The sequence below is a fragment of the Acipenser ruthenus genome, chromosome 31, assembly GCF_902713425.1.
Source record: "Acipenser ruthenus chromosome 31, fAciRut3.2 maternal haplotype, whole genome shotgun sequence".
Classification (NCBI taxonomy): Eukaryota; Metazoa; Chordata; class Actinopteri; order Acipenseriformes; family Acipenseridae; genus Acipenser; species Acipenser ruthenus.
The window spans coordinates 8,830,023-8,958,186 of NC_081219.1; the positions used below are offsets into that span (position 1 = coordinate 8,830,023).

General features: G+C 37.5%; 3 protein-coding genes across 6 annotated transcripts; 1 reads left to right on the forward strand and 2 right to left on the reverse strand.

Moving 5' to 3' along the window:
- Positions 1 to 2,943: 2,943 nt before the first annotated feature.
- On the reverse strand, positions 2,944 to 24,654 carry LOC117397020 (LIM/homeobox protein Lhx6-like). 2 transcript variants are annotated; one of them, XM_059005185.1, is made up of 10 exons: positions 24,451 to 24,654; positions 23,287 to 23,903; positions 22,080 to 22,151; positions 21,022 to 21,210; positions 19,010 to 19,131; positions 12,348 to 12,568; positions 10,935 to 11,035; positions 10,748 to 10,843; positions 9,631 to 9,805; positions 2,944 to 8,186 (listed from the first exon to the last, which is right to left on the reverse strand). In XM_059005185.1, exons 2-10 carry the CDS (start codon positions 23,362 to 23,364, stop codon positions 8,101 to 8,103), a joined length of 1,140 nt encoding a protein of 379 aa, XP_058861168.1. In that variant the 5' UTR covers positions 23,365 to 23,903; positions 24,451 to 24,654; the 3' UTR covers positions 2,944 to 8,100. The 2 variants fall into 2 exon arrangements, with proteins under 2 accessions (XP_058861168.1, XP_033851420.1); XM_033995529.3 differs by having other exon boundaries at positions 23,287 to 24,654.
- A 3,503-nt stretch (positions 24,655 to 28,157) lies between these two features.
- LOC117396752 (probable RNA-binding protein 18) lies at positions 28,158 to 49,547 on the reverse strand. 2 transcript variants are annotated; one of them, XM_059005187.1, is made up of 6 exons: positions 49,528 to 49,547; positions 47,744 to 47,862; positions 39,177 to 39,303; positions 37,114 to 37,200; positions 31,104 to 31,189; positions 28,158 to 29,563 (listed from the first exon to the last, which is right to left on the reverse strand). In XM_059005187.1, the coding sequence occupies exons 2-6, from the start codon at positions 47,854 to 47,856 to the stop codon at positions 29,404 to 29,406; spliced, it is 573 nt and encodes a 190-aa protein (XP_058861170.1). In that variant the 5' UTR covers positions 47,857 to 47,862; positions 49,528 to 49,547; the 3' UTR covers positions 28,158 to 29,403. The 2 variants fall into 2 exon arrangements, with proteins under 2 accessions (XP_058861170.1, XP_034764871.1); XM_034908980.2 differs by lacking the exon at positions 49,528 to 49,547 and adding an exon at positions 49,336 to 49,477.
- LOC117396801 (ribosome-recycling factor, mitochondrial-like) lies at positions 49,518 to 91,315 on the forward strand. 2 transcript variants are annotated; one of them, XM_059005186.1, is made up of 7 exons: positions 49,518 to 49,593; positions 68,368 to 68,571; positions 70,723 to 70,878; positions 77,165 to 77,283; positions 87,376 to 87,467; positions 90,385 to 90,568; positions 90,948 to 91,315. In XM_059005186.1, exons 2-7 carry the CDS (start codon positions 68,388 to 68,390, stop codon positions 91,023 to 91,025), a joined length of 813 nt encoding a protein of 270 aa, XP_058861169.1. In that variant the 5' UTR covers positions 49,518 to 49,593; positions 68,368 to 68,387; the 3' UTR covers positions 91,026 to 91,315. The 2 variants fall into 2 exon arrangements, with proteins under 2 accessions (XP_058861169.1, XP_034764979.1); XM_034909088.2 differs by having other exon boundaries at positions 90,385 to 90,544.
- The last annotated feature ends 36,849 nt before the right edge of the window (positions 91,316 to 128,164 follow it).

Below are 128,164 nucleotides of genomic sequence, written 5' to 3' on the forward strand. Positions count from 1 at the left end.
ACCTAAAATACAGTATGCATTCAGATTTATCCGTAGAGATATGTGGACCTAATTCTCATACTTTTCCTTAATATAATAAGGAGCACAATAATAAAAACGTGCTTACATCTTTGGTTTCTTCAGCTGGGTGTGGTTTAGAGATCGAAAATCATTGCATGCACATGTCATCCCTAAACCAGCCCTGGTTGAAAAAGGATTCTGGAAATTCTTTGCAATATAAGATCAATCCTTTTCTTATGCATGACTTTCCTTTCCTTTCTGACATACTATGCACAAAGCAGCAGTGGAAACTCATTACTAAGAACTATGAACCATGAACACCCTGACAATAGAGTTTTAGACTTATGATTGCTGCCTGACATTCGTCAAAATGAAATACAAATCTTACTAAATTTGAACAGGCACCTCAGGGATCGTGAGACTGATGGGTTTCCTTTAGATTGCTGATTAATAATTAGGAACCCATAAAATGGTCTAAAGGTGTTTTCAATTAGTTTTATGTTTGACAACATGTCTCTTAAAACTCCACTGTCTATATTTTTTTGTCATTGGTAGGTACCAATGATAGATGCTTTTTAAGGCTTGTGTACAGTGGATTGCATCTTATAGCTAAGGAACAGAAACGTTTAAGCTTAAAGCAATCGGCTATCCGATCACCAAACATGGAGATAGCAAAAGTGTAAAAGGATGGAAAAGATATCTGTGCTTTCCAAAGAGCTTTGTTATTTATTTATCTATGTATTTATGTGTTGCAAAGGTCTGCATTTTTTTATTTGTAGTAGCGTCAGTATTTTTTATAACCTTGCTTATAAAACAACCAAATTATAAAGCACTATAATTTTATGAGTCAAATGGCAATAATTTGAAAGATAATAACCGGTGTCGCACACACAAAAAAAAAAAAAATAATAATGGTGGTCTCTAAACCCTTTGTACTGTATGCTTATTCTTTCCTATTTGGACAAAGAACCTTCCCATGGCTACTTCCAGCAAATCTCAGATAATAAAAGGATTGCTTGGTCCGGCCTCTGCTGTTGTAGAAAGTTGCACAAGGTTACGTCACCAATGGGATGTCGTAAGCATAAGGTACAGTTTTTGGTCAATTGTACGGCTTTTTAGTGTGAGAAGGCGATTTACTATAGAAGCCCATCCAGGTCAAAAACGCGTTATTTAGTATGCGTTTCAAATATTTAGTACACGTTCTAATTTGATTTTAGTATGTGTTGCAATTTTAATTATTTTACACATACTAATTGGCCAATCAGATCATTGAAAATTAAATGAGAAACAATGAATTTAAAGAAAATAGTATGTGTAATAAATTATCTCATCCAGTTAAAGCGCTGCCGATGGGAGTGCAGGATGAGTCACAGCTTGGACGGTGCCAGTTCGCGTCCGGGCTATGCAAAGAAGCCGAACTTTGCCGGGGACCCCGAGGGGGGTAGTCGCATTAGCTCTGACGGGGTGGAGGATAGGAAACCAGCAGGGATTGCTTCTCCTCATCGCGCACCCTACAGCAAACCCTACTGGCCAGACACCGAGCACATTCAGAGTGGATAAGAGGCAGGGCTGATCTCTGTTCTCCAGGATTGGTAGCTCGACCACCTCTGCTCTGGATTGCTTGGCATAAAAGCAATTCTGGCTTTAGGCTTGTGAGATCGGAGGACACTCACACACCCTCAGAAAGTCTGTGCTGCGTGGGGACCCGCTGCTGTGAGGAGAAAAAACATAATTGGACATTCCAAATTGGGGGAAAATAAATAATAATAATAATTGGTCACTAAAATTTTTAAAAAAGCTGAACTTGGCATGGGTAAAGTATAATGAAAGATGGATAGACCCGGATCCTCTGAGACGAGCATCAACTGGCGGTTTCAGAGCCTTAGAAATCGCTTTAATTCAGTGGTTAACCCCACTGTAACTAATATGTAATTAAGCAAGTGTTGAAAGATCTGACATTCAATTTAATATTAGCTATGGTAACTCAATATTTAAGTGTAAAACTGAAATATATTAGAAAATAAAACAAAAAACATTGTGTACATTGTTAATACAAACTGAACCGTGTCATGGTCAACACTGTCTGTCTCAAGAAGTCGGCAGCACTCAGCAAATCTATATTTGCACCGTAGAAGAAAATCTCTCTCTGCCATGATTTGCAACTTTCCTTATTCTTGTTTGTTTTTAAAGTTTACTTGATGTATTTCATGGAACCTGTTATCCTCAGGACTGTTCAGTCTTTTACTGCTTTCTGCCATCTTCTCAAAACCCACGTAGTCAACCTTTATTTGCAAATTCCTATTTATATGCCTTTTTGTATTTTCCTTTATTTGTATTTATTTTGTATATATTGTATATACGTGCTTGTTTTGCATTTTTATTGCCTGTAATATTGTATAATATTTGGCAATCTGTAATATTTCTTGTAATATTTTGGGTTTTTTTTGTAAGTCACTTTGGATAAAAGCGTCTGCTAAATAATTAAATAATAATAATAATAATAAAATCAGAAATTAAAAAGATGTTATCCCCAAGATGATTGGCTACTCTTGTAATTACGCTGCATGACTGTAAAATGACCAGCCGCTATGTAGAAAATGCATAGTCCATTTACATTTATTTAGAAGGCAGAGTATTTTATGTAGTTTGATTGGTCCAAATCAATACGTGTACAGAATATTTGAAACGCGTACTAAATAACATGTTTTTGACCTGGATGGCCTTCCATAATTTGCCCACCCTTCATAGTCGTACAGTGTTTTAGACATGCACTTCCTATAGGAATGTGCGTGGTACGTGTGTCCCACGACACATAACTAATAACTGGAGAGGGAGTATCGACTTTTTAAGATGCATGGAAATCAGGCCATAGTTGTGTTTCCATTTTTTTTTTTTATGGTTGCATTGTTTTGAACACTTGTCAAACACCAGTCTTGTATTCAGTCATTTTCAAAACATTTTTATTTACAAGAGTACTTTTCATTCTGCCTTGGTTCCCATCTGTACAAAACACTGTTTGTGATACGTGTAGCATTTATTCCTTATGCTCATTTTTTTATTGCATTTATTACACAAATAATACGTTTTACAATATACAATTAAAGAAAACCAACTTATGTAACAAAACAGACATTTGAAAAAGTGCTTACACGTGTTTTACTGTTTTCAATAAATACTGGAACAGTGATGTCTTGCCTGCCCTTTTCATTAGGGACACATTGTGAACCCTAACCTCAAGACCTACTAACTTACAGCTTTATACAAAGCAGTGATCCCTTTTGCACAAAGACTGCTGTAAACAACTACTGTATATACACCCAGATTTGACAAGACCAGAAAGAAATGTGCTGAAACAGTATTACAAGAAGCTACCCGCTTCAATGACAGAGCATTTTAACTGTACCAGTTCTCCCCCCCCATCCCCAGTCCCACCTTCTTTGTTCTTATTAAAACCAAAATACTACTTAATCTTCTAAATATCTTAATGTACACCAAGGTTCTTTCAGAGTGATTCTCATTGCTTTCGTGATATGTTTTCATTTAAAGTACTGTATTGTTTTAAAACTGGCTTAGTTCTAGTTTTTACTGATATTCAGGGGCGTGGTGACTCGGGGTGCACCCCCTGGCTTGAAGTACAATCATAAATCCTGCTAGTTTGGTGAATCTTATGAGCTGTGTGTGCAAAGCACTGCTTTTTCCATTGTGTTTGAACACAAACAATAACAGACCAATCAGTGCTGACTGTCAGAACAGGGGCGGGTATTTCCTAAATCGCACGGTTGCGATCTCACGAGAGTCGGTTAGTAGTTGGACCGGATTAGAAGCTTGTATACAGCAGAGCGGTTATTGAAAATGGCCCAAAAAAGAATATCGGGTTTTTTGGTAAATTCTGATTGGCACCACACGCTAAAATCAGTTGGTCACAAATGCAGCTAACTGTGGGTGCTGCTTTGTGAAGCAATGTTAAAAACACACGTACAGTTACATTGTCGACGTGCTAGATGTCCATTTCCTGATGAAAAAATCACCAGCATGACACCAGAGCGCAAGTCTATACAGCTGTTCAACCTGTTCTTACCAGCACACATTTCTAAATTGCAGTATTTAAGTGGATCATAGCAGTGCGATACTTTTCGATTTGTTTCTGCTAAATGTTTTATGGTTAGCTTTTTTTTTTTTACTTAAATAGATAAACAGGTGTTGATGCTTCGTTTTCTTGAAGTGTTTAACATAATAGCGACCAAATACATGGCTTCCATTATATACAGCCGGAGTTACGGTTTTGTTCAATGGCTTTCAGCAACCCCACTATAATAATTGCTCCAGCGCCACTGCTGATAGTATGGTAGCATGAATACTTATAAACAGTACACAACACAGAGCGAACACAAAACCTCCAGTATATCTTAATTATGTATAACCATTACTTCATAGGTCTTACATTTCCCTGTGTAAAAGACACACAGATTATGGTAAATGTGTATCTGCCAGTCTTATTTTACTTCAGGTCACATGAAGGAACGCAGAGACCTGGCATATGTTAAAAGCAGCGAGGACGGCCAAAGAATGAGGCAGCTGGGATTGGGAGTTCTTGTAAAACTCATAGAAGCAGGTCCTCACTAACCACCGCTTTTCCTAGTATTATTAAAATCAAATCTACACTTACCATAATGTGTGTGTCTTTTATAAAGGGAAAACTGGAGCTCTATGAAGTGATGGTAATGCACAGGTGTACTTTAAAAGGAACACACTGTCCAGTAGCACACTGTTAAAGGTCTAGAAGACAGTATGGCTAGGAAGATATTTAACATTTATATGGAACACAGGGAATCTTGAGCAGTTTCCATGTGATCATCTCACCCATCATTATCTTTATACAGATGCAAACCTTATCAACAGGATATGTGTCCACTGCACATACAATGCTACACATTTTGACATGGATTTCTGTTGATTCTTCGTAATAATAAAAGGAAACCTTTGGCATCACCTTGGGCCCTATTATAAACCTGAAAGGAATATTTTAAGGAATGTTATGTTTTTTTTTTTTTTTTTGATGAATAAATCTATTCACAAACCTTTTTTTTTTTTTTAACAGTTTTAGCGAGAGTTTATCAGTTTACTGTAATTTTTCAAAGTACTTTTTGACTTTTAGAGTATGTTCATAAACAGTCTTAAAAAAATCCATAATAAACATTCTTTAAAGTTTTGTGAATAATGTCCCTACTGTGCTAAGATTTAAACAGGAATCTGATGGTTTACTTTAGAAATACAGCCCACAAAAAACACATACAGAGGAGGGAAACAGACACACACTCGCGTACATAAATGCACAGACATTCATTCATAAATAAATACATATATACAGGCATACAAACAAATGTGAATTTATAGAAACTAAAACACTGTGATTTCTTGTTTTTTGTCTTAAAGGTGATAACTTCTTACGGTTTTACAGCTAAGGTTTTCCCTTCATGACTCAATATTAAATTGCTACTTGTAAAATTAACGTAAGTAGTGGGCACATTTAATTTTGTAAAGGACCACTCATGATGTCCATCCGGTGATTAAAGTATTATTTGTCTTAATTGTACTTGCATTTATTTGAATATATTCTGAGGTATAATGGGGTTATTTTCATTTGAAAGCAAAAATAAAATAAAAATGATTTATATAATATAGTGCTGGGACAAACATTTGAATAATCCTCTATTCAACACTGTTTGAATTGTATGACACTGATGAATACCTGATGGGGTTATAATTATTTACTATATGATATAGTGCTACATACATGTTTAGCTAATTAAATCTATTTAGAACATTCATCTGAATTGTAAAATAATATTCAAACAGAAAAATAATCCATGTTTTTCTCAACACTAATATAAAGTCCTGGAACAAACATGGATTGTTCATGTTCAACTATAATTTCAAATTGGATTAACTGGAATAATTCATACTGCACTACAAGAAAAAATAAACTCTCTCAGGAGTAAAAAGAAAAGCGGTATCCCGTATCACACAAAGGAGAGAAACATTTAAAAATTCTGTTTAGCAGAATCTGGGGTGTTCATTTCATATGGCATTCATGCTCTGGTCTTCTTTGCATGATATCTTTGTGATGCAGTCATTTGTAAATTCTGTTATATGAACGAATATGGACATGGGCATCCAATATTCAAATATTTGCCCCAGCATTAATTATTAAAGATTAATAAATTTGTTTTTAAAAAAAAAAAACAGGAAAATGAAGGCAAGCATTGGTCTGCTTTGTAAAGCATTTACAAATGTGCAAGAGTTAACCCTTTCTTATCCCTAAGCGGGTGATACATTCAGGATGCATTAGTAGGTCTGTTTCTTTTATAAAAGTGGAATCAATCATACTAACAAACATAATGTATGAACTACTATTTAAAAATACTGCTTGTTAAGAATGTGTAACACCAATTATACCTTCAGCTGTACCCAGGATAAAAAACGGTCAATCCATTTTCTTTAAGAAAAAAATATGTAAATTAGTGTTGTAACATCGACTTCCTTTTCGGTTTGGAATAATATTTCACCAACTGTGCACTAGAGCTAAAAAAGGATCAGTGGAGCAAATACTAGTGGTGTTGGACAGTAAATCAGAAACACCTGTGCCATGTAGCACACACTTTTGTGTAAACAAGCTGCCCCTCACATGAATCATTCCTTTGTTATGCACATAGCATCCCTGGCATACGTTCTGTTTTATAAAACCTGCACCTCGTTCTTGTAAGTCAGTTTCAGTCACAATTTACACTCTAAAAGGAGGCTGATAGTAGGCAGGTTTAAAGCAGAATCTGGTGCATCTGATAAAGAGAGAAGAGGAACTGGATGGAAGTGCAAACACGTTTACAGTGCAACTTAAAGAGTACACATGTGAAATATCACAGCAACTGCATGTTAAAAATCAAGTAGTTTCAAATGTCATTTTAGGCTTATGTCTTTATAGAAGTAAGAGCCAGCACTGCCCAGTGATCTTCCATTTTGGATGAAGTTCCCTTCTGTTTTTCTGGCACTACAGTGCTGTTTACTGAATGGTGCTGGCACACTTTGGATGACCTAGCCAACATGTAATGTCAAGCTACTTACTCTTTGACTAATGCGTTCTTCTTGTTGTTTAGAGATGGTTTGTATAGAATTTTCTGATTCAGTCACCACACGTTTAAAGCACCCCTGTGGCCTCAAGTCAGCTCTCAACCTGCTCTCAAATCTGGCCCTGTATGCCAGCTCTGCTCTGCCGCAGAGGAATGTAAGAAATATAATAAAATGTGGTATTTCTTACATTCACTCGGGGCAGGGTTGCAGGGGGACGGGTTAATGGTTACACTCTGGTGTACCAGCTGTAGTTAGACCACTGTGATGCTTTAAACTGAGCTCTAAAAAGTCACCATAATGATATACAAAGTCAATCTAAACAATAACAACAATACAATAAGAAAACTGTGATATTTCATACCTGTGCTGAGATGCTTTTTAAGGGAAAACATGAACACAAAGAAGTTCAAAACCTTTCCTAATTTAAAAAAGGCTTCAAACCTTACCTGTCTGAGTTAGGTGACGTATGTAACAGAGTGATGCTGGCTGAGTAAATCTTAGTTTTGTCTTAGTTGCAACTCAAAACCTTGACATTAACAAACAGTAAAATATGCAGCAAACATTTCTCCAAGACCAACAACTTGTTTTGGGAACAAGCAAGGAAAAACTAAAAGAACACAACAAAGCACAGTGGCTTTGGTACACCCTCTTACTGGAAAGGGTGTTCAAAAATAAAAGAAAAATACTCCAAAATTCACAAAGGCTTTGCTCTCCAAGAAAACTTGATTTTTCTGTGACTGCATCATTTCTTAAAAGTAAGTCCCCAATGCAGGCGTCAGCGGGATTATTTATTTTCCATGTTGTTCTTCTGAAGCAAATACAGCTCAGTATGTGGGATGTGAGGCTTGCATCATGAGAAATGTAAATCACTGCAGCAGGTCCGATACACAGATCAAGCGTGGCCTGGCTTAGGAGACACAGCTCAAAGTGTTGCCTCCTCTTTGAAGATGTAGTGGAACAGTCTGTGTGAATACGCTAGCGGCTCAATGGTAATTGTGCTAGTGCCATGGCTTGATGAGGGTGAGGAATAGTCTGTGTTGTCAACACTGAGAATGGATGGCCTGGAAAATAAAAAGAGGCAAGTGTCAGAACTGAGGCTTTCTATCTGCTGCATTTCAAATCATTACGAGACAATGAAATAATTGGGGTGGGACAATACTAAGAGCATGATACTAAATATGTTAGCCTTATTTTTATGTAAATCGCTAGAGTTTAGCAGTGCATCTAAATCACATTTTGCATAATTATGGACTATGATTTGTATGGGTTCTTTGTTTTGTGTATTTTCTTATATTTCTTCATATTATGTGCCGGAACAAATTAGTAATTATAATAACTAACGTGAGCATATATTCAAAACACTTTTAAATACTTTTCAAAAAATCTAACAATGGGAAATTAATTTTTTAATGAATTTGATTGTGTGTGTGTTTTTTTAAAGGTCTTGTGAGTACAGTGATTCCTCTTTATTATGCTATGTATGTCCTTAAAATATTAAAAAAAAGTGACTCAGTGAACGGCCATTACACAGGAAAACACAGCTGTCAACAAACAGTGAATTAACCAAACAAATGCATTACTGAAGCACTGTACACCAAAAACAAGGTTTGGGTTGAATAGTTTGAATGCTGTACAACCTCAATTAATGCACAATCATGCTCTACACTATAGGGACACGTATAATTAGCATGGTTCTCTGGAGTAATTGTGCAAACACTTTTTTTTTTTTTTTAAATTTTTTTAACAATTTAGTTGTTGCCAATTATTTTTATTATTTTCTCCCAATTTGGAATGGCCAATTATTTATTACGGTCGGCTCACCGCTACCACCCCTGCGCTGACTCGGGAGGGCGAAGATGAACACACGCTGTCCTCCGAAGCGTGTGCCGTCAAGCCGACCGCTTTTTTTCACACTGCAGACTCACCATGCAGCCACCCAAGAGCTACAGTGTCGGAGGACAACGCAGCTCTCGGGCAGCTACAGGCAAGCCCGCAGGCGCCCGGCCAGACTACAGGGGTCGCTAGTGCGCGGTGAGCCGAGGACACCCTGACCGACCTAACCCTCCCTCCCCCGGGCGACGCTCGGCCAATTGTGCGCCGCCCTTTGGGAGCTCCCGTCCTCGATCGGCAAAGGAATAGCCTGGATTCGAACTCGCGACTTGCAGGCTTTCTGTAGGTATTACACTAAACAATAAAACCCATTAATCATATTTTCATTTTTTTATGTACTGTATATTTTTATACATCTGTACAATTTTTGTCCACTCTAATGTCTATTTCAAGGCCATAACTTCCATCATTCTGTATGTATTTTTGACTGAAACAATTATTTTTAAAGAAAGACGTATATCTCTGGAATAATTGCACCCCCAGCAGCCGTCACTGCTGCCTGGTGAAAGTGTCACCACCTCCCAGAGAGAAGTGAACGCCAAGCTCTTCTTACAGGAATGAAAGAGTCAGCACTTCCTAAGCTGATACTCGAGTCAATGCCTGGAAGCTACTTACTCTCGATGTATCCGTGCAGAGCTACCATGCGGGCCCTATCAGGACTGCCGAAAGGGGAGTAATGAATCTCCTCTGGGAGGGAAGGGGGCATCCTGGACTGGGGGGTCCCTTGTGGAGGCCCGCTGTGCTGGGGGGTATGCTTTTTATGTCTTGCTCTGCAGTTTTGAAACCAAACCTGAAAAGAAACCAACAATGATTGCCCTACTGGTGTTGACATATTTTATCACTAGCAGTGTTGATTATGGTCTATAAAAAACTCACTGAGAAAGTGACTTTACCTTTACAGAGAACCTTTTGTATACAATCTGTAGAAATACTTTTCATCTACTTTTCAGCTTCAAAAAGTCTGAATTCTAAGGTATAACTATAAGAAACTAAGTCAGACAGACAGATATTTTGGCTCGTGCCTTCTTTAGTGTACTGGAAAAGACACTCACCAAAACATCTGTCTACTTGACTTATAGTTTAACCTTAAAATAAACATTTTTACATTAGGAAATACTTCTAGTTGAAACATTAGTCAAAGATCTAAAAGTAGATTTTAAAACATTAATTTGCATTTACAAGTTTAAATGAAATTGTTTTTTTTATTATTATTATTATTAAATTGGGAAAAGTCTCTCAACATTAATTAGTAATTTACTGATTTTAATCCAAACAATAGGAATCTGGAGTACAGTTTGAGCTGTCTGTAAGGCCTTGCGGTTACTGCATTTCTTTTTAGTATAAACATGCCCACAGACTTCCCAAACAAAACAAAAAGACGCATAACATATGCAAAAATAATCATTTGTGCATGTTAGTAAAATATGTTAACTTTGAAAATGTTATTTTTTATATATAATAGTACAGTAAATCAAGTGTAACTATTTATTCCATCCATAACTATAAAACACTCAATAGTGATACACTTAAGACACATTTGTCATTGTATTTGTATAGTAGTTATTTATTGTAAATGTATTTGCTAGTTGAAACAGTTAACAACCTTTTACACAGCAGGTTTAGAGTCTATTAAATGTAGTTGAACAGCCTTCATTAAAATAGTGTCAACCAGGCTTTAATTAAGAATGCTAGTTTCTTCATTTCTCCAGCGTAGGAACACATCATTTCTTACCTGTATTACTCTCCTGCTTAGTCCTGTCATGTCTGCAAGTTTCTGAAGTGTTTGTGCATCTGGGTTGTTGTCTTGTGAAAACTGGGCTTGCATTACCTGTGGCAACAACTGAGCATTAGCAACACAGGCCAATACCTCTGTTAATGTGCGATTATAAAACGCTGCTGTTGTTCTTGGCGTACATCACCTGTAGCTGTTCTGCTGTGAATGAAGTGCGTGCTCTCTTTGCTGGTTTCGGTTGACTGTCCTGCTCTGACGGAACAGCTCCTTCTAAAGTTATTCCACTTCCTAAAGAGAGAAATATATAAGAAAAAAGATCACCATGCCATACATAAGCTGATTGTTGAAATGCCACACAAACAGATCAAAAATATAAAAACTGGAGAAGATATATTTTGTAAATTCATATATAGTTAAATTAGTATGTTGAAGGTATTACAGATTGTAAAAGTGGGAATGTTTTAACAGTGTTCTATTGCTTGTTGTTTTGGTTGTATTTTGTAACATTACTAGACCGGAAAAAAACCCGGGTAAACACTAAAAATATGCACATGAATATTTCATCATTATAAAAAAAATTACAGTAGGGAACAAAACTTGCATCCTTGCATTAATAACTAGTTTAGTGTAACAGTAATTACAAATAGCAATCATTCTCAATCGACTGTGATTTCCCTTATTAAAGCTATTAAAACATTTTTTTCAGTAGTAATTATTAAGAGGGATCTGCAAGAAATGTAAAAAGCTATGTGATCATTGTTAGTGCTGGCTATGGTTGGGATTAATAAAGGAAGCCATTTATTCTGGGGTCTTGAGTTATACAGAAAGGCATTAAAAAGTAGTCAAGCAAGTTGGAAGCTTGTGAATAATTCTAGAAAATGTGACAGTTGTTTTGGAAAATTAATTATTTTCAAGAATTTGGCAGGGCTTTTGCAGTACAGTGTATAATATCACTAGGATGAAATGATTTATGGATTGCCTTCCAATTTGGGTAGAAATTATTTTTAGTGCACCATAATACAGATGCTTCATACATACTTTCTTAAAGACTCACTTGAAATGAAAATCAGGTCTAACCTGTGTCTAAATATTTTTAAATCAAAACTAGTTCAGATTTCGAATGGAAAAGTTTAGAAATATTTTAGATCACCTGAACTAAATGCAGTAGTTCTACTGTTCAGAATAGAGTTATAAGGGAATGTTAGCATTTTGTAAAACTGAGATTTTAAGGAATTCTGCGTAATTTGAAATATTCTGCATTGACTGTACAGCATTTGTTTCAGCTTTCTGTCACAGTTTATGGTCAACCCAAATGAGGCAGACACAAGCAAGCTTTGGCTGCAAACTTTAAACTACTTTTAATTATTTAATTATTTAATATAAAGTTATGTACAATAAACAAGGCTTGCTAACACTACCAGTGCCCTGCAGAAGAAGCTCGGTATCCAGTGCTTTTTTAATATATTTTGTTTTACCTACAAAACTGAATTTTTAAAACTGCACTTCCCAAAATCTGTGTGTCACTGGCCGATTTGCAGAATTGCATGTGTGGTTATGAGCATGTTAAAAGAGAGGGCTGGGGGGGCTCAAAACAACATACCACTCTCCGCTGCCCGTTTCAGGTTTTCGACCATGGTGTCGTAGTGGATTCTGCACAGCACCTTCTCTTCCACCAGTCCAAACTCCTCTCCCGTGGACAGCTGCCGCTTGCAGGAGAAGCAGGCAAAGCACGCCAGGTGGTAGGCATTGCCCCTGGCTCTCCGCACCCAGTCACTGGCATAGATCTGCCGGCCACACCGGGCACATTTTGTACCAAATCGACTGCAAGGGAGAAACAAACAAAATAGAATGATGTTTTGTTTTTCTTACCCTTAAATGAGCTTTTGAATTGGATTGTCCATGAATCTAGTGTTGCAGTGCTTTTTGTTTAATGCAGAAGATTAACATAAAAAACCATAATAACAACCAGGTTTAAAGCTATAGCTATTAAAATGGTGCCGTTTAAAAAAAAAGAAAAAAAAAATACATCCATGTAGATGGCCACTGAATGGTTACAACTGGAGTTTAATTTTACAGGCAATAAAAAAAATGTACACTCGCTGTCCACCATCTTTTTGAATTACAACCCATTTTGCTTTATAATTAAGCTTGTTATAATAGCAACTAACAATATCAAACAATAAACTAGCCTGCTCTTTGCAATTATATTATGGATGCATTTTAATTTACCAACCATGTTTACATGATGAAGGACATAGTGTTCGCTGAATTACACACAGAATTAAAAAGGGAGTTTCCATCTGTGTTGGATTTGTTATGTTATTTCATTTGAATTACGATTTACTAATCAAAGCACTTTTTAAAAACATCATCATTTAAATAATAGATAGTTAAATCCCAACTTGAAGGGAGCAACGTTCCTGTTGTTCAGTTTAGGAAAAAGGCATCTAATTTGCCACAGATGGACTTCCCTCCAAGCTGGCTTACACATATGTCTGAGACAGTTGAAAATTAAAAGTTGTAAATTATATGTTTATACAGATTTTTATTTTTTTTTCACAGGGAAAATTAGGTTTTTTTTTTGTGTTTTTTTTAATGTTTCGAGTAAACAACATGATATAAACAGAGGTTTAGGATTTTGAGAGCACATAATACTAAATTTGTCTCAGCTTTCATTCACTGTAGTTTGGATAGAATCATTTTCTGAAATGCTTGAAAGATAATTATTATAATGCTGTATGGAATCCTTATAAACTTCCTCTCTGAAACGGTTTAAGGAAACCACTTTAATTTTATTATATAATGTTTTATAGGTTTTTTTAGTACTCTTGTATGTGTGTTATCATTTTCGTTCTGTCCTAAAATATGCATATACTTAATATTACATTATTATTATTATTATTATTATTATTATTATTATTATTATTATTTATTTCTTAGCAGTCGCCCTTATCCAGGGCGACTTACAGTCGTAAACAAAAATACATTTCAAGAATCACAGTACATTACATGTATGAAACCTCATTTAATAAATAATATAAGTTATGGAATAACAGATGCTGTGAATTCCAATAATATATTTAAAATAATGGCTGCCAATTCTTATGAATTCCTATGCATTACTTACTATCCCTTCCACTTCAATTCATTATGAATTCCTATGCATTACTTACTATCCCTTCCACTTCAATTCATTATGAATTCCTATGCATTACTTACTATCCCTTCCACTTCAATTCATTATGAATTTGTGACCATTTAAAAAAGAAATTTCAGGACTAAAAAAATTACAAAATAACAACAAAACATTTGTTGTTCAGATGTTACTCCTATGCAAACTCTATTGAAATGACAGATTCATAATATAACATGGATGGATTTTAATAAACTGATGAACTTTGTATCTTGGTAACTGTAAATATTTCATGGACAATGCGTGCTGTATTTAGAGAGGGTTGATTGACAGAAATAATAGAATTATCATCTTGTGATGTCAGAACTGTGAATTACTGCTATTACTTTGCATGGATCAGTCTTAAATCATGTATATCCATGTCTTACTGAAAAGTGTAGATAATAAGCTGATAAGCAAATGCAATATATCAACATGTGTCAGTGTTAATGAAATAAGCTACTGCTGATGCTCTCTAATGCAAGCCATTGGGAGCGATCCCTGTTCAGATTAGTGATTTGTCTAGAGCACTGATTGTATCATACTATAAAAACTTGTCTAGTCTTGGTTTTATGTTTTTGCTCTCCTAACAAATTTAATCAACAACCAGTAACAAAACCTTGAGGCATGGGTTTCAACAGCTGCTATCAGTGTGTAATTCATTATGATTGATTGGTGTGGATTATAGGTCAGGGCGGACTACCGGGGTCTGGATTAGTCTACTGTATTTCACTGGACTGTGTCCTATAGACATTATTACATACCATACCTTTTCCATCTAATAAAGCATTTTTCCAAAAGTAAAATGGTCCTGTTAAATAATCACTTTAGGCAATTAGCAATGCCGATAGGAATATTTCTTATTAAGCGAATGTAAAAACAGATTGATAAATCATTTTTAAAATAATGTTTTGTACCTCCCTGATCTCATTAGTGTATTTAAAGCTGCCGTCTGTGTCCGCCAATATGTTCAATTTAGTTCCTTCCTTTTTACTACGTTCTTTCAGCAATCCAACCCAGTTGACTCTCCAGTTTGTTTGAATTCCCAACAGTACGAGTGCAGCGGTACTCATAGTTTTTTGGCCGCGGCCACATGTGTGTATTTCTCAAACGGCATGTGACATTCTAAAATGTTCAATTAAATGACATTAAAATAAAGATGTATGACACTGCATAACAGCAGCGACCGAGAGCACATTGTAAGTAGACTGTAATGATATTGTGCCTACTGCCACCGCTTTGAGGATCCCTACAAATTCTGTGATCCAAATAGACATGCTCCTGTTACTTCTGTCATCAGTAAGGGGTTATGAATGACATCATCCAACTATATCTCAGGGAATTGAGGTTGCGCCAGTTTAAAGGTGCAAGTATTATAACAACAGCTCATATTTACAACATGAGCTTAAAACAAGCTCAAATTTACAACATGAGCTTCTTAAACAAGGAAGAGCTTCATTTTAAGCTGTGTGGGGCCGTTCTCCTTCCAGTGAAAGACACAGATGGCATGCCATCTTAAGATCAAGTATCGACAACAGAAAACCCAAGTTAATGTGAGAAAATCAATGAAACATGTCTAACCACAGCCCTGCCAAATATCATTTCAACATGTTAAATAATTACTATGCCTACAAAGACCCCATTGATTAACAAACCGTCTAATAAAGAAAAAGGTTTTGTGCAGTGCCTGTTGCATGTAGCCTGCACGGTCTCTCCTCTCATGTTCTGTTTTTACTTTGCATTTATCAGACAGAGTCTCAACAGCGTCATGTTCCTATCCAGGTTGTCTGGAAAGGGTTTGATTATAGGTATCTTTGCACCACATGTGTGGCCATCACAGTGTAGCGCTGCTTCTACGGTGTGTAGGTATAGCTGTGCATTCACGTTATTACAGTTTGAGTTCCTGCAATTACATTCCGTTACCAGTTAATAGAAATGGCACAAATTAAAATCATCTACACACCGGCTTTCAGAATTCTCACAATTACAGTACAAGTCTACCTATATTCAGACATTTAACAATGTGAGTCTTTACCAGCCTTTCCATATCATACCCTAGTGCTCCGATCACAGCGTTCTCCAGTTTATTATAAGTGCTTTTATTGGTTAAATCATATTTTTATTTTTTTTCAAGTTTAAGTTGACAAACAGTAAAATAATAATCCCTTATTATTTTGCTGTTGATTTTATTATTATTATTAGTGTTTTTTTTAAAGCCAAAATGCAGTTTGCTCCATTTTTTCTTAAAGTAAACAAACCCCCCCCAAAAACCAGTAATGTTACTAAGCAAGAAACAAAGAACTCCAGGTTATCTAAACGACTCAAGAGTACTGCGTGTCTAAATGGTTCTTTGTTACTCGTAACACAAGCAGTTTTATTGTATTCCTGGGGTCTTTTAAAATTGTTCTAAATGGTGGTGGTTTAAATCCAGTATTAGTGTTGTTTCATTCATTCAAATAGGACTCGATGGTGTTTTATATTGATATTAACGTGATCTCCTAATTTTCCTAATCATTGTACCCTCCTGTGTTTTTATAATCAGTGTCTGTAATTTGATATGTCACTGTTTAGATATACTAGACTGTATGCTGTCTTTGTGTTACGGTTTGCATTCTGTGCTGCACGTAGCCAGGTGGAACCCTATTACCTGTAACACAGGAAGTGAAAGGGGAGTGGAAATAACATTATATAGTAAAAGCTCACTACTGTGTTTCAGTCCAATGAACCACGTGTCCAGTATAATTATTTGAAGTGTTACAGAATTGCAAACAACAACAGCAATGTCCAAAATGTTACACAGCTGCAACAGCTGGGATGGGGCCTCAGTATCAATTTAGCGTGTAGGAAAACAGTTCTGCTAATAATAGCCTATATTTACCAAAATATGTTTAATACAGGGTTTAATAATTTGCAAATTGTCAGAAAGAAATGAGAAACAACGTTGCTATGCTTATGGTTTACTAGTTCTGTAGCAGTTACAGTTTTATTTCAGTGGTGCAAATTCCATAAAAAGCTGGAAAAGCCTGTTTGCCTCTTTGTAACTGAAATTCGAATATATATATATATATATATATATATATATATATATATATATATATATATATATATATATATATATATATTAGCAGACACACATCCTTTAACATGTTAAACACGACTGTGGGTTTTGAGTCAATATTCATTTGTTTATATGAGTCAAATTACTGTAAAGAGAATTAACCCTTTGCTGCCCGGCTTTCTTCCGGTACAACTGCTACACACCCAGGGAATCAAAAAGTTAAATATACTGAAACAGAAAACTAAATCTCATAGGAGGAATCTACCTGTATATAATAAAGTACATATGATTACTTTATTATGTGTACAAAGAGGGTGCGTTTGGGATAACCTAAGTAAAATATTTCATGTGAATAGCACATGAATAATCCTATTCAACTGTTTTCAAAAGAGCTAACTCTGTTCTGCTTTATTTTATTCTGATTATTTATATCAAGTTTATTTATATGAAAAAATAACAAATAAGTGCATTTCCATAATGTGAACTGGTCTATATGCAGATAACTATATATGTTTTATTGTTGCAATGTGTTATTCAAAAGACATCCGACAGACAGTTTAAATAGATTTGTTAATTTAATATTGAACCTTTTATATAGAATCGTGTGTCATCCCATTTGAAAATACTCTGTATCAGCACAGGCACTGCTTATATTACACTTGCATGTCATTTGAATGCCATATTTCAGTAAAGTCTTACAGCTATGCCATGCAACCATTTATCATTTTAAAGGAAAAGTAAATAAGAATACTGTATGTTTTTTCCACCCAAAACCTAGGATAAGAATAATTCCAACTACTGATCAAAAGTACCATTAGCACGAGAGTGCAAATATAACTGTATACCTTCACATTCACTACGTTTTATTCAATGGTGTTTAGGACTTAACTGATCCAGACTAGACCAGAACATATTTAACGCTGGAATTAATGCCCCAAAAAATCTGCAAAAAACAAGTAAAAAGGATCAAGTTGATCGGTCAGACGTTTCTCCCATTAGAAACCGCATAACCCATGCATTAATAACGGGTTAAATCCGATGACACCAACACAGCATTAAGACAGTTATCATAGGTTTCAGCATCTATAGATTGATTAATCCCCCTAATTCTTAAAACTAATATATGTGGCCAGTGTTGAAGAAGACCAAATATAATATTTAATGAAATACAATTCACCCAAGGGTTGGAAATTCTAAAACAATAATTGCAAATAAAAGTATTCTGACAAATTTAAATGGTATACCTAAACGATGTTACAGGACACGTCTATCTTATTAAACGAATTCGTGTCGATTGAATTGACAGACTTGTTATTTGCATTTCAGGTGTGTCAGTATTAGCAATGGCCGGAGAAAAAATGAGAATAATACAGAAAATGAAAGAAAAGGAAAAGTGAAGACTAGCTTGAGATACTATAACTGAAATATAACGATAATGTTGATGAATAAAATCTAAAATAACGTTTGATTTACAACAACAACAACAACAACAACAACAACAACAACAACAACAACAATAATAATAATAATAATAATAATAATAATAATAATAATAATAATAATAATAATAATCATCATCATTTAGACAAGTATTAACCATTCATGTTTATGGATCACATTAAATGTCTCCTCTTGCATTCGTTTCACTAACAAATAATATCCATCGAGCAAAGCACTTACTGCAGAGCTAAAACGCCCATTTCAACATTCAGACTTTACAGACTCGTGCGCTGAAATGCACCGTATAATGCCAGCCACTACTTTCAGCAATACTTCTTTGAAAAGACAGATCATTGGTTCACGCTCTATCGCGCATTTAGGCAACAATATCTTCAATAAACCACGAAATCTTACAACTTAATACAAGTGTTCCATAATTGAATTTCAGTAAGTATATATAAAATGTATAGTATTAACAATATGCAAAAATAGCATTCAACCCGTATTTATGATATCATTTTTAAAAAAAAAAAATTTGGCAACCAACCAGCTTATTTGCTATTTTGGAAATGAACTCTAAAACGTTCCCTACCTGAAATAATCCATTTTACAGAAGATTTCTTTATTTTTGATGTAACAGCTGCTGTGCTGACGCAGTGAAGCTCTACAAACTGAACACTCCAGACACCGCACGTGCCAGATTAAATTATTCACCTGCAAGGTAACAGATACAAAAAAAAAAAACGTTAACCACTTCGAGGTTAAAGTCTGGGTGATTTCAATTTAAGAGTGCCAAATGTAAAACGTCAATATGGGTTTCAAGTAAAATATGAATAACAAGGAACGCATATGTCATGAACCGAAGTGGTAATCAAATAAAAACATATTACAAAGTATATCATTTTTTTATCATCATCATCATCATCATAATAATAATAATAATAATAATAATAATAATAATAATAATAATAATAATAATAATAACATTTAAAAATATACACACAGTAGGCTACATAATCTGCTACAATTTGCTGCATATGGTTTAGCAGACCAAACTTTTCTTTTATTCAGAACAGATAATATAAACCGTACAGTACAATAACTGAATTACTAACCAAGGTTTGTAAAAGTAGAGGTCCACTATTTTAGAACGGTTGTATATCAACTTGTTTATTTTTCTTGAAATCAATCTGAATATAGCAACTCCACAGAGGTCCTGAGTATAGTGTAACAATTCTATAATCTTAAAATATCTAACCCAATTCTGTTGTACCAACGGCCCATCTCTAATTATAGACAAAACATTAAGAAAATAGGCTATGTTTAAAATGATTTCTAAAAGTGTTTATTGGTTGATTGATTCACTCAAGTTAATAATGTTCTAAAATAAGTCTAATAGTGTTATATTTTTTAAAATTATTATAACATGCCTGAAAAACACTTTTTTTTTTTTTTTTTTTTAGTATAGGCCTTCAAAGTCCAGTTGTGTGGGCATATGTTATAAATCACAACATATCCTCTGTAATTGAAAACTAACTGTTGATCTTGCAAGTTAATTAAATCAATATAACGTCTGTAAAATCACTCAAAACGCAGGTGTGGCCCTACAGAGCTACTCGTGTTCATACGACCACACCTGAAACAGAGAATAGATCGATATGCTTTATCAAACACATAGTGGTACATATTAGGCCTGTCCATTGAAACGATTATTGTATTTCAGTTTGATCAGAAATAGACTACAATAACACGTATAAGACGCTAAAACCTGTTGGTAAGTTTGTTTCTTTGTATATTAATAAGGCTCCGGTCTAGCCCCGTTTTCGATGTGTCGCGCTGTTCTGCTGTTACAACTGGTCTGCACACACTGAGCTGTGCCTGCACTGCAGTTTCGCATTCTATATGTGTGGTGTTTATTATTATTATTATTATTATTATTATTAGTAGTAGTCGTAGTAGTAGTAGTAGTAGTAGTAGTAGTAGTAGTAGTAGTAGTAGTAGTAGTAGTCGTAGTCGTCGTAGTAGTAGTGTACATATAGGCCTAATAGTTTATACGTTATTTGAATGTATTTTACTGGAATACATTAACATACAGGCCTAAACAATTCGTCAAATTTTAAAAATGGCCTTCTGAATTATGTATTCATATACGCTGTGAAAAGACCCAAATAGACAACAGTTACAGTAAAAATCTTAAGCGGGAAAAAAATGCACTCAGGTCTATAAATCAAAATAATTCCTTGACATGCTGTTTCAATGACAGGACAGTCCCTATAAATCTGTCACAGCGCTTTTTAAATCTTCCCGGCACGCCCACTTCTTTTGTTCTTTTTTTAAATTACTTTACGCTTTGCTACAGTGAATGTTTCACATAGTGAGTCTAAAAAAATACAACTAAACAAATATTTGATTTGTATAAAACAGCGATGCACAATCGCAGAATCAACACATGTCAAATCATACACTTGTACCTGTTGTTGTATGGCATAAGCCTATCCCCAGAAGTCTGGAATAAAACATGTTGTATACGGAGGGAGACAGAGACTTCACTAGAGGACCCGTAACCATTCCAGCTGACTGGCTCAAGTGCCCAACTGTACCCACCTTCAGTAGATATCTGTCCACGATCTCCAGCCCGCAGCTGGCACAAACGTTCTTCCCCGTAGAAGGTATGGAGGAAGAGGAGGAAGGCGGAGAACAAACTGATGGAGTCGATGATCGAGGCGATGGAGTCGAAGATCGAGCGTCCTCCTTATCCATATTGGATCTGTGAGATTCACCATCCGAGTGAGACTATAGGGGGTGAGAGACATATATTAAACACACACACGCGCGCACACACGCACACACACACACACACACACACACACACACAGTAGGAATGTATTCATAAACGCAACAGGCATATGTTACTGTTAAGCGTTCTATTTTGGGTTTGTTTTTGTGTTATTCTTTCTAAGGTAATTATGTTGTCTCTAATCACCAAAGAAAAATGAAAACAACTTTGTGTTCTTGCTGTATTCAACTTTGTAGCCATATATGCACTAATATATATATATATATATATATATATATATATATATATATATATATATATATATATATATATATATATATATATATATATATAACAGCTGACAGCGGTCTTTAAGTGTGTATTTATTTTATTTTTGTATTAAAAGTATCAGTTAGGCTACGACTGTGTCTACAAGTTAGATGAAGTACGATATAATTGCCCATAACGTGTATACGTTTTCTATAATTGAATCGTGAGAGCTCAGAACGTCAGTGAAAAGTATAATTATTTATAAACAAATAAATAAACAAATCAATCAATAAACAACGCATTCTGAAATATACACCAGTGGAACGTATTGTCGGTGAAATTGGAACTGACCCTATTTGTATTGTCTTTTAGTTTTAACCCATGTATCCCATGGTCTGAACATCATTAAAATTAAATTACCAATCTGCGCCTGACCTAAACACATCGCAAAAATGCAGAACAATCACTCAATCGCAGTGTTCTCTGCTTACCGGTACTAGGCGCATTTCAGATAATACACAGAATGCACATCAAAAGAAAAGGCTGTTCGATTTATCCCATAATATAATAAATCAATAATACACAAAGTGTTTGCATTAAATAAATATCTACTTACCATTATCTGTGAATGCCTGCTTTCCAAACAGCGCGGTGTTGCTTGCTTGTTGTGATTGTCTTCAGAAATCACCTTGAAGACAAATTTGGGAGGAAAGCCTAAATGGAAAGTAACCTTGGATTTTTTTTCTCTCGCTTTAAACCCTCCTGTTATAGTGCAGCCTTTATAAAGCACCAAAACAATAAATAAGAACGATTTTACTGTGCATTTAAGCCCTTTTCAACAAAAGCCCTGTCTTTTTAATGAAGCGATTTGAATTTGGATTGATTTTTTTTATGCTGCACTTAACCCGTGCCTCTTAAAGTAATCGTTTAGTTCCCATGCAATCCAAGGCACTGAAAAAAATAAACTACCTGCAATTAGAAATTGCTTGAAATGCCTAAGAGCCACCCAGAGTGTCAATTTCAACTGTCAGTCAGAAAAAGCATCAGGCCACCCAAAGAATTGCACATTTGATTTTTAATGGTAGTAATTAAAAATCGAATTTTTCTTATCTGAAATGCGATGTGAAGTGGCTGTATTGGAAATCACACTATTCATACCAAGAACACTTTTCCACAAGTCGCAGCTGATCCTTAGTGATGAAAGGACTCGTGATTTCTAGATCTATAGCGTCGCATTAATATTTAAAAAAACGCAACACATTTTCAGCTATTAAGACAGTATTCAAGAAGACAATAAAAAGCGACTCGTTCTTATTTACTTCAGCTCTGTGATGATTGCTTCTCATCTACATATCTGCATACTGTTGAAATTCAACGCTGCGGTTAGTCCCCCAAGCTTCATTTAATAGGGGGTTTTCTTGAACCCGCATTCATACGATGTACACTCTATGTTTTTTTAAGCATGTATTTATTTGATGATTTGTATGCATCAGTTTGGTTTAAAATGTATACAAATGAAATGTACTACTTGTTTTACTTTAGACCTTAAACATTTATTTATTAAAATAAATGGTCGTATTAACCAAATAGACTTGTTGACGCTCAAACTATTAACATTTCATATCTTAACAGCCTTGTAAATTCTTTGTAATATATTTCTTTGACCACTGACATTCACAATAATGTTAAACATAATGGTTGCTTCTTGGCAGGCTTTTGCTATCAGTTTTTAGAGGCAAGATACAGTATACAAAAATGATCCATTTTAATAAAATGGCACGGTCTGATTCTGCTCGTGTGCAGTACAACTTCTCCAATATTACCTGTTTAACTGGAATTCCTTCTGATACAAATGTATTTCCCGCTGGTAGAGGGGCCAAAGCTTCATTTTTCCAATACATGAAAAAATTATCCTAAAAACGCCTGTCTGGGACTGAGGCAACGTTTATCCCAACGTTTCTCCGAGTGCAATGGATAAATCCGCTACGAAGGTGAACGTTTTGTTTAAGTGAAGAAAGCAGCGCTGAAAAAGGTAGGTAGGTAGTCCTCTGGGTTCTGTTTCTGCAGCACCAGCAGATATGATGTTTTTGTTTTGTTGTTATTTTTTTTTAATTTTTGGAACTGTTAGTTTTCCAGACACTTTCGATGTTTAACAAGGAAAGCTCAAGAGTAAACTGCTTGGATGTGATAGCAGACTGAGAAAGAGGGGGGCTGTTTCGAGTGACTGTTTAGAGGAGTTTGTAAAATTCTTCCTTCCACTTTTCCTGTTGGGATGAAGTTTGCAACGAGGCAGGAAGTAAATGAAATGAAATTGAGAGGCTGGAAGGGCAGCTCTGGTCTGCTCAATCTCCAAGAAAGTGCAAGAACACCAGAGACTGCCGCAGGATCACCACCTCCTCATGCTCCGGGGGAAAGACTTGCTGTACACTTATGAAGTAGGCTTGGGGATGAGTCACAGAATATATAGGCGCCAATGAAAAAAACAAAAACAAAAACAGCACTTAGAATTAAATTAGGCTAAAAACACAAACACTTATTACTTAGGTTTATGCCGTTAATTAATGCCAGTTCGACATTTAACACAATTATAGACCATTTTCGTATATAGGCGTGTAGTTTAATTTGTTTGTGTAAACTGTCCACTTTCCTCAGTGTAGGCCTGTGTATTCATATGCACACACGTATGCCTGTGTATGTATGTAGGCCTTCTTGTTTACATATTTATGTAGGTAAACAGTAGAAAATAACTTTTTTGTTTGTTTGTTTGTTTTTGCATAGATATTTTTGTGACACATTTTTCTGTTTTTTGTTAACATTTATTTTCAGGTCTGAAAGCCTTTAAATTCACAAAGTATATCTCACAACTGGTTACATTAAGATCCCCAGATGATTGCGTACATACGATATAATCAGCATTGACTTCTTTCAGTAAAATCCTTCAGGCTATATAAAATACCCATTCGTTTATTAAAATAGTTGAAACTCACCCTTATTATTCTTCCCCTTGAAATACCAAAAATGTTTCTTCATTGTTTCTTCATTTCAAGAATGATCAGATTAAGCTGATGCTCTATTTAACGAATATGATTTTATAACTAGACAGTTAATTATGTATATAGCATGCTTGTGGTATAACGCGCCTACTCGATTTGATCAGGCTATGGACCACTGCATGTTTAATGAAGTGAAGTTGTGTCATGTTTCACGACTACGGGGTATCATTAAACCTGGATAGGAAGAGTTAATATGGAAATACGGATTAACCATTTCGGTACCAACCTGGATGCTATTCTTAATACATTTGTTGTACTATTGTACACGTGCTTATAATATTAATATACACATTTTTTTGTTACAAAATAAATGCATAATAATCATTTATTATGAAGTCGTTTGGATTTCGTTTTTGTTGAAATATTTTAGGCACAGACCTTACATTTCTATTTTTAAACTATACTATTTTAGAAAACGAAATAATTAGCTTGTTAACTACAGGCATCACACATTATCATAATGTTTGGGCTGTAGCCCTTTATTCTTAGTGGTTAAACACCATTCTACAAAATAATGTTTATCTGAATTATGAAATGCCTTACCGTATAGCTCAGGTACATTTCTGAATAGTTTGTGATTAGTCTGTAATTATCTTGTATTCGATGTATTTAAAATAAAAGCGTTATTTTATTAGACTCTTCCTTAGAGTGTGTTTTGTGTAAAGCTACTTTGGCCAGAGACACTATATTTAAACCATTTAGAATTAAAACATTGAAAATTAGTTAAAAACACTAGTGAATTTTAGAAATTGACGCATTCTATAACAAATGTCCGTTAGGTTAATTATAAGGACGAAAAATCATATAGTTAAAATATACTCAATATTAGAAGAGGAAAGATAAAAATCAAAAGAGCAGGATATAGTTTATATAGATAATTTACCTTGGAGTGCTTAAAAAACTGTGATATAGGCTACAGGTATATTAATTATAACATGCAATTTGAAAAACAAGTGAAGTGTAACATATTTTAATATTGTGCCCCCTGTGTGAATTTACTGCAGGGGCGTCCACACAAGACTAACAACACATGAATTGACAAGAACTGGCTATAGACCACTATATTGTCATTTACTTAGCCCCGTTTCTTCAAATACTGCGTGTCTTGAAATTGTGTCCCGTTTTTCATGGGCGTCCGACATTTTTTTAAAGAAGTTTATATATATATATATATATATATATATATATATATATATATATATATATATATATATATATATATTTCTGAGTGAGTTGTTTACAAATGTCCCGTCTACACTAAACCAGTCGTTATTGCTTTTAGATCATTTCGCACCGGGAAAGCTGAATTTAAAAGCAAACAGGTGAAAAGTCTATTGCAGCAGGATAATATGGGTTTATGTATACCTTTTTGTTTCCTAAGCACCATTTGATGAGAAAAAAAGCACCTAAGGCACGATACTTTGTTATTATTATTAAAAGTAATAGTCTACCGATCACAGTCAGTTTCCTTTGTAATCGTTATTTTGAGGCGTGCGCACACGGCTGGATATTTATCGCCATTTACCTCTACAATGGTTCATTTATTCTTCTGCTTTACTGTCGCAACCAATAAATAACTGTTGTGCAATTTAACACAGTCTTTCTCTACACTGTATTTGGTGCCGATGACACTGAGCTAAACGCTAATGAACAGCGGAGTCACAGATACCTTTTTTCTTTTCTTCAGGGCCATAGCATAAATCCAATCAATACCTTTGTTAAGTGTATAATATTTTAGACCCGACTGTAGCAAAAGCCGAATTAAAATGTATGAGAACCAGCTAACATAACAGGAATTATTATACAAATAATGCTGTTGTGTGATCCAATGGAATTCATAATTTATGGACCAAATAAAGCAGGTTTTATAAAACGAGATATTCTGAATGTATGATAAGCGTAGCCTATATGAGTATTAAAATGTTGCAGGCAGCGACACTGTAATCCCGAAAATTGTATTTAGTGTATGCTTTAAAGCAGGATAATTAGTATTATATATTGTACTGTATCTTAAATGGCTACACAGGATAGAGACGCAACGTTTTGGCTACAGCAAAAGTTATAACAATACAAGCAAACATGTCAATCACACAGTTAATGAAAGAGAATAGGGTAAAAACAAGTGCTCTGGAAGAACAAAACCCTCTTGCTATACAGTACCGAAGGGAGTTGCATTGGGGTGAAATTACAAAGCTTTTTTCTCCAAGTGCAATGTTGGTACCAGTTTTCTAGGTAGGTTTATATTTCGATTTTATGAAGAATGTGGTACAAATTTTCCACTGTAGCAAAAACTGGTACATCTGACCCATCTATTTGGACAATGGCCTGTCCTGTAGGATATGCACTTTACTCAGAGTCTTGCTTAAATGTGAATATCCTAAATACTGACCTTTTTCCATGCTTCTATTGGGTTCAAATACATTTTTTAAGTCAATTAACCGTCTGGGTTCGAATCCCTGCACATTTGGAGTCTGACCTTATCCAAAGCCCTGAGGCAAGTCAATTGACCTCGAGCATCAGTCCAGCGATCTGTAAACCCGTCTAGACACACAATACCGCAAAAGAGATCCTGCATCTAAGTAGACTTCATTTGTAAACAGTAATGAATGAATTAACACATACACTGCTAAATCCCGCCATTGCTAATACTCCAGCACTGCAACACAATGCCAAATATAGTATGAGTCATTGTACTACTCGTTATTGGGGTTGTCTATCGAGGATATAATGGAAAGTGAAATGTTTAGTATTTCACTATTTTCTATGAATGCCCTGGTTCATAATGTTAAACATTTACTAAAGCAAACTACGAGCCGATTAGAGAAACAATCGTTTGTAAATTCATAATCCAGGATTGGCAGCTGTCCCTCACATACTTTAGAAAGATCAACTATCGTCTGTAGTTTTGCTTTTTCTTTATATAAAAAAAAGACAAATTTCACTCATACTATGATAGTTGAATATCTTTTTCTGTAACTAGATATAAACTTGTTACATATCAAATCAGAACTATTAAAATAAAATGCTGCAGAACAATTTTTTGTAATAATTGCCTTTTTAGTGAGTGTTTTTTGTATTCTTGGATGGTAACTACAATGCAGTGAATACAAATTCCTACTTCAAATCCAATACAAGAAACCAGTTGGGCCTGCAGGTGAAAAGATACAAAAAGAGTTTAATGCATCTCTGTAGTCAAAACTTTATCTGTCGTCAAACAGCTTGACCAAACTGAAGGCAATCGATCGCTTTTGACCCAAGTGTGTATACAGCTGTCTTACTACAGGGATCATTTCTTTTATTTATAACACATAAAAAGATACTGCATATACAGTACTATTTATATGCATTTTAACAAAGACACTTTCATTTAGAGATTAGTTTACTATAAAGTTCAGTAATGTTTTCAGCGGTTTCATCCTTCTGAGAACCTTAGTGCACCTTTATATATATATATATATATATATATATATATATATATATATATATATATATATATATACACACCAACACATACTTAAATAAAAATAAAAAAACACAGTCCAAAGGTATGGGCTCATTTTGTAACTAGATAATACTGCGGAAGATCCACCAGTAGTCTCATCATGGAATAATCCCAGGAAAGTAACATGAGAAGATCAGGATTTAGTGGACTTCATGCACTCATTTTTATTCATTCTGACAGCTAAATGGGTCAGCATTAGGAGAATGAAATGAAAGTCACTTCACAATAGTGGTAAAAAATTTTTTTTTTTAAATCACATAAAAAGGCATAGACTTTAAACATGAGGATTAGTTGGGTTTCCTGAAACTTCAAAGTCGTTAGTTAATTGTAACGACCCTTGCTGCAATTAAAACATGAGACAATATAATAATACTATTCCTAGTACTTTCCACATGATATATGTATTCTTTCTCCTTTAAAGTTAAGCAATACAACGTGCAATACTGTAAATCATTATGACAACATAATTTCACCCCGTATTTGGGTAGACTGAAGGACTTTCTATTGTTTAGGCAATCTCTTCTGCTTCAGAGGACAACAGAAAGCTGTAATAAACTACACCATATATGATTCAAAGAAATGGTTTGAAACCTTGAAAATAACATTTGTGTTGTTGAATACTGAAGAACTCGGCAGAACAGAAAATTAACACTTCTATCTAAGAGTGGCTTTAGTGGAGTAATCAGTGTACAGTCAAGCTTGATTCACAAGCAGTCTAGTTAGTTCATTTGGTCTCATTTACAATAGCTTCACATCAAAAAGGGTTATACTTTCATCTTTTGTACACCAACTGAAACAGGTATATGTCATACTAAATTAGAGGTCTATGCATTTTTGTAGCTTGCACGCACACACACACACACACACAAATATGATTATGCAAGCAAAGTTTTAAAATAAACACGCTCAAATAATACTAAAAAATACAAAAGCCAAGCTTAATAATGAAAATCATCATACAAGTTTATACAAATTTCAAGAAGGAAAACAGTATCAACAACAATAGATGATAATGAAAAATATAGCAATACATACCCATTCAAAACATTCTGCCTAAATGGTACAAAATTTCAATAGAAAAAACCCTCATATTTATCAAACTTTCTAGGAGATGAAGCACATTTAAAAAACAACACAAAACAGTGATAAAATTGAACTTTACTGTACCAGCAGACACCTCCGGTATGTAACCTACCCAGCAGCTCAACATACCCTACACAGAAACTTGACCTCACTACAGAATGTTGGAGTTTACAACCAAATTTAATAAGTTATCTATTACGTTTCTGAAAAAAAAAAAAAAAAGTACTTCCATGATACAAAAGATCATAGGATTGTAAAGAGTGCAGAAACAGTTCCTAATGTAAAGCTCCTCTTTGAAAGTGTCATCGTTTGGTTCTGCGGGGCTGTTTGCTATAAGGAGCAGTTCGTTTTTTCTCTGTGGGTTTATTGTATGAGTAAGCTGAGGGTCCACTATAGTCTGCATCTGGGTTGTCTGCCATCATTTTCAGTTTGGCTTCAATAGCTTTTATTTTTGCATTAACGCTGTAAAGAAACAAGGAAAAACCATTAGAAAAAAACACCTGAGCTCTTAGGGATATCATACTGCTTTGATATGGTTATACTGCCATAATGCAGTTTTTTCATTTGTTACTTGGGATGTTCAGTCATGATTTAAAATAGCTTTGGGGCAAACACAGATTTATCTAGGATTATTTTATTTTATGTTTTATTGGAGAACAATCTTGCACTTTTTAACAGTGGAGAGAATATATAAGGAGTACAATTAAACCTTGCACCCAATTCAACTATACATAACTTCGAAACACTCAATACAAAATTCTAAGAAACTAAGGGGCCGATTTCATCAACAATTATCTCCTGAGATAAGCCACAGCTGGACTTTAAGTTTTTACAGTACCAGGGCACAGTCCTGAATTGCATCAACCACCTATTTTATAACCACCTACCCCATGGTCATTCCCCAGTGCTGTAAAATGTTCTAATAAAATCCAGCTGTGGACTATCAGGGTATAGGTTGATCAAATTGACCACGAAGTAAAGTAGACAGAAGTTTTGACTTGTGCCATCTTTTGATTAAGTTAGAAGACAAAACATTTGACTACTTAGTTTTACCACGTTACTATATTTCAGACATCAGTTAATACGTTGCATATACAAATGTAGGGCAGGGAGGCTGACTGCTGAAGGGTTTATGATTTCTTTTGGGAATATTAATCCATGTATATGTCATTCTTCCTCTAAGGAATACATTTTAATCAATGTTTGTTTCAATATCTGCATACTTGTTCTGCAAATTAGCAACAACTTCAAACACAGTTAAAGGCAGTACAGCTGAAAGCCAATGTAGGATTTAAAGTAAAATAATAATATTCTACGTGCACGGTTTAAAAAAAAAAAAAAATGTAATATAACTGTTTAGCTTCATTGAGAACATTCCATGGGATACACCTTTTTCCATTTGTAATGAACTGATTTTCCCAGAACAAATGACTCTCTCAAATATGAGCTCACAAAGAGGATGGGAGTGACTTGTCATGGTCTTTATAGGAGTGTCTGAATGAAAGACAGCACATCAAATCCCTTTTTATGCAACATCAACAGCGTTTGCAGTATAAGTTAGTACGGTTTTGTATGTTATATACCCTTCGGTCATAGTTTTTTAATTAAATGTTTAGATGATAAAACTGTTAATGTGACCCCTATGGGATATGAGAAGTTGTCCTGCCAAAAAAAAAAAAAACTTTAACAAACATGGTACAATTATACACACTGTGACCGAAGGGGGTAATATATTTTTATAATTAATCAAATAAGAGTAAGACAATAGCCTAATGTTCCATACTGTAGTATACTGTAGTAAGTACAAAAAGAAAAACAAAGCCTTCTGCATTGTGTTGAAATTTGCCTGATAATAATGTTGTTTATTTAACCAGTTTAGTTATATGTAAAATCTAAAAACTGTTTATAGTCCTTTCAAGTTCATTAACTATAAACCTTTGGGACATTTCAAAATATTACAAGAACATACACAAAACACACGCACACACACCCATGCACTTACGTTAGTGTGGTTGGAGTTTGGTCTGTGCTAGACGAAGGTTCAAGACTGATAGGAAGAACTTTATCATTTCTGAACTGATCGAATCTCTGAAAAAAAACACACACACACACACAAAGATTTAGTCAAAAATAAAATTCAAACTTCAAAACAGAATTCTGAATGTTATAAATCCACAAACTCCCAAATTAAAAACATACCACTAATGAACAGTGCCCATATGTCAGCATATGTATTCCAAGCTGCCAATGAATCTTAGTTTCAGATGCCACGCTATGCAATTGTGTGTACTGCATTTAGACAGCTACTTATTTTCAAGACATGGAAAAGCTCATGCTTTTAAACTTCACCACTGGGGTTTTTTTCTATCTGAAAATTTTAATGTGGGGATCTCATTTCTTTCAACAGTTTTTAAAGTACTTTGTATACACATTTCTTTCCAAGAACTAGTAGTGCTTAGTAACCGTCCCAAATGAAGGAAAACTGGGTTCAAAAGTTTTTTTTTTATTTGTATTTTAGAAAATGAAAAATTTAAGTGATGTTATTATATAAACATTGCTACATGATTTACGCAGTTAGCCTGTCTTATTCACTCCATCATTAAATGTATAGTAACTAAATGCTAAGGACAAAAATAAACGAAGCCTGGCCAGGTCCCATTTAGCTCGAAGTTTCCACTTTAAGAAAAAGGCTCAACTATTCTTTCAGCTGAATTATTCTCTGATAGGAAAAGGCATCCCAGAAAATATAAAGCATTTAAGGCATGTATGCTGTAACAGCAGCCTTTGGAAAGCAGATCAAATTATCACTTCTTGGCAACACAAAGTTCCACTATGCTGCAGTACTGGTTAGCTCAGAAAAGTGATAGTGAAATCTACGTAAAGACAGACATCAGCTAGACAGTCCGTAACATACATCCCCTGACACAGCTGTAAATTAGAGAAGCGACTTTCCAGATAATTGAAAAAGTGTGACAGACGGATGGATGGATGTATGGACAGACACACCTCTATCTTTCCCTAGAATTTGATAATCTCAATTATTTATGTTAAATACTGTTAATAACAAGTTTCAGGACAGTTGGATAATGTGAAGAGTGAGATATGAATGTACGCATGTACGACCCCTTCCACTGTATCTTATTGCTGGGGGATAATTAAAGACTTCTCTACGCCATACTTAGGGGTTGATTCAATCAAGATGGACTTTATAGAGCACTGTGGAATCATCCTGGATTGCATCAAGCACATATCCTTTGTTATCCCAGGGTTACCCCTAAAAATAACTGGTTGATAATAGCCATTGTAAAGTATAGCTATGGTGGCACCATACATTTTGTTTTAATTTAGGCCTAAATGGTACATGGTACAATTAAAAGCTCTAAAACATCCAGCTGTGGCTTGTCCTGGTAGGGTAAAGTATGATTAAATCAAATACTTTGACCATTAAAACAGGATAAAATGTACATCGTCAGTATCCCAATATCATGTTCAATTACTATTATCTTTTTAAATAAAATTTACTGTGCCTAATACCTTTACCCGATTTTCTCCCCAATTTGGAATGTCCAATAACGTTTTCCCCTAACCGCAGCGATTCCCCACACAGCTCAAGTGGGCTTCCTCCAAGCTCACACCCGAGCCAGCATCCTCTTTTGCACCCAGGAACTCGAGAGTAGATGTCAGCGACCTATGGAGGACAAAGGCCAGCCCTGCAGGTGTAAGCTTTTGACCTCACTGGACACCTGGCCAGCAGGGTTCGCTGTAGCGCGATGAAGAGAAACAGTCCCTGCTGGTTTTGCCTCCCTAACCCACAGGAGCGCCAGAGCCAATGTGACGCTCCCTTCGGAATAGTCTAGCCTCCTGTGCACTCTACTTCATCAGAAAGCAGACCTTGTTGACTAGTTTGTTTACAATTTGTTTTTTTACATTGGTTCTCCGATGATAGCTTAGGAACTAGAGATGTGAAAAGTTTGCAAAGTTTTTACTCTCTTTAAAATCAGAATAACTGCAACTGATGAATAAGCCATTTTTTATTAAAAGGCAATTATGTCATGATCATTTCCACTGTTTTTCCAACTGTAGCAGTGTATGATTCTTCTACTTCTTAGCGAATGTTTGCATTTTAGGTCTGATCTAAACCTCTCCAAAGCTGTTTCAAGTTTATCACCACAGTATGATATAACCAACGGCTTGTGATCATTTCATTTATTTAAATACACTTTTAACATTACAAGCCATGTAGACACATCAGCACTTTTTTTTTTATCCTTTTCCTATACCCAACGAAAAATGACCAGTCCTGTTCCAAGATTGTGGGCCTCCCAAAATACCATCAGTGTGTTCTGCTTCCTCCGAAATGTTTTCTCTGGCATGCATTCAAACTTGTTTTTCAGCAGTACTTTTGAAATGGCCCACGGCTGTTAACTTTTTCAATCCTGCACCATATCTCACAGGTTCTATTTCAGACAGTGTATTCCTTGTGGTCAGACTACAAAGGCTTTGTGTCAACATTATAAATACACTCTTAACAATGACCCTCTTAAACATACTAAATCCTTCCTTCTGCCAAGCTCCAAAATTAATTGGGAAAGTATGTTACTGGGTTAAATAAACTGAACTATTGATACAGTAACAAATTCATATAATATTTCTTATTTTTCCCTATATTCATAAGGATTATGGTTTAAAAGCCTTCACCGTCAATTCAGAGCTTAACCTAAGACAAATGCAGTGTCTCTCACAAAACCAATGTGTACCAACACAGCTCCTGTGATCATCTGCAGATGCTTTGCATTGAATATCCAACACAGGTGACATTTTCTCAAACTGCCAAATGCTGTAACTCTTGGGACTGCTCATAGTAATATTACTGCCAATACAACTGATTATTCGAATTTAGTAAGTAGCAGGATTCTAAAGTAATCATTGTTAAGCACATCAAATACAAATATATTTATAATAATACACCAATATATGTATCATTTTATTTTTTTAAATGTGCTGTCTCATGCATTATTTGTATGTAAAACTAAAATGTGTGTAAAAATAACAAAACAAGTATAAATCTGATTATTGATTAGGTTTTATAATAACTGAAAAACATATACAGCTTGTCTTTTGGTTTAGTTTATTTTAGATAAGCTAGTGCATTTGCTAACTGAAGTCGCCAACAGTATCAAGATCATTTTTAACTCAAAGTTTGCTGTTTCCATTTCTCCTTTGGGATTTATGCCACCATTAAGGTAAGGAATACAGTGTGGTATTTTTAGAATTGTATTTCTGTATTGTAGACGTGACAATTTTATAAGTGTAATTGCTACTGATAGGTACTAACAGGGGCCTGACTATATAAAAGAAATATGTAATCAAAGATAAATCTATATAGAATCAACAACATGACTAAAATCAGCTCAAAAGCTTTTAAAAAAAAATCATAAATCTCTGTTGCTGGCTTCTTTTGCTCTGTAAAAGACACTACATAAATTGTAGTTGTTTTGCAAACACATTTAGTCTTAAATACTGCCTTGGGCATGACCACAAGAGATGGATAATCCAATCCCTGTCTACAGTAGGATATCCTTATTTAGCACCTGTTTTTGGAGGCTGGGGGAATTACCGCTACACCCAACCTGACCTCAATATTCAGCAGCAAGCAGCAGAGAAATATGAAGAGTCTGTGGGAAGCCCTCCTTGGTGCCTCCCTCCTCCAACTTTCACCTCATTATACACTGTAGTCGTACGCAACTGTAACTGGAGGGATGCGTCTATCTGTCTGTATTGCATATACTGTATCTGGAGAACGGCTAATCCAATTTTCTGAAGCTTGCTAACATTATTTAGGATAGAAGAATGTTAGTATCATAATCTGGGGGTACATGGAGGCATCTACCATTTGTCATTTTTACCAGTCTATAGGTGGCTGTAGATCACAGGGATCTACTTTCTCATGTTATTAAAGGCTCTAACTTTGTATTTACAGTTGTGGCAAGGGATGCATGTCACTTGTTAGCCATGGCAATGTTATCAGTAAACCATCTTTTGTTGTTGGTTCTTCTTTGCTCATTTTTCGACACTGATTTTCAAATACATTTTCAAATACATCACTACTTTAAATAAATGGCAGCACAGACCTGTTGTTAAAAATAAGAATCTATAGGGCTGATGTAAGGAAGGCGCAGTGCAAACAATTGCAGCTGCAAAATCCAAATTGACTAGCGGGCAGGTAATTATTTTGCACTGCGGCCTATGTAAGCTTAATGCAAATTACTAAACACACAAATAATGAGCCGCAATCATGATAATGAGGGTCTCAATGAGCGCCGCCTGTGCAGCGGGCTATTTAGCGGCCGCACTTACAGCCCAGAGGTGAGGTGAGTTAGGAGTACAGAGAGCAGCAGTCACTGTATGAGATTTGTAGAGCACAAAAATCAAACCAAACAAAAGAAATATGTCACAAGAAGGGCAGCAAAGTCCTCTTGGTGCACAGAAAAGAAATGTTTTCTGAGGAGCTGAGAGTCCTTACAGCTGAGGTCACTCAGCATGAAATTGAGTTATTTGGAAAATCAGTTATGCTACCAATGAGGCTATATGGTCCACTATGGTGGAGAACATCATTGGTGTCGGTGTTACCAGGACGGCAGCCAACCAGGTGATGAAAAGCTATTAAGTCTAGGAAGATGATAACGCCTTACCACCGCATCCTCCGGCATCCCAAACAAAGTGACCCTGGGGAATGCAGGGGAAATGCCATTTGTTATTGTAGTAACAGAAAATGGCCATTGTTTTGGGCAGTGGGATATTTATTCCCAGCACTTTGATATGCACTTTGATAGCATCGTTTCACTTGAATCTTGAAATCATTTGTTTGGGCTTTCCAGAGTATTGTAAAGCCTCGATTCCAAAGAAGATTAATTGGGATCTATTTTAATGATCTAAATAGCAGGAGAGCCAAATAATTGCTGCACTTTAGCACTTTATTATTTCTACTGGCATTTCCTCTAGGGATGATTTATTGACCTCCTTAACATCCTAAGTACAATACAGATACAACCAGGAGAGGTCAAGTTTGGAGGAAGTTTAAAGGGTTTTAGGGAAGTGGTATTAGGATCAGACACTGTTTACATCAGTGGGTCTTTCATTGTGTGAAAAGGTGGTATAGTAATCAAAATCTAATGTTAAACAATTACAAGACCTGGTTGAAACAATGTATTAGACTCTTCAATAAAATGTGTGTATCTAGAGTTAACAAAATAATTCCACTATAACGTACTTTTATTAAATCGTATTAACTGCTGACTCACATTTTTATGTAGAAAAGATGCGTATGTTATGGTAAAGCTATTCAGAAATGTTGAAACAAAGGTGTCATAGAAAAAGCAGCGATTGGTTATGGTATTGTGAAGGAGAGCCAGAGTGTGAGGCTTCTGGGAGTTTGAAAACATGTAACTGATTACTGATGACTTGTTTATGGGAGATTTAAATGAACTCAAACTCCCAAAAGCCTCATGTCCATGCAATCGTCATGTGACATCCTGTAGTGGAATGCAGCGCCACACCAGAAGTGCATCAGTAAATATTGTTCATTAATAGCTTAACAATAAAAAAAACAAATAGCATAATGCAAGTGTTTTTATACAATGTACAGTGGAGAGCAGAAAATACCCAGCATCACAAGGCTAATTCAGTGCACACCTACTTAAAAGGCAATGCTACTATGAAGCTGAAACCTATCAGATGGGTGGGGAGCATGTTGAGAAACTGCACCTGCTGCTAAAGCACAGACCGCTGAACAAAGACCTCCGGCTCGTGTTTGCTGATTTATCATTACAAAAACAAAAGGACACTCATGTCCTCTACTGTCAACAGCATAGATGTGTTCTTAGAATTCATTAAAATGGAAGAATGCTAGTTTTTTCTAAACATTTCAACGTGTCTCCTCGACCTCTATAAACTGCACAGATTCTAAATACGTAAGTAGTTTGTTTTTATAAAGTTTCTCGAGAAATATTTACTTTGACTTGTGCGTGTGCCCAGCGTACCACCAGCTTCTTAGACAGGGCCAGTTTGCCGTTTAAACGCTGAATAGCTCGTTCTGCTTCCTGGAAAAGAAAATAAAGAGTATCAAAAAAGCATTAATTACATCTGCTGCTGAATTTTACAGTCATTTTCCTAAAACTGGAAGCTGTCAGCACTTGCATTAATTAATAGCAGGGATAGGAAGATACTGTATCTCACTAAACCCACAGACAGCACACTTCTGTATAAGCTTTATTTGTCAAACCAGGTTAAAACATACATTTTCTAAATGTTTTAAAATGTACTGTTCCATACTTATAGAACAATAACAAAGCAACAATTGAGCAAGTAGCTTTAAATAACATTTGTTTCTGATATTTACAATAAAGTTGTTTTTTATTAGAATGTAGGTTAGATTAGCCAAAGTATCTTTATATTAGTAAGCGCCAGCAACCTCCAGTGCACAGCAGTGGATTGCCAGCAAAGCAAAAGGCAACCTGATCCAAAGATTAATAGATGGTGCCAACTCCTACTCCTATTAAGACACTCTAGGAACTGTTACATATATCTATGTCAAGCAACTAGAACCAGAGAGCAGACTCTGAACTTCAGAAAAGGCACTAGATCAAAGACTTATCAGAAAGTAAAGCAATGAGTAATTGCAATAAGAGCCACTCACAATTTGACTGAACAAACCAAATACAATGAAGTTTGAAGCTACTTACTCTAACCCTTTTATACTGGATACCCCAGTATATGACTTTTAAACGATCCATATTATATATATTTTCCAATATAGTATGTATTTCTCAATTTAACATGTGCTTCTGTTTTAGACATCATGGTTCTGCAATAAGTCCCTGCTAAACCCTAAGCCTTGGTTTCCTCCAAACATTACCAAGAAAACAGTTCTCTTAGATTTTACTGAGATATGATTTTAATACATACAATAAGATCTTAGTTTTTATCAATGTTATACTTATTTTGTTATAAATTGTGCTTGTCTGAATACGTACAGTCCCCAGCTTGCCCACTCAATCACATCTATTGAGAGGGTTTTTTATTCAGACAAATATTATGATGTTCAGAAGACAGACCATTCTTATCAAAGGGCTGGTGCAGAGTAAATGTCCTAGATAATGCAGAGGTAGTACCAGTATATAGTGAGGATGGTATAAAAGTCACAGGCACGCCTGCAACTCTTCACATCGAGGAAACACAGTGATGGTTGTTTACGGCTATCCTCAAGAGAGTGAAATAACCCAGACACTCCACGAATGTTCATGGATTATTCCATTCACATAACAAGTACAATTTATGGAAAATAAATTATGTTTAACCCCAAATTAACTTTGAGGTCCTGCCTTATCTTAGCACCGTATGCCAACATAACAATAATAATAATAATAATAATAATAATAATAATAATATCTTCATTTTTATATAGCACCTTTTATAGTGGACCACCAGCACAAAGCGCTTTGCAGAGGTGAACTGAGCATTATATACAGAGTGACTTACAGTAGGACATTGATTTAACATGTCATCCACAGGATGGAGCACAAGGATTTGAACTGGTGATTATCAGTGGCAGAGGTGGGATTTGAACCAGTGACCTTCTGGTTACAAGTCCTGGACTTTAACCACTGGACCACACTGTCTCCTATATGTCGTCGGAAATCAAGTTGGTACCTCACGGGATTCCTCGGTCCCAGTCTGAGGTCGTGTATATACATATGTATTTTTCCTGTTCTCATAGAAAAGTTACTTTTTGAATTACGTAACTTAATTTTGACAAATATAATTCAGGCCTGAAAGGGTTAACTTGCTGAATTTGGAAAATTGCTTTCCTTTGATCAAGCTTTGCATCTGCTTAGCGTGGCGTGATTTGGAAGCGAGCAATTCAGTCACTCATTCCGTCACCATATTTAAAAGAATGCAAGATAGATTGCAAAACAAGATCTGCTGAAAAATAGAACTCTCTCAACACTTGTGTAATATTCTCTCTGTTCTGGAAAATAATCAGATTTATATGGAAAGATGTGAAGAATATGTTTACCTCTTTTGTCTCAAAGTTTACAAAGCAGTACCCTCGTGGCTGCCCCTCCAACGGACCAGATTTATGGAACAGAAAATCGAACTGCTTGACTTTGCCAAATCGTTCCAGAAGTTTTACAAGGTTGTATCTGTGGAGGGGAGGCAAGAAAAAGAAAAAAACAAAGATCAATTACAGCTGATTACCTTATTACTAGGCAGATTGTGATACATTGTACTGTATGGTACAGTGGATGAACTGAACAGCAGTAGATAGCTTAACAATTATAGCAACTTGCTATTTACTGTAAATAGCTTGCCAACAGTGTAGCCTACAAATATACTAAATAAGGTACTGTATTAAAATTGAAAATAAATAATTGCAAGATTCTAAAATGTTTATGAATAAGGACCTTCGTCAACTCTAACAGATTGTAATCACCAGCTCTGTAAACAATATTCAATTACATTGTACAGTGAGATTATCATTAGAATAATATTGTTATAGCCGAGAAATCTGAGAAGCAACTCATAACACAGGACATAGATTTGCTCAGATCTGGAGTAATTAATGGGAAATAGAAAAAGAAACACATATTTGCTGATACTGCTGGTAAGACTCAAAATCACAACACGAGAATGAAACTGTGGGCCTTTAACACTAGAAAAACCAAGGGGTAATTCTGACCCAATTTTTACTCATGAAATCCACAAAACGTGATTAAATCCTCCTTCTCTGGTACATTTTTTCTTTAGCTATAGTCTTATATGAGATTACAAAGCACTTGTCTTTGTATGGTATTTGAAAATGGCATTTGCCTTTGAATGCAGCGATTGCTTTTTCTCACAGTGACGATGGCAGCTAGAAGAAGGGGTCTTACTGCAACACAAGTTTTGGAAAAGCTGAAAAACATCCAAGACAGCGATTCAGATGATGCTGACATTTCCTCCAGCGATTCTGGCTCAGAATTTCTTACAGTGGGAATAAGACAACTAACACATGCATTCAGTGCAAGAACGCTGTGTGTGGTTCATGTGCATCAGAGTTGAAACGGTACATGTGCAAAAAGTGTGTCTCTTGAATTAACAGCTATACTACGCCTATCTGTTCACTGATAAATCATTCTTGAGTGTCTTCGTCTATTGTTTTGACTTCATATTTTTGTTATATTCCCAATGATAGTTAGTTAAATGCAAAAGATGTACGTTTTGAATTAACCTGTTTTATTTTTCTACAGTCCATTGTCCTAAAGTAATTCATTTTCTGAAGAGGCGATGTCAATAATAGAAATGATACTATCAGAAATGATAATGGTGTTTTAATCACACCATTGGCAGCTATAACATAGAAAAACACAGTAGTGGTCAAAATAACGTTTCGGTCATTGTAGGTACATTAAGCAGATGTTCTGGATGTTTAGTGTTAAAACAAAGACCCAAAACGGGAGTTACAGTATTTAAAGAGAGTTTGGTTAAAGCCTCTTTTGATGTTTTGCATGCTTGGAATCTTTCTAAACTATTAAAGAAACCAGTCACCACATCCTGGTGACTCTATTAAACACCCATGTGGCCTGAGTAGTGCTTCCTAACATGTCTTCTCTCCAAGTACAGATGGTACACCAAGCGTTAAGAAATACAGTAAGAAATACCAAATAGAACAACTGTGGTATTTCTTTTATCTACTGGGGACAGACTGTTGTGGGGACACAGGTTAAAAGTTACACTCTGGTGTGCCAGTTGTAGACAGAAAACATGTTTGAAAGCTCGATTTAGGCCATAGGGGTGTTTTGAACTTCAAGCTTTAAAAAGTCACTAGAATGTGCTGTCCGAAACAGAAAATGATATACAAACTGAATCTAAACAAGAAGAATAGAACAGTAGTTCAGATAACTGTAACATGTCATAGTTATCCACACCAAGCTGCTCTTTAAGCTTTGTTTTGTACAGTGAGCCACTCCTGTGATGCAACTTCTCAGTCCCTTTTGGAGAATGTAGATTTTCTTTGCCAAACATTTCTCTCTGGATGATAGAGTTGTACTTACCGTATTACCTCATGCTCTTACAATGTTGTGGTTACGCAATGCGAGGCATCGTTCTTATTTTAGTCAAATCTTTTCTGATTATAAGGCTGGCTGGACTAAGACTATTTTTAAATCTCATCTACTGTATCACGGTCTGTTACTGTACATAAGAGTCGAAATGAAATGCTTTGTGCATGAACACACATAGTGTATTTAAGCATTATTAATTTATGAACTGTATTTATACTATGTATCAAAACCGTAATTTATGTTTCATAAACACACGTATATGGTATTTTAGAATCCATTACAGATACAGGGTCCTACAGAAAAAAATTATTGACATCATTTTTGATTTGTTAATAAAGGAGTGTGGCACAGCAAATTGGGAACGGCCACAAGATATAACAGAGAGCTAAAAGCACCATTAAGGGGCAGCAGCTGGGGAGAGAGACACGTGTCTGTGTAGGGCTCCAGCACACTGTAACTTGGGTTTGACTTGGGTGAGGATTTTCTTTTGATTTTGTGGCGTATGATTGTTTTGTTTAAACCTTTATTTTGCTCTGTGACCTTTCTTTTTTGTATTTTTGAATAAATATGCGCTCTGGCGCTTAAAACTGCAATCTACCGTTTCTGACCTTTTTGTTTGTATTCCACCACCATCGCCATCTTGTCACAAGAATACTCATGGACTTCAAAGCCACCATACTATGCTTTATTATTATTATTATTATTATTATTATTATTATTATTATTATTATTATTATTATTAATAATAATAATAATAATAATAATAATAATAATAATATGCCATGTATGTATCTTTACCAAAATTATTTTTTCAGGTGGTGTGATCTACAGTATTTGTACAATATACTGAATATGTTACTTAAAACAAATGTTAAGCAAATTCATATAAACTGATTCAGAGACATACCCATCACTGGTCCAACTAATCACAAGCTAGACCTCATTGATAGGGCACTATGATCTGGATTCTGATATAGTTCTAATGCATTTCAATTAAACAGTGTAAAAGTATCAGGATGATTATAAATGAACCATTTCTACCAGCAACTTAGTTGTTTCTTGCTAGTTTCAAGGGCCTATCATCTGTTACAGCAAGTTACTATAACATACATGGCCGTACAATAAATTACTATCATGCGCATTTCAACCTTTTTAATGAATCCTGTCTGTTCCTGGAATACTGGTCACAACATTAAAATAGTTCTTATTTTGGGGGCATATTTGGTGCTTCTCCAAAATATATGGTTTTAGGTTTAATCACAAGAGCAAGAGATGCCCTCAGAGACCACAAATTGAGGACACACTCTAAGCCCGTGGACATCCCTATTGTAATTACATGTTTGTCACTTCTTCAAGTATGAAACCACAGCAATCTGCCAGGGGCTCTGCAGCCATAACAGCTCACTACTTGTGTTGTTTTTTTTACAGAAGCTGGGCACCCCTGTACTTCTTTTATCTAGTCGGAGGGTCTACAGCAACTACAGTGCTCTGTAAGCGGTGGTCCAGTAAAGGAACTACCCCACTGGAGTGTAGGGCGGGTCATACGACCATCAGACTGCTGTTTCGTATCTCTGTAGAGTTAAGTTGCCAATCTTGGGACAAGAGGAACACAATGGTTTGGGGGTTTCTATGCGTTGGGGAGGAAACAACGTCTGTGCGTAGTTCACCGCATCTTGCCTACTTGCCTCAGGGGTTCAGTAGCTTAATCTTCAGTCCCCTTGCTCAGTAAGTGGATGCAGATGTGACAGCTGACTGGGGGTAAAATTCAGATATAACAAAATGGTCAATACTGTAAGTCAGTGGTACTCAGCTCTGGCCCTTGAGATCAATTCCAGTCCTGGTTTTCACTCCAAGCAGGTTCTAATGTAGTTCATTGAAGCTGCTAAGAGGCAATTAACAAATTTAGGACCTGCTTGGAATAAAGACCAGGACTGGAATGGATCTCGAGGGCCAGAGTTGAGTACCACCGCTGTAAGTTATACAGTCATGATCAATTTTTAATAATACATTTCTCAAAATATGTTTTGCAGTGCAATTTCAAGCAAAATATTAAAACATAAAATGCGTATACTCGCAGTCAGATTTGCATCAGTGAACATGTTCTATTGTCTCGGTTATTGACATTCTGGAAATGTATACACAGGAACAGTAGCAGTGCCTTTACTTCATATGAATGTTTTCCCGTATAATTCCCAAGGGTGTTTGCTGAAGAATTTCTCACTTTTCCCAGCCTCCACCCCTCAAGATTGGAATGAAAGCATTTCCTTCTATACTAAAGATTCCTGAAGAGATAGAACATGATATAAAAGAAACTACTTTTCACTTCTACAAGACTGGAATGTCATTATGCAAGGAAGCAATTCATCTGGAAACTAAAAACAAATAGGATTCTTTACTCATGCACAATTTAATAAAACTCAAAATAATGTCATACACTCTACTGTGCCTTTCTTAATTTGAAAGACATATGTCACAACGTGTGGTCTTTATCATCTATTATTGAGTCACACGGCTGCCAGATGGTAGCCATTGATCAGAAGTTGAATAAATATGATGCCTGTCAAACGATTACTGAGATATGGCTAAAGGTTAAACAAATGTGTCTGATAAAATAATATTTATTATACCATACCCTCAATGAAATTTGAATGAGAGAAGCATAGAATACAGCTGTGTACCAATTGTGCAGAATATACCTAAAGTGTGGGGCCTCTATCACAGCTATGGCAAAAGGTTAAAACAAATGAAGACACAAAATAGTATATTTTTATTAGAAATATTTACTGAATAACAGTTAAATACATCGGTCTCTATAAACCAGAAAACAAAAAAAGTCACATGATCCTCCAACAGTAGTGTGGCAGGGCAAAAGCCCTGCTTATTTAAATAAGTTTAAGGTTGGCAGGGATGGGGTTAAATCTGTCCCCCCCCCCCCCCCCCCCCCCCCCCCCCCGCCCGCCAACAATCACAGGTGTGGCCATTCCCCAATTAGGTAATTGCATGCTAAATGGGGAGTGGCCACCTGTATATAAGGAAGACAAAACCCTATAAGTGTGTTGTTCTTTTGTTTGAACCTTTTATTTTAGCCCTCAGGCCCTGTTTATTTGTTCCTGTGTTTTGTGTTTGTTAAAAATGCGCGCAACAGTGCTTCACTGCAGCTTCTGTCTCGTCTAATTCCTGCCGGTAACATCTTGGGCTGCAGCGGTAGCCAATGTCAAGGTCACCTGTAGCCTGCAATGTTTCTCTAACCAAGCAAATATGAAGCGTGCATCTCAAGTGGTCTTTGAGATACAGTAAGAGGTGTCGATAAGGTGCAGTAGCAGCAGCTTTGTAAAATCGTTAATTTTTATTGAAGGACACCTATAATTGAATTTGTCCCACAGAATATAGTCTGAAGCCAATATCTTAAATAAATCCAATATATGTCACTAGAAGCCATACGAGGTTAGGGATCAGATTTAAAGTCACTAGCACATTTCTCCCATGGAGTTGCTATAAAACCCTATATCTCAGAAAAAATAGTAGTAATAAAACATTCAGGGAAAAAATGAATGCAGAAAAAATACAATAATGAAAAATACCAAAAAAAAGTGCAATATTGTATAAATCAACTTCTAATGAAATATAACTACAACCTATGATAATTTATAAATGGACCAAACACTCACATTCACACGTGCCAGGTGGTCTTCACAACAATAACTATGGTTAGTGTACCACGCTTTCAGTCAACAATAGCTTGGCAGGAAGATGCATCTTTTGAAAACATAGCAGTAGTGAATCATGTTTACGAACAGTTCATTCTTAAAGTCGTGGCCGTGGCGATTGCCTCTTGGCCAGGTTTTGAATTCCCCGTCCTGTCACCTGATGTGAACGTGTCTTGACAGCAGCCTTCCCAACTCTCCCCTCTTTCCTTTTCCTCTGAACTTCCGCCTGGCACCTCAAGAGCTATTCAAAACCAGACTCGGGGCTTGTGTCAAACAATACGCTACCGAGAACCACTGGCAATAAAAACATACTAGGACACATGCTAAATCTATCACCAGCGAAAATGTTACCCTAAGGAGCATCAATAGGTCAACATGTCACAACCTTATTACTGCTGTCTTTTGTATTGGGTGAACAATGACAGTTGCAACTGTACTACTCAAAAGGAAAAATATAATTCCATTCCATTTTGTTTCAAATTCCTTTCTATCTTTAGAAAGTTGGCTTTTTTTGGCACAAACTCATAACTAAAATAATGAACACTTCACAGTAAGTGGGCGTGTGGCAGGGCTGAGGCCTGCCCCTTTAAATGTGTACTTTTGGTTGGGTTTCTAAACAGTTTTGTTTGCTTGTAAATAAAATGTGTTAAATGTTGTTAAAAAACAAAGTGTGTGCTGGATGGCAAGGCTGGGAGGGTAGACCTCCCTGTCTGCCTAATTGAAACCCAATGTGCAGGAGGTGGCCAGGTGTCAATTGAAGAATTGATAATCAATTAACACAGGTCAGCTTCCTTTAAAAAGAGGCTGAAGCACATAATAGTAATGTTAAAATGACTGCTTTACAGTATGTGGAATCTATAGCCCCACAATCTGATGCTCCCAGTAAATTGTTGTATAATGTTAAAACCAAGTTTCATCAAAATTAAAGGGCATATAAAGACCTTTTTATTTTATTGTGTTACATGTTCACATGTGTTGCTACAACTGTTTACATAAGGTATGTGTATTGTTTTAATTTTTTTTTTACATTTTGACCACTTTTTTAAACTTAACTTTAAACAATACACACACCTTACGTAAACAGTTGTTGCAACACATAGGAACATGTAACACAATAAAATAAAAAGGTCCTTATGTGCCCTTTAAATACAGTAAGAGGTTTTCCAAATATATGGAAAAATGTACAGTGTGACATTAGGATGGACAACTACCCTATATACCCTACACAGACACTACCCTATATCCCCAAAATGTAACACTCTCAGAAACGTACGCTAATAACCCTATAGCCCCATCTCCGGAGATTTAGTCCCCTGAGGATGATTTTGAATCCTTGGTTATCACTCCTTTAAGACTGTTAACAAGGGGAGTAATGCCTCTTTTATTTGGCCAACAAGTTTGAAAACCACAAGCAATTCAGATCACAGAAATCTCATTACTGTAGGTGGTAACAGAGCAAATAAGAAACAGGGAGGTAATTAATCATCTGAACATTTAATGCTGAAACTGTTTCCTGTTTCTCTCCAGCCTTTCCTCCCCTCTTCAGCAAAGTAAAAGAAGGAAATGAATCTCACTGGTAGTATATACGTAGTAATTTTAAAAGTGCCACAAATTAGGTCTCTTGAAAAAAGCCAGGGCTCTGGTAACATGAACTTGAAAAAGTTAAAGCTGTTCAATGACAAACTTCCTATTTGTAACCAAAACAAAACAATAATACAAAACAATGCTATATGTGGACACTTTTGAAAAACACTTTAAGAAACATATTCGGTGTAAAATGAGTCTTTCCAGAATACCCTTTTTCATTATAAACTTACAGTATAATACGGAGGACCACACATCTTGACAGTTGTCTATTAATTCTAAACTGTGGTCTCCATTCATTCATATAAATAATAGAAACTAAGCTGTGAATTCAATCACAGTGCTGCTTTATGAACGTCTTTAAGGAAAAAACCCACTGAGACGAGGTCTCTTTTACAAGAGTGTCCCGGCAACATGACCAGAAACAGACAGGAGTAATTTCACATCCCTAAAAACACCATCACTCTAAAAGACAATCTCATCATACATTCAATCTGGGATCAGAAACATTTACACTTCGATAATTCTTGGAACCTACTCATTAAAATAAATGTAATCTTATCATTGTTCTTCGTTTAGCTGATATATTTGGGTTATTTACCTAAAACATACTTCACTTGGGAAAATTTGATTGAATGTCACTATAGAACAGGGAAATAATGCAGACACTGTATTTTCTTTTTATTGAATCCACCCCTTAGTAAGGCAGACAAAACTTTAGTGATTTCCACTAAAAAACATATTTACCCACTTTAAGGGGGCTTAACTTTGTAAATCTGTGCTGATTCTATTTTGGATATGATCAGATTTGTATTTGATAATGTAGTCACCTGATTGAAGTAAGATATCAATAAAATTAAATAAGATTAACATTTTACACTCTACTGCTGGGAGGAGTCGCAGCTGGATTCTATTATGGCATTTCATAGAACTGGGGAAATCATCCTGTTCGATGCAGTCCATGGTGATAGTATCTGTGGTCCTTCCCTCTTAAGTACCATTCCATTCTCATTTTGCAGGAGCATTTTAGAAAGATATCAACTAACTAACTTATGTTTGGCTACAAGAAACCCAACTTCAGTAACCTACTGTACAGTTTGTGATGCAGTCTTGCTACTGTAGCTGCTGGAACAGCAATAATAATTCTAGCTAGATCAGCTAGGCTGTATTTGGCATATCATTATGTAGCCTAATTTGCAGTATATGCATCACTCGGTTCTATCATTTGCCTACAGATTCCAAGTACTTACTCTGTAATCTTAGGATCAATGTTGCCAATCCAAAGTCGATGACCCTCTTGTGACGTGCTTTCTGAGAGGATCGAGGCATTCTCAAAGGGAAGGGTTTCAATTTGTGACTCCATAGGTCACTGCAATGGATAGAAATAGATAGTTGTGTACAAAATCATGAACTCATCTGCAGCTGTCCAATAAGTAGCCAGTGGCCATTAAAATGGTTTTAAGCAGGGCAGCGGCAAAAATACAGAATAGGAAAGCAACAAGCAATACAAGAAAGGTTTCTGGGGTGAAGCAATCAATCTGATCGATGCATGTTTGGTTTATGCTGTGTCTGGGACTATTTGTGGTGTAGACTTGAAACTTGGTAGGTATACAGTAACAGCCACCAGTAGTGGCCTTGACTTTGACCTCCTATAACATGGCTGTCTGGGTACCATCAAGGATGTTTATCTCCATACTACATCGCTCTGAAACAGCAGCACGGATTTCTTTTAAATTTCATAGAGCGTGAAACCTTTGTTGGTGTGCTGATTCAGTTTTGGAGAGGATCTGATCAAAAGGTGACTGGATGGAGGCCTTCTTGGCAAGTGGATTCATAATTTATTTTTGTTAAAAAATGACCACCTTCCGAGACAAACTTGAAAGTTTTAAAGTATGGACGTGTCATGTTCTTACTGCAGCAGGGATACCAAAGTTTATAATTCTAACAAAACAGTAAAAACAATGCAATCAAATTTTGATTATGCATTACATGTTTATACAGTATTATAAAGAATAGGTGGTGTTGGCAAATATCTATGTTGGCCATCCCACAAACACAGAATAATAGATGGTCTGCATTGAATGACAAGCTCACCCCCTTGACTAGCGCAGCTGGCCCTTTCCCATTTGGAGTCAATCATTACACACATTGACGCTTAACTCGTCTACAACAAAGTATTCTTTTTTTGTGTGTGTGTACTGAATATCGTTTTATGTGGCTTACATTTAAAAAAAATTGTATTAAAAAGGAAATGACTAACTGTCTGGTTTATGACTTTTTTACTATAAAGCCATATTGCATCATAATAATACTGTATATCATTATTTGTTCTGCCAGACATTTTCATTTGCAAGCTGAACAGCTCAGATGAAACAGTTAGGTTTCAGTGGGTGGGATGGCTCCTGCTGGTTCCACAACTGAAAGAATTATGACGTGCTTATCCCATACCGTTACAGACTTTACAAAAGGGACATTTATTTAATTGGACACATTTGTTTCCGATTCATTCCGTGTGAATGCCAAACAAAGACAAGTGTTCTGTATACCCCAACGTGCTAATTATAATATATAGAGTGAATGACGCACTATATAACCTATTTGAGAATTGATTATTGTATATGTATTTATTTGTTTTTAACGTCACACCAGTACATTACATGTTGGTAGAGACATAATATATAACATTTACTATATTATTTCGATTTGAAATCAACAGACACGGCACACTTTCAAACAGGTTTCAATCATCACTGAACAGTATAACACGCAGTAATAAAATACTCAATATTAACTGACAGTGGCGCTGTGAATAATAATATATATTTTTTAAAAAGAAACCTACCGTCTTCCACTACCAGTTTATTTCCTTGTTCCACCACCAAGTACTGTAAAATATTAAAATACCTCTGAAACACAAAACAGCATTCCCTAACCTAAACTACAAAATAGCAACACAGGCGCCGCACTATGACGTCCTGCACAGAAAGTTTATTTCAGACCGATTTTCCTCAACTCGATGATGTTCTTCACTGACCTCGCATCGTAGTAATGACGTTTCACACGCTTCAGTGCATCTTCGGACATGCTGTGTAGCTCCTCAGTAAGTAGAACAAAGTCACACCGTTTATGTTTTATTTATTTTTTATTTATACATGGTTCAGTGTGCAGTCATTATATTTTACGCTTGTTAATAGTTGCATATCTGATTTATTAAGGCTATTATAATTAGAAAACGCGTTTGAGGCTCTCCCGGTCCGTGTATATTTATCAAGGTGTTGAAAAAACACCGTCAAATTAGTCTTTATAAGTATTTGTTTAAAATGACGCCAGTTGCAAATCGTTAAATGAAGCTGCAGTTTTACAAATACATTTTGAAATGTTGCAGTTTTGTACTTTTCTCAAGTGTACAAATGTAGCTTATACTGTAGAGTCACAACCCAGGGCATGTCTAAAATGCTTAATTAACAAACAAACCTTAAGGAGTGACTAGTAGAACCTGTAGACAATCTACTGCTGACTGCCGCCTTTAGGGGTTTCTTATTACATGTTACGCTCACAAACAGTCCGGAGTTGTGTTTTGAACATAAGTTAATAACACTGTAATGAGTGTACGTTCAATACTCTGCTGTGATCTGAATTTACGCCGAGAACACTCTGTCACGTCCAAAAACTACTTTACGCTTAAAACACCCTGTTACCAACATATTCCTCAAATTAATTAATATATAGTTGTAGTTCCGTGCTAAAACATATGCCGTGTACGGTGTTTTTCTAATAACTTCTTAAATCCGTTGTATTTAAAGCGTTACCGTTAGGTTGTTGTTAGTACTGGATACGTTCTCTAAACATGCGCGAAACTTGTGTGTAGAAAGCAGAAATAGTAGGACAAGTTTTCCCCGGTTATGTCTTGTTTAACGTAGCCATCTGTACATTATTTACATATTCACACATCTTTACATAACGTGTCTGTTTTTGCAGATTACATCTTTACAGAGCTTGACATTTCAGGAATGAAAATCAGGGGTGTTGATGGAAGTTAACAAATTTCGATCATTGTATCTAATTCTGTATGACTTGCAATTGAGTGTTTAGAGTTGTAGAATTGTTGCACTTTCTTTTTGAATGAAAATAAAATTACCAAAAAAAATAGTTTTGGTATTGATAATATATAGTAAATAAAATTATATATATATATATATATATATATATATATATATATATATATATATATATATATATATATATATATATATATATAACAAACAAGGGAACACAATACAAGTATAAAAAACAGTGTAATTGCTTTGAACTTGTATAGTAGTGTTGTGAGCATGACTGTGTTTTGAAGGTCCTACACCAGCCCTGGCTGTAGAAATTTTACTCCTAATAAGAAAGCCCCAAAAAGACTGCTGCCAGTAGTTCTTGACAGAAGAAAGAGAAACCATTAATATTTTATTGGCGTTAAGTTCAGAGAAAGAGAAATGGGTTGGGTAGTTAGTAAGAATTTGTGCAGCTACTGGCAGCCGCAAAATCATCTGCCTTAGTGCCAGTAAAAACACCGCTGGTTGTAACTTCTGCCTTAAAATATAGTTTCTACATATTTTAGACATATTTTTGCTTTGCTACCCATATTAGAGCTAGATGATGGCAAACTATAGCAGCAAATGCCTGAGTTTGTGATATTGTGCCACATGAATCAATGTTTTCACAACTAAATGCAATTAGCACCATTTTTTTTAAAGTGAAATAAAATTGTTAAATAGTAAGCATCTTCAAATTCCTGAATTTGTTTTATTTACTGCACCCTTGTCAGGATGTTTGCAGTTAAGTGGCAGTTGCGGTAACTCAAACATTATTTCAACGTTTTTTTTATAATCTGTTTTAAGGTATTTTCTGAGTAATTGTCGTCCTTAATGAATGTCTTAAAAGCCGATTGGATGCAAATGTTTCCCAAATCCAGGGCCTAGTTTCTGATTAAATGGATGTAGGAATGTAGGCTAATAGTAAACAGCCAGACCTATAAAACTGAACACGACTGGCAGACATGGTAGCTTTAAATGTGGCCTATTGTGTTTCATAGTTATTATAATAATAATAATAATAATAATAATAATAATAATAATAATTAACATGCAATAAAGATCTGACAGCCATGAGCACAGGCTGAATTAGGAAACATGGGTGTGGAAAAAGCAAGGGTTCTCATTGAATGTAATAAATAAGTCTTGTAGAAAAAATGGAAATAGCATTGCTACTGAAAATGTTAGGTACAGCTGTGAAAGATCAAACAAGAAGTCTGTAGGTTAAGTTACTGCTGTCTGTTGTACTTACAACCAAGGCAAGCAGATGAAAATTACTTGCAGACCAGTAGGGCTTGGAGTACTTTATGTGCAGAGTTGTGGTTGGAGAGTTAGCACAGTAATTTACTTCTGTTTGGAAAATGAATAAATGAAGAGTGTGTGTGCAGTATATTATGAAGTTCAAAGAAAGACCCAGACTAGCTGGCCCATTATCTAAAGCGCAGTCTGGAGTGGATAGGAATGGTTTGTTTTGGTTTAGTAAAATGCTGGTTTAAACTGACTGTACCGCTGGAGTTTCAGTGTTTCTCACGGACATTTGATATGCCTGTAAATTTCCATTAACCACCAGTTGAGAAACATTTCTCTGTGTTATAAATTAAAGATAGTTTAATACAGAATACACTAAAAATAGCCGAGACTAACTAATGTTTTGTTAAAGAGCGACAAGCTTTTTTTGTTTTGTTTTTAAATAAACCTGTTAAGATGCTGTTCGGTTTTTGTTGCCTGCCATAGATATGTGTAACATAGGCTAGATCAGGCAGTGTCTTTATAGAAGTAAGAGCAGGTGCCACATAGTGATCTGTGACTTTGAATGAAGTTTCCTTTTGTTTTGCTGGCAATATACTGCTGTGCACAAGAAGGTCCTGGCATTTGCAGTATTTGTGTGAAGCACAATAAATATGATCAATGTAGTCAGTGACATCTGCCATGTATTGCAAACTGCAATACAAACTTGAATATCTCTTATTTCTGGAAATCCCCGGAGAAAAATGGGCGAGCACCTTCATGGGTGATGAAAGTATACAAGTAAACCAAAATCAAAGTAGTAGTATTTTGTCAGTGAAGATCACATATAAATTGCAAGACCTGGGACTTTCTGTTGTATTTGTGAGTGACATGTTCTTCCACCTTGATGAGAAAGAGCCTTAAGCTGAACCCCTCAATTAGAAGAAAGTTATTGATTAATCTACAATACAAATTGTACAAAGTTGCATTTTTCAGTTTCAGTTTTCATAACTCAGTTTCCAAATATTCTCAACGTGTATACTGACCCACGTGTAATTCTGTTTACAGGTAAAGTTTTGTGTTGCTTTCACATGAAATTACCCAAAGTTTGCTTGAGAAAGGGGTGCCTGTGGGTCTGCAGTGGTCACACAAAATCACCCCTGGTGGCTGCATTTGAGAAAGTGTTAGATGAAGAATATGATAAAGGCTGACAAAAAATGTAGAGGTGCAATCGCCACCCTAATTTCGTATTCGATTATTGTATAGACATTTATCAACGATAATCGATGCATTGATGTTTTACTTTTCAAAATAAACAAACGTTAGTTTTTTAACAGAAGATCAAATAACTAAAAACACTGTTGTGCATAATAGTTAAACAAAAAGGCACGACTTGCATTCAAATTTCCGATTATAAAAAAAGAAATACAAAGGATTTACATTTAACAACTGAAAAGAATATGTGTGCGTCCGCATCAGATTAACATTGTAACAATGATAAAAAATACTATATTTTAACAGAAGTAATTTCTGAACTATGGTTGTTCAATACTGTTTACATTTTATGTCCAAAAGCAACGCATTTGAATTAATCTCACAAACCCTGACTAATATAACTGTCATACTAAATTCAGCTTCTTTTTCTCTAATATTGTCATATAATCCAAACACAACATGCTTTGAAATAAAAAAGGTAATTGTTAGATTTAATAGATAGTGTTGCCTTAATTTAAAAAAAAAAAAAAAAACGTGAGCACTTTGCCTACTTCTGATTTGTCTTATCCAACGCGTAATGTAGGCTTGAAGTGTGTATCCTAGCAACGCGCAAATCTACAGCTGCGTCCCTAAATTCAACGCTGAGAATCGTTCCTAAATTCACCGTTGAGAGCTGGTGAGCTGATCAACAGAAAGATGGTGACAGCCACAAAAATTATGAATGGGATTTAAATGTAGATACTGATACTGCAATCCGCCGTCAAAACGGTAATTGTTAATACACACACACATATAATTATTTTATTTATGTATTATTGTATAACAAATAACACAGCAAATATGACAACGTAACTACAACATTATATATATATATATATATATATATATATATATATATATATATATATATGCAGCATATTTAATTCAAACTTGTATTTAAGATTTTGTAAGATTATTTTTAGAAGCTGCAGGCCGATATGCCGAATCGTTCATTTTAAATTTTGCCGTTTAGTTTAGGAATGCAACGAAGCGTTCCTAAATACCTGGAAGTGTTGTGACAATAGTGACGTTTTTGTTGAGTCAACGCTCAACAGTACGCGCACTACCATACTTGCACTAGAAGCTGCGCACTCACACTCAATGTTTTAATGTAAACCGGCAACAGGAGACACAAAACTGGGTACTAATTCGATGCATCGATTCACCAAAATGTAATCGAAGCTAGGTAAAATTTAAGGACAGATGATCAATAGTCAATGCATCGATTAATTGTTGCACCCCTAAAAAAAAAAAAAAAGTCTCTCCCTTGACTGGGTAGGCCTAATCAGGGTCTATTTTAATGATCTAAACATCTAAATGCTGTCTAATTATGTCAATCCAGCTGAGGTTTACCCCCCAAGGACATTTATAGACCCACTTATTAACATTACTACGTATTGTAGAATAAAACTACAGTGAAATTAGGTTTGTGATGATATCACATTATTATTATTATTATTTATTTCTTAGCAGACGTCCTTATCCAGGGCGACTTACAATTGTTACAAGATATCACATTATACATTATTTCACATTATACAGATGTCGCATTATTTTACATACAATTACCCATTAATACAGTTTTTACTGGAGCAATCTAGGTAAAGTACCTTGCTCAAGGGTACAACAGCAGTGTCCCCCACTGGGGATTGAACCCACAACCCTCCACAACCACTACTCCACACTGCTGCCCACATTTTAGAGGGCAGTATTAAGATATGCCAATATTCAGATCATTAAAATGATATTAAGTAATATTGTATTGGAGTTAATTCCTAATAATGTATATTGTAAGCATACATTCTAAACACGAATAAGTATGTCTTGCATTTCACTGCTTTAAAGTTTGCAATTATTCTTCGAGGCTCTGGCTTCTGTTGCTCCAGTATTTAAAATGTCCTATAAATCTACTTTTACTGTACCTGGTTTTAAACTTGCTTTGAGCTTGTCTGGAGAATCATAACTGCCAGGACTAAACAGCCTTACTCTGCCAGCCCACCTGCTGTACATGTTTGTAGAGTAGGTGGTGTGGGCATAGTTGAAAGGTCACATGGTTTGAATGGATTGAGGAAGGCTGTTGAGTTTCTGCATTTCCTGTAGGATTCTCTAGTCAAGGCAGGTTTAGTACCAATGTAAAATAGATGGAAATCGCCAAAGAAATGTGGACTGGGGTAGTTATGCCAGAAGCATGCTGATAGAAAGATGAAAAGAAAAGTGGATGATAAAAGCAGAAAGAAAGGATGAAGGACAGAGGGAGTGCGGAAATGGAAAGATAAGTGACAAAAAGGAAACCAAGTGAGAGGTTTTTTAAAAGTGAAGTGGAAGAATGGATAGAAAGAAGAGGATTCGCTTTCAGATAAGAGGCTTTCAAGAAACACCAGTGCTCCTATAATCTCGGTTGCACAAGCATGCAGGCTTTTAAAATGACACTTTGAAGAGTGCTGCTGACTGTCCAGTAAAAGCCTGGGGGTACCAATTTGTACACCTTTTAACAAGTGTGTTATTTGGATGAAATATCTCCATAGGTATAGGCTACCATCTGGAATAATAGCTTAGTGTTGCAGGTTATTTCAAATTGAGTGATTGATGTCAGGTGTTGCTCAAGAGATCTCGGGTAAGGTGCAAGAATAATGGATCATTTATTTTGCGAGGCTCAATTAAGCATGGATTGTTTCTCACCCTCCCGCCTCACGTAGCTAGATACCCAGCAACATATACTTTCCTTGTGTGTTGCTGGAGTAAAGCTCTGTCTTTTTGTAGGTTATTTGTTTTGTGGTAAGAAATGTCACAATCTAATGAAAAAAAAAATCTGTTTTAATTATGTATAATTTTCTCAATGCATATACCTTATTATATTACTATAATAATACATACATTGTATTTTAAGGCTTTGTTTCTTGCTTTTGAATAATAATTTGTTCTCAGTGCATCAATTAATGTAGATTATTAACTGACTCATATTCAATTGGGAAATTGGTTGCGGATTGTTTAAGTTACTTCAGGGCTCCAAATGAATGGCAGCCATGCAGCAATTGGCGTGGGTGCCCTTATCAATTGGCGTGGGTGCCCTTATCAATTGGTGTGGGTGCCCTTATCAATTGCCGCAGTGCCCCTCAGAATGGAAGTCTATTCACAGCCGTTATGGCCGCAGTGCCCTTTCAACTACTTTAGAGCAACTAGAGAGACGTCTGCATTGGGAATTGTTTGGGTCCAAAATCAATAACCTGATTACGGGATTTGCGTGGTTGTCACATCAATTCAATACACAGCACGTGGCAATATTTATGAATGCTCTATGACGTCGGTCTGTAAAAGGAAGAAAAAAAAAACCCAGCATATCACCTGTTTTAAACTGAAGCGTGAGAGGGATGATAACAATCTGATCGAACATAAATGCCTGTAAGTCTGTATTAACACCAGTAGAATACAGTAACCCCAGTTTCAGGCAGCAGTTGTGATGGTACCCAAACATGAGCGAATACTGTTGTATAAACTTAACCAAAACTTAAAATAAAGAAAATAATTATAACGAACAGCTGAAACACAGCAAAAGGTCAATCTTTCTTTTTTTTTTTTTTTTTTTGTGAAATAGTTACTGTGTCAACCTGAAAAGTTTTCTTTGTGAACTCCAATGAACCAATGTTTTTTTTCACCTCTCAAAATATAGGGTGCCTAAATAAAGTTTGGAGTTGCATCTTTAGCAGCCGTATCTATCCCAGATATATTCAGTTACATGGTTTATCTTCAGGAGTCTGAGGATGATTTAATTGTGCAGCAATTTACCTAGTTGCATGACGAGCAGATAATATCTCTTGACTTCAGCCAAAGAAGCAGGCACGGCAATTGAGACGTTACCATAATGATAAACAGTAAATGTAGCGTGGGTTCTGTATTAAAGCAGGGTCAGCTGCTGCAGGGAAAACCTGAGTTTATTTCTCAAACTGACCATTTTAAGAACGGTGACAGCAGAACGCATATAGATACTTGGGACTGTAATTAGTAAGTGTAGTCCTGAGAGAAAAAAACCAAAACATTTAAGGGAATTAAAAATGAAATATACTGCAGTGTTCTTTATTGCAGTAGAAAAACTTCTATTCACCAAACGTAGCATTCAGATTGTGGTAATGATAAAGAATGGTTTGGAAATATGTATGATATTCTGTTTACTGTGGTGTTTTTAATATTGCATATAATAGAAACTTGGTTTTTACTGGAACAATAAATGGTTGCAAGTACAGTAAAATAAAAAACTTAAGAGCAGGCTGTGTTACATGCTCTCAGACCAGGACTCCACTAACTAATACTGAGCATGTGAGCTACAGCAGGCTACTTCCCATATTACAGCTGTACACAATCAGAGGTGCGGTCACCAATTCCATACACAACACTTGCAAAATATCTCAAATATAAAATGCTGAGTTCATTGCAGTCATCAGCTGCATAGATTATCTATTCAACAGAATGAGGCAACAAACAAGTGAGTACAGGCATCAAGTTACTGTTTTAGTATCACTTTAGTGTCTTAACAAGTTGTTGTATTTTAAGCGGTTGAATATGATAGCAACCACCTTGCTCCTGAAGTGACACCCAACAGTTGGGTTTGGCAGCCAATTTTTTTTGGCTCCTATGGCAAAAATGTCGTCTGGAGCTCTGTATAGGCTGCTAGTTGACCAAAAAAAAATCATTAGATACATAGTTATTAAGTTTCTTTCTGTGGCTAATAATTAGCTTTATATATGAATCCTAAGCAAAATTACACAACTTCCTACACTTTGGCCTTTGGAAGTTTAGTGGCCTTGGTTCCCTCTACCTGTTGAACTGAAGGCCATTTTGGCCTTGCCCTTTTTGTTGCCAATTTAGAGCCCTCTTACTGTACAGGTACGAAAACTTCTCTGAACTAATCTTCTCTGTTGAACAATAAGCTGTGTTGCTGAAGAGCTCGATCATGGTAGATAAACGGTTAGGGCGGATGTGTGACTGGCAGATACACGACGGATTACTGTAATTTACCCGATCAAGCAAAGAATGGGCTGTGTGAATGGTGTTTCTTTTTTTTTTTTTTAAAGAACATCATAATTTAAAGAAATTACAAGAATCTAAAATAGGGTAAAATTTAAACCTGAAAACGCACAGCACAGCCCTACACATGAGCCTAAATCTCGTTTTTAAAATGCGTTACCTTTTCTTTAGAGCATACATCTATAAATAATGTTACCTGGGCATAAGCAATATTAATGGTTTCTTCCACAAGTCAATCCGTCCTTGATGTCTCGTTGTCAATACATTTCTTCTGTTTTCCACCTGCTGTGGCAAACAAGACATTTCCCTTTGACTCATCGTGGAGTCAATAAAAGTCTACTATTATAGAAATAATAGAATGCAATGTAATTCTGTGCTGTCGATATATTCACTGGACAACGATGAACTATCAATCAAAAATGATGGCATGCCGCCGACGCCTTGAGACTCTGAGCGCGAGCAATTACATCACCTAGCAACCGTCGCCGACCTCATTCCGTTTCCGGGTAAGATTAGAAAAGAATGATGTTTGAAATGTTATTTGTTTGTGAAGAAAACTTTGACCATCTGATATATGATTATATTATGTCTGGTGGGGGGGGGGGGGGCACTTTGGATCAAGTTTGTCTTTGTTCTGCTAGCAATACACTGCTGTGCATTAGATGCTGCTGGTGCTTACTGATATATTAAACACACAGCTGGTGAAGCCTACGCTACACAGGTTTATGGCAGGCATCTGGGACTGAAGATCCCCTCTTGGTCAAAACACCTCAACACTAACTATTTGAGTAATTGCAGTGAGAACCACTCGGAATCACTGCAAACATCACAAAAATGCAACTGGAAAAAATAAGAAAAGCTACATAATCATTTACAACAGCAATTCAAAACAAAGACGCTGGTAGGTAATAACTAAAGGTTCCTCTCTCTTAATAGCATCCTTGTTTAGTGTGATTAAAACATGAACATTACCTTTCAGTTCTGATGCTATCGGAGTATAACACACGCAAGGGGACCAGCTGCCCCAGTTGTTTAAACCTTGAATCAAAAAGAAAGGGGTGCTTCATGCTCAGCACCTGGACACAGTTTTTCTGCATGACTTCCACTCTAAAAGCAGCCACTGTTTATTGCCTAGTTTCAAAGTATTTGCTGATAGTAACAGTTCTTCCCGGGAGTTATAGAAGCAATCCATTCAGCATGGGCTTTGTTGTTGGAACAGGCCTGTCTGTCAGTGAACCTGTGCCCCACACATCACTAAGCATGATCAATATCAGAGCATGGCTCTGTTCTGAAAGCCGGGGAGGTGCCTTGTTCTTGCAAGTGCACTACAATAACACAGTTTGATTGTTGTTGATACAGTAGAGAGCGGCAGACTGTAAACAGAAGCTGTCTGAATTCTCTCCGCATGTGGAGATGGCAGAGAGACAAAGTCAGGTTATATTTTGACTACACTACGGTTTGAAACCAGCATGTAACACTTTCAGGGGTACCTGAATGTGCAGGTTTATACACCTGCCTATGTCAACATTTCAAAACTTGCATTAAGGTTTTGGTTGAAAAGTATTCATGAAGTGAATTATATACAGTAGTGTGAAACAAGCTTTTAATAACAAAAAAATCCTCCAAATACACAAGTGAAGGGATTTTTTAATTATTTTTATTTATTGAATATGATAGTTCTGTAAAATATTTAACCAGTACAAATGTATAACTCAATTTATAGGTGCACGTAAGTTATGTTCCTAGCTTTCAGTGTTCAAAAGCAACATCCTGGTGACTGTTTGTTTTTAAGTTGAAAGCTCACTTGTGGCCTCTCTAATTAATGTTGGTACACCAGAGTGTATTTACCTGTCCCCCTGGAACACTGTGTTATTTCCTACTAATGTAGTTCTTACAGCACTAGAGAGAGTGCACGTTTTTCCCAATAAAGATTTTTAATATCAGTGTTAAGGTCCGTTTTAAATACGTTAATATGTTTTGAATGGTGATCCTTCAGTATTAGATGGTGAATGTTATGCCGAAGCAAAAATCAAGTTGGCAATTTTCTCTTTTTATCTGATGTTCCTAATCAATGATTTTGCTTAAAAACGTACTAAAACTGTACCAGAAACCACCATGGAAATTAGTCTTATTCTATTCAGTGGTGTGTATTATTATTATTATTATTATTATTATTATTATTATTATTATTATTATTATTATTACCATTGGTGATAGTACCTTGTCATTAGAGAATGTAAGGGTTAAACCCCAGAAAACCTAGATTTCTACCCCCTGAATGAAATTAAGATCAAGGTTAAACCTGATTTCACCTGACAATTGTGTAAAATAAAAGAAAGTGTCCCGTCTTTTAATGTTGTTTAGCTATTATACACCCTATTAATGGAAATATTACTTTATACTGTAAAGGTAGAATAGACAGGGTGTTCAAAATTAAATAATTATTGGTTTTTGTTTTGTTTCTGTTTTTCATTATGTCCTTGAATTTGTAATGGCAATATTACAAAACCATTACAATATGCTTCTAGTTAGGTAGTTGGGGCTTTTTGCATCATCCATAGAGAGTGAGACTAATTTCTCCCCTTCTACACCTGTGTGAGCTTCCCTGGTGTTGTGATACACTGATTGAGTTCATTGCTGTTGCTAACGAGATGAAACAAGTCTGATTGTTTTTTTCATTACAGGAAAGCTTGCACAGATACTGTAGATGAGACAATACAGTAATCACATCGAAAATGCAAAAAGCCCCTGCTGAGGGGAAACTTTCTGTATACCTTATTGTGGCAAAGTGCCCCCCCCTGTGTATGTTATGTTACGTGTTGTGTGTAAATGTTGGTGTATAGGCATTGGTACACGGGATATAAGCGGTCTGTGTTTCACGTGTGTGTAAATTGTATATTTGTATTTAGGCACGGGGATGGCACATCACATCACGTGCAAGTAAAAAGTAATATGTGAGCACGGGGAATTGCACTTTAATTAATTCACGTGCAGTTGTACCGAGATTCCAATTGAATGATTGACTAGCAATCGAATCTCGGTACAACTGCATAAAAGCTGCATGTTTTCACTCACTGGGGGTTGGTGTTCGGTGAGTGGAGAACGGGAGAGAGAGGAGAAAAGAAAGCAAAGCAAAGCAAAGCAAAGCAAAGCAATTAGTGTTTTCACTCACCGTGTTTGTCCGTTTGTCTGTTCACTGTTTAGTCTGTTTTGTTTGTCTCTTTATTTTGGCATATAGTGCCGTGTCCCGTGTTTTTGTGTTTAAAACCTTTTATTTTCTGTTTATTAAATGCTGAGCGCAATCACGCGCTCGGCTTAACCAAACTCCACATCTCTGTCGTTTGTGTTCCTGTCTTCTGGTCTGACGTCACCCACTCAGCCATTCTTGTCACACGTGGTGTCAGAAGTGGGATAACAGCGCCTCCAGGGCTCAGGCCAGAGCGGGAACCGCAGTTTTTTTTGGGGGGAAAAAAAAAAAAAAAAAAAAAAAAACCAAAGGAGAAGAAATGGGGAGAAGAGGCTGGAGAAGAGCACAGGAGGGCAAAGGGAGAAAGGTGGAAGCAGGGCTGTGGTGTTTTGACTGTGGCCAAACTAGCCACACCACCATACCCTGCTCCGTCCACAGGACCCTACAGGCAATGGCCCAAAGACTGGGATGGGGGGAGTGGTGCCCTGGCTGTGGGGCATATGGGCACACGTTGGCCCTATGCCCCATGCAGGATGAAGAAGAGGAGCCCTTGCTGCCACGTCCACAGCCCGAGTGGGAGGAGCCCGAACGTCCACAGCCCGAGTGGGAGGAGCCCGAACGTCCACAGCCCGAGAGGGAGGAGTCGGTGCGTCCACGGCCCGAGAGGGAGGAGTCGGTGCGTCCACGGCCCGAGAGGGAGGAGTCGGTGCGTCCACGGCCCGAGAGGGAGGAGTCGGTGCGTCCACGGCCCGAGAGGGAGGAGTCGGTGCGCCCACGGCCCGGAGGGGAGGAGCCGGTGCGTCCTGTGTCCGGAGGGGAGGAGCTGAAGGCCCAAACCCCTATTTTTTTTTGGGAGGGACGAGGGCGTGAAGCTCGGGCTCCACAGCAGCCGCTGTTTTTGCTGCTGAAGGGAGCCCAGCGGAGACGCCCGCCACCAGCTCTACCCCCGCTGTCGGAGGAGCCGGCAGCGCCACCAGCCCTACCCCCGCTGTCGGAGGAGCCGGCAGCGCCATCACCACCACCCGAGGGAGAGGAGCAGGAGCTGCCTCTGCCTCCACCACCACCCGAGGGAGAGGAGCAGGAGCTGCCTCTGCCTCCACCACCACCCGAGGGAGAGGAGCAGGAGCTGCCTCTGCCTCCACCACCACCCGAGGGAGAGGAGCAGGAGCTGCCTCTGCCTCCACCACCACCCGAGGGAGAGGAGCAGGAGCTGCCTCTGCCTCCACCACCCGAGGGAGAGGAGCAGGAGCTGCCTCTGCCTCCACCACCCGAGGGAGAGGAGCAGGAGCTGCCTCTGCCTCCACCACCCGAGGGAGAGGAGCAGCAGCTGCCTCTGCCTCCACCACCACCACCCGAGGGAGAGGAGCGGGAGCTGCCTCTGCCTCCACCACCACCACCCGAGGGAGAGGAGCAGGAGCTGCCTCTGCCTCCACCACCACCACCCGAGGGAGAGGAGCAGGAGCTGCCTCTGCCTCCACCACCACCCGAGGGAGAGGAGCAGGAGCTGCCTCTGCCTCCACCACCACCACCCGAGGGAGAGGAGCAGGAGCTGCCTCTGCCTCCACCACCCGAGGGAGAGGAGCAGGAGCTGCCTCTGCCTCCACCACCACCACCACCCGAGGGAGAGGAGCAGGAGCTGCCTCTGCCTCCACCTCCCGAGGGTCCGCTGCTGCTGCCGTCGCCTGAGGTCATCGAGGGTCCTGCTTCGCCTGGGGTCGCCGGGGCCTCTGCTTTGCCTCGGGTCGCTACACTGTGGCCGGAGCTCCATGAAGGGGAGCTGCCGGCCATAAAGAAAGAGGGGGAGGTCAGGAGACCAGCTCCCCCAGCTGCACTTTCGCGGCAGCAGATAGTGTGGCTGAAGCCCCGGAAGAGGGAGCTGCCAGCCACGAACAATTGGGGGGTGCCAGACATTCCACCATGGCCACCCCCAGAAACAACTTGCTTCCCCCTCTTCCGGGACTTTGGGACTGAGGGGGGAGGTGGCCATTGAGGCCATGTGTGCGTTGCACAAGGGGGGGTATATGTGGCAAAGTGCCCCCCCCTGTGTATGTTATGTTACGTGTTGTGTGTAAATGTTGGTGTATAGGCATTGGTACACGGGATATAAGCGGTCTGTGTTTCACGTGTGTGTAAATTGTATATTTGTATTTAGGCACGGGGATGGCACATCACATCACGTGCAAGTAAAAAGTAATATGTGAGCACGGGGAATTGCACTTTAATTAATTCACGTGCAGTTGTACCGAGATTCCAATTGAATGATTGACTAGCAATCGAATCTCGGTACAACTGCATAAAAGCTGCATGTTTTCACTCACTGGGGGTTGGTGTTCGGTGAGTGGAGAACGGGAGAGAGAGGAGAAAAGAAAGCAAAGCAAAGCAAAGCAAAGCAAAGCAATTAGTGTTTTCACTCACCGTGTTTGTCCGTTTGTCTGTTCACTGTTTAGTCTGTTTTGTTTGTCTCTTTATTTTGGCATATAGTGCCGTGTCCCGTGTTTTTGTGTTTAAAACCTTTTATTTTCTGTTTATTAAATGCTGAGCGCAATCACGCGCTCGGCTTAACCAAACTCCACATCTCTGTCGTTTGTGTTCCTGTCTTCTGGTCTGACGTCACCCACTCAGCCATTCTTGTCACACTTATGTATTCTATAGTACCTTTTAAAATGTATAGATTCTGATGTTTTATTGAAGAGTATGATCAAATATAGTAGGACTTGGTTTCACCAACCACAACTCTGTGTATTGAAGCCTAATTAAACTTTTTTTAAAATGTAAAATTTAACCAGATGTTTAAACCTGAGTACAGTAAAGAAATCCACCCTGCATACAGTGTGGACTGTGAAGAGAAGGTTCTTGATGCAGTCCATAATGACAAGTGTTAAGAGAGATGGATTGCTGTTAAACAAGGCAGTGCCCTCTCCTGGCTATCTGCTACTCTAGCAGTGTTTGTGATGAAGTATACTAGTATGCTTGTTTCTCTTGTGTGTTTATTCATTGCATTTCAGATTTGCTCACAGGGACATTGTCTGTCACCCCCCCCCCCCCCCCCCCCCAAGCACCTTTATTTTATTTATTTTTAAAGAGAAACAAACAACTTGGTAGCACAAAACACCTTTGGTTATAGTGAGCCACTTTGTTTTGGGTCTAGTTTTATAAAAATTAACAGGTGATTAAAAATAAATAAATAAATAAAACTTAGAGTCTTTACAGTTATTTAGGGTGTCAGAATGCGGTTCTATTCCTGTCTGAACGTACATGCGTATATTGAATGATTTTTAAATATATACTGGTACATGGTTATCCATTGTCTTTTGTAAAATTGCAAAGTCTAAGAATTCATCTTCATGTAACTGAGCCAATTTCTAAGGGGAAAGTGTTTGAAGGCTCTTAGGTTAGCTCAGGTTACTTACCCCTGTCTTAAATTAGATTATAGAGGCCTATAGGGCTTCTGTATTTCACTTTTTATTAATTTCATTTTTCTGTGCTTATTTTTTAGCTATTTTCAAGTTATATGTAAATCCTTTTTTGGGGGGGGCTTTTGCTTTTTATATACTGTATGAAATTACTGTTTTCGGTTACTTTAGTTTTTTCCTGTCGCAATATGTGTAGTAACTCGACAGTACTTGCACACTTTTTCAGTTGTACCTTATTTACTTTGCTGTCTTCCACAACAAAATCCTTCTGTTTTAAATTCCCAGAGCATGTAAATACTCCCTATTGAACTGGAATATAGCTTTAAATCTCAAGAGCAAGAACAATACTCGGTTTCTTGTAGTCTTGTTTTAAGTCTTGCAGAGCGTGTTACAGTCCTCCAATAGAAACGTAGGAATTTGCTGCCACTCAGTAGTTTCGGTGGGTTTAAGTATTCCTAACAAATTAATGTGAGATCCAAGTTAGGAAGGGAGGACATTGCCCAACTGTACTGCAGAAAGTTAGGTTACTTTTTTATTAATTTTTTTCACTGGGAAAGGGTTCAAGTCAACCTGAATTGAGTAACCCTTTCCAGTATTTTTGCAGTGATTATTGGATATAACTGATTTCATTTTTTTCTTGTTTTTTTGTATCGGGCAGTTTTATCGGTTAAAACCGAAAATCAAAAGCCCTAATTATATAATATGAACAATAATCATGATATTATTGATAATTTGTTTAGCCATGATTATTTATTGTACTGGAATCCATTGTTAAAAGTTTACCATAGTAAAAGCTTAGGATATTGTAGTAAACATAGTGAATGCATAGAGAGGTATGGTTTTTAAAACAAATGTCCAATTATGGTAAATGCACAGTATGACCATGGGAAACCGCAGAATGACTCCCTAACGCTAAAAAAGGTCAGTGCTACTGTTCTCTTCTTCCTCTCTCGTCTTGTAAACAACCAGTTTGTCCAACAGGGAGCGGTAGAGGGAGGAAAGGGTTAAAATAGGATTTAAACTGTAATTATCATCCAACCCAAATACCTATGCAGAATTGTAACCAGTAACGTTCTGGACATTTAGCATACTATTACCCAAGCTACCTGCACTCAGGTTTTATTTTCTCATGATCAGCTGCTATAATGGGAAGATTTACATCACTACCCATTGTATGCCTTACTGTAAACTTCATATTGCTTCCCTCCCCCAGCACTTTCCCAACAAGCCGCCTACCAAGTCTGGGGCGTTAGTGCCTGGAGATTTTTTTTTTTTTTTATCTTTTTAAGAAACATATTTTGTTTTGTGTTGTGTAACCCACACATACAGCATGGTTAGCAGAGCAATTCCCTTTAGGGAAACCTGTTTCCCTTTTTGAGGCTAAACTGTTGCACCACCATTTGTTTAAATATAAGAAAGGAAAACATACTCCTAATATGTTCTATTCCCACAAGGAATCCTGGAAATCTACCAGAATTTATTTTTTTAATGTACATGTGGCTTTGAAGAATCATGTTAGCTTATAATGTGAACAATGAAATTGAAAATAATTTAGTATAACCGTTGTTTCCAATGGACCAAATAATGTAGTGTCCGGCACTCCTGACAGTGAAAGAGGATCTAGATTGATGTGCTATGCACTTCCACACAAACCTGTAATATTTGATACACTGTATAACTGCTTCCAGCAGTTATCCAAATTCAGTGTCGCAGGTACATGTTTACATAGGGCTAATTAATATGTGCCCAGAGACATCTGTGCTATATACTAGACTACAAAGAGCTTTTTTTTGTGTACTGTATATGGAAACGACTTAGCATACCACGTTTTACCTTGCTTTGGTACATTTTGCCATGCTTTTACTATGAGAAACTTTTACAAGAGTCCTGTGATCCAATGTTTACGATTACAGCCACTAGAAAATCATGCAGACAAATCACATGGAAAGTATAAAACAGTTCCTCATCTGAAGCTGTTGATTTTAACTGGTGCTATGACAAATATCTCAATATTTGAACACATAGTGATCTCTATGGAAAGCCATCTGGGAGAAAAATGTGTTGTGCTGCTTACAGCGAGCCAGAGTCTCATGGGACAGAAAAGGCAAGCACGTCAATTTGAAATGCCTCGCTTTTTACCCAGCTTCCTGAAAATGTTGTGTAGTTATTTTTATACAGACGACTGTATATCAAGGCTCAATGTTAATGTATATTTGGTAGTATTTTGCTACCCAAATCTCTTAATTTGCTACTAGTTGTTGTGTGTTATTTATTTTTTATGCAGTATCATTTTTCTGATACCTTACGCTGCAGTAAGAAATAAATAATAATAATATTAATAACATTTTGGAAGTTCTTGCTGTAAAATAAAGGCACACACACAAGGACCACGGCCACGCCCCCTGCCTCTGCTGCTATGCTGTCTCTGATGTGTTTTCATATTAAGAATGTATATTAAAATCGAGCAAACAGCACCACATTGAAGGCAAGATTTACTAAAATAATTTATTAGCTTCAGTCTTCAAAAATAAGCTACAGTCATTACAGAAGCCTGTTTGTCATGCTTTAGAAATGCCTCCCTGCGGTAGATTTAAGTGGGATTGTTACCGTGATGTTTGTCTTCAGTCTTTGTTCCTGCCAAGGGCTCCCTGTCTGCCTGAGATAAAGCTACAGTATTACAGTGTTGTTGCAGCTTATTCAAAGCTGCAGTGTGAACACTTTTCGGCACTCGTGTTTTACGAAGATGTTTTCAACAGTATAACACTGAGTTACTCCCGATCGCTGGGCTCTCCCTTATGAAAGCAGCAGTGCAATGACAGGATGACTGATGATCTACTTTGTGTGTTTGCAGAAAGAAAATGTTTAGTTTAGCAAGCTGCAAAACACCACCTAACAATTGCAGTCTTATCTTGTTAGCATTTCTTCAATGAACTGGGGAGAGTGATGGTAACCCTTTCATTGCTTTGTAGAGCATTCTACAGTAGAGCCCCACCTACATTGTAACTGAAACCTACAACAAAAAAGAAAGAATACATGGAAGAAAAACAACTTGAGTCATTAGGATGGCAATGACTGCATTTACTTAAACTGCAATAAATACCCAGAACAGCACGTTAACTGCTAGATCAACAGAATGTCAGTAACAGATCCCCCGCCACAGCTGTAAATTTAAATTCTGTATTAGGACAAAGTTAATGACCATGACACATATATCAACACTATGTACAGTGCAGTTTATTCACAATTTGATCAGTTGTACTCCAGATATAACAATGCAAGTGGATGGAGCAGCCTCTTTCTGCATGCCACCTTTGCAGGGGATTTCATCCATAGAGAGGGAACTGGACCTCCAGAGGAGCTTGAGAGGAGCGAATTATGGCAACAAACCCTTTTCCTATACAAAAGGGAACATCAATGATCTGAATATCCGTGGGTAACCCTGTTTTGAAAACGAGGATATAATTCAGGATTATACACCATTTAAGAACCCCCAATTCTATAACATAACATTTTATACATTTAATTATTTTCTCCTTGCAAAAAAACAAATGCAAATCCGAAAAACTGAATAAAATTGGAATTTGGTAAAGTAAGCAAATGTTTAGGTTAATAGCATCCATCAGAATTAGTGATACTGTGTTTGAGGTTATGGTTGTGATTTAGTTTTTCTTATATTTAGATTTCTTTTTTTTCAGTATCCGTTGTGAGGCGCCTCATGGCAATGGCACTGAGTCGACTGGGCCATCTGCGGCCTGCCTTGAGCAGATCCCTGCCAGCTCTCCTGAGGTCCCCCCTGGAGATCAGTATGAGCCAACCAGGCCTCTGGCAGAAAGGCTGTGGGCAGTGTGGGGCCCTGCTACTAAGCCAGAGCCGGCATTTAGCAACCAAGAAAAACAAAGGTAGGGATATTGTCTGTGACTCGTGCCTAAAACCTACTTTGCTTCAGTTATGTCAGATTTGTCAAGGTCTTGCCATTCCCGGTGACGCACGAGCATTGTGTATTATTATTGCTGCAGTTCATCCAAGCCAGCAGCTGCTGTTAAATCAAACACACAGAAGAGAGATGTGGTGTGTATTTTGGTTCAGTATCAGTCAGTACCCTGGGAAAGCAGAGAAACTACTGTAGTGTAGCCCATTTTCTGTGACTGGAAAATCAAATTACAGTTTATATTTTAACAAAAAATGTCAGCACAATTTTGAGTTCCTAAAGGGAAAGATTTATTCAGATTTTATGTACTGTATGTTACCGGAAATTCCTCTCCCCTGGTTAACTTTAATATATTTGTATTCACTTGCTACATAACAAAAACATTAAAAAATCCGATTCACATTGACTTCATTCATGAGAAGGGAGCTAAGTGAAGGTAACAGGAGAAAATGAGCTATGCTGGCATTTATGTGCAACATCATTGTGTGTGTAGTGCACTAACCAAGAGGCCACATATATGCAGTCAGAACATACACCTAGTAAAAAAAATACAGACTTCAGCTATTTTATTTGTGATTGCAACCAGATATGTTGTGCATATACAATTTATCAAAAAAACAAATAAGACTTCTCCTTTTTAAAGTAGCAGCAAAAGATAAATAAAAAATTGGAGGAAAGGTGTAAAAAAATAACTGCTTAATATTTTTATTAAAAAAAACAAAAAAACATTCATCATCTAATATGAAAGCAGTACCATATTTAATATTTGTCGCATCCCATAATGCTAAACAAAACAAGTTGATTAATGCTCACATTAAAAATTGGATGTAAAGTTTAAAAAAGGACATTAGCTTGTCGCTTTTGTTTAAAAAATAAAATAAAATAAAAGCTTTTTTAACCATTTCAAAGATGTGTGTTGTATTCTGACTCCCACACAGATGTTTCTGAATGAAAAGTCGTAGAACAAGTCAAAACTGTGTTTCTGCAGACCAGCCCTGAGCCCAATTATTCCCGACTCCCAGAGGGTGCTTGTGTTTATTTATATTGTTTTGGTGTTTTAATTGCCAGTTTAACTCCAAACAAGGAGTAGTCTGGTTTATTATGATATTAACCACCTGGAAAAGTTTAGCGCTTATAGTAATTAACAAGTCAAGTTTTTCACTAACTTTTTTTATTATGTTTATATCTGAAACGGAGAAAGATTCATGTCAGATTGTCTGAAAGAAACTCGGTTTTCTGAAAGTCAAGCACCTTCACATTGTCATGAAAAATACCTACAGTAACTTAAATCTGTGTAATAATAAACATTAAAAACTTCTGTGTAAGCGGTCCTTTACCGTTTAAACTATTATGCAAGTTTTCAATAAAAAGAGTAGACCAGTCATCTTCATAATTGATATAGTGTTTCAGATGTTGCACAGCCAGTTTTCACATCCAGTATTCAATTACAGTGGTTTACAATGCATCAAAATGCTGAAACTTTGACAACTGTAAAAATCAATGCAAGATCCTCATAAAGCAGTACATTTTCGGTTAAACATTTAGTAAAATATTTATTAGGTTTATTTCAGTTTAAACCTTTACAGCCTTATCTCAAACTTTTACTTAATCCATAAAGACATTCTTTTTAAAAAAAAAAAAAAACACACAACTCATGAGTTAAAGCCTTCAGGTCAATCAGATGGAAGTCATTATCCAAAACATTGGTCTACTTAAACTTATGTCATCCATAACTGTACACTCAATAGTGGTACATTTAGAAATACTTAAAAAAAAATAAAAAAAATAAAAAAAAAAAGTAAAAAACTCAGTAAATTCAATGACAATGAAGACATTGAGGAGAAGGACTTGTAGTCGTTTTGTCATGTCCTTTCATTTGGGATAATAGCAGCAGCTGAGGTCAGAATGCCAGCAGGGAACCCCTGCTGTGGTGAACAGTCCAGCGCATCCTCTAATAATTCAAACAATCTCTCTGAATCCAGTCTCTCTGAATCCTATCTCTCGTCTGTGATTGATGCTTGTATTTATTTGTAATAATTATTATCAGCTGCATTGTTCCACTGCACAGCCATGGTGCTTAGCTGCCAGGTCTGCTGGTAACCCAGTATTTTCTCATTTGCAGCTAAAGGAAAAGGACAGCCACAGGCTAGAGTGAGTATCAATTCTGCACTAGTGGAAGATATCATTAACCTGGAGGAGGTGAAAGAAGAGATGAACGCGGTGATTGAAAACCTCAAGGAAGATTATAGCAGGAATTTAAGCATCCGAACCTCACCTGGTGGGTGGCTTTTTCTTTCTTTCTTTCTTTCTTTCTTTCTTTCTTTCTTTATTTTTTAACGTAGGAATTACTTAGGAATTCCCCAATGAGACTCTAAAATAGTATTACAACAAAGGGAGTTTATAGTGCTGACAGAGGCCTATCATAATAGTGAGCTGGTCTAATACACTGTTAGAAATAGTGAAACACTGTAAAGTAAGTAGAAGGAATTAAAATGTACAAGTTATCAACTGAAGTCTACAGGATGACTTTGAAAAGAGAGTTTAGTATCAATGGTCCTAGTGAAAAGTTTTATAAAAAACAAAATAAAGTGGAGTTTTTTTTCCCCCATTCAGTCCTAAAAAAGGGTCCAGGTTGTGCAGTGGACTCATGACCTAGCATGGAGGCCGCTTCACAAAACCACCACACAATGTGACACACTTGGTCTCTGCTTGAGAGGCTCTGAACTGACAACACTGATGAAGTCTATAACTGAAACAGTTGTCTATACACAATTGTATACCTTGGACGTCTGACACAGAGATTTCACTTACTTCTCTGCATTCAATAACCATTGCTGTAAGAACAAACATACTCTTTATTAATACATAGGCATACTTACCTGCTACCGTTCAGCAGACAAAAGACAGCGAAACAATATGTGATCAATAAGAAAATCACATGGTTTTACCAATGCGTTTTCAAGTGCCACTTTTGGAATCTCATTAACTTGTACAGGGTGTGTTCACAATGGTTGTTGCATGCTCAATAAATTACAAAGTAATAGCACCGTTTGGCACTGATTATTTTCCTCCATCGTTAGGGAGGTTACGTGTGGCGCAGATCATACTTATCTCAATTTCCTGAAGCACTTCCATGTCAGTGCACCTCAGCTGCAGCCGCTACAGTGTGTTTGGGGTCTCCTGGGGCTCCCCTCCTGGAGCAGACACTGCTGGCTCCAACGGGATGTTTACTCTTGAACATCATCAAGTGGACAAGGAAAGACTCCACGTGGCAATTGCAGTAACACATTGAAACAACAGCATGTTGCTATCATTTAACAGCAGTGAGCACTGACGTAATAGGAATGACCCATAATAGAATGAAGTCACTGCAGAATCCCATGTGCCTCCTAGCCTCTTTCCCAAGTCTGCCTGCTTTTAATTTCCATTTATTTTTTCTTCAATTATTTATTGTCCCCATACTCTTGTTTTAAAATGGATGGACTCGTTTGATTACAGAATGGGGAGCTACACCTATGTAGCTTATTTTGGTAGAAATAAAAACGGGCACTTGAGTAAAATCTTAATGAATCCACCACGTTGTATTGCTGTATATAATCTAGAATGTAGTAAAACTTTTAAACTAATTCCTGTTTGGGACTGTGCGTACTAGTTATGTACTTGACTGACTGTTTAAGTTGTGGAAACAATATAAATAAATACTCCTTGACTGCACAGAGTTCTTAACACTTACATTTAGAGTTTTCTCATTATGAAGTACTATACACAAAACACCAGTATGAATTAACATAGCAGCAAATAGCCATTCTGGGACTGTGAGAAGTTGCATGTCTTTAGTGCATTGTCATTCTGCAGTGTTGCTGAACGTGTTTCTGAATGTAGGGCTGGCTTTCCTTTCGGTGATGCATCACTGTCACCTTTGTTCTTCCCCAAAAGTGTGTGTTTCTTTTGGGGACGAACAAAGGTTTTAGAGCTTACAATAATGACATTTAGTTTCTTTCAATAATTCAGTAATAATGTTCTCGTATGGCTTAGAATTATTATTATTATTATTATTATTATTATTATTATTTATTTTTTTTTTTTTTATTTTTTTAGCAGACGCCCTAGGGCGACTTACAATCACAGTACAAGTATTAATACAATTAAGAGCAAGATAAAATACAATGACTTCGGTTCTAGCAAGTACAAGTATATGACAAAATACGATTCAATAACGGAGCAGATAAGTGTCAGTGATAGTTGCATCAGGATATAATTAAATACAAAATACTACAGATTAAATAACACTTGTGACAGATTACAGTACTCTACAGGATTAAATGCAGGATCAAATTTAGTTATTTATATGTATCCTGGTAGTTAATTGAAGGGTAGCTACAGTTAAGGAATATAATTAAGCATTGGGTCATCATGTTAAATCCGTTCTAAGTAAACAGTAACAGTTCTAAATCTGGATGTAATGCAGTTTATTTATCAGTTTACACATACATGCATTCCAATGCCTCAGCAAAAAAGCTTTTAAATGGTTATGCTCCATACTGTAAAAGCTAAACTAAAGCAAGTGGCAATATAGTATAGGAAATTGTGCTAGACAGAAGAAAGGGCTTTATTATTTTTGAATGGACATTTCAGAAGCATTTTTCTGCTGAGTGCACTAAAAGGTTAGAGAACCCACAGTTTAATGTATATATAGAATGATAAAGCCATCCCCCGCCTATCATTCAAAATCGGGTCATTTGTATTCAAATAATGAAATGTTAAATCCCCACCCCATCTCTCAAAGAAAACAAAAGTAAAGAAACTCGAGATTTACCCTGAACCGAACACTGGACAGGCACACTGCTTTGTGCTTCACATGCACGCCCCTCAAAAAACAGCAATCTGCGATGTTGGCCCCATATAGGGTGGTAGATGTATTGACGTCTGTTCTAATCTTTTAAAAGAAACCACGAAAACCATTTCGTGAATAAAATAGAATTTTACCCAAACGCGATCCAAAGTTCAACAGGAAGCTTGGAGTCTGTGATACATTTTTAGAGATCCAGGAAATTCAAGGCAATTATCATGGTCACGATAACAGACAGATGGACACAGTCAGTGCATAAGGGTCCACAGTTTCAATGAGGACTAGCAAGAAATCATACTAAACAATAATTGAACTGCTTCTAGTCGCAAATAAGTTGTTTTTAACATATTGATGTTTTTGGCAGGAAAACTTTGAACTTGCTTAAAAATCACAATTTTGTATGTAATATTTGAATATGGAAAGAGCAGTCCGCTTTTCGTGTGCTTGTAGATGAAAGCCTATGCAATGATCAGATCTACCCAGCTGTTTTATGGAGCATTTATTACACTATGTAACACAATTTTTGTTCCTGGGTAGTAAGTGTTATTTCCTAATTGCTTATGCCTCAAAAGTATAGAAAATGGCTATTATTCCCCACAAACTTTGCTTTTGTGACCAGGACAGTGATATTTTGAAATTTACCTATTTCCAATGAGAAAACGGGCGAATTTGTCTCTTTTCGTTCACATAAAGTCAGAAAAAAACAACATATGAATCCAAATTAACATGTATTTATACTAAAGTAATACAAAAATGACTACAAAAGATTTAGAAGTGAGTAGTTTTTCGAGATTTACGATTATACTGTAAATCACTTTCACGAATCAGCCCCCAAATGTAGTCTCCCATCATGTTCTCGTTATACTGTCCTTGGTAGCGGCGTTCAAAGTCCAGTATATCCTGGTGGAAGCGCTCGCCTTGCTCCTCCGAGTACGCTCCCATGTTCTCCTTGAATTTATCAAGATGAGCATCAAGGATATGGACTTTGAGGGACGTCCTACAGCCCATTGTGCCGTAGTTCTTCACCAGAGTCTCAACCAGCTCCACATAGTTTTCGGCCTTGTGATTGCCTAGGAAGCCCCGAACCAGTGCGACAAAGCTGTTCCAAGCCGCTTTCTCCTTACTAGTGAGCTTCTTGGGGAATTCATTGCACTCCAGGATCTTCTTTATCTGTGGTCCGACGAAGACACCGGCTTTGACCTTTGCCTCAGACAGCTTAGGGAAGAAGTCTTGAAGGTACTTGAAGGCTGCCAACTCCTTATCTAGAGCTCTGACAAATTGTTTCATAAGGCCCAATTTGATGTGCAGTGGTGGCATCAGCACCTTCCGGGGGTCCACCAGTGGCTCCCATTTGACGTTGTTCCTCCCCACAGAGAACTCGGTCCGCTGTGGCCAGTCCCGCCTGTGGCAGTGCGCCTTGGTGTCCCTGCTGTCCCAAAGGCAAAGATAGCAGGGAAACTTGGTAAAACCTCCTTGGAGACCCATCAGGAATGCCACCATTTTGAAGTCTCCTATGACCTTGATGCCATCTCAGAAAAATGCAGATATGTATCCACTTAGGCAGCTGGAACTAAACTGAACTGGTGGGCTTAAGGCCCCTGTATTTATACTACTATTTATATTACTGGAAAGTTCTAGAAAGTTCTAGAAGTTACTCCAAGTTTACTCAGCACTGAATCTATCTGGAATGTTCTGGAAAATAGGTACATTTCAAAATATCACTGTCCTGGTCACAAAAGCAAAGTTTGTGGGGAATAATAGCCATTTTCTATACTTTTGAGGCATAAGCAATTAGGAAATAACACTTACTACCCAGGAACCAAAAAAAAAAAAAATTGTTACACGGTGTTATCAGCCAATGATGGCATACTTTTATTATTATCATTATACTTCATAACATTTTCACAGACTGTTCTGGTCTTGTCTACAGTTTAAATGTGCTCCCCCCCACAGTTTGTAGCTTCTGAAGTCTTTGATATCCACCATATAGTAACCCTTTCAGAACTAGCTCCTCTGCAGCTTGGGCTTGACCAGGAAGAGTGCGTTTTCGTTAGTCACTTCCTGAAAATGTTTTTTTGTACAAGGGAAATGTCAAAATGTCTCCTGGAAGTGTTTGCAGATGTGATGGAGAAGTAAGACTTCAGGTAATGGCTTGGTAAGGCAGGAAAAGTCCAATTGGTTTGAAATTAGCATTCTGAAGGATTCCATGAGGCATGTGTCAGACTCCCACAGGACTGCTCTCGGAGTATTTAGGCCTTGCAGTCTAAACAAAACAACACAGACAGTCAATTTCAAATTATTGTGTCAGGTGCAATCTGATACCGCCAGAACAATGCTAGCGATATGTTGGACTGTTTTTAGAAAAACAAGCAAAACTCAATCCCCATCTCAAAAAAAACAATCTTATTTATTGTACTCTATTTATTAAGCTTGTTTTTTTCTAGTATACTCCTCTTTTAAAAAAAAAAAAAAAAAAAAAAAAGAATTCTAATAGGAGTTATTTTTTTAAAATTATTTTTTCACTGTTTTTGGGTTCAGTTTTGGAGTAAATTTAATTGGGCATGTACACAGAATATGGCGACAGCTGTTTTTATTTTATCATACTCTTACACAACACATAGCTTTTTAATATACTTTATGCTAATTTAAAACATTTTTTGTACAAACAGCAACTAGTTTTTCAGAGAATGGACCAAACAGCTTGTGTTACCAAGTTGAATGATACTGGATTGGAGTCTTGCTTTGGCGAAGGGATCAGTCACAACAAAATAAAAAATGTTTACAGCATTTTACAGGGAAAATCTGGTTTATCCCTAATTTTTAAAACCTCGGTTCAGGGATACTGGGTAATGCGGGGGTAATCCTGCTTTGTTGAATGAAACCCTGGAACCAGAATTTACAATGACAAAAGATTGAGAGAGTGGGATTGTCTTTGGTCCGAATGACAGCATTAGCACATCGTGGCATGGATTCCACAAGATGCCACAGTATTGGGAACCATTCATCCATGCGGCTGTGGACAGCCACAGGCCGCTTTGCCTCGTTGCCTGAATGTGTTTGGGGCGGGGTTGTGCTGGCTGGGGAAGCGTAAACCAGTCTTGTACACTGTGGGCCCGATGGATGGTAGAGTTCTGGAACATCCTCTCCCCATCTGGATACAGAAACAGCATTGCAGAGTAATCTTGGTCTACCACAATAGCTAGGGATTCACTGGCTGTCTCTTGGCCCTGTAATGGAATGAGCATCTCAGTCTAGGGCCTCTCAAACTGAGACTGCAAATTGTGCTGAATTGTGCCAAACAGTTGCTTTTGTAATATGGGCTAATGTTCGCCAAGGGGCTTGGCTGAGACTTTGAGACTCATTACACAAGGGATCTGAGCTGAGTCCCCTCCATATCATAATAACATTGAAAGGGCTAACACATGGAAAGACTTGTGACACTAATATATGCAGTACATACGAAAATCGATTTAGGAAACAAGTCTTTTATCAATTATATAATTATAATATTTCAGGACACTAATACATGTATTACCCATTTTCTATTTAATACTAATCTATGACATCTGATGTCAAATCTAATTGTAATAGAATGTTGATTGCTGTATAAACCAGCTGTGTTCCAGAGCAGTTCAGTCATGAGTTCTGACTTGCCAATCACAAGCATTATGTCAGCATGAGTCTCCTATTAAATGTATTTTCTTTTACTCACTAGGTGCTTTAGACCACATTACTGTGACAACAAAGGATGGAAAGTTCCCACTAAACCAGCTCGGTCAGATTTCCATGAAGTCTCCACAGCTCATCCTAGTTAATATGACTAGCTTCCCTGAGGTAAGTTAATGAAAGGAACAATAGAGTGTTATAAAAAATACTTTTGTTGTAATGACCGGTGATTGTCAGAAGTTATAATGTAAAGACCATGTCATTATATAACAGCCACTGCAAGCCTTCACTACCCCACACACACATGCTCACGCTCATGGCTGCTTGCATGATTGGTCAAGGATATTTCACAGGACCTCCTGAAACGTTTTTCCTAATTTGGGACTGAATTAAAGTAATTTCCGATGCTTGTCTTAATTACTTGACACCTAACACCCGCCCACCCCCTCCAATGTCTCTTTATGGACAAGTCGGTTGTCTACAGGAAGAGAGAACAGAAAAGCTTCGTAACAGTGGCACTGATCCTTTTTTAGCTTTTAGATGACCATCAAAAACATGCCATTTATCGATTTTTATATTCTGTTTTCAGCACAATAAAAAAATCAAGACAAATATATTGATGATGCCACAGTAATTGATTATTGTTCCAACCCAATTCCAAGCTGTCGGATTGGACATTTCAAAATGGGTAGAAAAACAGAGGTCAATAAAAAATAATCCGAACAGTGTACACATAATAATCACAGCGATAGAATGAGAAGGGCACATTACATACTGCCTAAATGTTGAAAACATGTCTCAAAGATACATGTGTTTTGTATACAGCTTAACCAAACTATAATGTATGTGTTGTTTAAAACTATGGATACTAAAGCTTAGAGGGGATGTTGAAATAAGTGTTAAAGTTATAAGTGTAAAAAGTTGTCAGGATGTTAACATTGAAAAGAAAAATGACCGGTATGTTATTTTAAACCGTTGTAGCAACACATGGGGACATGTAACGCTATATTTTTCCTAACCCCGCTACTTACTTTTTAAGGCTATTATCTATAGGCACTTGATGAAAGCAACCAATGCAGTCTCTTACAAATGCAGCACCGATGTTAGGGTCCCTGAACAAATCCTTGTTTTTAACATTCTTCTACTGTAGTTTCCATCTTTGGGTATTAGAAAATGTGCTTCAAGAACTTCTAATTTGAAATTGGAATCTGCTCTGCCGTTTCAGCCAAATTGATTGATTGATTATTTGAACAGGTCTTTGTTCTCAAAATGCTTTGGAAACAAAGGCCAAGAAAATATATAAATATGGCTCTCGCTCAAGAGAAGGAAATGACCCAAACTTCCACCTGGTATTGTCAAATTCACAAATGTGTTTTCTCTGCAAACACTCACTTCAGAGAGATTGTCAGCCGTTCTTGCCTTTTATAATAATGTCTTCTGTTTTAACATACGGGGGCCATTACTGATTTAGATTAAATGGTTTAAAAAGGTTTTATATTTAAAAAAAAGTTTGTTTGTTTGGTAAATACACTCACTTCTATCAATGTATAAGTGAGTGTATTAGCACTGTGTTGAAATGTACGCTTTCTGTATTTAGTCAAATAAATAGCTAGAGTATGTGACCTTGTAGAACACATTTATGACAGCACACATTGGTTTGTTAGATCCTGATCGACAAAACTTCTATACATCATACGGTGTGAACATTGCATTTTATTTAAGACATTGTTTATTTTTTTATGCAGAATTTTCACAGTAAAATTGATTAACTTTTTTGGAAATTCTGAATCCTACTTAGAAAATAGATACCCTGGGAAAAGTGTGACTTCTTAACTTTTTTGACTTGACAAGGTTATAACTAATGGCAAGAAAATGCTTATGATGCAGCCCTTAAGAAGTGAATGAAGTTAGAAGGAGTTCATGACTATGGGAAGAGATCCAAGCGTCCAAGAGTCAACACAAGCTCTGCCATGCCTTGCTGACACCTATCTTGACAAGCAGAGCACAGAGACAAAGATATGAGAACATGCAGAGTCTGAAGCTTTGGGAGCTCTGCTACTTACCATATAACAATCTATCATCCATTGTGCAATACTAGAAAAAACCTTTGTTTGTCCTCCATGCAGAATTGCTTGTCTCGAGTCCAGACTACAATTTTTACTGGACTTTGACTCCATTATTATTTTTCAATAAAACAACAGTTACAAATACAGTAGATTACCAGTGCAGCTGAAAGTTTGGTGCACTGTCATTCTAGATACCCAAGCCAGTGAGATTGAAAGCACTCTCCCAGGGATTACATTTGAATTATGGTGCTGCTGTCCTTTTATAGAGCTTTTAAAAAAGTGCCAAATATCACAAAATGGTTTCTGTGTGCAATTATGAAATGCCAATACTGCATTAAATGCCAAACACCAGTAGTACTTTTTGAAAGATGCTGTAAGCACAGCCTAGGGTAAAAGTGCTTGTGCAAACCTGTCTGTGCAGTAGTTAAGACACCTGCTTGGGGAGTGCATGGTTGCCCAAAGTCCACCCTCTGACACTGATACATTAAAGTACCTGTACAATGTAAACCGCATTAAAGTAAAACACATTTGTTAATGAGTTCTGAGGACTTGGACTTGAAAGTACAGTAAGGGATGCATGCATCTCTGCCACAGTGTTTCCTAACTGATGAAGCCATAAATCGAAGCGCTTGAGTATCCCATGTGTTTTTGATAGTTTCTTAGGGAAAGTTTTACCCACACTGTAGACCCCAGATATTCACTGTATGTAGCGAGCACATTGTCAGCAGCTTCAGTAATGGGAATGTGAAAAACACAATCGGACACTATTTTTTGTGTTCTTAGTCATGCTGGGTTTTCACTGAGGCATTATGTTTGGTATGCAGTATCTCTCAGTAGGGATCCTTTAGAATGATTCAGATTGAGACACAGCCTTGCAACATTCGCCCTCGTGCTCCCGGCCTGCCTCTGGAAGGGCAGCTCATTTACCCAGCCGAGGTCACAGTGCTCTGCAGAGTTCCTGTAAACCTGGGGGGTTGAAAAAGTATATCAAAAAGCCCACCGGCAGTCTCGCATCAGCATCTTCTTTACTAATGTGTGCAAGATCAAAATTGAGAGAAAATATCAAGATCTTCCAAATCGAATTAAAAGATACACCCTTCCAATTTACACAAACGTGAAGAATAAGAATAGTTTCTATTCATTTTTATTTGATTGTGGGGTTTCAGTAAATACTGTCATGCAGGGCTATGCACAAGTAGCAATAACTTTCAGTAGAAGCATAATCTGAGCCCAATAAAAAAATGTATATACGGGTACGTTATGCAGTATCTAGAAACTCGTAAAAAGGCGGTGCCAAAACACTGGGAAGTAGCTTCCTGTGAGCAGAAGAGTATTAAGTTAAGATTTTTCTGGCAATGCTAGATATCTAAAGATTCCACTTTTCACCTTTCCTGAAATAATCCAGTTATTAAAGATCATAGCTAGTGGTTGTATATCATAGTTAATCAAATAAACGGTATCAAACATTCAAATCCATTACACATCAGGAGGACTAATGAAGGATTTCAGTTCCCGCTGAAATCGCCTCTTTTCAACTGACCAACCTATGTAACAGTTGATATCAAAAGTTTTAAAAACATTGGGTCATCTGATGTATTTCATTCAAATAAAGCCTTTAAAACCAAACATCTAACCAGAGATGCAACAATTAATCAATTATTGATCACCATGGATTTTATTTTGCTGGCCTCAATTGATCGATTTAATCGCCGTGGTACCCTTTATTTGGAGGCTAACCTAGACATCAGCCGTCCGCTTCTTTTCACTGTGCAGGCCCGCCATGCAGCCACCTCAGAGCGTCAGAGGACCACGCAGCTCTGGGCAGTTTACAGGCAGGCCCGCAGGCGCTGGGCCAATCTACAGGGGTCGCTGGTGCACAGTGAGCTGAGGACACCCTGGCTGACCTAAGCCCTCCCCACCCAGGCAGCGCTCGGCCAATTGTGTGCCGCCCCCTCGGAACTCCCGTCCACAGTTGGCAGTGGAATAGCCTGGACTCGAACCGGCGATCTCCACGCTGTCGGGAGCATCCTACACTCCTCGCGGTGTGCCTTTGCCGGATGCGTCACTCTGGAGCCCCCACCATCTTGTATTTCTGATGAGAAATGTTAGAATCTAATGAAAAAAGCAGTTGTCTTGCTTTTTAATAATATAATTAAGTCATAAGTTTTCTCAATGCAAATATGTTATACTGTGTATAGCAATATGCACATGCTTTTTTTCAGTAGTGTTTGAAGAGTCTACGCATTTTATTTGTATCTTGCTTTTGAATAATAGTGTTCTCACTGCTTCGATTTATAGTTGATTATTACTTGATTAGGAAATGGTTTGCTGCTCTGCATCTAACCATGCATGTGAGTCTGTTTAGTTTATGTCTGGATGTAACAATATATAAACTGCCAGGCAGGATCCGCCACTGCCCGTAGACCCCATCATGTTTTTGTGGCCCACGCAGCAAATATCAAATTACAGCATGGCCCCTGGTTAAATTGAATTTGGCATATGACTTGAAAATGTAGTTAATTGCCTGATGCATATTAAACTTGATCCGTCAACCCAAAGTAATACAGACACCACGTAGTGTAGGTGGTCAGAATCGGAGCTGCCATCTTTTTAAAAAGGGATTTTACCTGTCCAACAGCACTGTCTCCCATGTTAAATCGTTATAATTGAGGTGGGGCAATATGCCGGAAATAAAAATGTAATTCCAGTATCTGCCAGTAGACGGCGCTGTTTCAGTGGCAGTTTGAAATCATTTTGAAATCATGTGCAGTCTGCCTCCAGAGCCTCAGTCTGCACTTATAAAGTAATGGTCTAATTTGTCTGGAATATGATCGTGTTTGGAGTGTTAAGTATCTGGTGTTAGCACTTCTAGGAGAAAATATTTGCATTAGATTGAAGCTGCCCAGCTTGGTTTGTGGTTTTTAAAACGTTGTATGGCGAGTCACATTGTTCAAAATGTTTTTCAAAGTGGATTTTAGGGAAAACGCCTTTTTTTTTTTTTTTCCCAACATTTTGAAACTGTATTAAGCACTCGCCTCGTCTCCCTGGTGGCCGTCCGATGTAAGCCTTCCAGCACATTGCCTGGCTCATTATTTCTAAACAGAAAGAGCTAGTGCTTTCTGTGGTTTGGCGTTCCTGTAGCAGAAGCAAAAACAGCCTCAAGCAGTGAAAGAAACAGATTTAGCAGACTTTCCTGAGCTGGGCATCAAAGATGTTGTGTCAGTGGTCCCCAGTGGCTCACCCTGAGTGAATGCACTGCACTGCCATGTGCAGCGTGAGTCATGCAGGCGTTGTTAGAATCCTGGCTAGGGGCCCACATTGGCCTTTGCTCAATCTTGGGCTTGGTATCAGGTCAGCTGGGGATAGCTCACCTCATTGAGCTTCAGGGACAATAGAAAAATATTTATTTTATTTGCATGTTACACCTTCAACAAAGAGTGTCCGCACTCAGGATTTGTGTACCAAAATATTTGTACATTTTAGTTAGGAAACATCCAGGTTAAGAAGCAAACAAGTCAAATCAGAGTTCATCAGGATTTACAAAACGGAAGTCAGTATTTGCATATTATAGTATCACATTTGCATATTACACCAAAACAAAATCAGTTTTTTAATTGAACAGCAAGTCATTCATCCATATCTAACTTTGTTCCCCTTTTAATGTTATACTTTAAATGTTAGCTATTAAGGTGATTGATAATATAACCATTGGGTGAAAATACAAAGGAAATTGCTTGTTTTTATTTATGGAGGGGTAAGCAGAGGACTTTCATAACCTCCTGCAGCTGCACTTGGTTTTAGGGACATGGCTTTTTAGTGACAGAGTGCAAGAAAGCTTCAAGGAGGTTAAGCACGGTTTCTGATGAAGTGATGTGCTCAAAAGGGCGAGTCGTGGAAACATGTAGTCATAGGTTACCCAGGAATCCTATGAACATCCTATGAAATAAAATTGAACAGAATTGTGTGCTTCGAAAAAGCGCGCGAGATCATCAGTCGATGTGACTACATGATTTTAGTGCACTCGGCAGAAAAGGATCTGCATTGCATTTGCAGTTTAATTTCTAACTCAAAGCAATGTACAGTAACTACTCTCTGGAAGTAGATGTTGTCTAGATATAACTGATTTGAAATTTGTTTTTTGTTTTGTTTGTTTTTTTATTTAGTGCCCAATTAATTTTACCCCCTGTTTTTTTTTGTTTTTTTTTCTCCTCAATTTTTAGAATGTCAACTTAGTTTTGCCTCACAGCAGCAATTCCTCACACAGCTCAAGAGATATACTATACTGTTTAGTGTATGTATTTTATATCGCTGGTATATTTCAGTATGTTAAAGACCTGTACGTACTGTAAAGGGTCCCCTCCTAGTGGCTGACATCAGCATAGGACACGTACTTGCCTCTCCACTGCAGAGCTTGCTCTTTAGTTGAATAGGCTGTGTGGTCCAGTGGTTAAAGAAAAGGGCTTGTAACCAGGAAGTCCCCGGTTCAAATCCCACCTGAGCAAGTCACTTAACCTCTTTGTGCTCCGTCTTTCGGGTGAGACGTAGTTGATGCATAGTTCACACACCCTAGTCTCTGTAAGTTGCCTTGGATAAAGGCGTCTGCTAAATAAACAAATAATAATAAAATAATAGTAAGACCTTCATTTTTGAACAGTGGTTCGAATCCAGCTCTTCCTTCTCCATTCAATTCAATGGGCTGAGATGCCAAGCTATTATAGTGTGTGTGCGTGTCTGTCTATATATATATATATATACTGTGCCTTGCAAAAGTATTCAGACCCCTGACCAATTCTCTCATATTACTGAATTACAAATGGTACATTGAAATTTCGTTCTGTTTGATATTTTATTTTAAAACACTGAAACTCAAAATCAATTATTTGTAAGGTGACATTGGTTTTATGTTGGGAAATATTTAAGAAAAATAAAAAACTGAAATATCTTGCTTGCATAAGTATTCAACCCCCACACATTAATATTTGGTAGAGCCACCTTTCGCTGCAATAACAGCTTTAAGTCTTTTGGGGTAAGTATGTACCAGCTTTGCACACAGTGTCGGAGTGATTTTGGCCCATTCTTCTAGGCAGATTTGCTCCAGGTTGTTCAGGTTGGTTGGACGACGCTTGTGGACCACAATTTTCAAATAGTGCCACAGATTCTCAATGGGATTAAGATCAGGACTTTGACTGGGCCACTGTAGGACATTCACCTTTTTGTTCTTGAGCCACTCCAATGTTGCTTTGGCCTTGTGCTTGGGATCATTGTCCTGCTGAAAGGTGAATTTCCTCCCAAGTTTCAGTTTTTTAGTGGATTGAAGCAGGTTCTCTTGCAATATTTCCCTGTATTTTGCTCCATCCATTCTTCCTTCAATTTTAACAAGATGCCCAGTCCCTGCTGATGAGAAGCATCCCCACAGCATGATGCTGCCACCACCATACTTCACTGTAGGGATGGTGTGTCTTGAGGCATGGGCAGTGTTAGGTTTGCGCCACACATAGCGCTTTGAGTTTTGGCCAAAAAGCTCTATCTTGGTCTCATCTGACCACAAAACCTTTTCCCACATTGCAGCTGGGTCACTCTCATGCTTTCTGGCAAACTCCAGACGTGCTTTCAGATTGTACTTTTTGAGTAACGGCTTCTTTCTTGCCACCCTCCCATACAGGCTAGTGTTATGCAGAGCTCTTGATATGATTGACTGGTGCACCATTACTCCACTCCCAGCCACTGAACTCTAGCTCCTTCAAAGTGATTGTTGGCCTCTCTGTGGCTTCTCTCACAAGTCTCCTTCTTGTTTGAGCGCTGAGTTTTGAGGGACGGCCTTTTCTTGGCAGTGCCTGGGTGGTGTGATGCAGCCTCCACTTTCTGATTATTGATCCAACTGTGCTCACTGGGATATCCAAACACTTGGATATTATTTTGTACCCTTTCCCTAATCTATGCATTTGTATTACTTTATCTCTAACTTCTGTAGAATGCTCTTTGGTCTTCATTTACCTTCAGATTCACAGCCTGACCAATGATCCTTCAACAGTGGGGTTTTTATCCAGAAAATGTGACAGCAACTTTAATGGTTCACAGGTGGAGGCCAATGGTAAGGTAATTGTGTCCTCGTTAGGGCAGTTTCTTTCATCGGTGTAAACTGGGAGCTTCCACAGCACAGGGGTTGAATACTTATGCAAGCAAGATATTTCAGTTTTTTATTTTTTTTATTTTTCTTAAAAATATTTCCCAACATAAAACCAATGTCACCTTACAATAATTGATTTTGAGTTTCAGTGTTTTAAAATAAAACATCAAACAGAATGAAATTTCAATGTACCATTTGTAATTCAGTAATAAGAGAGAATTGGTCAGGGACTCTGTGTGTGTGTGTATGTATGTGTGTATATATATATATATATATATATATATATATATATATATATATATATATATATATAAAATATCATTTTACAGCTTTAAATAGTTTAAAATATACAGGTATCTAGAGAACTGTCATGGGGTCTGTTTTTTATGATAATGATAGATCATATCATGAAGAATGTGTATTACTGTATGTATAGTAATATGTACTTCCAGCAATTTACCATTTACTGTATCCATTTAAGTGGAATTTAAAATGTCTTGTGTTATTCACTGTTTGCCGACAGAATAGGCTTGTGTCCACATTGTGAACAAAAATCTCTCCTCCATTTAAGATGGGAATTAAATGTTTTCCTGAACAATTAGTCTGTTGTTATTCATGATAACAGCATTCCACATCACTTTAACCTACTAGGTGGGTGGAAGAGAGATACAGCACACACACAAACACACACACAAACATGTCACAGATTTGGTCCGTTTACTGTTTTTTTTGGGGGGGGGGTTTTAAGTTCTGTTTTTCCATGACAGATTAATTTGTCATTTCGAAGAATCTTTGTATCTATTGCCTCAATCCTATAGGGCAGCAGTGTGGAGTAGTGGTTAGGGCTCAGGGCTCTGGACTCTTGACCGGAGGGTCGTGGGTTCATTCCCAGGTGGGGGACACTGCTGCTGTACTCTTGAGCAAGGTACTTTACCTAGATTGCTCCAGTAAAAACCCAACTGTAATAAATGGGTAATTGTATGTAAAAATAATGTGCTATTTTGTAAGAAATAATAATAATAATAATAGGTGATGCAAAACTTTTGGCCCTAGCTGTACAGCAGCCATATTGTCAGGGTTGCTACAGTGAGTAAAAGTAAATACCCTGCAGGCGGTTGCTAATGAATGGTGGGAAAGGGGAAAAGGGCACAGCACTCTCTCTGCATGGACACAGGGGCACTATTGAGCAGGACATGCTCTTTTACCATTGGTTCCAGGTAGCAAGCAATACATCAGGACAATCCCTCAAGCACTCTGAATGGAATTAAGAGAACTCTTGATTCATAGATTTGTTTGTGTCCACCTGTTTTTGTGATTTCTTTTGTTTGCCCACTTGTAAGTTACTATAATTGCCCTGAAAACTGAGCTACAGTACACAGTTTCCAACAATTCAAAACTGAACATTGAAAGTCAATTTATCCTAACTGAAGTAACATCTGTCCATTTGGACATGTCTGTTTCTTTGTTTTTAGTAATTGTATTCTCATCTGATAAGGTTTTACATCGTATTTCTGTATTCAAATACCAAATACCATTGGTACCAAAATCCAAAGGCGTTTGCTGTTTGTTTGTCCATTTCTTTCAAATATGTTTACTACAATGTGCCTTTTTAATTGTTATGTAAAAACATTCTCTACTACACCTTACTTTTATATGACAAAGGTTTTATATAATTTGTTGACTGACTATTTTTGTCTTTTCCCCAAACACTTTATTTTATATAGAAATCCCTTCTCTTACCAATCTTTAGTATAACTTTAGCAACTGCTGTATAAGAACAACATTGCCCCTCCAACTATTCTGACAAAAAAAAAAAAAACTCTGAACTGGTTCTTTCCTTTCCGTTCCGCTGCAGCACCACAACATCATGAGTGGGGAGGACACAATTCACTAATTCACAGCGGGATCAAAGGCAGTCTAGCCCAATATAGCTTCCTGATATTCTTGAAAACAGAAGTAAATGTTTCCATGTTCTGGCAACCTCGGTTAGGCAGCCAAGGACCCCTCTTGTAGCAGATGGTAGTAATTATTTTACTAATGCCCTGTACCTTTTGATCTGGCTTGTAGGCTACAGCAGCCGCCTCTAAGGCCATCAGGGAGAGTGGAATGAACCTGAACCCCGAGGTGGATGGAACTCTGGTCAGGGTGCCAATTCCTAAGTGAGTAATTACATGTCGCCACTTTGAAGCCAAGCAACAGTTTGTCTTGAAAGTTAGGTAGGAGACATGTTTTTTTTCACCTCTTTATTTAATTAATTGTATGTGTGTTTTTGTTTTTGTTTTTAGTGCAAGGAGTATAATAGGACTTGGATATTTCAGTCATGCAAACTCTGTATTCCGAATAAATGTAGTATTGCTAATACCTTTATTCCCAAATAGCATGTGTAGAATTCCATGATTCTAGCCGGAATTCTTTGTGTTGAGAATATTTTTATGCTGCAGCATCTTTGCACAAATTCCAGCAATAAACATATGGTTTGCACGTAAACATGGAATTATTTTTTTTTAATTTTTTTTCAGTAGAATCTGGATAAACATGTATATTGTTAGCCACACAATTTACAGTAGATGGTTCCCCAAAACTAATTGTAATTATTATTGCCAGTATATATTGGATCTGCATTTTTTCATTGAAAGGGAACACACCTTTCTTGCACTATATCCCTTTTCAAAACTGTATCCATTCAACCCCATTGTGGATCCACCTGAAACTTTGAAGTCCCTCTGCTGCTCATGCAGCCTGGGTAATCTTCCAACAATCTTCTGAAAAATGAAGAGTGACTAGCAAGAAACGTTTAAAGCCTTATTTTAAGCTATGAGGTTTACTTGCATTGATAACTGTTTGTTTATAATCAAGCAGACCTATATTTTATTGTCATTTTAATTCTAAATGGTTTAGTGCTTATAAAGATGTATAGCTATTTAATTACACTCTTAACCTGGTGCATAATTAGACTTTTTTAGCATTGTGTTCCATTATTATACAGATACATCTGTTGGTATAGAATTAGACCCCTTAAAAAGATATCAAAAAAGGAAAACAGTGAGACATTTCAAACATGTGTCCATGTTTTTTTATTTGAAAATTATTCATCAATAAAAGGCCTTTGTGAAAACTAAACTGCACAGTGTGTTGCTGTCAAGCTCAATTATAAGACTGAAGTTGCAAAAACACAATTTTCATGGTCTGCATCTACGTGTATAATGTTAAACTTTAACCCAAATAAACTGGAATTAAACGTTTATACAGCACAAGCAGCAGACAGCTGGACATCCATTTGTCATCGCAAACTGTAGGCCTGTATTAGCTTGTAATGGTGTGAATGCTTTATCGGTGAAATCCAGTTTTGACATACAATACAACATAACTGAAATACTTCAGCTTGCTATATTCTCATCTCTGACTCCTCGTGTCTGATAATATAGCTGATGTATTTTTAGAATATTTGCTAAAACTTTATTTTTCTGTTTTCAAACAAGAACACTGCAGCTGTTTTGTATCAAACGAAGATAAACTCCCATCTCCAGCAATCATTGTTCACGAGAACAATTAATATTTCCAATGAGTGTGACTTGTTTGATTAGCCTTGAATGAATAATTTCAGTTAATGCTGTCCGTAAACAGATGGTGTGTACTGCATGTGTCTGGAAATCCTAATTGTTGATTTTTTTGTTTTACATTCAGGCGCTAGTATCTGTCTTGCTGCGAAGGGGTATAGCAGTGCTATTTACAGCAAGGACTGAAATGACATCGAGCTAAATAGTAATAATCATAATAGAAAAAAAATACACTTACTGTATAAAGGACATTTCATTAGAAAGGATTCCAAGGCACCTCACAATAAAACCATACCAAATAATAAATAATGGAACCTATCAAAACACTGTGCAATAAAATCAATCAAATAAATAAATAAAACTCCAGAAAACAAACCCATCCTGCCCAGACTTCATCAAGGCCATCAGGCTTGCACACCATTAGTCAGAGTAAACATGTGTGTTTTTATAAGTCAGAGTTTAGTTTGAGCACATAATTCGAACAGTTATCTGTTATCTCTAAGCAGTGAGATCTAGCCACATAGCCAAAAGATGAGCCTTGGTTGATCTGAGCTGGAGCCAGGGAGATGACTCCAATTTAACCAATGTGAGTTACCATCAATTTGTTGGTCTCTCATTTTGTTATATGAAGAGACGCACACAATAAAGTACTGTATGCATCTATTGTTTTTATGCAAAAAATAAAATCCAGGCTTTATACACTTAAAAAGGGGCAACTTTTTGTTCCTGAATTGCTACAAAAAATGAAACCCTATAAAGTGATGGTAGTTCACATTAGGTAAGATTTGTTTTGTTAGTTCCTTTAATGGTCTTGCAGGCTGCACACCAATTTTACCTTCGTTGACCAATGTTTAAGGGGACTGTTTATATAATCTATATTCTCATCATTTGTAATACTTGTTTGATCTCCTATTATGGGTGTGCCGTGGGAGATGCTGGGAGAATTCACAAAGCCGTTTACCAAAGTGTCATTAGCACCAGTTTTTTAAAGAAGTAAAACACCCAGAAAATCTACAAAAATCAACCCAGGAATTAGGACTATTTGGTATTTTTCTTCTAGTTTTGTAACATGAGGGTTTTTCCCCCCGCTTCTCTTAACATTTTTTCCTAATTACTAATGATTTTGTGAATGTCATCCTTTATGTCCCAGAATGGACATTAGTTTGACATTTTAGCTGAAGGACAGCATCTCGTACGGCCCTCATATTGAGAAACCAACACCACATCGTACAGCCCCTGCTATTCAGTAGAAGTCTGAGTTCCAGTGAGGTCTAGCCCTGCTTGGCTTCTGAGATCAGAAAGATCACAATACAAGGGAATATGGCTTCAGGCTATGACCTTGGTGTCCTTTTTATACGAGCAAGGCCAGAGGATCTACAATGCATATTATTACATTAAAAAAGCAACTACAGGGCACATTTCTGGGAAGTAATAAGAGTCAAATATTACATCGCAAATGCTTGGAGCTGTTTTCTGGTGCCAAGGTCTTTAATGAGCTGTGCCTGTATGTGTTTAACAGAGTTACAAGAGAACACAGGGAAAACCTTGCCAAGCTTGCCAAACAGTTCACAAACAAGGCTAAGGAATCCCTGAGAAAAGTGCGAACAAACGCTGTGAACCAGGCCAAGAGATCGAAGGACACAGTTTCTGAAGACACCATTAAGCTAATAGAGAAGCAGGTAAAGGACGGTGCATGGTTCATGGTGAGCTGTAGCTTTCTGCATTGGTTGTAGCTAGCAAAGTAATTCCAGAGTGCACACTGTATATACGTACATACAAAAAGGACAGGGAGCCACCATGTATCCTGATATGATAATACTTACAATAACATGTGCTAAAGAATGTGCAAAGCAAGCTTCATCACAAAATGGTTTTCTAGCTACATGAAAATACAAAAATACAAGGAACAAACATATGAACAAATGTACAGCCCCTCCACTGGGGATAGAAATAGAGAGAGAATGAAAAATCAGGGCAAAACTAAGATGTGAGATGATTATTAGAAATGTATAATCAGAGTTGATGACAGGAAATTTGACGTTTTTAGGTTATAATTCATATCCTTCAAACTGCATTTTACAGATCCAGCAAATGGTGGATGATGTTGCTGCCGACATGGACAAGCAGCTGACCACAAAAACCAAGGAGCTGCTAGGATGAGAGGAGCAGGAGCAGGAGCGGGGGTGGGAGTGTCATTCTCTCTGCTTCTTTACATTTCCTGTCCATGGACAAATATAGCCGCGTGAGCTGGACTCAAATAAAAATTAAAAAAAGAAGTCTGTGCAAGTCAATGATTGTGTGTCTCCTGAAACATGCTGTTTGAGCAAGGGCCATGAAGTGATTATGGTGTATTTATGTAATTCACTCATGCATAAACAAAGCTTGGCATTTAACTGTAGAGCCTGTTGGCTAATTCCACTACATGTTTTCTACCAAACTTCTTTTAAAAATATATATTTTTAATGAGGTTGTACCTCATTTTAATCAAAACCAGTGCCATACATTTTGCTTGCATGTGCCACATCACATGTGAACTGCTATTGCCGGTAAGGGGGCACATGGTTTACTGGTGCTTGTGATGTGGCTAAATGTTTATCCTATCTTAATAATACAGTATGCAGTTACCCTATCACCATAGTCGTTGTATCATCTAGGTTACATTGTTCCCTCTCTCAATGCCTAATGCCTCTTGCCTAGATTTCTTTTTTTGTGCATTTCTAAAATGTAGTGCTTGGAAATGTGCTTCATGCTGTAATAATCCATGCATTTGTTGTTTCTGACCATCTGAAACATAGTCTGACTTGAGTGTAGCTGGATATCTTAAAAGACGGCAAGCAGACATGGTAGGTGTTGATCATGTCCTCCACCAGTCAGATTTACAGCGAATCAAAAAGACACTTCTGAAAACCCTCTATCATTATTGGAAAACTGTACCAAGAAGGAGGGACAGTACTGTGTTTGCAGGGTAGGTGGGGCTAGCTGAGTTGAAAGGTTGCATTGTCACATGATTTGAATGGAATGAGGAAGGCTGTTCAGCCCTTAGGATTCTCCAGACAAACTCCAAGCAAGTTTAAAGCAGGTCCAATCAGATGCTGTGAAAGATAACCACTCGATATTAGAGCAACAGAAGCACTCAGAGTAGATCAAATACTGTAACAAGTGATCAGATTATATCTGAACTATTTACCGATTCCTTCAGCCACGTGTTTTAGTTCATTTTGAAGTCCCATTTTATTGCAAACAGTTTTTACTGTTTGCCCTTCATTTCTAAAATTCATGACATATAATTGAGGTTTTTGAAAATCCACGTCACACAGGTACACTTGTTTAAGATTACAATACTGCATGAATTCATATTCTAAATGTTTCCAGAAATCCTCTTCAATATACTTAAGGATATCACACATTATGTAGGAACTACTCTCAAAAGCATTGTTCTTAAAGCCATAAATACTCTGGTCTTTAACTAAACAAAAGTTTATTTCATGTGCAGACAAGGAGAAATGGCAGGGTTTTTTTTTGTTTTTTTTTTGGTACTTATGTCTCCATATGTCAGCAATTTCAGAGCATTGTGTATCTTGGCTAACAACAGCATTTCATGATAGATGAATGAAGGAAAATCATAAGCCTCTGGCAGGACCAAAGACATGCAAATTGCTTTCAGCTGATTACTTTATTTTAGTTGACATTTATCAAATAGATTACAGTATGTATGCCTGTTTACTACTGTGAAAACACTACAAGGGAAACCGTACCAAGTGTTAATGGTTTTGCTGGTGAAAATAAACAACAGCAAATAGATTCTGTAAACATTTTAATTAATTGTATGATAGCCATGCGAGCTACAAGAAGAGAGCTTGGGAGAAGCTTTGACTTATGCAGGTGCTTCACTTGTTTGCCAGTTAACTGTGACCTTTTTCTCTGAACAGTTTTGCTCAATGACATCTTGAGGCTCCATGCTCAGTCACAGTATCAGGAAGGCGCAGTGTCTTGTGTAGCATGTGCTGGGTTTACATTCTGCTGTTACAATAAAATGGCATGGCTAAACAGACATTTCAAACCCAGTGTGGCTATATACTCATATTCTTCCTTAAAAGGTGTTCCTGTAATTGCTGCTTTCGTATTAGTTGTTTAAGGCCACAACAATGCTGTCTGTTTTCAAGGCACATTTGCCGTAGCTACAGGAGAGTTTTATAGGGTCTGCAATTACCAGTTGTATCTCCATTGTCTGTGTATTATTAATAATAATAATAATAATAATAATAATTATTATTTCTTTATGATTTTTTTTTTTTTAAATAATGTAGACAAACTGCTCATTAAAACTGAATTCATTATTAAAAATACTACAGTGGTCCCCAAGTGGCTGAATTGGGGAGGAGAACTGGGGTAAAATAATTTGGTACTCTAAATTAAGAAAAATTAAGATATCTGAAGGCCTTTGAAGTATCTAATGAGCTGTGATACTAATAACAGTTGGCATGCCCTTGCTTTGACTAGTAATCACGGATATAGACTGTAGTTTTATGTGCTTCACACAAATAACGTCAGTTCTTTGCCTACCATTTAAGCCAAAACCTTTGATGTACTTCAATAGATAGTGAGCAAACTCTGTGAAACAAGATATCAAGACTTCTGATGAAGGCACTTTCTGAAACGTTTGTTGACTTGAGTGTTTGGATGATATATTGATGACCAAGCAAGTGTCCACGTGGTCATCTTTGAGGTCTTCTGATCACCAGGTTGTGTGATCAATCCATGTTCTGGGATTGCCTCAATCTGGATTCAAGTCTAAAGCAGGGCTGTATTAAGATTGGAGATGGGTGCCATTGGTCCTTCTGGAAAGGGGATTGATGCACCATTGTCCCCTAGTATCTTTACTGTGACAGTGTGTTATCTTGGAATACATAAGGTCCATTAGGTAGTCCTATTAGTTCAAATCTGGGTCTGAAACCAGATGTCTTCAAAGAACAAAATATTATAAACCATAAGCCACACTCAAGCAATCAAAACACCACATTTCAGAACATTCCAATACATTGGATTTTGCCAGTGTCTTTCCGAGCTCAGCTTTGTTTCACTGTCCTCTAGCCAGCTGCACATATTAGCTTATCATACAAGTTCTGTATTGAAATTATAACCGGTGCTGTGTGTCACCCATATCACTTCTCGTTCCTGCTGTAGCTCGTCAGTATGCAGCCACTACAACAGGCAGGGGTATCCAGCTGAACTTTATTCTCAAACCTCCGAGGAGATATTGTAATACAGTATTATGTGATGTGATCCATCATCTTCCCATAGCGTTGTATTTAGAGTCTGGAGGTGTGCGAGTGGTGAGTTGGCTGTCCGAGGCCTGGACCCACAACAGATATCAGAAATACTCGAGGGTCAGGAAGATCCAGTTACTGGAAGAATCCCTTTAGACAGACTAGCTAACACACTAGGAATGTTTAAAATATAATCACAGGGTTTCAGATAGCCAAAGTGGATAGGAAACTAAGTTTTAAAGTAAGACCAGTAGAATGTAAAGTCCCTGTACAGTATGCAATTATAGTTATGCAGCTAAATCTGCAAAAACAAATGGTCATCTTACCTTTTGAAGACATTTAATGAATGTGGCAGGATTACATTCGCCATGTTTCATTTTTTAAATGCCCATGGGTAATGTGAAGGACCGTGGGAAGATTTGTTCACATTTCGAACAGTTCATGTGAATGACCTTTTAAAGAGACAGAAGCCCTGCCAGTGTAATATGTTGGGTGGGGTTGGTTTGGGGTTGGGGTTGGGGTTGGGGTTGGGGGGGGGGTTACATTCCTCCCTGCAAAAACACATCAAAGGTGTTAGTTTAGATTAGTGGTAGTAAAGGTGCAGTCTTGTGCTGTTTGTTTTGTATAAATGAAGTGCTTGAGCGCGTAAACTGCAGCTGTCTGGTCTCTGAGTCTCATTACCGACGCTACCCGGTCACATATGATAACAGAAGCGGGATAGGTTTATTTGAAAAGAAAAAATGGATAAAGAAACGTGGCGCGGAGCTTGTTGGAAGTTTAGACACCTCCAGGACATGTGCCCCTACAAAGATCCCCTCTGATGGGAGGCCAAGCAGGATGAGTCCTCCCCAAACCTTGATGGTCAGGAATGGTGCCTTGCCTGTGGAGAGCTCGGGCATTACACGGTGTGCTGCCCCCTTGAGGATGAAGAGGAGGGGACAGCATTGCCGCTGCTCGAGTGCCCTGCACCGCTGCCAGCATTGCCCCTACTGGAGGGCCCCCCACCACTGGTAGCACTGCCCCTACCGGAGGGCCCCCCCACCACTGATAGCACTGCCAGCATCACCATTGCCAGAATGCCTCACAGCGCTATCAGCATTGGGATCACCCCAGTAGAAGGAGGAGAGGAGACCACCTCCACCACGGCTTCGATCACATGTGGGAATGTTGCTGGAGCCATAAATTGAATAAATGATTAATTAGACTCCAGCCGCTGTTGTATAAAACGGGTGATCACAGGTGTTAGTGTAGATTAATGATGGTAAAGTTACGGTGCGGTGCGGTGTTTTCTATATGCATAAATAAAGTGCACATGAGCGTGTAAACTGCAGCTTTCTGGTCCCTTGAGTCTCATTGGCGACGTTACCCGGTCACAGGGACACATTTACATCCTCCCACGAGTCACTAAAAAAGAGTATGTATGTTCAGATTACATTTCTTTTGTATTTTTTATTTTACCCTTCCCTATTTACCGTTTTTACCTGGTTCTTATTGCAATAGTGAAACATAGTGATTTTTATATGACTTCTCTTCTATACCAGTAAAACTTAGACTTACTTTAATAAAGACTCTTTGGCTGATCTAGCCTATGTTGCATAAATCTGTGGCAGGCAACTAGAACTGAAGAGCAGCTCCTCACACTTCAGTGACATTTTAAGCTACTTACCCTTTAAATCTGCAGCAACCTGTACATTTGTGTTTGTTGCATTTATTATTTTAGCAATGGTGCCCATGTGGTAGTTAACCGTGACTGGAGATATGCATCCCAAGCTGAAGGCGTGGGCGCTGACGAAAGTCAAGGTCAACTACCACACTGTGGAGCCTTCATCCAGAGGGCACTAGCGTTATCAGAAAACATTTTTTCTCATTATTTTCTTTTTAAAAATACTTTAAAACCTACATTTACTTTGAACATTTAATGATTTGTCGGGTGCCCTTCCCCTGGGAAAAGCTTTAGGATAAATGTTCATAAAGGATCACATACATAATTGGGGGGAAAAAATAACTTTAGTAAACAAATAATTGTTTTACTTGTCAGAGATCCTTATAGTTTATCTGAACAGTGCCAGATATCTGAATGGAGCAATATTACTGAACAGTGCCAGATATCTGAATGGAGTAATATTACTGAACAGTGCCAGATATCTGAATGGAGCAATATTACTGAACAGTGCCAGATATCTGAATGGAGTAATATTACTGAACAGTGCCAGATATCTGAATGGAGCAATATTAATGAACTGTCCATGTCTTGGTTTGTTGTTGTTATAAGATGCTGTCTGAGCTCCAGTTGAGCTAACAGGCTGTCATTGGCTGAGTTTGCAGTTGCAGTTACAGGACTGGTTGCTTTCAAAGTATTGGATGGTTTTGGTGGATAATAATGTAAATTTGGACCAACTGTGTCTTTGTTTAGTATGAACTAAGCTTAAAAATACAACGTCAAAAGGAACAAGCCGGTACTTGCGCAGATTGATTTTAAATTTGATTCACAGGTGACTTATAAAAATAAACTAAATAACTAAGGGAAGCCAGAACTGAATGGTTAGAAAGTATTCCTCAAAACTTTTCAAATCCTAAGAAGTTTTGGTAAATAGTATAGTAAAGGCTGGTCCTGGTGTCTTCTTGTATATCAGAAGGGCAAGTCTCAGCAGACACTCCGGCTGACATAAACAATCTTATCAATACCTTTTTTGCTTCTTGTTTCAATCCATCTGATAATCCATTTGATTCTGGTACACCCTTGCCAAAATCTTTATTAGAGGATATACACTGCTCCCCAGTCCAGGTTGTGGACATGTTACTTAAACTTCAGTCACTCAGCTACTGGCCCAGGTGGCATCTCTGCTACAATGTGTAGGTGCACTGCTCAAACCATTTCTCCACATCTTTCTTTGCTGTTCAATCTGTCCCCAAGTCAGGGAGTGGTTTCTCCACAATGGAAACACTCAGGGGTCCTGTCCACAAAGGATTCAGAATTGGTTTCTAATTATAGGCACATTTTCCCTTTTGTCTCTAAGGTTCTGGAGGGGATTGTGTATAGTTTTCGCAGAAATCGCAGTTTGGCTTTCGTACTAATAAAAGGGGTTGCACTTTTAACATTTCTTGGTCAATGCTACAAAAACTTGGATTCCATTTATGGTACAGCTGCTGTATTTTATTTTTTTTACCTCTCCAGAGCCTTTGACTCTGTTCCAGATGTCCTTTTATCAAAACTTTCTAAATATGCATTTGGTGAAGGCATTTTGGGCTGATTTTCTTCTTACGTCGTGGGGCGTTGGCAAAGTGTTGCTGTCCAAGAACAACTTTCTTCTAAGTTACCAGTGATATCTGGTGTTCCTCAAGGGTCTGTTTTGGGCCCTTTGTTGTTTAATTTGTATGTTAATGATTTGTCAACTATACATTTTTCACAGTGTATCAGTATTATTATGTTTGCAGATGACACTGTTTATGATTGGTTTGGGGTGGGGGGGTCCCCAATTGAGAAAGTCACTCATAAGCCCCTGGGGGTTTGGGTATGTGATAACTTGCCCTGGTCACACCATGCCGATTATGTTTACGGCAAAGTGAGAAGAATTTGGGGGTTTATTTTTCATTCCTTTAGAGAGGCCCCTCCAAATGTTGTTTTACATCTTGACAAGAGATTGGTAAGACCTACTTTAGAGTACAACTGTTTTGTCTGGGACCCATTTCAAAAATACAATACTGAGAAGCTTGAGTCTGTGCAACAATTTGCTTGTAGGAATGTATTGAATGACTGGAATTGGTGTTCTATTTATGACAACCTTGTTAGTCGCTCTTCTCTTAAACCATTAAGTGGCAGAATGTCCTATTTTATTCTCGTTCACTTCTATAAGGTTCTGCATTCACTGTGCTCTCTCTGTGTCAGGCTGTGCTTTTGAAAGACCTGGGCTGAGAGGTCTCCACAGAGCTACTCTGACTATCAGTGCTTATCTCTTCAGTTGTGTTGTTATTCTTTCTTTGGAACAGCCTTGGGTTCTGGAATGCCCTTCCAGATTCCACTGTGTCATTGTCAAGCCTGTTCAGCGTCATCTGAGGTGAACTTGTTGTAATAAAACTGTTATTAAAATTAAATATCTTATCTCCTTTTAATATATTTGTGTATATATGTATGTTTTTGTATTGATGTTACTTTGGATGTATAGTAATTGTTTATTACTGAGTATGTTCTACTTAGGTCTCTCTTTGTATTGGTGCTGCACTACTGAGATGTACTGTGCTGGCCCTGTGGGCACAAAGTGAATAAACTAAACTACCAAGATCTAGTGTCTACAGACAGCTTGTCTACAGCATTCGGATTCAAAAGTGACTGAACAGGTGAGGTTCTGACCTACTAAACCCAGGTAGACTGTACAGGTACAGGTAGAATTAACCTTAGACTAATGCACTCCTATAATAAGCAGTACACATGGTTGTGAATTCTGCTCTTTAGTCCTAATATAATTTTAAAAGTTCCCTTTTCAGGGAATAGACTTTAAAGTCTTGTCTTTAAATGCTGTCAGTGGACAGGTGGAATGTAAAGCAGACTGATTCACGGTTACATAGGCAAGAATGCTACCCATGGTTTCCAAAGTCAAGAACATTTGTTACTTTTTGTAGACCTTTAGGGAAACCAGAACATAATGGATTAATGACATAGTGATTGTTTATAGATGGTGCTGGCAGAACGTTTTGCTTTACTCTGATGAAAGTCATTGAATAAAATCCTTTTTAAGGGATACTTGCACTACATTTTCGTATTTCTCACCTGTTTAATTAATATCCTGTTTTGTGTAATTTTCTGCTACTGTTTCTACTTGGATCATTATTTACCAGGCTTACTAACTAGCTTTGACTCCTAAATTCTGAATGTGGAGTGAGGTGGTTTTTAGACATGAATTACAGCTTTTGCTTCAAGAAGCTGCTTGATGAGATTCTGGGATCAATAAGCTACTAACAACCAAACGAGCAAGATGGGCTGAATGGCCTCCTCTCGTTTGTAAACTTTCTTATGTTCTTACCTCTCTACGTTTTATTTTCAGGAGTGGACCCATTTGTTGAAAAAGGCTTTGTTGGAGTAGTTGGGAAAAAATGGTAAATGATGAAAGAGAACACACATAAGAGGAGTGGTGAGCAAATGTTATATTGATTGTAGTGCATGTGTTTTGATAAATGAATAATAGCCTAAGTAAACACACAGACAAAATAAAAATAAACGCTGACCCGTGCGCAGATCTCAAAATAAGGAAGGATGCAGAATTCGGCACGACCTAGTCAACACTTTCCGGATGGTCAATTGTGCCAAACTTGATGCAGCATGCAAATAGCGTTTGGTACCTAAAAGCCAATCAATGGAATCAAATAGTTAAACAATACTTTAGTGTGTGTGTGTGTGTGTGTGTGTGTGAACAGGAGGGCTTGTGGGTGATGTCAGACCAAGAAGACACAGACACTACTGCAGGTCAAAGCGCTGATACGCATTGATTTTATAAATGAACAAAACATAAGACTTTCACAAAAACAAAACAATACGGTGGCCAAAACAGACAATAAACAAAGATCGTGAACAAACAAGTATTGTGCTGGTCCTAATCCAGCACGAGTAGCAATTGCTTATATTTCTATTTGACTTACGTTTCTCCTTTGAGCAACCCAACCCTGAGTGAGAGTGTTCTGCCTCATTATGCAGTTGTGCCTGAGCTCGATTGCTTGTTAATCAGTCAGTGTGGCTCAGGCACATTCAACACGTGAACCTATTCGGCAGGGAAGGCAATTAACCCTTCCCTGCCGACCTAAAATACCTGTGCACAAATACATACATTTAAAATAATTATAACTCAAAACACAAACTACGCACAGGGGCAGGGTGTACCCTGCCACAGCATGGTTTGTCTTTGCTTATGAGACTGACAATGATTGGTTTGTATAGTGTATTGTATCTTAATATAAAATCAACTTGATTACACTGCGCAATAAAAAGTATGTATCTGCGAGCTTTCCGTACGAGAATTTTCTTTTAAATCTGAAGAAATTATCTACAGTATATCAAATGATATCGATATCATATTAAAATTGGTGCTCATCACAACTTAAGAGAAGCGTTATGAAAATGTGAGGCCACAGGGGCGCTTTTAAACTACTGTGTTTGAAAAAGTCTCCAGGCTGTGATGACTGACATAGAAAATCATACAAAGTGAATTTTAACAAGAAGAATCCATTGGTAAGATAACTCTGATATTTCATACCAGTAGCAGGTTGCTTTATGGTGTACAGAACCTGCGTACACTGCGCTGCCTAAACTAGAGTGGGTACAATTACAGAAGATGCAAATGTGCGTAACGTCTTTCCATTACCCATAAATGAAGAGTAACAAGATAGCAATTAGCTAAAGAGAACAAAGTCTGGTTTGCTCAACGTGCAGGAGTTTAGAGTATATGACACTAAATTCACTTCTGCAGACCCCTTCCCTTAATTATTTTATTCTTTGTTTTCTAGATTTAACTCCCTCAGTTTTTTTGTACCCCTATAAGGTTTTACAAATATTCAACAGTAACATATTTGAACAAGTAACTGTAAAAAAGCAGCTGTATCTAAATGTGGTTTAGCGGGGGCCCCTTTGTGTTCTCCATTCATTAAAGATGTGCATTAGTCCAAGTCAGACACATAACTAATGTGAGGATCTTGGCACGTTAATCATTCAAACGTGTTTACTTTTATTATTAAATTAGGGTTTGAAAAATAATGTAGGGGGTTTTGTTTTACAATCATGGATTAGGTTTTGTCAGCTTCTGGTTTCATCCTTTTTTTTCCAATAGATTTTGGTCAATAGTTTCTAAAGTGTAATTAACATAGAGAAAGATATTTCCCCTTCTGGTTTGGCACTAGTTCAAATAGCGTCTCTAGATCAGGTTACATACACACAAAAGAACATCACGTGTGTGTCCAGAAAAATCGTTTCTGTCATTGAAACTGTCAGTGTCCCACAACCACGTTTACTTTAATACTTAATACCGTTGTTTTTGTTAACAAAAACTAAGCATCCCTGGGAGTACCGTTTAAAAGGGAATGGCACCTCTGACAGAATGGTGTGTCAGTGCGATGCAAAATGAAGCGCGGAGAAATCAGCAGCGGTTCAAAAGGAGAAGTATGATGTATAAAGTTAAAGCAAATTATTATTATTATTATTATTATTATTATTATTATTATTATTATTATTATTATTATTATTCAATAAAATACAATACAACTTACTTTTATATAGCACTCTTCATGCGAAGCATCCCAAGAAGCTTTACAATAAAAACAATAACATAAAAAGGAAGCCAACGGCCGAGCAATCCAGCTCAACAATAAGCCAACTCAAACAGATATGTTTTTAAATTTGATTTGATTTAAAAGTTTCAACTGTGCCAGCATGCATGCTATAATTTGGAATATATATATATATATATATATATATATATATATATATATATATATATATATATATATATATATATATATATATGTATTTTTAAATGACTGTGTACTGTCACAAACTAGTTCAATTAAGTTTAAGAGGTTCTGGCACCAAAACCACGAATCTGGCTCAGGTACAGTAGAAACTAGCATGAGATTTGGGTATATCAAGTTCAGGCTTTAAACTTGACAGACCGAATATGCAATTGAATCCTGTATGTGCGCTATAGCTGATGGTATGGATTTATTTATTTATTTATTTATTTATTTATTTATTTATTTTTATGTTTGTGGTTTCTCCGGAACAGAATGGGCAGGTAGTGGGTATGAAGTCAGTATGCAACTTTGTAAATGATGCCGTGTAAAATACATTCACCGCTGAGAAATGCAACTTGGCAAAATAGACAGAAAGATTGTACTAATGGTATGTAGCCTATGTCATTTTTTATTTTTTGTATTATTATTTTAATTGTTTTAGAATGCACAAAAATATTACAGTAAATACTAAATGTGTTTAAATCGTGTTGCATAAATGTATGTGTAATTCTTTAACATTTGGTTTACAGTTTAGGTATGTCTATATATCGATATAAAATATATCGCATGTAAAGAACATATCGTATACTGCATAATTCATAAACCACAGTGCATTTCCACACGACACTTTAAAGCAACCGTACATAATAATAGTCTGAAACTCCATAGGTCAAATACAACATAAAATAGCCTTTATTTACGAAATCCTTAACATTTCTTAAAAAAAAAATGCAATATTAATATTCCTGTTTGTTAAATGATTGACACTGGCAAGAAACACGAGTCTATTACTCTGCCCATACAGCAAGCGCTGATGAAAATCAATTCACTCAAATGTTCAAGAGAACAAGCGTTCTATTAATCACTTCACTGTCACATAATTGGCTGCCAACGACGCTTAAGTCCTTAGTTTCAAGTATACTGCAGGCTCGGGATACAGTAATATTAGTCGATTGCTGCGCATTTTGGTGGAAGATTTGCATAAAATACACTTATATTGAAAATTTATATTCAACCCCCCCCCCCCCGGACATCTCCGTGTCAAGAATATGTTTAATAATGCATATGTAAATGAGAGTGACGGTCGGTGGATTATTTTTAAGGATTTGATATTCGCAAAATGTATTTGCTTTTTATAAGGGACGGTGATTTGAAGGCTTCCCTGTCTGCTGTAATAACACGATTAAAATGACAGGAACATTTTCTAAAACAAATTTAATACATTCGCCAGATCCATAGTCAATTTATTGATAGAAAAATATAAAAGTGTTGATTTGCTGTATTTGACAATAGAAGCAAGTTAATTTTTTTAAAGAAGCGCTCTTTTTATTTTGTTTTATATTGTTCATTGATGGATATTCCCATTATTATTATTATTATTATTATTATTATTATTATTATTATTATTAATAAATGTAACACTAATAAATAATGACACATTATAGGTTTATGTAGGCTATACAAGGCTATTACCCCACATATAAACAAATAAATAACTATATAAATTTAAATGCTGGCAGGTGTTCTTTAAAAAAATGTAATACATACAAAAATCATCAATCAATCAATAAAATAAATCCAAACACTGAGATACAAAAAAATACATTTCACTAAAAACATATTTAGGCCTATTCTATTGTATATGTAAAATACTTCATATCGACAAACACATGTCCTTAACAAAAGATAGAACAGCGGGAATTGGATTTGTAATGTTTTGGAAACCAAGACTGGTTCTCTGACATAGCTCTAGCAGTGTGGCTGTCCAAATCCATTCGGTTTGAATCTTCTGCAATATATTGCACTGTCGTTGTGTTTGCCATTTGTTCATGTTTTGATCGGAACAGAGAGACTGTGTTTTTATGAAATTCTGAAACCATTTCTGATCAAGTAAACTCGGTAATCAGGGACCTAATTCCACAGGGCAAATCGTTTCCTTCCAGTCGCGTCCACAAGCTGTACAATTTCAGTGTAGTGAAACGTGTGCCTAATTATCCTTAGACCCGGCAATGGAAATGGGGAACGGGACAAGACGGCCTATGGCACATGCCGATTCTCTTAAACAGAGCTTCTTTGAAATAAAGTGGTTAAACTCTCAATTCAAATAGGGTTGAAATCGTGATTGTCAGTTCTTGAGAAATTGTATATTTAGCTTTGTGTCTCTTGCAATTTCCTGACCTTCAGCCTTGATCTGAAGTGACTTACATGTTCAATATTTCCAATCACTAAAGAGATAAGATTTTTTTTTTTTACTATGTTCTGTGTATTCAGCAGTATGTGATAATAAAAGAATGATCACTCTTCTTGAGAGAAATATTGAGAGGTGGCACGAATTCCAAACCAGCAAACGCGTGAGGGAAGTTGAAATGTTCAAATAAAATGTGGTCCGTTTCAAAATGGAATGTATTTCTCATGTGTGTAATTGGAGCATGTTTGTGTCAGTTGCGTTTTTCTTTGATTACAGTGCTGGAAGTATATTCGGTAACACTTCTATCACATATGTTGTGAAGAAACCTCTGTTAACTGATACGACTCTCATAACCAATTAAGTAGCACGTAGCCAGTTAACGTGCGGATGTCAGGCATAAATAACGACACACGCAGCAGCAATTATAGATAATGAGTAAAATCCTCGGGATCAAGGTCAAGGAAATTCGTGTAAACACAATGTGGATCCCTGGCTAGAGGTTTTAGGAATATTTCTTACATGGCGACCTTATAGGACTGACATTGATACTTTTTTTTTTGTGTGTCACCACACTTGATTGTTTTAAAGGTCATGTTTCCTGATTTGAGTAAACCAGTATAGCTACAGCGAATCCTCCACAATGACGTTCAATATTACATTATTTCATGAATATTGTATTATCATTCTCCAAACGTAGCCGGTACATAAGCTCTATCTTAAAACCTGTTTAAAGACGACTTTGAGGCAATGTGCCTACCCACAGCAAGCAGGAGTTTTTTTTCCCCATTTTCCCCCAAACAGTTAACATAATATTGTTGCGATCTCATGTTTTCGCAGGTAGACGCAGCACACAGGGCGAGGCAATCCACACACAGGCGGCGGGCGGGCGCGAACCCGGGACCTCTCGCACTAAAGCACAACGCCAATACCGCTGTACAAAAGAGTCGGCTCCCTTGCAAGGAGCGTCTATCGGGCATTGGTGGCTTCTTGGGGTAGGCAAGGGAGACGCTGCCGCCTCGAAAATTTAAGCAAAAAATGAATTTAAAAAATCACATGCTGAGTGATCAAATACATTTACTTTTATTTGCATTAATATCACTTATTTTGCACGCAAGATGCTCCACAAGATTGAGAGAAATATCAATTGATGGAAAACCTCGCTTCTGTGTTGTTTCAGGAGCGGAGGACAAGGGATATTCTGCCTACTTCTGCAGTGTGATTAGTCAATCATAGCCTCCTACTTTCATCTCGCAACGTCACACACGTTTAAAAAACACAGCAGAGGAGGCAGGAGGCGGGTTTCCTTCCGCTGTGTCTGCAAATCATTGGTCTTAACGTTTGCCTAAACTCTTAACGTGCGTTGATTTGGCAGTACAGAGAACGAGAAGTGAGCGGTGATGCTGGCAACTCATATTTTCATTTTTTTGTATTATTATTATTATTATTATTATTATTATTATTATTATTATTATTATTATTATTATTATTATTATTATTGTTGTTGTTGTCTTGGTATTATTGTCTGGTTTCACGGTTCCATATTCAGTTATTAGCACTTTGGTTTGTTGGTGTATCGTATAGTAAACAAACACAAGTGTTTAGGTAAATTGCAGCATTTGTATTGAATAGCATCTTTTCAAATGTAATGGCAAAAAGTCGGACCCGCTGCCAATATTTTATGCCTCCACAATTTTTGGGGCCACCAACCAGCTGTTACTGATGAGCTTATGTCGTCGTGTGTGATTACGTCACCTGCCAGCCCTGCTGCTACCTTCCCCCGTGCACGCTACAATATGAATACAGGCTTGTAACGTAAAAGTTACCATACATAAACATATATTTTGTATGTACATTAAGGCTGCAACGACTTTGTCATGAAAAATAACATTTGTGCTTGTTAACAATGTGTAGCCCTAAGCTCTTTTCTCCTGTGGTGAGATGTCAAAATGGCAATCAATGCGTAATGTGGTCAAATCCATTTTCCAAGATATAGCTTTCTTCATAATTTCATTAGCTGAAATGTAAGTGTGATCTACAAATTCAGGCAGCTGGATCCTAACACATCACCTTTGAAACCCCTGCTAATCACACACCAGCAGGGCGCTATGACATAGATTCTGCTCCTCTCAGTAACATGTTACTGAATGCCCATGTCAGTGTCTATTCCAATTCTGTTGGTGTACAGTATCCAAAACTGTAATTAAAGCAGTTCCATTTCGTTGGTTTGGCTGATTATCGGTCTTGATAATCAAAACTGAAAACGGAATTATCATCCAACGCTAATGTAAAGCATGGCTATCAGAATCTTCAGAAACATTTTATAACACACCTCGTTATAGTGTGGAATGGGTTATAACACAGTAGGGTCGTGGCTCCCGTTTGCTCTGTAATGCCATTACAGTAGCCCTGTTATACTTGTTATAAGGCAGAACACAAATAGCACAGTCTTGTAACTATGGCTCCCCACTATAGCGTTATAAAGGGTGAGCACTGTAATTGTAGCCATTAGTATCTTGAAAACAGCAGATCACTGTGACCAACAGTACAGCCACACTACACACTGCTCTGGTACATACTGTATGAAATATGTAAGCTTAGACCTAGAGTCGTATCACAAAGCATATGCTTATATGCCAGTAAATGTCTTACCCAAGTTTCATGACAATTGGATAGATGTATATAAAATGTGTGAGTGACTTATGTACACACTTACATCTCCACTATAACCCCTGTACGCAATTGTGTCCAACAGCCACTAAAGGGTTAAGCCACTTAACCTTGGTCCTGTGAATGTAAAGCAGGGGTCTGGCTGTGTTTCTCTTCACTGAACTGTGCCTGCTGTTTGACACATGATAAATGAGCAGGCCCAGGTTTCCACTCCACTGCAGCCTTCCCCCAAGGTACAGCGGGCTACGGACTGTGGGAGGTACACCGTTTGGGGGAAGAAAGAAAGGCACTGTTAGCACTTGCAAGTGGTATTCACCACCTTGATGGCATGCAGGTTGCACACTGCTAAAGCAGACAGGTCTTGCTGGGTTCCCATTTCCTTCTCAATCTGGTTATTGCTCATTAGTCAACGTCATTATATCCATTATAGTACCTTTGCTACATTACATTTGTGAAACAAATAACGGTACAGTGCTTAATTCTAGTGCTCGCTCGTTATTGTGCTTTAGGGCTTTTACTGATAGTTTAAGGTCCATACACAATGCAGTACATGTACAGATTACTGCCTACATGACCCACTGTGAATTAACAGAATTTGTGAATTAGCCTTATTTTATTAGCATAGTCTTTTTTGTTTTGTCTTATTTTAGGAAACCTGTTTTGTTTAATGTTATTTCTAAATAACCTTGTTTTTGAATGATAATCAGTCATTTAGGCCAAACCCCTAGCCTTTAGTTAATGAAACATTAATGCAGTGGGTATCAAGTACAATATTACATTTTAAATTAAATTATTATGATGATTTTATTAGTAATAATAATAATTGAGATTACTGAATTAATTATCTAATTAGTACGATCAAAAACAATAGCAATAAATAAACTGTTTTTTCTAGCCCTCTAAAGGTTTAGGTATAAAGAAATGCAACATTCAGGTCTAATGGATTTAATCAAATATTTTAAACATAGATATCAAACAAAATCACAGAAAATGTGAACAAAAATACAGATCAAAGAATCATGATAAGTTTTCAGTATGAAACGTGACACATTGTCAAAATGAAAACATTGCGAAGTTAGTATTGGGTATGACCTCCCTGAGCATTAACACAATCCTGGCAGCGTTGACCTGATCAGCCTCTGGATAGACTGCTGTGGGATGTTCCACCACTCTTCCTGTGCAGCTGCAGCCAGCTTGCGAAGGTTGGCTGGTCGCGGTTGTCTCCTGTGGATGGCACTGGCGATTTGGTTCCACAGATGTTCTATTGGACTCGGGTCAGGAGAAAAAGCTGGCAAGACCTCGACATTGTTTTCCTGAAGTCGTGCAATTGTAATCCTAACACTGTGTGGTCTTGCATTGTCCTGCTGGAAAATCGACACTTCCGGATTGGCTTACAGGAACGGAAAAACTTGCCTCAAGGACTTTGTCAATGTATCGCTGAGCAGTAAGGTTGCCCTCAATCTGCAGCAAAGGCGTTCTTGTGTTAAAGGAGATTCCTCCCCACATCATCACACTTCCACCGCCCCACCGTTTGGCTTGAACAATGCAACAGTCTCCACACACGTTGTCTTCCGTCAGGTCTGTCAAGGGCAAAACGGCATTCATCAGTGAATAAAACACTCCACCACTCTCTCTGCCGCCACCTCAGATGTTCTCTGGCCCACAGAAGATGGAGATCTTGTCTCTCAGCTGTCAACATGTTACCCCTGAATGGCCTCCGAGCATGCAAATCATTACTGGTCATAATTCTACAAATACTCGCCTTGTTCATGGAGTCCCACAAGGTTCTGTCCTTGGTCCTCCTCTTTTTACATTTATATGCTTCCACTGGATGGTATTATTCAAAAGCAGGGGGTTCAGTTCCATTCTTCTGCAGATATTCAAAGTTGGGTGTCAAATCATTTTTTGAAATTGAATGCTAGTAAAACTGAGCTATTGGTTACTGGATCTAATACCTTGCTTTGCTCTTTTACTGGGTTTTCATGCTCTTTTGGTTATTGCCTTGTGGATGCCTCTTTGTTAGTCTGCAGCTTAGGTGTTCAACTTGACTCAAAGCTTTTATTTGAAAAGCATATCAGTGGTAAAGACAGGGTTTTATTACTTCAAGAAAATTACCAGAGTGTGTCATTTTCTGCCCTCGAGGGAAGCTGAGCTTCTCATTCATGCATTTGTTATATCTCCTTTGGATTATTGTAATGCTCTTTTTGTTGCTCTTCCTGCTCGTTCTTTAAATCGATTGCAGATGGTGCAAAATGTAGCAGGCGGACAGAACACATTACTCCGGTCCTTAAGTGTTTGCATTGGCTTCCTATCCAGTCCCGTGTTTCTTAAAATACTATTGTTGACCTACAAGGCTTTGCACGGTCAGGTTCCTAGTTATATAATTGACTTTCTTAGCCCTTACATCCCTGGGAGGCAGCTTAAATCCTCAAATTCTGGATTGTTAAAGTGCATGGTTTGAAAACGTGTTCTGCTCGGAGGGCGTGGTTTTAGCTGTGTTGCTCCTTTTCTTTGGATCTCGCTACCAACTTTCATTAGAGAATCCACAATAGTAGCCAAATTAAACAAATACCCTTAAAATGCACTTTTTTTTAACTCTTTGACTCTGCTGCAGTCTGCACTGTTTATTGCAATATACTGTACTTTTATGACAATCAATTTTATTTCTATATTTACCTATTGTATTTTATATTATGTATCTATAGAATGTTTTGTATCTATAGATTTTTTTAACTGATAACTTGTTATTCATTGTGCTTTGTAATGTTGATTTGTGTTTGATTGTTTTGTTTTGTACAGCGCCTTGAGACACCTAGGTGTGAAAGGCACGGTAATAAATGAAAGTTGTTGTTGTTGTTGTCATGCAGATAGCGAGCTACAGTCATTCTGCTGATGCGCGGGTTATTTCTTCCTGGAATTTCTCGTGCTGTAGCCACTGCAGTCTGAAAACGATTACGCAGATGGATCAGTCGGATGTGACGGTCCTGGGCTGGTGTGGTGACCCTCTGCTTTCCAGGACGTGGCCTGTCCCGCACACAGAGCACCTGCCGTTTTTATGAAATCACATGACTTGAGGTCACTATTTTTGTTATCCCAAGGAACAATACTACTCAAACAATCATCAAACCTACCTACTATTTAAAATGTAAATACATTATATATGTGCCCAATGAGCTATTGATGTAAAACTTAGACAGTTGCGTTTTCATTGTGCATCAGTATAGTTTCAAGGGTGAAGATCTTGTTCAGTACTCTTACAGTGCATGTGATAAGCAGTTTAACCAGCAGAGGGCACTGGCTGCATAAACTTTATTTATTTATTTATTTTTGCATTTTATTAATTATTTTATGAATTGGTCAATTAGAAGATGCTTTTATCCGAAGTGACTTATTTTCACCTACAATGAAGTACAGTAGTTTGTTTCTTCTGTGTTGTGCTGAGTGGGAGATCTTTCCACAATCCGTTCCTAAATAAAACAGGAATAATGGACAATAAATCAAAGTAGGACTTTAGCTGTCACTAAAAATGTGGCGAATGTAAAGAATAATTTTCACCTGGCATTCTGTACTCATTATCAGATTATCACTTTGCCATCATTAATCCAGTTACATTATATTGAAATGTATTCAAAAGCATTGTGGTGTAGTGGTTAGGGCTCTGGACTCTTGACCAAAGGGTCGTTGGTTCAATCCCAGGTGGGGGACACTGCTGCTGTACCCTTGAGCCTAGGTACTTTACCTAGATTGCTCCAGTAAAAACCTAACTGTATAAATGGGTAATTGTATATCAAAATAATGTGATATCTTGTAACAATTGTAAGTCGCCCTGGATAAGGACTTCTGCTAAGAAATAATAATAATGAAGAAAAGAGCATGGTATTGGGCGGGGATCTGGAATACTAAGCGGGCGCAAACATTAAAATGAGATGTAAAGATTTCGCCTTGCATTTGGACAATTGCTCACTCTCCAAAAACTTTGCATCTCCTCTGACAAGGTGCATTGTAGAAGTGAGTAATTAAGAGCTGTATAAAAGCACACACCTTCAGAGACCTGGCATTGGCCTCGGGATGGCTGCTGTGGTACACTTCCTGATGTGGCGACACTTGGCTCTTGTTGAGGACAGGCTGGAAAACCTTCAGAGGAGAAGGGCAAGGTGGAGAAGACCCCCCATATTCAAACCCAGGGTCACTTTGTTTGGGATGGATTGTCCTCTCCAGTGGTATCAGCTGTGATGTGGAAGGCAGCCCTCCTCCTGTTCCTGTGCTGCGTTGTGAGTTTTGATTTTGTTCGCCGCCGCAGTTCCTACCACCTTTTCATCACCTGGTTGACTGTCCTCCTGGTAACACCGACAGCATTGACTTTCTACTATAGAGGACCGTATGGCCGCTTTGGCAGCATAACTGACATTGGCTGAGGCTTTTCTAAATAACTACATTTCATGCAGAGTGACCTCAGCAGTAAGGACTCTCAGCTCCTTCTCAGAAAACTCTTCTTTTCTGTGCATCAAGAGGACTTTGCTGCCTTTTCTCTGACACATTTTTTTGGTTTGGTTTGATTTTTGTGCTCCACAAATCTCATACAGTGCTACTGCTCTCTGTACTCCTAACTCACCTCTCCTCTGGGCTGTAATTGCGGCCGCTAAATAGCCTGATGCACAGGCGGCGCTCATTGAGACCCTCATTATCATGATTGCGGCTCATTATTTGTGCTTGTTGAGTAATTTGCATTGCTCTTAAACTTACATAGGCAGCAGTGCAAAATAATTACCTGCCCGCTAGGCATTTTGGATTTTGCAGACACAATTGTTTACACTGCACCTATCCTTACATCATAATGTATGACAAGATTTACCACAGCAAATTATATTTTTAATGGATTGTTGAAGGTGCTGTATTTGTTAGACATGATAGCTGGGTTTCCCCTGTTGGTCTGGGATCATGCCAAGCCATTTCTAGAGAGACCCTCTATTTGGGGGTTAGGTGCAGTTCAGTCTAACCATCAGGCTTCTTCGCACAAAAGTTCCCACTTCTAACTCTATGGCAACTCATTGTGTAGTCATTTTTATGTTGTATTTGAATACAGATCTCCTGAGGTGAAAAGATTGCATCCACTATGACACCACAGCCCAGATGTTATTTGCAGGGAGAGACACAGAAAGCTGCAAGTTCACAAATAAACAAAAATAACATGGACAAAACACTTCACGTAAAATAAATGGCACGACGGCCAAAACCAAAAGGCTTTACAAAAACTCACGATAGTAAATAAGACGGGACAGCACAGCATGGAACACAAACATGCACCTCTATCACCAACATTAATCCTGCTAATCCTACACTAACACCTGTGAACACCTATTTTATACACCTGCCATTTCTTTAATTGTCGGCTCCAGCCACATTCCGACGTGTTTTGACAGGGAGAAATTTAACCACCACCCTGCCCACTGCCACGGCCCCTACAGGCAGTGTATTATTATTATTATTATTATTATTATTATTATTATTATTATTATTATTATTATTAGTGTATTTTTTGTGTTTCCAAGTTTCAAGTTATGCACATGACAAGTTAAAAAAAAATCAAGAAACAACGAGCCCTATTCACAAAACTTTAAGGACTGTTTTTTTGAAGAGTCTCTTTGGTAAAATGGTGCTTTGATCAATTATAATAAACTGAATAGACCCTCAAACACTTGAAAATGGTTTCATGAACTGTGAGCTTGGATGAATACATCAAAATGGGCTTGGTCAGAAGCTTTGTCAAATACAACCTGTGATTTTTCTTTTTTTTGAGAAATAATTAAAAAAAAAAAAAACCTTTTAAGTACAAAAGGGTGTTTATTTTTCATTTCAAAACTATGTAAATATTTAACCGCAGGAGGTTTATGTTTGCATTCTAACTCTTTCCTATACTAGAAACATTATGACTGAGCCCTTGAGATTATTTATTTCTTAGCAGACACTCTTATCCGGGGCAACATACAATTGTTAAAAAAGATCACATTATTTTTTACATACAATTACATTATTTTTTTTTTTACACACAATTACCCATTTAAAGAGTTGGGTTTTTACCCGAGCAATCTTGGTAAAGTACCTTGCTCAAGGGTACAGCAGCAGTGTCCCCCACCTGGGATTGAACCCATGACCCTCCGATCAAGAGTCAAGAGCCCCAACCACTACTCCACACTGCTGCCCTTAACTTAACAAGTCCTTAACTTGTTTTTTTAAACTTTAATTTGCAGGTAATTCCAGTTGATAAAGCATGTATCTAATCACTGCATGTGCACATCTGTATACAGTTAAAAAGAACTGTACATTTTTTTTATTTCAATGAAAAGGGGAATAGTGATAAGGTTTATCAGGCAAATAAGTTAGGAAATAGATTTTAATGCCTCGGTTCTTTTAAAGTTGAACTATAAAGTGTCTTTCGGTGTTATGAGCCTGCCGCCTTGTGGTGCAAACCAGGATAGCGAGTAGGTGTTTAAGAAAACCTGGCACTGTTACAGCATAGATGTGAACAGCACAAGTCAGCACGTTTGGACATCAGCTCCATTGTCTCCTTCTCAAATGCTTAAATCTTTACAATGTATTATGGGAGGCTGTGTGGTCCAGTGGTTAATGAAAAGGGCTTGTACCAAGGAGGTCCCCAGTTTAAATCCTGGCTCACTCACTGATTCGTTGCGTGACCCTGAACAAGTCACTAGTGCTCCGTCTTTCGGGTGAGACGTAGTTGTGACTCTGCAGCTGATGCATAGTTCACACACCAAAGTCTCTGTAAGTCGCCTTGGATAAAGATGTCTGCTAAATAAACAAATAATAATAATAATAATTATATACCTGTTAGAAAGGATGTAGTAATGTGACCGCTTTTGTTTTTTGCCTCTAGATAATTCCGTCCTAAGACTGAGGTTAAGATACGCACTACAAAAAGCTCTGTTTTTGGAAGTATAGTAAAGAAAACAAATAGTGTCATTTGTGAACATCTGGAAAACTGGGAAAGAAGTTGTTTAAAGCTGATTAATACTGTATACGTAAGGGTACGGGGGTTCTGTCCTGAGGCCACTGGGCTTGAAAGCACATTATTAATTCAATGAATCATAAATTCTGCCTTAGCCTAGGGGAGCAGTGAGAAACTAAAGAGTTGAGGCTTGTGTGAAAACTGAACCAATGAAAATCCAGTGAGTCTTTTCTCACTTTCAGTTTTACTGACCCAACTCTGATGCCATCAGAATTTCCATGACTTTCTTTCTTTCTTTTATCTCCCTTCTCAGGGAGGGTCAAAGACCGCCCCCAAAATCTTCATTCCCAACACCCTACAGTTTGAATTCAAAACCAAGTTGACACTGAAAAAGACTTGTTGTCAAAACGTGTTACTGTTCTGAAGTACCAAAGTTAGCTTAACTAATGCATTCTTTTAGTTGTTTAGAATCACTTTGAATATCATTTTCTGTTGGTGACTTCCTAAAACTCAGAAGTTAAGCCGTGTAACCACGAAACCTGCCGTTTGTTCTATGTGATATTTCTTACATCCACTAGAGGCAGTGTTGCTGGGCGGGGGTGGGACAGGTTAATTGGTTGCACACTGGTGTACCAGAGAGTCCTGTGGCTTCAAAAGTCCCCAGGATGTGTCGACTGGAACAGAAAATGACATAACAAGTGAATCTAAACAAGGATTACATTATTCCAGATAACTGTGGCATTTAATACCCACGCGATGCTGCTTTTTCATTCAGTTTCTTTGTGTAGTTCTGAGAATATGGATGTTCAGATTCAAGATGTATTAAGTGGAAGAGAACACATCACAAGGAGTTTGTTCTGCTTTGGTAGGTTAGACTGCACAAACTATGTCTAAAGGAATGATCGATTTGTGAGTACAAATGATCAGTTATTCAAGTTTTTTGCACGGCAGTAAACTATTAAGAATGCCGCAAAGTTACCAAAATGGAACCAATTAACCAGATGCATTCGCCTGCTTTCAAACTGTACTGTGAAAAAATAACATGACGCTACCTTCCATCCATTATAAATGGAGCTGCAAGGGGTACCTCCATGTCTAAAACTCCATCTGAAATAATACATGATGACCGAAAAAAAACTATCAGTGAAATAAGTAAATACATAGGCTGGACAGGAAGTCTGTTAATCTGTAACCCAAAACCAAGGAAGGAAGAACACAGGAAGAAGCTTTCAGAGCTTTCACCAATCATATTCATCATACTCCTCAGTTCAGACTCATTAAGCCCACATTGCCTGGCTTAACTAAACATCTTTTTCATAATATAAATGCTTCCAGGTTACTCCGAACACAGGTCACACAGGCATCTGATGCCAATTATGCTGCTCATATTTTACTCTTCCCGTTCCAGCAGTCTGGTTACTAAGCACAGCGTAGCAACAAACAGGAAGTACATTGAAACTCAGAAGTGGATTACTTCAAGTTTGGCTCAAATAATTACTTCCCGATGCTTCTCCCCAATTATTAATGAAACGTGACTATATACAAAAACCCTTTTATTTATTACCATGAACCAAATTATCTTTAACAGCAGTGGTTATGTACAGTGGGGTAATGGCAGCTACAATGGTGTCAAGAAAATAGTAAAATGGTACCATAATATGTAATTGGCATCATAATGGTATGAACCAACAAACTGGTGTTTCATTCCAATACCATCTAGACACCTGGTCAGTATTTGTGCTTTTCCCCCATTGCTGGTAATGCTGCCTGCATATGTCTAGGGTTTCACTTGCAACAACCGATTGGTCCTAAAAATAAGTGGTTAAGGCAATTATTATTATTATTATTATTTATGTATTTATTTATTTGGCAGACACCTTTTATCCAAGACGACTTACAGGTTTTACAGGGTAGTACAGGGTTACAATGCAAGATTAATTTAAATACGGCAGAAGACAGTGAGAGACAGAGCAGTCCTGTAGGTCTCTGGTAGCTGGTTCCACTATAGAGGATATTCTACAGTTTTTGTAGCTAGTGGGCTTTAACTGGAAAAGTCACTGCTGATATAGGAAATTAAACAGTAACAAACTACCTGAAATGTGGTGAAATTACTACCTGGAGGAAGTTTAAGCCTACCTGAAGGTCATTTATGAAAACAGCTCTAGTTTATGGTACCAGATATTTTTAAAAAATTAAAATGTTCGCTAAGTTGTGTTTCTTTCGAAGTTGCACAGCAGAAAAGACTCGTGGGTTTATTGTGTGTTAGCTACAACCACAAGCCCAACTTTTAAGTTTATTCTACAAAAAACACATTATTTTGTACCCCACTGTTTACAATTGGATGTTTATCAAATCCAAACACATTTCGTGTTTACAGTATTGTGGTGTAGAGGCATGAAATAAACAAACGTTCAAGTAGTTTTGCATGTAAACAAGGACTGTCGGACAGGGCAGATGAATCTGAGTGGGAGCTGCCAGGTCCGAATGATGTTCTCAACGCTGGAAATGAAATGGAACCTGGAATCCCCTTGACAACACTGGAGTTGTTTATCCAGAGCAGAGACTGTACCAGCAATGTCAACAGCACCATCCCCACATTACTCTCCAGATTGCACCATGGTCAGTATTATCACATCACAGTGTTTCTGTGCTTTACATATTAATAACACATGATCCCTTTCAGACCTGTCCAGTGCGTGTGCAGCTAACACATTCCATCAGGCTCTGTCCCTTTAGATTGTTCAAGTCTGGCTTTAGATTGAGTTTGTCAGGCACAGAGAGAACGAAAACTCAGATAAGCTTTGGCTGTGATACTGACCCTGGTAAGGTTGGAGGAGATGAGTAAAATGACTACTGTACGTTAAACAGTATTGTTAAGGTTTATGCACATTCTATGAAACTGGAAAATATGCCGGACTTTGCATAGGTCCCATATGGCAGCAATTGTGATGTTTCTGAAAACTTTGATTCAGCAGCACTTTGTTAGGGCAGCAGTGTGGAGTAGTGGTTAGGGGCTCTGGACTGGAGGGTTGTGGGTTCAGTCCCCAGTTGGGGACACTGCTGTTGTACCCTTGAGCAAGGTACTTTACCTAGATTGCTCCAGTAAAATTCCAACTGTATAAATGGGTAATTGTATGTAAAAAATAATGTAATATCTTGTAACAATTGTAAGTAGTTGCCCTGGCTATGAAATCAATAATAATAATTTCTGCCACCAGGTGGCAGAAGAAACTGAAAAAAAATTAATGAAAATAACAGCAAGTCCACTGTGGCCTTTAAGTAAATGCTTTCGCAAGACAAAACCTTAAACAATGAGGCTGCTATTAAACGTAGACAGGTAGATATTTTTTTTTTTTTTCAACACAACTAAAGTTTAATTGAATGTTATTTCTTTTTGGCTTCTTTCCAGGTCAGGTCACAACACAACATTATTAATTTTGCCTATGTTCCTAATGCCCAGGATGTACCAGAGCATAGCTACAGCTTAACATAGAAAATAAAACAAAGTGCTGAATGGTGATGACCTAAAGTTGCCCAAACTCACTTTTTAAAACCACAGCAACATGTCCTACAAAAAGTAGATACACAAAAACAACGCATAACAACACCAACGTCTGGCATCAAACCAATACATAACAATCGATGGTCCAAATTTGTACTAATCAGTCTGTGGTACAAACAAAATGAACTAAGAAATAAAAACAAAACTGACTAAGAAGGAACTGTTTAAGCAGGATAGATCCACTGGGAGACAACATCTCGTTTACAGGGATGTCCTACCCCTGTTCAGGGGATAAGGAATATAATGTATCGACTTGTATTGTACTGTATCTATGAATACCCCTGCTGTTCTTCAGAAGATGCCCACACTATCATTGTAATGGGCTTGTATGTGTTATGACGAGGCTGTGATACGAAGAGCAACCAGACTAATCCCAGAGATAAGAGGAATAATGAAGATAGGTCAAGGGAGCTGACTCAGTTTAGCCTAGAACACAAGGATTAGACTTGACTGAGGGTTAAAAATCCAACATGAAGTTGACAAAGTTAACCCCCCGCGCATAGACCAGGACCAGAGGAGACCATTGGTGTGGAGACAGGCTTGAAAGCACTTTGGGATGGGTTATGTTGACTATTCAAAGTCAAAGATTCGGGGTCATTCAGCTACTAGGAACCAGGTGAGCATTGATAGTCTGAATGGCCTCCTCTAATTCATAAATGTCCCCATTAATGCTGAAAGTACTTTTTCAAACCTTGTTATATTTCCAAATTAATGGGCCAGACAACCTACACAGTTTATAAAAACAGTACCACAAAACTGCTGAACACATGACCATGCTTTCTGTATATACTGGCAGTGTGGCCCACACAGACTCACGGAAGCCATGGTTTTACATTCCTGTCCAATCCATCTGAGTGGATCAGTTCCAGACGAGTCTGGTTACTGCAGTGACCACATCATATTTGTCATTGCAATTGTTCCTTGCTTCCTTTTCCATCAGACAGTGCGATCTGCGGGGTATGCAATGTCATCTTGCCAGAGGGGAACACACTGCCCAGATGGTAAGGCTGTCTAAACAGTGTGTGTGTGTGTGTTGGGGCTGTAGGGAGTTTGCATGCCATTGTCCCCAAAGAATTTTATAGTTGTAGTGCATCATCATTTGTTGATCCTTCACAATGGAACTGTGTGGTATGTTTTTGAAAAGATATGAAAAGTAAAAAACAAACAATGGTATAATTAAGACAGTAGTGTTTTGTTTGTATTTACTATTCAATGTGGTTTTTATTATTATTATTATTATTATTATTATTTATTTCTTAGCAGACGCCCTTATCCAGGGCGACTTACAATCGTAAGCAAAAACATTTCAAGCGTTACAATACAAGTAATACAATAAGAGCAAGAAATACAATAACTTTTGTTCAAGTAAAGTACAAGTTTGACAAACCACAATTCAATAATACAGCAGGTAATAGTGATAGTTACATCAGGATATGATTAAATAGTGATAGTTACATCAGGATGTGATTATATACAAAGTACTACAGGTTAAAAACTTGGCAGATTACAGTATTCTGAAGTACAGGATTAAATGCAGTAAAATAGGGGCTGATAAGAGCAAAATAAAGCACATTTACATGAAGGGTGATAGTGTCCCAGGATACAAACAGAGGAGTTCTACAGGTGCTCTTTGAAGAGGTGAGTCTTAAGGAGGCGCTGGAATGTGGTCAGGGACTGGGCAGTCCTGACATCTGGTCATTCCACCACTGCAGAGCAAGGGTGGAGAAGGAGCGGGCTTTGGAGGCAGGGGAGCGTAGTGATTTTTTAATGATATGCCATTTGTTTTGTTGACATATTTAATGATTATATCATATTTTCTTATTGTTAAGTGACTGGAAGGTATTTTGTCCATAGTTTTTTCCCTCAAAACCCTTCTCTCTTGTATTGGTTCCTTTTGAATGGAACCAATAAGCATTATTGGTTCCATTCAACTAAATTAACATTGATTAGTCCAAGATTAGTGCGGATCTGGATCTGTGAAACCAGACATTCATTTTTGTTTTACTCTAATGCATTGTTTTAAATATACTGTCTCTTATAGTTCATTTGGTATTTTAAAACAGAGGTTTGATATGTCTGGATAATACCGGATACAAGGGTGGCCTTAATATTAAGGGTGACTTTACATTATGTCAATATGATTAAATCGGGTCTGTAAAACAGTGGCATTAATTGTAAGTTCGTTTACTGAGAAAGCGAGGGTTTGTAGAGGAACTTTGGACAGTAGGCTTGATATGGTATTTTGACACCAGTAAACACTAACAAAGTTTAAATTTTCAATATGGACATTTTTAAATTTCTATTTATTAGTTTTACAATTGCAAAAAGACAAATAAAACAGAATCAACACTGAATATTTGAAACCTAGCATAATTCATTTTCCATTTTTAAAACAGCACTATCTCTAAATGTAGCTTTCTGTACCTGACCAGGCTGCCACACTTTCTGTACCTGACCAGGCTGCCACACTTTCTGTAGCTGACCAGGCTGCCACACTTTCTGTACCTGACCAGGCTGCCACACTTTCTGTACCTGACCAGACTGCCACACTTTCTGTACCTGACCAGGCTGCCACACTTTCTGTAGCTGACCAGGCTGCCACACTTTCTGTACCTGACCAGGCTGCCACACTTTCTGTACCTGACCAGGCTGCCACACTTTCTGTACCTGACCAGGCTGCCACACTTTCTGTACCTGACCAGGCTGCCACACTTTCTGTACCTGACCAAGCTCATCAAGGAAACTCTGATCCATTTTCATATTTCTCCTGTTCCACCTTCATTTTCTACATTGCTTTGCTTTGTTGTTCCTCGACAGTAATGACTTCCTGCTATCAGCAAAATGACTGGGAGCAGTAAAGACATCTGTACAGTATTATTCAATAATGTGAGTTTAGCAAATCTAGAGTAGCAATACAAATATTTTAAAACTACCAAAATAACTACCACTGCTATAATCTTGTGTTTATCATAGTGGGGACTAAGCTTGGATGAATGGAAGTTGAATTCACTTTTCTTCCAGGGACATACATCATTGCAAGATTTTTTTTTTTGATCCCCCAAACTTGTATAAAAATTACATTGTATTGAAATGCAATGGAAAGGTTATCATATTTATTTTTCAAATATTGAACATACTGTATACACAATATTTTAAAGGAAGTCTAAGGTAGTTCAGCTGAAAAGAAAAATGTTGAAAAAAATTAAATAAATAAGACTTGGTAATCAAAACCTTCTGCAACTTTGACAAGGAAACCTACACAGAAAATAAAAGGAACTGGGGAAAGTATGCCACCTGGGAAATTACTGGTGTAATAACAGTTTGTAAAAAATAAATCACCAGAGGGCACCAGATATTATTATTTTATTTCTTAGCAGATGCCCTTATCCAGGGCGACTTACAATTGTTACAAGATATCACATTATTTTTACATACAATTACATTATTTCTACATACAATTACCCATTTATACAGTTGGGTTTTTACTGGAGCAATCTAGGTAAAGTACCTTGCTCAAGGGTACAGCAGCAGTGTCCCCCACCTGGGATTGAACCCATGAAACCAAAAATGACTGACCTGGCTTTTTATAAAACCCAAGAGCAATTGATGTCAGCTTGAGCAGCAGACCTGTGAACAGGTACAGTACCATGACATCCACCCCGGGGCAAATTTACTCCATACCTTTAGCTTGATCTTCAATTGAAATAAATGTACTGTTCTGACCTGTTCATGTATGTAAAAACATGTTATTGTTAATTGTTTTGCAGCATGGATGGGGTTCATGCTAAACTTGTGCAGAATGTGACCATCTCCAGATCGATTAATTTATTACTAATCTGGAGACAGTCACAGTTTTGGCTAGTTAGGTTAGTGTGTTCAGAGGTGGAAAGAGACGTGAGTGAAAGAGAAACTAAAAGCTTAAACATAACTGCTACGCATGCTGGTTATACACCAGCATGATACTTGCTGATGTGTTCCGTGTCTGTTGTGTTTGTCTGTTTTGGCCATCGTGCCATTTGAGTGTTTTGTTTTGTTAAATCTTTTTATTTATAATTAAACTCGCGCACCAGCGCTTTCATTTACCTCAGTGCTGTCTGTGTGTGCTACTCATTCCTGGCCTGACATCACCACACAAGCCAACCTGTTCACAGGACACCTGAAATAATATTCTTCCCAGTCAAAGTGTGGATACTTCTGGAGATTTTAGACAAACAGATAACTTGCCTGTAGTAATCAAAATGTTTAGATTAGAAGATGTATGGAAACGGCCTGAATTATGTTGTTAGCCCTTGCTGCTGCTGCTGCTGCTGTTATGTTACATAACAATGTTGTCGCATGCAGTGATTCAGACATTTTCCAAAAGTCTAAATCTAAATCACTCTAAATACATACATACTCTCGAATATAATTAATCCATGCACGTGACAAACCAAGGAATTCTGTTCATCATAACATTCATGACCCACTGGAAGAACACATACTGTATTTCAGCACATTTAGAACACCGTTATTTTAGATAATCTTATATGCTTTTCAGTATAACTTTCCCCAGATGTGTTTATGTTATAAGACACAAATTTGAAAAATCATACAACAGTGATGATATGTTTTCCGTTATCTGCTACCTCAGGACCATTGTGATGTCATACTGTTGGGAAAAGGCATTTCGCAGTTGTCAATAATATTTTTGATGCAGCAGGGTGTTGTATAAAATAGCTTGTCTTAAAAAAACTAGGGAGAGGCGCTCAGGAAATATTGTTATACCATTTTCAAGCCGGCGACCCCCACAACAGAATACATTAGCAGATTGAGCACTGATTCACTGAAGATGAACTGAAGGAGTTATATATTTGTATATGTATTGTATTGGGACAATAATCTTCATTTCTCTATAGACACTTCATCTAAACCCTGCTGGCACGGGTAACTGCGAAAGGGTACACTGTTGAAGAAAATGATATATTTCACAATTCACTCTAGTCTTGAGGAATGGGACTTTTACCGTTCACACATCTTACAGAACTTCAGAATTTCTACTTCCTGTATTTCTGCGCAACACAATCTGAGACCTGTGACAGGCAAAAGCCCTGCTTGTTTAGAGTGTGTGTGGGAATGTAAGGTTGGCAGGGATGGGGTTAATTCTGTCAACAATCCCAGGTGTGGCGATTCTCCAGTTAGGTAATTGAGTGCTAATTGGAGAATGGCCACCTGTATGAAGTGGAAGAAAACCCTTTGTTTGAGCGAGGAAGTTAGGTGAATGTACCTGTGTGTAGGAGTGTAAACTAGATTGTGTGAACCTTTTATTTAGGCCCTGATGCTGGGTTATTTTGTGGCTGTTTGTTTTTGTAAATTAAATTGTGCTTTGCGTATAAAACTCCACCAGAGGGCACCAAACAACCAAAATAAAAACATGCTCTCCTCGGGTACATAATAGGTATAATAATCTTGTATTGAGATAAAAATGTGCGATTATCTGTTTCGATTGTGTCTGGCTACACCTCAAGGCTTATATCCTGGAGAGCAAAAGTTTGAAATAAATAAACAAATAAAGGAAACAATACTGAGCCCTTTTTTTTTTTTTTGAGACAAACTGCATGATACCAAGGCAAAAGCTTAGTGATAATGCGAAGAAAAAGCACAGTGAAGCACTGGCAAGCATGGCAAGAGGCATATAATGCCTGGCCACTTTAGTAGGACCTGTCTACCCAACTGGATTTGACACCACCCTGGAATACCCTGGGTCCCTTGATCGCTCTGGAAGGCTCAGTGAGTACTTTAGTTTCCATAAGCATCGATTCAGATCAAGTCCACCTGACAATACTGCAACTCTAATGGTGATGGCTGCATTCAAGATGTTAATGCACTTATTCACAGTGCCAGATGGCTTTAGTAGCATGACGACATGAGACGTATGGCATCTTCCATGGCCACCACAGTCCTCAGGTCCACCCCAATTGAGCATGTTTGGGATGAACTTGAACAGCGCTTTTATCATCTCAATCCTCTGCCTCCCTTTCTGTATCAATAACATTAAATAAGAATGACTGAATGGATCTCTTCAGACACCTTCCAGCACCATTCAGAGTACATGCATGTCAAGGCAAACTGTGGCACAACCTGATATGAGGTTGAGGTCCTAATAAAGTGGCCAGGCAGTGTAAGTATGAAAAAATACTGGTAATCTGTTTCAATGCCACAACAGGGTAACAAAACAGAAATGTAATACAGGTATATCATTGTACAGTAAGAATTTCAATAGAGATACACCTGTCTCCACTTTAATCAAACAGGCCCTTGTTTTTCTATTTTTTGTCTCGGGTCTAGTTCCTGCAACTCTAATGCAATGCAAATCAAAGCAACAAACTCTCCCACTATTTGCATCTCTTCCAAGAACAGCCTGTTCACGCCCGGTTGTCACAATTTCGAGCCTCATTTATAATCTCAGTACTTCCCTGTAGATTATCAGATACCTTTATGCAAACGTATTATTACCAGCAAGTATACTGTAAATGGTATCCAGGACAAGCAGACTGTGAGATTAGCAACTAGTGCCTGCTAGTCCAATGCCTCAACCGCTGTACAAAAGTATTTTTTAAACTTCTTTTCATTTAATTAGTGCCTGGTAGATTGGATTTCGCAGTATGCATATCACCAAACTATCGTTTGCCTGGGTGCAGCAATCTAAAATGAAGTTGGACACAGAACAAAACATTTAAATATGGGGACCCTTTTTGATAGCTGCAGTCTTCACACTTCAAGTAAGCGCTCGTGTAGACTGTGAAATCAAATGATCAGTCACCAATCGGCCTTCAGGTAAGCATGCTTTGACATAGAGTTGTCCAATGTCTCCTGGCTAAAAGAGACACGGTGTACCATTGACTTGACTAGGGGTGCCACTTTTCTGCAATAAAAAAAAAAAACATTGGTGTGAAACCCATAATTACCAGCCTGGCTTTTTATAAAACCCAAGAGCAATTGATTTCATCTTGAGCAGCACACCTGTGTACAGGTGCAGTACCATGTTATCCACCCTAGGGCTTTTTTAACTGGGATAGTGGGACTTGAGGCTTGTGTTTGGGGCAATCCCCCAGGCTATTGGAATGAGAGTTTAGGATAGGGAACAACAAAGGTGTTGCATTTGGTCTTGAGGCTTTGAAAAATAGGTTCCTTCTTTCTGTTTTGTGTCAAATGATCCATGTTTCCATGAGCGTCTACACAAACTTCATTCTAACCATTAAACCCCAAATTTACTCCATACCTTTAACTATCTTAAATTGAAATAAATTTACTATTTGGACCCAGTCAAATTGTGGATACTTCTGGAACATTTAGACAAACAGATAACTTGCCTGTAGTAATCAAAATGTTGTTTTTTTTCAGTTTTACTCCTATCTTTAGATTAGAAGACGTATGGCAACGGACTAAATTAGATGAGCAAGACCTCAAAGCACCTGGATGTTGTTAGGCCTTGCTGCTGCTGCTGCAGCTGCTATGTTACGTAACAATGTTGTCGCATGCAGTGATTCAGACATTTTCCAAAAGTCATCTGGATCACTCTAAATACGTAAATACTCTCGAATATAATTAATACATGCACGCAACAAACCAAGGAATTCTGTTTGCCTGAATCATTATAACATTCATGACCCACTGGAAGAACACATACTGTATTTCAGCACATCTAGAACACTGTTATTTTAGATAATCTTATAGGCTGTTCAGTATAACTTGCCCCAGATGTTAAGGATTTAGGGGGGGGGTTTCAAAGGAATCAAAGGTTCTCAGCATTTTATTGTTCAAGCTATTGTCTTTATTTTTTATGACAAAAATAAAAGAAAACATACAACAGACATAATGTTTTCCGTCATCTGCTACCTGAGGACCATTGTGATGTCATACTGTTGGGAAAAGGCATTTCGCAGTTGTCAGTAATATTTTTTGGTGCAGCAGGGTGTTGTATAAAATAAATGGTCTTGAAAAAACTAGGGAGAGAGGCTTAGGAAATATTGTTATACCATTTTCAAGCCGGCGACCCCCACAACAGAATACATTAGCAGATTGAGCACTGATTCACTGAAGATGAACTGAAGGAATTATATATTTGTATATGTATCTGAAACAATAACACATTGGAAATGTGAAAAAACAGCAAGTTATCAAAGTGCCCAGCCATTTAAAGTGAAGATAATTAAAAAAGATAATTTTTGTAGGCAAATGTTCCATTTTAAAATATATAGACGTCACAATAGGTGCGTTCCCAAGTATATTATCATGTTGACAAAACAAGCTAATTGTCATTAAACTCGGATGTCCTGTACTCTCTCTCTCTCTCTCTATATATATATATATATATATATATATATATATATATATATATATATATATATATATATATATATATATACTGTGACAGAGCTGGGCCCTGCCACTTTAAGAAATGGCGGTTTAGAGCTAAGAACTACACTACCCAGAGAGCCATGGGGCCTAATTGAAGTAGGGACATGGCCTCTGCGTATAAAAACCCTGCAATTCTGTAGCTCAGGGCAGTCGGAGTTTGGTCAAGGAAGAGAACGGTTCCTGTGTGTTCATGGGATTCAAGCAACGTCAGCTTCTTGCCTTGTCTGCCAGTTACTTTGAGGGTATTGTACGTTTTATTTAAAAGAGTGTTGTGTTGTGCAACGTGTAATTATTATGACGGTGGGTGAGTAAAATCACCGTTGAGAGATTATTGTTTATCTGCCATAAGATTGAAGACAGTTGTATTTCTTGAGGGAACAAAGGGGACACTGCAAGCTTAACTCTGTTTGTTTGCCATGTGTACCTGTCGCCACATTCCCAGGGGGGAAAGGGGACACCATCTTGGAATCCTCCTAATATGTACCCAGACTGACCACCAGAGGTCAGCCTCTCACCACTTTGGAGTCCTTACCGCTGGGGCTTCTAACCGGAAGGGGTAACCCTTGGCCCACACGGACATTGCTACTTACCTGTTTCTCCAACCCTTCGGAGGTGGCGCTGTTTAACCACGTTTATACCCTACTGGGAACCCGGGACTTTTCTTTAAAGCTGTAAAGTGAATATTTGTGTTAATTGAAGTGTTGCAGTGTGCCACAGGGAAAAGTACATGTAAAGAAGGAAACTTACCTTGCCCCGTGGATTCCAGATGGAACAAAGTCTGTGGACTTCTGTTTGTAGAGTAGAGGGTATTATAAGTGAGTAAGTCCCATAAAGGGAATAGGAGTCTTTTGTTTTGCAAAACCTGTAATAAAGCTGACCTGGTCCGAGAGTGGCCATTGCATTGCAATCTGATGTGACCCAGTCTGTATATATTTTTTAGTATGTATGTGTGGTGGATAAAACTCCCTGGGGTTGTCTTTTTTTTTTTACGTGTGTGTACTACTAGTCCATTTTAAAATATCAATAAATTGTTTCATATAAATGATAGACGTCAAAATAAATGTGTTCCCTAACACATTTCCATGTTGACAAAACAAGTTAATCGTCATTAAACTTGGATGTCCTGTAATATACATATGCATGGATAAAAGTGCCTGGGATCTGCAAAAAAATGAGAGAAATACATTTTTACCTTACTTTGGTGACTTATTTCTCTGACTGTATGACAGGTATAGACTTTTTTTCTACATTTCACCTAAGAGTGCTGGGAACTACAAATTAAAAGTGAAATGGTGCATTTGGCTGATTCTTTTGCTGTGCCAATACACTGAAAACATGTAAACTATCCTTGCTATATAGAGTCTCTGGCAGTTCTCGCTGATAACTTGGCGCTAGGAACTACTGCTCCTCTCAGTTGGGACAATAATCTTCTTTTGATTTTAGACCTTAGACACAATTCGTAGTTCCTCTATAGACACTTCACCTAAACCTTGCTGGCACGGGTAACTGCAAAAAGGTACACTGTAGAAGAAAATTATATATTTCACAATTCACTCTAGTCTTGGAGAATAGGACTTTTACATGTTCACACAGAATTTCAATCTCCTTTTCAACTCAACACAATCTGAGACCCATTGTGTATTCTGTTGATTGATTACCATTGTTGTGCTAGTTCCTCCAGGTACACACATATTGTCCAATTTAGCATAGCTCAGTGCTGACTAATGTTTTTTATTTTTTTAAACTAACAAACAGTTATTTGTTTATATAGGAGCATCTGTATCAGGTTTATTTACTATTAATTGTGGCATCCCCCAACTGCATATGATGCCGTGGGGTGAAATCATTTGTAAACACAATGTAAATGTTCACTCCTACGCTACAACACACAACTTTATATTTCTGTGAACCTTGGTGGCTCCACTGCTATTACAGCTTTACTAGAGTGTCTTGCTGATTTTAAAAGCTGGACATCTTCCTTAAATTCCTTAAAAATAGATTTGGGCAACCTGATCTCCTATATAAAAACTGATATTTGAAAAATTACAAAAGTGTCTTTTTATCATGTATGAAACTAAACCTAGGTCTTTTCTTTCTTTGTCCGATGCTGAGAAGTTATTTGTGCTTTTGTTTTTGTCTAGACTTCACTATTGCAATGCTTTATTTGCTGGGTCATGCCTTAACATGTCTGCAGCTTGTTCAGAATGCAGCTTCTAAGGTTCTCACTGGAACAAAGAAGCAGGCTCATATTATATTACTCCTGTGTTGGCCTCATTGCACTGGCTTCCAGTGCATTTTACAATTGATTTAAAATCTTACTATTTACATATAAAGCACTAACTGGCTTGGCACTGGATTACCTGTGAGCACTTTTCAGTCTGCTAATGCTGGCCTTTTGAGCCTCCCAGAGGTCAGCACCCCTACACCCCTACCACGTGACTATAATACGCCACGAATCTTAGGGTTAGGGTGAGGTTATTGTTGTGTGTATTTAAAGTTACTGCCAATAACCCATGAACCTTAGGTTTAGGGTTAGGTTATTGTTATGAAATAAACTTTGTTTTAGTACCTACATTTATCATCACCCTACTCATTTGTATAATGCACTCGCATACTGACCATGCAGGGTTCTCTAGTCTGGATGTAGATATGTATATCAATAATGCTTTCATTTGAGGTTGTTGTTCAAAGGATGCACACCATTTTAAATGCACTAACACCGTGATTCAAAACCCTGATTTGCGCGTTTTACCCTCGATCACC

Bases quoted from the DNA above. Each gene is read 5' to 3' on its own strand.
- LOC117397020 (XM_059005185.1), bottom strand. From the start codon at position 23,364: ATGTATTGGAAAAATGAAGCTTTGGCCCCTCTACCAGCGGGAAATACA. The intron at 22,152-23,286 runs GTAATATTGGAG...TTTGTCTTCAAG, and splicing joins AAGGAATTCCAGTTAAACAG to GTGATTTCTGAAGACAATCA. The intron at 21,211-22,079 runs GTAAGTAGATAT...CACCCCCTATAG, and splicing joins GCAGGCATTCACAGATAATG to TCTCACTCGGATGGTGAATC.
- LOC117396752 (XM_059005187.1), bottom strand. From the start codon at position 47,856: ATGGAGTCACAAATTGAAACCCTTCCCTTTGAGAATGCCTCGATCCTC. The intron at 39,304-47,743 runs GTAAGTACTTGG...TCCCCTCCACAG, and splicing joins ATTGATCCTAAGATTACAGA to ATACAACCTTGTAAAACTTC. The intron at 37,201-39,176 runs GTAAACATATTC...TTTCTTTTCCAG, and splicing joins TAAACTTTGAGACAAAAGAG to GAAGCAGAACGAGCTATTCA.
- LOC117396801 (XM_059005186.1), top strand. From the start codon at position 68,388: ATGGCAATGGCACTGAGTCGACTGGGCCATCTGCGGCCTGCCTTGAGC. The intron at 87,468-90,384 runs GTGAGTAATTAC...TGTGTTTAACAG, and splicing joins GTCAGGGTGCCAATTCCTAA to AGTTACAAGAGAACACAGGG. The intron at 90,569-90,947 runs GTGAGCTGTAGC...TGCATTTTACAG, and splicing joins AGGACGGTGCATGGTTCATG to ATCCAGCAAATGGTGGATGA.